The sequence below is a fragment of the Muscardinus avellanarius genome (genome assembly GCF_963383645.1).
Source record: "Muscardinus avellanarius genome assembly, chromosome: 14".
In the NCBI taxonomy this organism is placed as follows: Eukaryota; Metazoa; Chordata; class Mammalia; order Rodentia; family Gliridae; genus Muscardinus; species Muscardinus avellanarius.
Window position 1 is genome coordinate 56,222,023 of NC_137800.1, and position 143,093 is coordinate 56,365,115.

Here is a 143,093-nt window from a genome sequence, read left to right on the forward strand (position 1 = left end):
CGCAGACAGCCTCAGCTACTTAGTGAGCCCCTTTTCACAACTCAGTGAGACCCTGTTTCAAAAAATTAAAAAAGACTAAAAAATAGAGCTGGGGGTATAGCTTAGAGGTACAATGCCCTTGGATTCCATCCCCAGTACCGCAAAAAGAAAAGAAAAAAGGAAAAAAAGAAAGAAAATTGGACTGGGGATGTAAACTCAGAGGTAGAATGCCCCTGGGTACAATCTCCAGTGCCACACACACACACACACAAAAAAAAAAAAAAAAAAAAAGAACACCCATGGTTTAAATCCCCAGTGCCAAAAGAAGAATTAAAAAAAAAATTCAGCTTTAATTTTTTTAATTTTTAAATATTTATTTATTTATTTATTTATTTATTTATTTTGGTGGTAATGGGGTTTCTGGAAACCCTTCTACCTCCGGGCTATACTCTCAGACCTATTGTTTTATATTTTTATTTGGAAACAGGGTTTCTTAAACCAGCACGGCTGGCTTCGAACCATCGCAATCCTCCTGTCTCCACCTCCCAAGCGCGGGGATTACAAGCGTGGGCCACCACGCCCAGCAATGCCTGGCTTCTTTAATTTTTTAAGTAAGGAGTTTTGAGCCAGGGTGGTGGCCTATGCTTGTAATCTCAGTACTTGGGAGGCTGAGACATGAGGATTGGGGTTCACAGCCAGCATCAGTTATTTAGTGAGGCCTCTACAACTTAGTGAAACCCTGTTCCAAAATAATTTAAAAAAACAATTAGAGCCAGGCATGATGGCGCACACTTGTAATCTCAGTATTCGGGAGCCTGAGATTGGAGGATCACCTTTCAGTGACAGCCTCATCTACTTAGTGAGGCCCTCTGCAACTTAGTGAGAGTATTTCAAAATAAAGAATACAAAATAGGGCAGGGGGTGTAGCTCAGAGGTAGAATACTCCTGGGTTCCATCCCCAAACGTGCAAACAAATAAATAAATAGGATAAGGTGTTTTTACATTTTTTATTTGTTTTTGCAGTACTAAGGACTGAACCCAGGGGTGATCTACCACAGAGCTACATGTCCAGCTCTTTTATTTTTATTTTGAGACAGATCTCACCAAGTTGCAAGGCTGGCCTCAAAACAGCAATCCTCTCCCCTCAGCCTCCCATGTACTGGGATTACCGCTCAACCTTGCTATCTTTTTTTTTTTTTTGTAGTACTGGGGGTGGAACCCAGGGGATTTCTACCTCTGGGCGCTATACTCTCAGACATATATATATATATATATATATATATATAATGTTTGGAAACAGGGTTTCACTATGTTGCTGAGAGCCTCACTAAGTAGCTGAGAGGCTGGCTTTGAACCTGTGCGATTCTCCTGTCTCAGCCTCCTAAGCGTGGGGATTACAAGCATGCGCCACCACTCCTGGCTTCAACCTTGCTATCTTAAAAGCAGGTTTTGATGTCCAACTCCTCAACTGCACCTCTGAGGACAGAGAGCAAGAAGCATCTCTGCAGAAAAGGCTCTGAGAGGCTCAGAGCCAAGGACTCAAAAGACAAACTCCAGCTAGTCGTAGTGGTACCCGCCTGTAATCTTAGCAAGACCCTTCTTCAAGAAAGGGCTGGGGTGAGCCAGGCCTGGTGGCACACGCCAGTAATCCAGTACTTGGGAGGCTGACACAGAAGTGCAGGTTTGAGGTCAGCCTTAGCAATTTAGCGAGACCCTGTTTCAAAATAAAAAGAAAGAACTGCCCTTGGTTCAATTCCATTCCTTGTAAAACACAGAGGGGGGGGGGAATAATAAAGAGAGAAAGAAAAATAAGCCGTATATAATCCCAGTACTTGGGAGGCTGAGACAGGAGGGTGAAGGTCTGCAGCGAACCTCTGCTCCTTAGTGAGGCCTCCACAACTTAGACCATTTTCAAAATAAAAAATAAAATAGGGCTGGAGGCATAGCTTGGAGGTAGACTGCCCCTGGGTTCAATCTTCAGTTCCACAACAACAACAAAAAAATTAAATAAGAAAAAGATAAAAAGAAAAAAGGCCGGGATGTAGCTCAGCCTAGCAAGCAAGAGGCCCTGGGTTCTATCCCCAGGACTGCTAAATAGAAAGTTTCCACCCCTGGATTCCAGGCTTTTTAACCTCTGGGTGACTCAGTTTCCTCGTTTATACTTACAAAGTGAAAAAGTAACCCCTACTCCCTAGGCAATACAGAAACCAAATGTGAAGGCCCTCAGGACACCAGTCTCTCCAACAGGTACCTCATCCTGTCACACCTACCCTCAGAGAGTGGGAAGGACAGGAAAATTCTCCAGATCTTTAATGTCTTCATCTAGCAAAAGGAAGCCACAGAGAGGCTGTGTGGCCCACACTGGGAAGGGGTCTCCTCCCCTTTTCTTCCACTGTGAACTGTCCCCACTCGCACCCTGCCTGTGGGCTGGGGCTCTGCTAGACCCTTTCCTTAGGAATGCAGTCCCAAGCAGCTGCCAGCCCAGGGCTCCTGCCGAGGGAGCCCATTCCCTTCGCTCTTTCTCCATTTGCAATCGCTATTTATTTATCTTTGAAAGTTCAAGGAACCAGAGCCTGCAACTGGGAGAGTCTTGCAGAGCCTGCAGTAGTGGGAAGGGGGGGGGGGTGTTGTGCTGCCAGCAGTCTAGGGAGAGAAACCACTTCCCTGCAAGGGGAGTAGGAGATGTGGGCCACCGGTCCTGGGGGTGAGAGGAACTACAAAAGCAGGGCCAAGTCAGGAACGAAGGCGGCGGTCACCTTAGGGCCCACTTTGGTGCTCTGGTGATGGGTGGTGGACAGGTATCTTTTCTCAATGCTGGCAGATAGGCTCATGGTAGCAAGGCTCTGCTAAGTAACAAAAAGGCCATCTTTTGTGGGATAACTGAGGCAGACACCTTGGGTCCTTTCCAGTTTGCAGTGCAGTCAAAATAACACCCACAGGAGCCAGGCGTGGTGGTGGCGGCGCACACTTGTAATACCAGCTTTTGGGAGGCTGAGACCTGAGGATCGTGGTTCGCCAAAAGCCTCAGCTACTTAGTGAGGCCCTCCGCAACTCAGTGAGATCCTGTTTCAAAATAAAGAATAAAAAATAGGGCTGAGGGTGTAGCTTGGAGGTAGCTTGGAGGTAGAATGCCCCTGGGTTCCATGCCCAGTACAGTAAAACAAGCAAGCAAACAAACAAACACCCACGGGCCCTCTCCAGCCTCCTCCCCAGTTGTCCAGGTCAGACCCTGGCAAGGGCTGCCCCTCTTGCTCCTCCTCCTCTTCCTTCTCTTGGCGTGTGTGTGGTGGTAGGGTTACTGGGGATTGAACCCAAGGTCATTCTACCTCGGGGCCAAGCCACCAACCCTGCTTTATTTTTATTTTATTTATTTATTTATTTATTTATTTATTTATTTATTATTTGCGGTACTGGGGATGGAACCCAGGGACATTCTACCTCTGAGCTACATTCCTAGTCCTATTTTTTAGTCTTTTTACTTTTTGAAACAGGGTCTCACTGAGTTGTGAGGGGGCCTAAGTAGCTGAGGCTGTCCTCGAACCACGACCCTCCGGTCTCCGCCTCCCAAATTCTTTATTTTTATTTTGAAAGAGGGTCTCAGTAAGTTTCCAAGGCTGACCAATACCCTGTGATCCTCCAGTCTCAGCTTCTCAAGTCCTGGGATTATAGGCATGTGCCATGGGGCCAGGCTCACAATTTACCTTTATAAACTAGGAGACGGACAGGACTTTATTCTGACCCCGATATAAGATAGACACCCGAAGATGTTATGGGTTGTTTCCAAAATCAGCCAGCTAATAAGCGGCAGAGTGGGGCCCAGAATGGGACGTCCTGTCTGACTGTGCAGAGCTCTGCTCTCCCCGGCACAGGTACCTGAACTAATTTTCCCTCCTTCCCATCTCGATCACGAAGAGAGAGAGAGAGAGAGAGAGAGAGAGAGAGAGAGAGAGAGAGAGAGAGAGAGAGAGAGGAGAGAGAGGAGGCCAGATCTAGCAGCCTTGGCCTTTGACCTCTCCTTGGCCAAGCGACACCCACCCCGCTGGGCAAGGTCACTGCTGGCCTCCCAGGGCTGCGCCTTCAGGTCGCCTGAGCCTCCCGCGGCGGCCTCCCTCGGGCCTTGCGCGAGGAGCGGGGCTGGGAGGGAGGGCACCGCCGCCGTCCATGGGGCCCTTATGTCGGGGGCGCCTCCGAGCGCTGCCAGGTCCCAGCCGCGGGGACCGGACGTCTCGGCCGGGCCCCGGGTCCTCGCAGGCCTCCAGGCGCGGGCGTGGGGCGCTCGGGTCCGCAGAGGCGGCGGGGTCGGCGCCGGGCTCCGGGCCCGGGGAGGAAGGGTCCCGGCGGGCCGGCCGGGTCCGGGGGAGGCGCCTGGGCGGCGCGGCGGGAGGCGCTAGGGCCCGGCGGGCGCGGCGCGGGCGCCGACAGTCCACGGCACGAGGGCGGCGGGCGCGATCCGCTAGGTCCCCGCCCCGCGCCCCGCGGCGGGCGACGCTCGGCCGGGCCGGCGGCGGGAGCGGGCGCCGTCCTCCCCCGCGGGGCGCGCGGCATGCGCCCGGGGCGCGGCGGGGGGACCCCGGGGCTCGCCTCCGCCCAGGGCCCCCGGCCCCGCCCTCGGGCGCCCCGGGCCCGCGCGGACACGCCTCGCGCAGCCGGGCCGCGGGCGATGGGTTGATGGGCGCGGGGGCTCGCAGGATGCCCTGGCTGCCGTGGCTGCTGCTGCTGCTGGCGCCCGAGGCTGCGCAGGGCGCGCCCGGCTGCCCCGCGCCCGTCCGCGGCTGCAAGTGCTCCGGGGAGCGGCCCAAGGGGCCGAGCGGCGGCGCCCCCGCCTCGGCGCGCCGGAGGGTGGCGTGCGGCGGCGGGGACCTCTCGGAGCCGCCGGACCCCGGCCTCCTGCCCAACGGCACCGTGACCCTGTGAGTACGCGCGGGCCCCGGGGAGCAGGGGAGGGGGCGCGGGCGAGGCCGCCCCTCCGGGGACTCGAGGGCAGCGCCGCGCAGGGCGGCTGGGGGCTTCGGGGGCCTGGGAGGAGGAAGGATGGGGCGGGGGCGCCCCGGGGACAGCGCCTTGGCGCCCACTCACCTGCGCAGGTGAGTGGACGCGCGGTGACCCGGGCTGGGGCTGCGGGCTCTCGGGATCTGACCCGGCGCGAGCCGGGAGGTTCGGGGGAGGTCTAGCAGATGGCTGTGGTCCGAAGCCGCGGACGAGCCCGGGGCCACAGTGGAGGAGTCTCCCGGGAGGTCCTGCCCCCTCGAGGTGGGGCACCCATTCCTCCTCTCCCCGGCCCGCCAGCCCGTGTCCAGCTTGTCTCCATAGAGCAGCGTGAGTTTGGAAGAAGTCTGTACTTGGAATGCGGGAGTTTGTGGTCCGAAAGAGGCCGGTCCCGACTCCTCCTCGGGCCCTCTCCCACCGCGTGCAGTAGTGCGCGCTGAGCACCGTGTCCCTGCCTGTTCCTTCCCTTCCCTGGAAATGACCGAGCTTTGCCTATTTCTCGATTGAACTTTGCGCAAAGATTACGAAGAAAGAAACCGGACTGAGCAGAGGCGCTTGCCCCCGGCCTCCTGTGATTCCATCTCAGCCAGGGCCGCATTCCACCCTTGCTTTGCTGGCCTAGAGGGCAGCACGGGCCCAAGCCTGCTTCGGGGGGTCGCCAGTCCCCACAACTGCGGGAGCTTTTGTGACCCTCGGCTGCACAGCGACTTCCAGAGTGACCACGTGTTTCTAGCTCCACAAGCTCGGTGGAGTTGAGGGTCGGGCTCTAAGGGCGGCCCCTTGCTTTCCTGTTCTGATCTAGCCTAAAAGCCGCTTCCCCTTCCCTGTCCTCCTGACCCCAGTGGCAGCCGCCCCTCGCCCGGATTTGGGGCTGGCTGGTCTATTCGATTGTGTCCAGAACAATACAGTAACGCCTCTGGTTGGGTTAGTTCAGAGGCTGCCGGCTTCCTGACAGGACACAACTGGTCAGCGTGTGTGTGTGTGTGTGTGTGTGTGTGTGTGTGTGCGCGCGCCTGCCCTCTCCCATCTCCCTGCAGCTCCATGCTATGGCATTGGCAGAGAAGGCACCAGTGGCTGCTCAGGCCAGGTTTCTCTGAGAGTCCTCTGGTGTTTAAAGGTCCCACTGGTTATTCGCTGGCCCACTCAGTTCTGGAGGAGAAAAGCTCCTGCCCTGTGGAATTGTTGGACCATGTCTGTGAGCCTGAGCTTCTAGAGCAGGGTGTGTGCAGGCAAGCATGCCCGGTGGCTGTGGGCTGCTGTTTCTGAGGGTCCGTTAGTCAGAATTGGGAACTTCTAACATTGCCAAGGAAGAAGAACGGGGGGCGGGGGTGACAGAAAGGTGGTTTTGCAGTACATCTTAGAATGATTTGGCAACTAATTCTTTCCAGCCAGGGTTAATTCCCATTCATGCCACTCCATGGAGGGGGTGGGGCCAACTCCTGGAGAGACTGTGGTGACAGGGTGGCAGCAGACCTGACTCCTAACTCACCTGCCCATCCCAACTCCTCCAAAGGAGAAGGCCCCATTCCTTCCAGGCCACTGCTCTAGCTGACTTAAGGGTTCTTCAAGCCAGGTGTGGTGGCACACACTTGTAATTCCAGCATTTGGGAGGCTGAGACAGGAGGATCTGGGTTTGCAGACAGCCTTGGCTACTTATTGAGGCCCTTGGCAACTCAGTGAGACCCTGCTTCAAAATAAGGAATGAAAAATAGGGCTGGGGATGTAGCTCAAAGATAGAATGCCTCTGGGTTCTATCCCTAGTACTGCAAAGAAAAAAGAAAAAAGCTCTATAGCTGCCTCACCGTCCGGGAAGCCCCTGAGAGCCCCGTGGCCTGTAAGTCTGGAGCGTACTGAATCTCCAGCCAGATGCTTGCTCTTGTTTTTGTTTTTGTTTTTTTGTACTGGGGATTGAACCCAGAGGCTTTTTACCTCCAAACTACACCCCTAGCCCTATTTTATTTTTATTTTGAAACAGGGTCTTTTTAGGTTGCTGAGAGTCTCAGGCCGAGGCTGTCCTCGAACTGGTGATCCTCCTGATTTAGCCTCCCAAGTACGAATTACAGGCATGTGCCACCACGCCCGGCTGCGGCTGAGCCAGATACTCCAAATACTCATGATCCAGACGGTCCCCTCCAGCGGGCGGACTTCCTGGAGAAGAACCCCACAGGAGCATGACAAGGGTTCCTTGTTTTGGGGGCTCAGTTGCAATGCATCCACCATAGCCAGATGTCTCTCAGTAGAGGACGAGAGAGCCAGGAAGGGGATGTCGCATCTGCCTAGTACCAAAGGCAGAGCAAGTCGTGATCGTGAACCTACTCTGGCAAATGGCAGCCTCATCTTCCCAAGCTCTTCTGAGCTGGCTACTTCCTTTTCACATACATTTCCCTCTCACCTGGTAGCTTGCCACCTGGCACTAACAGGACTTGAGCCAATACTTTGCACTGTGGCTGTGTCCTCCCTCCCCAACACCTCTGATGGTCCCATGGAGGACCCTTTTCTTCTTTGCAGAATGGGAGTGCAAACCCCAGTCACCTGGGATCCCACCCTGAGAAACCTGATAGACACTGAGTGCTGAGAGTCAAAGAATGTGCCAAAGAAGGTCCCCGGCTGCAAGGGGCCTCCCTTCCCAGCCCAGAGACAGCCAGCCCCAGCAGTTCAAAGGCAGTTCTGTGAACAGTCCTGTTTACTCCATCGAAAGCCCTTCCTCCACCCCCACACTGTTATCTGCATCTCTGCCTTCTGTTTTTGTAGACTCCATGCCCTCTCTTTGCTTTTTTTTTCTTTCCCTCATGGACTCTCATTTGCAGTTTTCCAGGAAAGTGAGCTCTTGGCTTCCTTCCTGATGCATCTGTCCCACCCCACCCCCAGTCTTAAGCCCAGTCTGCAGAGCAACAGTGGGCACCAGTTCTCCAGCCCTGGGCAGTAGTCTCTATGGGCCTCCCCTGAGGGGCAGAGTCCCGGGGAGAGCCTGGCTGTGGGTGGGAGCTCACTGTGAGCCTCCCATGTCTGGGCAGCACAAGGGGCCTGTCTCTGGTTCTGCTCTGGAGTCAGAGCCAGGAGGTTAGGGGCTAAGAATAAGGAATTTCAGAAAAGGACTGGTAATAGATAACTCCAGAAGACAATCTCCTCTGAGGACCTCCCAGGACATCTGAGCAGCCCCTCTGAGGACACCAGCCATGGTCATAAATTCCTATATCTTCTGTTCTGAAGGGGGTCTTAGAGATAAGCAAGTCTAGCCTCCATGTCCTACATCTTAAGCTGTGGCAGACACTGGGCTGCGGGGGGGGGGGGGCGGGAGGGGGGGAGTTTGCCCTGCTACAAGGAGTCAGCATCAGGACTAGCTAATTCTCACCCATTGGACCAAAAAGCTACTTTTAAAAACTCAAGTTTTTGTATTTTTTTTTTAAGCGAGAGTGAAGCAGCACATAACTATAACAATACTTGGGAGGCTGAGACAAGAGGATTGCAGGTTTGAGGCCACTTTCAAAATTTAAAAAAATAAAAGGACTGAATGTCTATCACAGTGGCAGAGTGTCCCTGGGTTCAATCCCCAGTACCACAAATAAACAAATAAACCCAGTTTTTTCCCAGCAGGACTGAAGCCCTTTTGACCTGGGAACATTCCAGGCTGTGAGAAGGAGGCCGGCATGGGACAGTCACTCCTTATTCCCCAGGCTGGCACACGCCCACCTGCCCAGCCTCCTATCCCAGGGGGTTTGCCCACCACTCGCAGTGTGCTGTTTGCTACAGGCCTGCTGGCTACAGCTGGAATTTGGTGGCCTTAGCGGGAGGCCCCTCCACAGCCCCTGTGCAGTGCCCCAGCCTTGGGGGTGGCTCTTGAGCCAAGAGCTCCCTCTGGACCTCCAGCTCTGCCTGGGACTTCACTGCCACAGCCACTTCCATGCACGCACATGCTGGCTGGAGGGCGGGCGTCGGCCTCCCCCACCCCCTCGGCTTCCACCCTCTTTCCCCCATATGGTTCTCATAAGGTCTGGGCTCAGAGACAGCAGCCAGAGGAAGTGGCTGTGTACAGAGAGCTTTTGTGAGAGAGAGAGAGAGAGGAGGGGGAGGGGAGGGGAGGGAGAAGGAAAGAAAAGAGGGAAGAGGCCGAAGACCAAGAGGTGAGGGCACCCAGAGGCCCCAGCATACTCCCTCGCTGGCTCAGGGTGCAGGGCCTCAGCTCAGATACCCCAGCTGGGCTCCTGCCCTTCTGAAGTGGGCGGGGCGGAGGAGAAGGAACCCAAGTGCCTCATAGCTCCCCCATCCACCTACTTGAGGGGCTGGAGGTACGCCTCCAGCCCAGGTTCAAGGATTCTGTCAGCTCTGGGGCCTTGGGAACCCAGTCCTTGGGGCTCCCACTGGTGTAAGATGTTAGCGTCCCAGGGAGAGCTCTGGGGAGAAAGCAGAGCCCTTTGGGATTTACTGGTTCAGTCCTGAGCCATGGCTATCAGAGAAACCAGAGTGGGCTATCTGGCCTGAATTCTTCAGATTATGTGTGTGAACTCAGACACTCCTAAAGCCCTAATGCCACTGTGGATCACCCTTCAGGACTGGGTAGGGGAAGTGGCAACCCCTAGCCCTGGGGGAGTCTGAGAATTTTCCCCAAAGGCACAGGCAAACCAGTGTAATTTGAACTTGCCCATAGATTGACCCTAAATTTAGGGTCATGTTTTTAAAGAGAGAGTTTCTAAGTTTTTATGCCACATGGGAGTCATTGGGATAAGAAAGAACCCTTTTCTTCAGGAGAAAAAAGCTCCAGCCACTTTTGACTTGATCCAGGTCTTTCTGTTCGATGGGGGGGGGGGGGGTCTGGCCACTCTCCCTACCAAAGCCAGGAGAAGGGAAGTGAGTTCCCTGATGCCACACAGCCTGGTGCAGGACCTCTAACTGTCCATCATGAGGACAGGAGGGAAATGGCCCTGGGTGAGGGGCCAGAAGGAAAATCCTGTAACGGCCTGGAAGGGCACACTCGGAGGGGCTGTTTATTTTCATTCCCCCAGCCCAGTGCTGTGTTCTATTTAGGGCTCAGACACTGACAGGACGGAGCTGCCTCCGCCCCTTCCTCCCTCCTGGGGGGGGCATCCTTCCCAAACTCCAGAACATTCCTTTGCTTTTAGGATTGGGCTATAGAAACGGGAGGGGGAGGAGGGAGAGGGCAGTGAGACTGGAGTGAACTAATTCACTGGGAGGCTGGCCTCCCAGGACCCGCTCCTCCAGCCCCACCTCCATTTTCCCTGGAAGCTGGGGAGGGCTCCCATGGGGGAGCAGGCGGCATGCTAGATGGATGGGGCCAGGTGAGGGGCAGGAGAGCCCATCTGTCACAGAGGAGCAAGCAAGGGGGTGGAGAGGAGAGTGCTGCCGGCCTGAGGAGGGAGCACAGCCCGCACTGAGGAGCCAGACATCTTCCAGCTGGGAAGGGAAAAGAGGCCTGGGGCCCCTCCTCCCGCCCACCCTGCCCTGCTGGCGCCTGCCTCACTGGGGATTGTGTGGGGAGCTAGGCACTGGGATTTAGGACTTCAGGAGACTCAGCTGTCAGAGATAAAGGTGAGCAGAGCTTGGTGGTGCATGCCTGTCAGCTCAGTACTTGGGAGGCTGAGACAGGAGAATCACAGGCCTGAGGCCAGCTTCAGCAACTTAGCGGGCCTCTCAGCAACTAGCAAGATCGTGTTTCCAACTCGAAAATAAAATAGGGCTGGTGTTCTACCTTGGAGGTAGAATACCCCTGCTTTCAATCCCCAGTACAAAAAAAAAAAAAAAAGAACAAAGATGAGGAGCCAGGTCTCCTGTCCAGTCAGACCCTTCTTTACTGAGCAGGAACCCCCAGAGAGGGGCTGACTTGCCCCAGGCCCACAGTCACAGACAACCACATCTACAGCCCAGGGCTCCCCATCTCGTTCCCTCTGCAAGTGGGAATTCAGAAGCCAAGGAAAGGAGGCACACCCGAGGAAGCAGGCAGAGGGATTTAGGTCTGAGAAGCTTCTAGGCCTCTGGGAGGCTTTGCACCCTGGGTCCCAAGAGTAACACTGCCCTAAGAAGCAGGCCCAGAGGCACAAGGCACTGGAGTTTGAAGGGGCCCCCAAAATAACACTTCTTTTCTTCACTTCACATGGGTCACTGAGGCATAGAAAAAGTTACCAACACAACATCCGTGTTATAGCCGGCATGGGGCTACACACCTGTAATCCTAATATGCAGAATAATGAGGCAGGAGGATTGCAGGTTAGCACCAGCTTTGGCAATTTAGCAAGACCCTGTTTCAAAATAATAATTACAAAGGTCTGGGGGTGTGATCAATGGTAGAACGCCCCTGGATTCAACTAGTAGTGTGAGTGTGTGTGTGTGTGTGTGTGTGTGTGTGTGTGTGTTATTACTGACAAAAGCTAGATTGGGAAAACTGGTTGAGAGGTTCAGCAACAGTGGTTTAATCAGACTTGCCCACCAATGGGCATCCTTAGCCCACTCCCGCCCTAGAAGGGGCAGAGCCTACCCAGCCCATAGCTGTACAGGCAGATCCACCTACACTGACTGATCAGAGAAGTAGTCCCTGGGGACAGAGCAGGGTGGATACACTAATCTGTTTTCCTCCACACGAGTCAGAGAAAAGGGGCTTCTCTCCTTGCCAAGCAAGTACACATGACTTAGGGAGACCACTGTTCAAATCACCACACAGAGTATTTTAAATCAGACCGACAGTGGGCACTATGGAAACCTGTCTGTAATCCCAGTACTTGAGAGGCTGAGACAAGAGGATCACAGGCTCAAGATGAGTCTCAGCCACTTAGACCCTGTTTCAAAATAAAAATAAATAAAAGGAGCCGGGCGTGGTGGCGCACACTTGTAATCCCTGCGCTTGGGAGGCGGTGACAGGAGGATCGTGCAGGTTCGAAGCCAGCCGCTCTGGCTTAAGAGAGCCTGTTTCCAAAAATATAAAATAGGTCTGGGAGTGTAGCCCAGAGGTAGAAGGGCTTCCAGTACCACCAAATAAAATAAATAAATAAAGAGCTGGGCGTGGTGGCACATAGTTGTAATTTCAGCATTTGGGAGGCTGAGACAGGAGAATCGTAGACAGCCTCAGCTACTTAGGCCATTTGCAACTTAGTGAGACCCTGTTTCAAAATAAAGAATAAAAAATAGGGCTGGAGATGTAGCTTGGAGGTAGAATGCCTCTTGATTCCATCCCTAGTACCACAAAATATAAATAAATAAGTAAATAAATAAATAAATAAATAAATAAATAAATAGGCTAGGGGTATAGCCCATAGGTAGAATGCCTTCAGGTTCAATTCTTAGTCCCCCCCCCAAAAAAAAAGGGAAAAAAAAGAAATCTGACTGACCCAAGAGGTGTGACACCTGTTGTCAGTACAGCATGCATACAGGTGTTGTCTCTCCTGCAATGGCTCCAACAGCCTTAGGAGAATGGTCATGACTCCTAAAAGGAGCCAGGCTAGTCTGGGAAAGGATGGATGCTCTCTCCTGGGGATTGGGGGAGTGAGGGGTGGGAACTAGAGGTAGAAGGAAATCCGGGCTCTGCAATGAACACCCTATCCACTGAGCTGCTTCTCTGGAGCTCTGCCGCTCCAGTCACTCTGCCAGTGCCCACTGTGTGTCCCAGCCCTTGCCAGGGGTGGAAGGCCTCTCTACCCTGCTGTCTTTGTCAAATCTGAGGTACATGCTCATAAAGTTGGCAGGATAAGAGCTCCATATAAAACTTCTAGGGATGCTGGGTGTAGTGGCACATGCTCTTAATCCCAGCATTTGGGAGACTGAGACTGGAGGATCATGCTTTGTGGACAGCCTCTGTTACTTAGTGAGGCCCTCCACAACTTAGTGAGACCCTGTATCAAAATAAAGAATAAAAAATAGGGCAGGGGATGTAGCTCGGAGGTAGAATGCCCTCACTTCCATCCCCAGACCCATAAATAAATAAATAAATAAATAAATAAATAAATAAAGTAAAACTTCTAGGGAAACTTTGCAGGTATGATAACACATGCCTGTAATCCCAGTACTTGGAAGGCTGAGACAGGAGGATCACAAGTTTGATGCCAGCTTACTATAATTTAGCAAGACCTTGTCTCAAAATTTAAAAAAAAAAAAAGGGCTGGGGAATGTATCTCAGAGGTAAAATGTTCAATCTCCAGTAAAACATACACACAGAGACACATGGAAAAAAATGTCTAGGGAGGGATGGTTGAGGGTCTAATGTATAGGCATACAAGACTAATAATAGACTGACCTGTTCAGATTTGCCTATTTATCTACTTATCTTTTTGTATATGTGGTACTGGGAATTGAACCCAGGGGTACTCTACCACTGAGCTACATCCCCAAGGCTATTTATTTATTTGTGGTACTAGGGATTGGACCCAAGGACATTCTGCCTCTGAGCTACACATCTAGCCCTGTTTTACTTTTTATTGTGAAACAGAGTCTCACCAAGTCTCAGAGAGCCTTGCTAAGTTGCTGAGGCTGGCTGTGAACCTGTGATCCTTCTGTCTTAACCTCCCAGGTACTGGGATCACAGATGTGCACCACCATACCCAGCTTTTATCTTTTATTTAATGCAGGATCTTACCAAGTTGGCCAGGTTGGCCTTAAATTTGCCATCCTCCTGCCTTAGCCTTCCAAGTAGCTGAGATTACAGACATATGCCACCATACCTGGCTCCATTTGTATTTTATTTTATTGTTTTATTGTTTTGTTTTGTTTTGCTTTTTAACAGGGTCTCTGTAAGTTGCTGAGGTTAGCTTGCTTCAATCTTATCCATGCATCACCACGCCCGGCCCATTTGTTATGAATGTATGAATGTATGTATGTATTTTTGTGGTACTGGGGATTGAACCCAAGGGCATTCTACTTCTGAGCTACTACACCTCCAGCCCAGTTTTATTATTTTTTAAAATTTTTTTGTGGCTGGGCTTGGTGGCGCAGGCTTGTAATCCCTGTGCTTGGGAGGCTGAGACAGGAGGCTCACGCAGGTTCGAAGCCAGCCTCAGCTGGCTTAAGATACCCTGTTTCCAAATTAAAAAATAGGTCTAGGAGTGTAGCCCAGCAATAGAGGGGCTTCCAGGAACCCCAGTACCACCACACACAAAAAAGATACCCTGTTTCCAAAATAAAGTATAAAATAAGTCTAAGAGTATAGCCCAGGGGTAGAAAAGCCCCTGGGTTCTACCTCCAGTACCGCAAAAAAAAAAAAAAAAAAAAAATATTTTTTTTTTTTTGGTGGTACTGGGGATGGAACCTAGAGGCCTTCTACCTCCGGGCCACACTCCCAGACCTATTTTATACTTTATTTGGAAATAAGGTCTCACTAAGTTGCTAAGAGCCTCACTAAGTAATTGAAGCTGGCTTCGAACCTGTGTGATCCTCCTGTCTCAGCCTCCCAAGCACGGGGATTACAAGCTTGCACCACCATACCCAGCTCCATTTGTATTTTAAAAGACTTGGTTTTCACCAGGTGTGGTGGCACAGGCTTATAACCTCACGCTTGGGAGGCTGAGACAGGAGGATCGCACAGGTTCGAAGCCAGCCTCAGCTACTTAGTGAGGCTCTCAGCAACTGAGTGAGACCCTATTTCCAAATAAAATATAAAATAGGTCTGGGAATGTAGCTCAGAGGTAGAAAGCCCCTGGGTTCCATGCCCAGTCCCACCAAAAAATAAAAATATAAATAAATAAAAGACTTGCTTTCTTCACCCAAAAGTTTGCCTCCCAGGGGTGAGATTTTAGGCCTTGTGTGGAGGAAGTACCAATCAGGTACACACACGCGCGCACACACACACACACGCACGCACACATTCATCCTCTTGGCTACCTCCCTCTACTGTCTATGAGTGGAAAGCGGGAGAGGTGTATGCGCCGTTGCTTGTAGCACTAACATGTTACACAGGGCTGCACACACAGTGGGTGCTTAGGTAGAATGAATGATTATCTAGGTGTGGATGGTTACAGCAAATTATATTCCTTGTGCTCAAGCTGGAGTGATGGACCCCAAATCCCCATCAAGGACACTCATCACCTCCCACCGCCTGTAGTCCCAAAGCTCAAGGTCAGTTCTTCCCACCTAAGCCCCAAATTCCTTGGTGCTGCCCTCTCCCCACCGAGAGGGGGTGGTGGTATCCTTGAAGGGAAGGGATGTTAAAGGAGGTAAGACCAATGAGAAAAGGCAGGCTAGAGAAAAGGAGATAGGAGTCACTGCAAGACTATTGGGGGCTGGTTCCTGGGGATTCAATCCAGGGCATTCTACCTCCAAGATACACCCCCAACCCTTTTATTTTTTATTTTTTTGGAATAGAGCTTTGCTAAATTGCTGAGGGTATTACTAAATTGCTCAGGCTGGCCTCAAACCTGCAATCCTCCTCTGTCAGTCTCCCAGTACTGGGATCACATGATGTGTCATCATGAATGGCTGCAGCAAGACTATTTTCTGCCTTGGCTTTGGCCTTGACTGTCACTGCTGCCTGTATGTTTGGGCTTCCAGGCTGAGTCCAGAGCAATCTCAGGACATAACCGACTCGGGCCTGAGGAAGGAAGCCCCTACCTGCGTTCTTGTCCTGGAGTCTTCTATTACCAGTAGGTGTTGAGAGCTCCCTGGACAGGCTTCCAGCCAAGAAAAGGGAAGTAGAGAGTCAGGCCAGGCACCTCACAGATCCTTTCCAACATTATGTTCCCTGTGGTCATAGCTAAATGGAAACAGAGGGCAGCATCCGAGGGAAGGGAAGCGAGTGAGGGGTGTGTTGAAGCCGGGCCTGTGCGCAACAGGCATCGTCCCTTTAGGAGTCTGACTGTTGTATCAGCTACACCAAAATGTCCCCACAGGCCGGGCGTGGTGGCGCACGCTTGTAATCCCTTCGCTTGGGAGGCTGAGAGAGGAAGATCCAAAGATTGAGGCCAGCCTCAGCTTCTCAGTGAGGCCCTCTGCAACTCAGCGAGACCCTGCTCAAAATAAAGAATAAAACAATAGGGCTGGGGATGTAGCTTGGAGGTAGATACCCCCGGATTCCATCCCTAGTACCTCAAAACACACACACACACACACACACACACACACACACACACACACACAATGTATCCACTGCCTTTGTTAAACATATTATTACTCATCAACAAACTGTGATATTTGGTAGTTATGCAATTGGGCATTTGTTACTTTCCATTTTTGCAGTAATTCTATGTATTATTTATTTTTGCAATCCTGGTGATGAGACCCAGGAGTCTTGTGTGTGTTGGGCAAGTGTTCTACCACAGAACTATACCCCCTGCCTGGCAGCATTTATATTTTGGAAGTTGTTGTTATTATTAGTTTTTTTTTTTTTTTGCAGTACTAGGGATTGAACCCAGAGGCATTCTACCTTTGAGTTACACCCCCAGCCTTATTTTTTTTAGTTCTTTGTTTTGAAACAGGGTCTCGCTTTGTTGCAAAAGGCCTCACTAAGTAGTTGAGGCTGTCTGCGAACCTTGAACCTGCTGTCTCAGCCTCCTGAAGGCTGGAATTATAAGCGTGTCCACCACCACACCCAGCTATTATTACTACTATTATTGGTGCTATTATTGGTGCTAGGGCTAGATCTCAGGGCATTCTGCTGCCAACCTATACCCCCAGGCCTTTTTATTTTTGGTACTGGGGGTGGAACACAGCGGCATTCTATCTCTGAGCTATACCCCCAGCTCTATTATTTATTCTTTATTTTGAAACAGGGTTTCACTGAGCTGCAAAGGGCCTCATAAGTAGCTGAGGCTGGCCACAAACCTTGAACCTGCTGTCTCAGCCTCCTGAATGCTGGGATTTACAAGCGTGTGCCACCGCACCCGGCTTGTTTTTTATTTTGAAACAGGGTCTCGCTAAGTCACTGAGGCTATCCTCCAATCTAAGATCTTTCTGTTTGAGCCTATCCAACACCTGGGATTACAGGTGTGCACCACCACACCCAGCTATTTTTAAATTTTCATATGTCTTTTTTTTTTTTTTTGTATTTTTCCCCCTCCTGTGTCACTGGGGACTGAATCCAGGGGCTTTCTACCTCCAAGTTATAACCCTGCCCTTTTATTGTTGTTTTGAAACAGGGTTTTTCTATGTGCTGAGGTTGTCCTTGAACTTGTTTCAGCATCCCAGGTACTGAGGTTACAGGCCTGAGCCACCATGCTCAGCTTTCAGATGTTTCTGTGGGCCCTGGGCCCAGGCAGGAGCTCTACTTTCCCTTGGATGGCTCCGGTGGGTATGGGCCTCTGTTCTTCTTGATATTAGCATCAAGACTATCTCTCTCCCCCTCACAACTTATTCCCCTAAGACATGACCCAGCCTCCAGCAGCAAATGCTGGAGACAGGGTCTTCTCAGCCTCTAGGAACCTGTGACAGCCAGGTCCACTGGAGCTCCAGGGTCAGACTCTGGAGAGCGTGCAACCTGTGTCCAGAGTGTGGCCATTTTACCTGTTCACTGTGAGGGTGGGGAAATGGCATGCATAACTACATGACTATCCCACCCATGTGAGAATGGGTCAGTGCGGGTGTGTGCTAGCACCACACCCCACACAACAGTGCCCACGTGACACCTGCAAGATCACCTTTGTGTGTGTGTGTGATACTGGGGATTGAACTCCAGGATATTCTATACCCAGGCTATACTCCCAGCAATTGAACCCAGGGGCATTCTACCTCCAAGCTATACCCTCATCCCTATTTTATTTTTTAGTTGGTGACAGACTCTTACTAAGTTGCTACAAACCTCACTTAATCGCTGAGGTTGGCTTTGAACCTGCAATCTTCCTGTCTCGGCCTCCCAAGTACTGGGATTACAAGTGTGGGCCATGCCCAGCTAGGGTCACGTTTGGTATCTAGTGAGTTCCTGTGGCTGCCCAGAGGCCACAGGGCCTCTCTGTAGACACAGCCAGTAGTTCCTTGGCCTCCAATCTCATTAGTGGTCATTGTTTGCTTCTCTTCCCTAAAGTAGGACCCTAGCTGAAGGAGGGTTCTGGAATGGATTGGGTGTGCCCCTTCTCTTTGGCCCGATTTCAGACACAAGAGTGGAGAACAGGGGACCCCAGGGGCTGAATCTGCTTCCCATGCAAAGCTTGAGGTTGGGGGTTCCAAGGAGCAGGAGGAGGGAGGAGTGGGGGAGAGGAGCCAAAGATGCTTGCCTGGGCGAGCCAGGACTCTGGGGCCTGCGGGGTTAGTGTGGTTGAAGGAGACCCGCCAGGCTGGCTCCCTCTGAGACAGTTGGATGGCACAGGCAGAGGAGGTGCCTGACACTGTCTGGGACAGCGAGTGGAAGTGTGGAGCCAAAGCTTCCTCCTTGCCTGCACAATTTTGTGGCTACCCTATCTGTTTCCCTCCCTTGAGACAGCCTAGACTGGTGGGAACATTTTTTCCCCATTGGATGATGCTATGTGGTATGTGCTCATCTAGCCCACTAAGGCTGGAGCTGCCAGCTTCCAACTGCCCATAAAATCCCCAGGCTGGAGCTGGGATGGAATTCAGTGGTGGAGTGCTTGCCTGGCATGCACAGGGCTCTGGGTTCCACCCCCAGTTCCAGAGCCACACACTTGAGAACAGAACCCACGGACAGTTGAGACCGCTTTCTGGATCATTCAGATCTAAAGCACATTTCCTTAGACCTCTCTAGGAGGTAAAGTTAAAAGATCCAGTTCTGGGGATTTGAGGACTCACGTCCTACAGCCGTCTGCCTGAAGCCTCTCCACGAGCTGGTGATGCAGCAAGATGGGGCCGACTGGGGTGAAGGATGAATGCCGTGTGCCCAGTGCCTGCCTGTGAGTGGGTCAGAGGGTGGGGTCAGGGCTGTTCACTGCAACAGAAAAAAATGGCATTTCAAGACTTTCAGGCTGGGCTTTGTGACAGGCAAACCAAGATGGAAGCGTGGGCTGCCCAGGACCCCCCAGCCCTGCTCTGCCCTCCTAGCACGCAGAGGTGCTCAGGGGCAGAGGGAGGAAGGGGCCCAGGCTACAGCAGGGTAACATGTAGCTGGGAGCTGGCCCCACAGCCAGCCCAGCCAAGAGATGTGGTGTTCTGGGTCAGAAGCTCATCCTGGCCAGCTTCAGGGTTAGTCCTCAGGCTTTTGCTCTGCCCTCCCTAATACACATGTGCACTTGTGGTGTGACTGGTCTGAAATAAGATGTGCTGATAAAGTAGAATGCACCCAGATTCTTAAGGCTATACACAAAAAGGGAAAATCTCATTAATAAGTGTGTATATTGATTACATTTCGGGGGATGCTAGGGATTGAACCAAGGAGTGAATGTACTTCCTAGCTATATCCCCAGCAGTTTCCATCCTTCCTTCCTTTATCATCTCCTCCTCCTCCTCCTCCTCCTCCTCCTCCTCCTTCTTCTTCTTCTTCTTCTTGGTACTGGGAATGGAATCCTCTGGGCTATACCTCCAGACCTATTTTATATTTTATTTGGCAATAGGGTCTAAGTTGCTGAGGCTGGCTTTGAACCTGTGATCCTCCTGTCACAGCCTCCCAAGTACAGGGATTACAAGGGTGTGCCACCACACCACCACACCTAGCTCCCATTCCTTTTCAATATATATATATATATATATATATATATATATATATATATATATATATATATTGTCTTTGGGTGCTGGGGTTGAACCCAGGGCCATTCTACCTCCAAGCAATACCCCCAGCCCCATTTTTTATTCTTTGTTTGAAAATGGGGTCTCACTGAGTTGCAGAGGGCCTCACTAAGTGGCTGATGCTGGCCATAAACCCGCAATCCTCCCGTCTCAGCCTCCCAAGTACTGGGATTACAAGCATGCTTCACCACACCCTACTTAATACATTTTATTTTGAAAAAGGTTCTTGCTGATCTGCTGAGTCTGGGCCTCAAACCCATGATCTGATCCTCCTGTCTCAGTCTCTCAAGCACACTGGGATTACAGGTGTATGCCACCACATCTGGCTTATTTTGTTTTCTTTTTGATTCTTGGTGTTGGGGATGGAACTCAGGACCTCACACATCTGAGCATAGGATCCACCAGAGCTATAAGCTCTATGATACACTTTTTGAAATATCAAGATGGTGTGTGTGTGTGTGTGTGTGTGTGTGTGTGTAGCATTTTGAAAATCCAGCAATCTCCTCAAAGGTCACCTTTTATGCCTGCTGAGAAATGTCATCATTGGAAGTACCATTAGGCAAGGGCTAGAAGGGGGAGAGAATGGGAAAAAGAAAGCCCCTCTGCTACTTTTGTTTCCGTTTGGGCCACTGTTCTCCAGGAGTCTGTTGAAGATGGCACTGGGGGCTGAGCTCTGGCCTAGTATGTGCAAGGCTATAGGTTCCATCTCTAGCACTATATAAAAGATGAAGGAGGAAACGGGCACACACCCGTAATGAGTCAGGAGGGTCGCAGATTCATAGCCAGCCTCAGCTACTTAGTGAGGCTGTCAGCAACTTAGTGAACCCTATTTCAAAGTTAAAACTAAAACAGGGCTGGGGTCTAGCCCAGAGGTAGAACACCCCTGGCTCAGTCCCTAGCACCACAGGGTGGGGGATGAAGGAGGCGCTGGAGCGGGTGGGATGCCAACGTCTGGGTCCTCTGACTGCCTCAGTATGTTCACCCACCCACTTCCAGGAAACTGGGCAAATCTCTGTGACAGCCTCTCTTTGCCTGGTCGCTCCTCTCTCCCTTACTGCCTATCCCAGAGCTGCCCACTCAGGAAAAGACCTGAGGACTGCACCTCAGGTTTTCTGGTCATTTCTCCACCAGCAAGAGCAGGGAAACCACGGGAAGCCCTTAGCTTCATCCTGGCTGGGATTTGGGCTGAAGGCTCATTAAAGCCTTCTAATAAGTAATTAACAGGAGGGATGCGCCCTTGGCTGGTCTGTAAAGCCCTCCTCCCAGCGGGGAGTCTGGCAGAGAAAGGCTGAGTGGGTGGGCATGGATGAGACTCTTTCCTCCTCTGTTAAGTAAAAGTGAATAAACAGAATTCAGAGTGGGCAGCAGCCAGGCTTCCCCCAGAATAGCTTTTTGTCAGTCCTGGGTTCCAAAGACACCCACGCAGCCCACTTGCGCATGGGGAGGAGGGGGAGGACAGCTCCCTGCACAACTCCAGAGGGCGCCATTTGCACAGCATACAGTGTGGCAGCAGTGGTGAGCCTGGGCCCCCCTCCCTGTGCACCTCCGGGGTCTGACGATGCCTTCTCTCTGTGCTCTCCCTGTCCCTCAGGCTTTTGAGCAACAACAAGATTGCCATGCTCCACAACGGATCCTTCTTAGGGCTGCACCTGCTGGAGAAGCTGTAAGTGCTGGGCCTGGGGGGCAGACAGAAGGGATGGTGGTGCTGGCCGGGAGGGTTGCTCCTGGGACAATGAAACACACTGGTTGCTGAGCGACCCCGGGAACAGCAGGGCCTAGTCAGACCCTCCAGGATGTGCCCAGGACTTGACCACAGGTAGAAGACAGAGCAGGGCTGGTCTGCAAAGGAGACAGCAGCTCGTCGTCCTCCTCCTCCACCTCCTAAGAGAAGTAGGGAACCCTAGCTGGTCCTGGCTGAGACAGGCTGAAGGAAGCTCATTAACGCTCCCTAATGAGCAATTAGCTGAGAGGGCTGAGCCCTGAGCTGCCCCTTCACCCAGCCAGAGCCCCGCTTGAAAGGCCCCAGGAGGCTTCATGTGACACAGCCTCTTTCCTTCTAGAAAAAAAAACAAATCAACAAACAAAGCCCCAAGGGGCCGGGGTTCTGGGCTGCTGGTGGAAAGGCTGATCATTTCTAAGCCTTCGCTCCCACCAGTTGGGTTTGAAGCTGGTCAGCCTCAGCAGCACCCTTCTGGCAGACCTGCCAGCCAGCAGGAACCTTCTCTTGAGGTCTGGTTGAGGAAAGTTTGTGGAGAAGTTAGGGAAGAGGAGCAAGAAGCCATGGTTACTGCCAGAGACTGAGGAGCTGCAGGCAGCCTGACAGCAGAGCCCACTGGGGTGCTCACCAGGGCCTGGGGGTGTAAGGGAAGCCCTGGCTGGCACCCCTGCGCTGCCACTGGGTGAGTCACTAACCCGCATTTGCTGTCCGAAGTCCCCTGTTCTGTTGAGGAGCTCTGGGAACCACAGACGGCAGCACAGAACTGAGTTCTTGTCCCCTCCACAGAGGTGACTCACACCTCCCTCTCCTGGGATGGATGCTTGCCTCTCTCCCATCCACAACCCCTCTTTGATTTCTGCTTCCCTCCTGCTAGGAATCCCCAGTTTCTCCAAGGCCTTTGGCCCCTCTAGTGCAATTTTGTTCAAAAGGTTTGGATCTATCCGGGTGTGGTGGTACACGCTTGTAATCCCAGCATTTGGGAGCCTGAGACAGGAGGATCGCAGTTTGCGAACAGCCTCAGCTACTTAGCGAGGCCCTTCACAACTCAGTGAGACCTTGTTTAAAAATTTTTTTTAAAGATTTTAAAAAATAGGGCTGGAGATGTAGCTCGGAGGTAGAATGCCCCTGGGTTCCATCCCTACTTCTGGAAAAAAAAAAAAAAAGGTTTGGATCTCTACCGTGGGAGATATAAAGAAGGGTGGAGGTGCTCTTCTGGCCTCGAACCTGCTGTCTTCCTGTCTCCGTCTCCCAAGTCCTGGGATTATGGTGTGCACCACCACGTTCAGCTTGGCTTGAGGTGCTCTTTTTTTTTTTTTTTTGCGGTACTAGGGATAGAACCCAGGAGTGTCTACCTTTGAGCTATACCCCCAAGTCCCATTTTTTTTTTTTTTGTTTATTTTAAAACAGGGTCTCACTAAATTGCAGAGGGCCTTGTGATGCTGAGGCTAGCCACAAACCTGTGATCCTCCTGTCTCAGTCTCCCAAGTACTGGGATTACAGGTATTTTATGATGAAGATAAAGGTGTCCCTCTCCTTCCCATCCATGCTGATGTAGCGAATCAGGCTCCTCTCCCCATCAGCACAGACCTGGTAGACAGAACAGCAGGGAAAACAAGGGAAGGGAAGAGAAATGTGAGAGAACAATCTCCCAAGACCCCGAGAGACGGGCATCATCTCAGCCCGGAGCTGTGGGTATGGGAGGAGCACAGCATGAGAAAGGGCACTGGAGCAAGAATTCCCCGCCCAAAGTTTGCGCCCCTGCTCCGTTATGAATTGCTCTATTCATTCATTTTACACATGGTTATGTGCTAGCTAGGCTGTGTCAGACACTGGAGTGAACGCAGCAGACAGAGTGCCTTCCTCCATGCAATTTACCTCCTACTGGGGGAATCCAGGAGATAGCCAGTGCATGTGGCATATGTTGGAGGACACACCAGGGCAGGGTGCTGTATGTACCGAGGACAAGGAAGGACCTGCTAAGACATAAAGGGGTGGAAAGAGGAGGCTAAGAAACAGGAGGAAGACAAGGTATGCACGCCTGTACCCCAGCTACTTGGGAGGATGAGCCAGGAGGACCATTGGAGCCCAGGAATTTGAGGCCAACCTGGGCAGCATAGGAAGACCCCATCTCAAATTTAAGAAAGAAAGAAAGAAAGAAAGAAAGAAAGAAAGAAAGAAAGAAAGAAAGAAAGAAGAAAGAAGAAAAAGAAAGGGAGGCCGGGCATGGTGGTGCATGCCTGTAATCTCAGTACTCAGGAGGCTGAGACAGGAGGATTGCAGGTGAGGACAGCCTCAGCAAGTAGTGAGACTCTCATCAACCTAGTGAGACCCTGTTTCAAAATAAAAATAGGGCTAGGGGTATAGATTGGCGGTAGAATGCCTCTGAGTTCAGTCCCCAGTACCACACGCACACACAGATGCTACAGGGGTTTGGAGTATAGCTCAGTGACAGAAGAGCATGGAAAAAAAAAAAAAAAAACCAAGGAGGAGAGTGTGAGTGGGCAGAGAGAGCAAGCCTGGCATGTAGAAGTCAAGGTCAGAGCAATCAAGAATGGGAGCCCCACTAGGCACGCACACCTGTAACCCCAGTACTTGGGAGATTGAAATAGGAGGATCACAGGTTTGAGATCAGCCTCAGCAACTTAGCGAGATCCCATTTCAAAAGAAAAAATAAAATAGGGCTGGGGTATAGCTCAATGGTAGAATGCCTCTGGGTTCAATTCCCAGTACCAACCCCCAACACACACACAAAGAATAGGTCCCAGGCACACGGCCATAATTTCCTTGTGAAAATGCTGTGGGGAGGGCTTGCGGGGCGGTGGTGACTTGTAAGGTACACTATGGACTTAAAATCCTATGATTCCGCCGGGCATGATGGTGCAAGCCTGTAATCCTAATGCGTGAGAGGCTGAGATAGGAGGATCACAGGTTCAAATACAGCCTCAGCAACTTAGTGAGGCCCTCAGCAACTTAGTAAAACCCTGTTTCAAATTAAAAATAAAATAGGCTTGGGGGTATAGCTCAGAGGTAGAATGCCCCTGGGTTCAGTACCCAGTACCAATAAAAAAAATAATAAAGCCAGGCATGGTGGCACATGCTTGTAATCCTAGCATTTGAGAGGCTGAAGCAGGAGGATCATAGTTCACAGACAGCCTCAGCTACTACTTAGTGGGGCCACTCAGTGAGACCCTGTTTCAAAATAAAAAATAGGGCTAGGGATATAGCTTGGAGGTAGAATGCCCCTGAGTTCCATCCCCAGTACCACACACACACACAAAAAAAGAAAAAAATGATAAATAAAGGGCTGGGGTACAGCTCAGAGGTAGAATCCCCCTGGGCTCAATCCTTAGTGCCGCACATGCAGAACATTCCTCGACCCCTGGGTGTGTGTGACACTCACAGTCCCGGCAGGAGGATGGGAACAGGTCTGGTGGTGTGGGCCCCTGGGCAGGGCCCTTTGGACAGAAGAAGTGCTGCATATAGCACAGGAAGGGCTGGCAGGGGTGGAGGAGCTCCAGACCCACAGCCTGACCTGTCAGTACTATTGATACATGTAAGCATATGTATTTTATTTTATTTTATTTTTAATTTTTTTTTTGTGTGTGTGTGTGTGGTACTGGGGGTGGAACCCAAGGCTTTCTAGCTTTGGGCTATACTCCCAGACCTATTTTATGCTTTATTTGGAAATAGGGTCTCACTAAGTTGCTGAGAGCCTAAGTAGTTGAGGCTGGCTTCGAACCTGTGTGATCCTCCTGTCTCAGCCTCCCAAGTGCAGGGATTACAAGCGTGCATCACCACGTTAATTTTTTATTGGTGCATTATACTCATACACAATAGTGGGATTCATTGTTACATGCTTTACATGCACATACCATAATTTGGTCAACTTCACTCCCCAGTACCTCCCCTAGGGATATGTATTTTAAGAAATTGGCGTCCATGATTGTAGGGACTGGCAAATCCAAGATCTGCAGGGCAGGCCAGAGACTGGGAAGGCACACAGGAACCAAGGCCCTCTTGGGACAAAATTTCTTCTCCCAGAAACCTCACACTTTCTTCTTGAAGCCTTCCACCAATCGGTGAGGCCCGTTTACATTGTCAAGGATAGTCAGTCTCCTTCAAGGGTAATCTCTTTTTACCTATGGTCAGCTGATTGTAACTCCTAGGTACGTGGGTTTTGGTTTCTACTATGTTGCCTGTGCTGGCCTCCAACTCTGGCCTCAAGCAATCCTCCTGCCTTAGCCTCCCCAGTAGCTGAGACTACAGCTGGATTAGTGCTTGACCAAATCACTGACCTGACAGGACCACACTGACAGGACCCGGATCCCAGGATGGGGAGTGAGCCCAGACCCAGTGCCTGCTCCTGGAGATGCTGGGCCCCTGGGTAGGATGGGGCCAGGGAATGTTCTACACAGTGGGCAGGCTATTCCCATGCTCATCCAGGGCTGGGACAGTGGTCCGGGTGACCCCTAGACTGTGGGCCTATTCATCACAAAAGAGGCACCATGGCCTGGCATGTAGATGATACTCAGAAAACACTGATCTCTCTGTTGTGTTGACTCAAGAGTCTAGGCTTGGGCAGCTAAGCGCTCCACAGTCTGCAAGCAACGTCCCTCGGGGGTGGGGGTGAGGCAGGAGTTGGGACTTAAGTCTTTTTTTTTTTTGGTGGTACTGGGGCTGGAACCCAGAGGCTTTCTACTTCTGGGCTATACTCCCAGACCTATTTTATACTTTGTTTGGAAACAGGGTCTCACTAAGTTTCTGAGAGCCTCACTAAGTAGCTGAGGCTGGCTTTGAACCTGTGTGATCCTCCTGTCTCCGTCTCTCAAGTGCAGGAATTACAATCGTGTGCCACCATGCCTAGCTAGGACTTAGTCTTTCTATTTTCTGGTTTTTTTTTTTGTTTGTTTGTTTGTTTGTTGTTACTGGAGCTTGAACCTAGTGTCATTTAATCTCTCAGCTACATCCCCAGCCCTTTTTATTTTTATTCATTTTATTATTTATTTATTATTTTTACTTATTTATTTATTGGTACTAGGGAGTGACCCAGGAACATTTTACCTCCGAGCTACAGCCCAGCCCTTTTTATCTCTTATTGTGAAACAGGGTCTCACTAAGTTGCTGAGACTGGCTTTAAACCTGCAATCTTCCTGTCTTACCCTCCCAACTACTAGGATTACAGGCCACCACATCTGGCTGAGAAACCTAGTCTAATAGCTGAAATGATAGGTCCAGACTGCTCCAGAAGGTGCCTGCCCCAGGGCCTCCTGCCCAGAGCCACTCAGGCCTTCGGTACTGGGAATCGACCCCAGGGTCTCCAGCTTGCTAGGCCAGACCTGGACAATAGCCTCAGTCACAGTATTGTATCGTATTTTAAGACAGGGGCTAGCTTCAGCCTCCCAGTGTTTGGGATTACAGGTGTGTGCCCCCACCTGGCCCCTGAGGCCTTTGAGAATTGGTTATATATACACACATGTAAAGTGTGTGTGGGTCCCCTGGTGGCCAAGTTGGGCAGCACATTGGAGCTGTCTGTTTTGCAGCGCAGGGCCCTGATGAGGCTGGGGAGGGAGTGCTGTGGGCAGGTGGACAGTGACATCCGTGTGAGTGTGGGCAGGCTGAGGGGGCAGAGAGGGACTGCATCTAGGAGAATCCCCTTTCTGAGAAGCTGGGGGTGCCCCGACCCCTATCAGCCGGGCAGGATGGATCATAGTCTGAAACAGGGCCCAGCAGAGGCAGTTGGCCTTGCCTCTCTCTGTCACACCATCCCTCATTCTGGCCAAGCCTGTTTACTGCCCAAAGGAAAGACTTCTGGGGCAGGGTGGGGTGGGATGGGGGGAGCTGACATGAGCTTGGCCCCAACAGCATGCTTTGGGTAAATGGCAGTTCCTTTGCCCCTGAAGGATCACAGGTGCAAGGTGTTAGCCTGACATTTACAGAGTTGCCCAGACTTCTAAAGCCTTGGCTAGCAGTTGTGCATGGACCTGCCTTTTTGTGTGTGTGTGTGTGGTGCTGAGATTGAAATTCAGGGCCTCACACATGCTAGGCAAGTGCTCTACCACCAAGCTACACTTCCAGACAGAAATGTAAGTGCTCAAAGTAGGCCAGTGACTCATTTCTGTCCCCCCAACCCTGCCCAGATTCCCACCAAACACTTAGGACAGGGAGCAGGCCACCACCAGACTTTACAAGGGGCTCCAAGGGTGTCCTGATCATAGAGACACCCCTAGACTTCCGACCAGGGAGGCCACAGGGCAGACAGCCTCCAGAAGAGGCTGAGGAAGAGACTTGCAGTTGTGGTGTGTGGAGCTGTGTGGACAGAGGCCCATCTCCTGCATGGCTGGAGGAAAGGGCTGGGAGGGAGCTTGGACAGCCCTGGGGTGATGTGTCATTGCCTAATGAGATTAATGAGCCTGGGGCTGGTATGCGGCTGGTGCTGGGGCTCTCATTAGAAGCAGATGCCATGGGAATGGAGGCAAGTGGGGGTAGAAGGCACACACTCACCAACCAGGTGGTTTCCATTAATCTGTGGGTGGGGTCAAGGGTGAAGTCGGGGCTCTCTGTCCCTTCCCTTCGTCCTCCAGTCCCCATCCCTGTTAAACTGGGGAGAAACACCAGGCAATTGCCCTCAGCTCTGGCTCAGGCGCACCAAGGCCCAGAGAGGAAGACAGGTAGGTTCAGGGACAGCTGTGTGTGTGTGTGTGTGTGTGTGTGTGTGTGTGTGTGTGTGTTTGGTACAGTTCTACCTCCAAACTACACCCTTAGCCCATTTTTTGTTTTGAAACAGGATCTCACTAGGTTGCTGAGGCTGGTCTTGACTCTGCTGTTCTCCTGTGTCAGCCTCCCAAGTGCTGACATGCACCACCACACCTGGCTGTGGGCAGCTCTCTTGTTTGTATGACATCCCAAGCTTGGCACAGTACGCACACTCAATAAACACCTGTTGGGTGATGTGAGAGATGAGGGATCTAGGAGATGGGGCAGGAGGGGACCAGAGTGGGTTTTCTTTGGCCACCAGAACCTCCCTTCTCCCCCTGGGAAGCTCTTTCCCTGCAGGGGTGTTCTGGCCCTCCTAACAGCCAGCCCACACTTTCTAATGAACCCTGGAAGTCTTGTGGGGCCCAGGGCGAGCTGCTCTGTGGCCTCCAAACCTATAATTTGGTTTTCAAAGCCACAAGCAGGGAGGTCTGTGGGGGCCAGTGGGAGCCAATTTGGTCCTGCCCCACCCTGCCTGGATGTGGGTGCACACACACACACACCATCACACCAACACACACACTTTTAACAGCACTAATGAGGTATCATTTATACACCATAAGTTCACCCGTTTAAAGTGCACAGTCCGCCGGTTTTTAGTATATTTTGCAGAATTGTGCAATCATCCCCATAATCTAATTTTAGAACATTTTCAGCATCCACAAAAGAACCTTGGAATCATTAGCAGTCACTCCCCAGCCCTCCGCACCTCTTCCCCAGCCCTTATACTTTGTTTGGAAACAGGGTCTCACTAAGTTTAACTACTAATCCACGTTCTGCCTACAGATTTGCTTATTACGGACTTTTCACAGAAATGGGATGGCATGATCTGTAAGGCCTCGTAACTGGACTCTTGTACTCGGTGTCATATTTTCCACAGGTTCATCCATGTTTAAGCATGTCAGCACTTTGTTCTCCTTTGTAGCCAAATGATATTTCATCCTGTGAATACCCCACACCCTGTTTTCACTCTTGCGGTGGTGACACGCAGGTGCCGGCGCCGGCCACTTCTTGCCGCTGCGTGTGTGGATGTGTCTGCTCCTCTTGATGCGTGTCTAGGAAAGGAACCGGGTCATGTGGCGACGCCAAGTGCCAAAGTGTTCCAGATTGGCTGCATCACCTTACATTCCTACTAACAGTGCATAAGGGCCTGTCTCTCCACATCTTCACCAACATTCGCTTTTTTTTTTTTTTTGGTACTGGGGATTGAACTGAGGGGCATTCCACCTCTGAGCTATACCCCCAGACCTTTTTTTTATTTTGTTTTAAAACAAGGTTTCATTCACTAGGTTGCTAAGAGTCTAAGTTGCTGAAGCTGTCCTCAAACCTCCAATTCTCCTGTCTCAGCCTCCCAAGTACTGGGATGAACCCAGGGGCATTCTACCTCTGAGCAACACTCCCAGCCCTATATTTTATTCTTTTTTTTTTTTTTTTTTTTTTTTCTTGTGGGTCTGGGACTGGAACCCAGGGACATTTGGACTCCAAGCTACACCCCCTGCCTTATTTTTTTTTAATCTTTATTTTGAAACAGGGTCTCACTAAGTTGCAGAGGGCCTCACTATGTAAGTGAAACTGTCCACGAACCTCAATCCTCCAGTCTCAGCCTCCCAAATGCTGGGATTACAAGCATGTGCCACCATGCCCGGCTTGTTTTTTTAATTTTGAGGCAAGGTCTTGCTGTAGTCCCAGCAGCTTGGGACGCTGAGACTTGTAGGTCTTGCTAAGGTGCAGAGCCTGGCCTGGAACTTGGGCCTCCTTTCTCAGCGTCCCAAGCTGCTGGAGCTACAGGCTCTGCCACTGCACCTGGCTCATGTTCACATGTCTTTGAGGAGCTGTCTCTTCAGATCCTTTGCCCACGTTTTCCCGCTGGGTTACCTGTCTTTGTTACTGAGGTGTGAGAGTTCTTCATGCGTTTTGGATAGATGTCCCTTATCAGATATCTGATTTGGAAGTATTTTCACTCATTCTGTGATTGGCTTTTCCTTTCTTAAAGGTGTCCTTTAAGGCATAAAAGCTATAGGGACTGAAAGGGGCATTCTACCTCTGAGCTATATCCCAGTCCTATTTTTTATTCTTTATTTTGAAACAGGGTCTCACTAAGTTGTGGAGGGCCTCACTATGTAGCTGAAGCTGACTGTGAACCTGTGATCCTCCTGTCTCAGCCTCCCAAGTACTAGGATTACAAGCGTGCACCATGACGCCCAGCAAAGCTTTAAAATTTTATATCCAACTTTTCAATCTTGTATTGCTATATTTACAAAATTGCTTTTTTTTTTTTTTGCTTCCACAGTACTGAGGATTGAACCCACCAGGGATGCTTTACCACTGAGCTGTACCCCAGCTCTTTTTTATTTATTTATTTGTTTATTTAGTGTGTGTGTGTGTGTGTGTGTGTGTGTGTGTGTATGTGTGTGTGTGTGTGTGTGTGTTACTGGAGATGGAACCCAGGGGCATTCTACCCCTGAGCTATACCCCCACCCCTATTTTTTATTCTTTATTTTGAAACAGGGCCTCACTAAGTAGCTGAGGTTGTCTACGAACCGCGACCCTCCTGTCTCAGCCTCCTGAATGCTGGGAAAACAAGTGTGAGCCACCACACCCGGCTTCTTTTTATTTATTTTGAGACAGGGTCTCACCAAATTGCCTGGGTGGCCTTGAATTTATGATCCTTCTACCTCAGCCTCCTGAGTGGCTTAAACATGCCTTTGCAGCTTCTTGAGCTTCTGTTTTCCTAAGGGCTAGGGTGTGATTGTTCCCAGGAACTCTCTTTTCGTGTCCACCTCAGAGTTCTCCTCCACACTGACATAGACAAAGGAGAGTATGTGCCTGGAGGGAGGCGCAGGGTCCAGGTGGGGCAGAGGCAGGTGGGGAGACCCATCAGTGCACTGCATCTTTCCCAGCTCCACGCGGGGCTCCATGGGAGCAGCAGGAGATTCCACGTCACAGGAGCATCTTGGACTGGGCTCAGGATCTCACCTAAGAAATCGGGGGCTGGGTGTGGCAGCCTGTAATCCCAGTGCCTCTGGAGGCTGAGGCAGGAGAATCACAAGTGTGAGGCCAGCCTGTACAACATAGTAAGACCGCGTTTCAAAATAAAAGGGGCTAGAGGTGTAGCTCAGAGCAACGGGTGCAATCCCCAGTATGAAAGAAAGAAGGAAGGGAGGGAGGAAAGGAAGGAAATAGAAAAGAAACGGGATCCGCTTAGACAATCCAGAGCAGGGGTTCTCAGCATGGGTCCCACAGTGCCCCAAAATCCTGGGCACACTCTTGGGTGTGCCCCATTATCTGGGTTGGGAGTCCCTGGCCTGTGTCAGATTTTCCAAAGGACATGCTAAACAAGAAGGGTTGAAAACCAATCCATAAACCAGGCGTGGTGGCTCACGCTTGTAATCCCAGCATTCGGGAGGCTGAGACCAGAGGATCACAGTTCATGGACAGCCTCAGCTACTTAGGCCCTTCGCAACTTAGTGAGACCCTGTTTCAAAATAAAGAATAAAAAATAGGGCAGGGGGTATAGCTCAGAGGTCAAATGCCTCTGGGTTCCATCTCCAGACCCACCAAAACAAAACAAAAAACAATCCATAGGGGCCTTGCAGATCCAAAAATTATCCAAGTTCTGTGGTCTCATCTCCTCCTGCCCTAGAGGGGTACAGGCCCAAAGCTTCCTTCCCAGAGGACCAGAGGCACGGGCTGCTTGTCAGCTCACAGAGGTGTCAGAACTCAGCCCTGGGAGCAGCTTCTGACCTGTGCAGAGAACACGCAAGGGCCCAGGGCTGATCCATTCCAGAGCATTGCAGGAGACTGCCTCAGTTACCCCTGAGGGCCCTCTCCAGGCAGGAGCAAGGGGAAGGATGCCAGTGTTTGGCGGAAGCTCCCTTCTTGGAGAGCCCCACATGGCAGCAGGAAACCGAGGGCCTGAGGGCCCCCTGGCTCCCATCTGCAGAACATCCGTGGGGCAGGAGGGTGGGGACTCATGGGGGAAGGGAGGAAATGAGAATAAACAGGGGAGAGGGAAGGGGCGGGCTGTGGCCTCAGCCCCTTGGCAGCCCATGGAGGGAAGTGACACAATGAGGAATGTGTTCTCCTCTGCCCACCACCAGGGTGGGGGGCCACCCGATGGACAGGCTGCGGGCCCTGTAGGTGGGTCCCTATCTTATGGCACCTCTTCCTGGTCTACATACCTTCCTTGTGTGCCCAGCTCTAGGAATTCTTCCCAGACTCTAGCCTCCTCTAGGAGGCTGCCTCCAGGTAGCTTTCCCTTCCTTCCCAAGGGGACTCAGGTTACAGAGGCCAGCGTGAGGAGTGGGATCTGAGGAGCCCTGCCATGTTCCGCGTTCCAGTCCCCAACTGGACTGTGCACAAACAGGCCCCCTGGCGGGACAGCACCTCTCCTCCACGGGCACACCTGCTTCCTCTCACCAGCAGGGAGCCGGCTCCGTTAACCCCCTCCTGTCTATAGTCCCCAAGGTGCTTCCCAAGGTTTTGGCAGGTAGAGCCAAGACCATCCCAGTGCCCCTCTGTCTGGAGGAGGGAGCAGGGCTTGGAAAGTAGGCTAACCCCAAATCTCACTGCCAGTCTGCTCCTGCCCAGCCTTCATGACCCTCACCCTCTGCCTCCTCATCTCCTGGGCACTTGGGTGGGGCAGAGAGGACGCTGGAATGTGGGCAGCAAGCAGGGAGCCCCTCTGGAAGTGCTCTGTGCGGCCTCCAGCCTGGCCTGGGTGGCCTGGAGTAGGCAGTGGTCCCACTGGGCCTTTAGGTACCTCTTTTCATGGCAAGCCCAGCATCAGGATGGGGATGGGGTAAGGAAGAAAGCCTGGAGTAGCCCTGGAAATGGTATGCTGACCCCACAGAGCGGCCGCCCCTCCTCCCAGCCCTTCAGGCCCTCACCAGCCTATCTCTTTGGCTTCTAGTTGTCTATAGTGTTTTTTGAACCAGAACCCCTTGGTGGTGCACACCTGTAATCCTAGTACTTGGGAAGCTGAGACAGGAAGACCCCAGGTTCCAGACCAGGCTCAGCAACTTAGTGAGACTCTCAGCACAAAAACAAAAATAAAAAGGGCTGGGACCTGGGAGCGGTAGTGCACACTTGTAATCCCAGTACTTGGGAGGCTGAGACAGGAGAATCACAGATTCGCAGCCAGCCTCAGCAGTTTAGGCCCAATTTAGTGAGATTCTGTTTCAAAATAAAAGGATAAAATACAGCGGGGGGTGTGACTCAGAGGTAGAATCCTCTGAGTTCAGTCCCCAGTATCACATACATACAAAAAAAGTGAATGAAGTCTCAGCCAGCGAGCGCACAGGGTGGCCTCCAAGGGGAGTGGTATGAGACCACCCACTCCTCCCACAGGGACCTGAGGAACAACATCATCAGCACGGTGCAGCCTGGATCCTTCCTGGGCCTGGGGGAGCTGAAGCGCTTGTGAGTGCAGTGTCCCGCTCCCCAGACCCTCCCAGTCCTCCCCTCGTGCCTGGAAAAAGCCCTTGGTCCCACTGGCTCTCCCACCCACCCTGGGGTCAAATTTCTGGGCATCTCAAGCCTGCTGTGGCACCTGCCCGTCCACTCCCCACGCGAGCCCAGCCTCCGTGCTGCCCTTACCCCAGTGTGTGCCTCTCTAGAGACCTCTCCAACAACCGGATTGGATGCCTAACCTCTGAGACCTTCCAGGGCCTCCCCAGGCTCCTCCGACTGTAAGTGGTGCATGGAGGCGGGAAGGGGGAAGGCCTGCTGGGTAAAGGCCAGGCCTCCAGGGGTCCCCCTGGTTCCCTCTCGCCCCTCCCAGCCTGTGGCCCAGGGAGACCCGAAGGTCCCCTCTTATTGTTTCCTGCCCCTACAGAAACATATCTGGAAACATCTTCTCAGGCCTGCAACCTGGAGTCTTTGATGAACTGCCAGCACTTAAAGTTGTGTGAGTATTTGTCCTAGACCAGGACTGGGTCTCTGCTCTGGTCCTCTCTCCAGGAAGGAGATATATAAGCGCGATGACCACCAGAGCCAGGTTGATGAGTAGCAGAAATACTGGGCCCTGCCAGATTCCCCACCTGTTGGCTCAGTGCTGCTGTCCCGTCCTGGGAGCCCACACTTTCCTTGTGCTATTCGTGACCCATCTACACCTGCAGGGACTTTGGCACCGAATTCCTGACCTGTGACTGCCACCTGCACTGGCTGCTGCCCTGGGCCCAGAACCACTCCCTGCAGCTGTCTGAGCACACGCTCTGTGCCTACCCGAGTGCCCTGCATGGCCAGTCCCTGGGCAGCCTCCGGGAGGCCCAGCTCCGCTGCGGTGAGCCAGCCCCCCCCCATGGAGGTAGCAGGCACCATGCCTGCCCCGAGCCCCTCGGTGCCCACAGGTTGGCTGGCTCCAGGCTCTCTGGGCCTTGAAGTGTATATGTGGTCGTATGATGAGCACCTCCTCCGGGTGCCCCTCTTTCTGTCAGTCTCACCAGGCTGCACTCTAACAGCTTTTCTAAAATTCCTTTGGGGCCTCCTGCTTAAGTTTTCATCTGGTTCCCTCGTGGGGTAACTAAACGTGACTGCTGAGAAGGGGCTTTTGTCCCAAGACTGCCTGCTCCTCTCCATTGGTCTCTCTCCCGCAGTTTTCTCTAGACCCTCTCCTTCCAGCTAGAGAAATAGGGCAGGCCCCAGAAGGCCTGGCCTGCCTTCGGCCTCATGCCTGCCTGGTGTCCCCTCTGCAGAGGGAGCCCTGGAGCTACACACACACCACCTCATCCCATCCCTGCGCCAAGTGGTATTCCAGGGTGACCGGCTGCCCTTCCAGTGTTCTGCCAGCTACCTGGGCAACGACACCCATATCCGCTGGTACCACAACCGGGCCCCCGTGGAGAGCGACGAGCAGGCAGGAGTCCTCCTGGCCGAGAGCCTCATCCATGATTGTACTTTCATCACCAGGTATAGGCCTTGCGGCCCTTCTCAGCCTTTGGTTCAGTGGGGGAAGGTGTAGTAGCCATCACCTACTCTGCACAGAACCTATCACCTGCCCCCTAGTACCAACACCTGTCCCCCAGTACCATCACCTGCCACACAGTACCATCACCACCCACAGTACCATCACCTGTACCCACAGTACCATCACCTGCTCCACAGTACCATCATCTGCCCCACAGTACCATCACCACCACACAGTACCATCATCTGCCCCACAGTACTATCACCTGCCACACAGTACCATCACCTGTACCCACAGTACCATCATCTGCCCCCCAGTACCATCACCTGCCCCACAGTACTATCACCTGCCCCCACAGTACCATAATCTGCCCTACAGTACTATCACCTGTACCCACAGTACCATCACCTGCCACACAGTACCATCACCTATACCCACAGTACCATCACCTGCCACACAGTACCATCACCTATACCCACAGTACCATCACCTGCCACACAGTACCCATCAATTACCTTCCACAAGCATGTGCCACCACGCCCAGCTAAAAAGTAACATTTGACTTTTTTTTTTGGTGCTGGTGCTGGGGATGGAACCCAGGGCCTTCTGTCTCCCAAGTACTGGATTACAGGCATGCACCACTACCACATCCAACCATGTGACGTTTTTATAAAAAATGTCACTATAAGTGTTTTTGTGGCATCTCTAGTGGCTCTCATCTATATTATCAGGTTTAATCCTTTTGGTAGATTTGTAAGAGTTCAAATTATCTCCATAATAAAGACAGGGAAATTGAAGCAATAACAAGGCCCATCAGAATAAAAGGAGCATGTACTTGTGTCCCTCATGCCATCAAAGGGGAAAGAATTTGGAGCTCAGGGCCCTAGGATGGAGCACGGGGGTAGACAGGCCCGGGGCCCTGAGGGTGGGTGGCAGGCTGGTCTGGGTGCTCTGGGGTCAGCCTACCACCTGCCGCTCACCTGCCCACAGCGAGCTGACACTGGCTCACGTCGGCGTGTGGGCCTCCGGCGAGTGGGAGTGCTCCGTGTCCACTGCCCAGGGCAATACCAGCAAGACGGTGGAGATTGTGGTGCTGGAGTCATCTGCCTCCTACTGCCCTGCTGAACGCGTGGCCAACAACCGTGGGGATTTCAGGTTTGCATGACCCCAGGATGCCGTCACCCGTGCTCACACCTGAGACCCAGGGCTCCCCATTTGCTCTTGTCCTAGAGCCCCAGAGACTCTCTTGCCATCCAGCCTGACGTCCAGCCGTGACATTTTGAGAGACCTTATGTTTATGAACACACTAAACACTTGGGGATGTGCCACATAGAATATACACACTTTAGGGGGCATTAGAGATTGAACTCAGTTGAGCTACATCCCCCAGGCCCCTTTTATTTATTTATTTATTTTTATTATTATTATTATTATTTTTTTTTTTGGTGGTGGTGGTACTGGGGTTCCTAGAAGCCCTTCTACCTCCGGGCTACACTCCCAGACCTATTTTTACATTTTTTATTTGGAAACAGGGTCTCCTAAACCAGCGCGCGCGGCTGGCTTCGAACCTGCGCGATCCTCCTGTCTCTGCCTCCCAAGCGCGGGGATTACAAGCGTGCGCCACCACGCCCGGCGGCCCCTTTTATTTTTGATACTGGAGACTGACCCCATAAGCATTCTACTTTTGAGCTACACCCATAGCCTAATTTTATTTCTTATTTGGAAACACTCTTGCTAGGTTAATGAGAGTCTCACTACTTGATGAGGCTGTCCTCAAACCTGCGGTCCTCCTGTCTTAGCCTCCCAAGTACAGGAATTAAAGGAATGCGCCACCACACTCAGCTTGCTTTTGAAACAGGGTCTCACGTAAGTTGCTGAGGGCTTTGCTATAAGTGGCTGACACAGATCTCCAACCTGAGATCCTCCTGTCTCAGCTTCCAAATTCTGGGATTACAGGCATGCACCAGCACGCCCAGTTCACAAAGGCTCTTAATTTCTTTCTTACATTAATAGTCTCCCACAAACAGTATCACAGTTTAATATCCCAGCAGCCCTCTTTGTAAGGCAGGACAGGTATTATTCTCCCCATTGCAACAGTTAAGAACACTGAGGCCCAGAAAGGACAAGTGACTTGCCTAAGGCCACAGGTAATAGCTACAGAGCTTAGACTTGAACTCCCATGTCACCTGTGACTGCACTGTCAGAACAAACTCAGAAAGAAGAGCTTGAGCCCCCTTGGAGACCATCTGGACCTTCCCCCCACGGACTTTCCCCAAGGTCCAGTGCTCTGGCATCCCAGTTCTACAGGCAGGGCGGTAAGACCATACCCCACGCAGCCTGGGTCATCTGCCCCTTCCTGCCTCTGCTCCAGGTGGCCTCGGACTCTGGCCGGCATCACAGCCTACCAGTCCTGCCTGCAGTACCCCTTCACCTCAGTGCCCCGGGGCGGGGGTGCCCCAGGCACACGAGCCTCCCGCCGCTGTGACCGAGCTGGCCGATGGGAGCCCGGGGACTACTCGCACTGTCTGTACACCAACGACATCACCCGGGTGCTCTACACATTTGTTCTGGTAAGCCCAAGGGAGGGGCAGGGCAGGGCAGGTTTTGGGGAGCGGGACGGGAAGGGGTGAAGCCTGATGGCTCTCGGGTGGGAGCTAGCCCAAGGCTGCTCCACTGCCCCTCTGCCCCAGGTGCCCAGGGACGGCATGGGGCCTCACCTCTCCCTCAGGCTGGCCTCAGTTCTGCTCTTCAGGGGATTCAGACTGCCACGCCACCCTCGGGGAGAGGGCCAGGCCTCCACCCTGCCCAATCTGTCCCACAAGGCATCAAGCAGCCTTGGGTGATCACACCTCATCTGTGCCACCTATCCTTTTATTTTTTAATTTTTTGGTGGTACTGGGAGTTGAACTCAGAAATATCCTACCTCTGAGCTATACCTCCAGCCCCCCCCCACCTTTTTTTATTTTGAAGCAGGGTCTTGCAAAGTAGCTGAGGCTGGCCTCAAACCTGTGGTCCTCCTACCTCATTCTGCCAAGTACTGGGATCACAGGTGTGCGCAGTGGTGCCTGCTATGCCTCCTATCTTGACTAGACCCAGCATGGAGTCTAGGCTCTTCTCCCCAGGCAGTGTGGCTTGAGTGCCAGCACCAAGGAGAAAGCACAGTTTCGGGGCAGAAGGAACAAGACAGGACAATCCTTTCTTTCCCCTACCTTCCAGATGCCCATCAATGCCTCCAATGCGCTCACTCTGGCCCACCAGCTGCGGGTGTACACAGCAGAGGCCGCCAGCTTTTCTGATATGATGGACGTAGTCTATGTGGCTCAGATGATTCAGAAATTTCTGGGTTATGTCGACCAGATCAAAGAGGTGAGACTCGGCTCATTCTCCGGGGGCCCCTAGAAACCACCCTCACCTGGGCTCAGGCCTCTGTCACACCCCAGCCCCCAGGTTCCCCACTCCAGTCATGCCTCAGTGACCAGTCTCCTCCCCTCCCCACCAGCTGGTAGAGGTGATGGTGGACATGGCCAGCAACCTGATGCTGGTGGACGAGCATCTGTTGTGGCTAGCCCAGCGTGAGGACAAGGCCTGCAGTGGCATCGTGGGTGCCCTAGAGCGCATCGGGGGTGCCGCCCTCAGCCCACACGCCCAGCACATCTCTGTGGTAACATGGGTCATAGAAGGGGCTCCTCTGGGGCTGAGCACTGGGGGGTCTCGGACTCCCTCCAGATCACCCTCATCATCCACAGAAGGGAAATGGTCCCTCCTGCCAGGCCCCAAGGGGCCGAGGTGGCAAGAGCAGGACCAGTGGCGCTGGGGACCTGGCACAAGGCTGTGTGGAGGGGACCCAAGTCCAGGGCTAGCCGATGGCAGTAACAGGAAGCAGAGGGCAGGGAGGAAGGCTTAGTTGCAGGGAGGGAGACTTTTCCAATTTGGTGGAATTAACGACCGTGGTAGAGCTTTTTCTGCACTTATTGTACATATCAGAAGATACAGAGGGGAGACATGGACTCTGTCCTCCAGCTGAGTTTGGGAAACAGAAATAGCACATGGGAAGAGGGGAGCAGGGTAGAGCTGGGGTGTGCATGCATGTACCAGCCAAGACGGATGCCCATGGCCAGGGGGCTGGGAGAGGGCCGGCATACCTCAGATGGGGGGTGACAAGTTCCTGTCCCTAGAACTCGAGGAACGTGGCTCTGGAGGCCTATCTCATCAAGCCACACAGCTACGTGGGCCTGACCTGCACAGCCTTCCAGAGGAGGGAGGGAGGGGCGGCCGCTGGGCGTCTGGGCGGCCTTAGCCAGAGCACCCTGCCTGAGCCCCTCGCTGACCAGCAGCTCCGCTTCCGCTGCACTACTGGGAGGCCCAACATTTCTCTGTCATCCTTCCACATCAAGGTGGGCACCGGGACGTGGTATGGGAAGGGAGGTGCTATAGTGGAGGTGGATGGTACAAGATGAGGAAGGATCTGGAAAGATGGGAGGTGAAAAGGGGACAGGGAGGCGATGGGAAGCAGTAGGGTACAGGAAGACATCAGATCCCGGGGGGTGCAAGTATCTGAGGAGCTCCTGTGTCTCCCCAGAACAGCGTGGCCCTGGCCTCCATCCAGCTGCCTCCTAGCCTGTTCTCGTCCCTTCCTGCTGCTCTGGCTCCCTCAGCACCCCCAGACTGCACCTTACAACTGCTCGTCTTCCGCAACGGCCGCCTCTTCCGCAGCCATGGCAACACCTCCCGCCCTGGAGCTGCTGGGCCTGGCAAGAGGCGTGGTGTGGCCACCCCTGTTATCTTTGCAGGAACCAGTAAGAGACCCAGCTTCCCACATAGCCCCTGCTGCCCTGAGGGAGTGGGACAGTGGGGCTGTCACCATTTCTCAAGGAGGCAGGGATGCTCTGTACCAGAAGGGGTAGGTAGAAGAAAGGCTCCAGAGGAAATTGATTTTTTGTATGTGTGTGGTACAGGAGTGTTTTACCTCCAAGATATACCCTAGCCCTATTTATTTAATTTTTTAATTTAGAATCAGGGTCTTGCTAAGTAGCTGATGGGCTCACTAAGTTGCTAAGGCTGTCTTTGAACCTGTGATCCTTCTGTCTCAGCCATGCCTGGCAGGACTTTTTTGTGTGTATGTGTGGTTCTGGGGATTGAACCCAGCAACATTCTACCTCTGAGCTATACCCCCAGCCCAATTTTATTTTTTAATGTTGAAACAGGGTCTTGCTAAGTTGCCAAGGCAGGTCTCAAAACTGCAATGCTCCTGTCTTAGCCTCCCAGGTACTGGGGCTATAAGTGTGCACACAAGTGTGTTCCACCACACCCAACTAGGATATCTGATTTTATATCCCAGCTTAGTCCCATTTTAAGAGGGTGCAGTGGCACATGTCTATAATCACAGTAGTTGGAAGGCCAAAATAGGAAGATTAACAGGTTTGAGACCAGCACACTAGTAATTTTAAAAAACTTTGTTTCAAAATAAAAAATAAAATAGGGCTGGTGGTGTAGCTCACAGGTAAGATGCCCCTGGATTCCATCCCCAGAACTCTCCAAAAAGGGGGGGGGGCATATTGCTCTGGCATTGAGGTCAGAGAGCAGAACTAACACTGACCTGGAAAAGTTAGTTCTGGGAGAGCCTGGTCAGGATTTCCAGAGACAACCAAGGCAGGAGGAATAACTAACATGAGCTGACCTGTAGCAGGTGGGATATGCCGTAATGAACTCGTTGCCTTGCTCAGGGGCTGGCCCCGGGAGAGGATGAATGCACCTGCTGCCCAGCCTCAGCTGACCCATCCCACCGAGGGCGGCTTCTCCCCGGGCCAGCTCTCTACACATGTTTCTTTTCTCAGTGTCCACTCTACCTGCATCCTCCAGGCTCTGGGCTTGTTATCCAGTCTCCCTCCAGCTTCAGTCCAACGCACACTTCCTAAAACATGGCTGTGGCCATTCAACTTCCTAAAACATTAGCCAGGTGTGTTGGTGCACGCACACTTGTAACCCCAGTACTTGGGAGGCTAAGACGGGAGGATCACAGATTCAAAGACAGCCTCAGCAAATAGACTCTCATCAACCTAGAGAGACTGTTTCAAAATAAAAATAAAATAGGGCTGGGGGTATAAGCTGGAGGCAGAATGCCCCTGGGTTTGATCCCCAGTACCAAAAAAAAAAAAAAAATTGGGTTTGGCATGGTGGTGCTTACCTGAAATCCTGGTACTTGGGAGGTGAACCAGGAGGATCACAGGTTCAAGGACAGCCTCAGCATATAGTGACTCTCAGTAACCTAGTGAGACCCTGTTTCAAAATAAAAATAGAGATAGGAGTCTATTTTGAGGCAAAATGCCTCTGGGTTCAATCTCCAGTATCTAAAAAATAAAAAGGGCTGAGGATGTAGCTCAGAGGTAGAATACCCCCTGGGTTCAATCTCCATTACCACGAAACAAAGAAACATGGCTGTGCGTACCAGGAGCCCCTTCAGACTTGGCGCTCCCCTCATCAGAACCGCCATCCGAGGACCCAGGTGACTTGGTGCCACGCCCTTCTCAAAGCCAGGTGTCTCTACTGCCACCTTCCCTCCATAGCAGCTTCTCCCCTTGGAGCATCGCACCGTCACCTTTCCCTGGGCACCTATTCAGGCTGCCTCCCAGCACTTACTTTTTCTTTGGCGGTATTGGGGATGAAACCCAGAGGGCCTCTACCCCTAAGCCACACCTCCATCCCTTTTTTCCATTTTTATTTTGACACAGGGTTTTGCTAAATTGCAAAGGCTTCCCTCCAACTTGCAGTCCTCCTACCTCAGCCACCAAGTCACTGGGATTACAGGCATGCACCACCATGCCAGCTTCCGGTGCTTATAGCCTCATTCCTCCTCCTCACTCACCCCTGGCTAGTCTCCCTCTACTTGGCATCAGCGCCTCCCCAGGTCAGCTCCGAGACCACCCAGCAAGTGTCTTGCGCATGCTCCCCCTCAACTGCATGTCCCCGAGCCAGCCTCCCTGGTGGCTTGTGCTTATCCAGCAGGACGCCCCTCTTCTTTGCAGGTGGCTGTGGCGTGGGAAACCTGAGTGAGCCTGTGGCTGTTGCGCTGCGGCACTGGGCAGAGGGCACCGACCCCATGGCAGCTTGGTGGAGCCAAGAGGGGCCGGGGGGCTGGAGCACCGAAGGTTGCCAGCTCCGCTCCAGCCAGCCCAATGCCAGCTCTCTGCACTGCCAGTACCTGGGCAATGTGGCCGTGCTCATGGTGGGTGTCACAGGCCAAAGAGTGGGAGGGCAAGGGGACAGGGCATATGTGGGAGGTGGGACAGGGGTACTGGGGCCACAGAGAAAAGAGGCAGGACAGCAGCCTTACTGAGCCCCATAACTGTTGGGGCTCGGGGAAATGGCCCTCTGGCTACTCCCGTACCTCCATCTTATTCCATCTTTCAGAGATAGGAGGTCCTGTCTACTCCCATGTCTAGAGAGATGGACTTGAAATGACCCAGCCTAACCTTCACTGTACTTTTGTGTGTGCACTACTGGGGATTGAATCCAGGGGCATTCTACCTCTGAGCTACACCCTCAGCCTTATTTTTATTTTTGAAACATGGTCTTGCTAGATTAATGAGAGTCTTACTGTTCCCCAGTACTGGGATTATAGGCATGTATCACCACGCCTGCCTTGTATTTACAATGATGATGATTTGGTACTGAAAACTGAACCCAAGGGTTTTCTACTTCTGAGCTATATGCTCAGTTATTATTATTTATTTTGTGTGGTACTATGAATTGAACCCAGGTATACCCCAGCCCTATTTTATTTTTTATTTTGAAACATAATCAGCCAGGCGTGATGGCTCACGTTTGTAATCCCAGCTTTTGGGAAGCTGAGACAGGAGGATCCAGGTTCCCTGACAGCCTCAGCTACTTAGTGAGGCCCTTTGCAACTCAGTGAGACCCTGTTTCAAAAATAAAGATAAAAAATAGGGCTGGGGATGTAGCTCGAAGGTAGAACACTCTTGGGTTCCATCCCCAGTACCACACCAAAAAAAAAAAAAGAAAGAAAGAAAGAAAGAAAGAAAGAAAGAAAGAAAGAGAGAGAGAGAAAAAAGAAACGGGGTCTAGCTAGGTTGCTGAGGCTGGCCTCAAACCTATGATCCTCCTGTCTCAACCCCTCCTCACACACACGTACTGGGATTACAGGCATGCTCTACCACACCCAGCTAATTTTCATGTTGAAATAGTGCCGTGCTGAGTTGCTGAGGATCTTGCTATATTGCTGAGGCTGGCCTCCAACCTGTAACCCTCCATTCTTGGCACCCAAGTACTAGCATTATAGGCATGTGCCACTGTGCCCAACTGAGACCCATGCAAGTGGAAAAGCAATCTGGGAACTTTTCTCCTTTTCCTGAGGAGTCTCCTCCCTCATCACACTTCATTCCTTACTTCCCCAGATAGTGAGTAGGCGTGTCCCTGTGTCACAGACAGAACCTTCTTCCTTTTGAAAAGTCCCAGCAAAGCAGAACACTGGGTGGGGCGGTGGGGGGGGGGATCAGATTGCTAATGTCCCCTAAGGCTGACTTCCTAAGTGCAGCCATCCTGATGCGTCCATCTGGGGTTCCCTGGGTGCCTGGTCAGGCCCAGTGCTGGCAGGGCTCAGGAAGAGGGGGCACCCCGGGGACTGGGAGGCCACATGCTCTTCACTTCCTCTCCCTCAGGAGCTGAGTGCCTTTCCCAGGGAGGCAGGAGGCTCTGGGGCCGGGCTGCACCCTGTCGTGTACCCCTGCACCGCCCTGCTGCTGCTCTGCCTCTTCTCCACCATCATCACCTACATCCTCAGCCACAGGTGGGGGCTGCTGCAGGGTGGGACAGGTACTGCTTAGCGTAGTACCTAGATCCCCCCCCCCCCGCCCCGCTTTCCTAGCGCCTTGCTGCCCCAGGGGCCTGACCTTGGGTTGGGCAGCCCATTGATGAAATATTCTTTCTGGGGCAGTTCTGTCCGTGTCTCCCGGAAGGGCTGGCACATGCTGCTGAACCTGTGTTTCCACATGGCCATGACCTCTGCCGTCTTTGCGGGAGGCATCACACTCACCAACTACCAAGTGGTCTGCCAGGCGGTAAGTCGAGGGGCTGGGAGCCCCAGGATGAGCGGTGGCAGCGTAGGCATTAAATAGGGAGATGTGCAATAACAGAGACCCTTGGCCCGGCGCATGCCTGTAACCCTAGTACTTGGGGGGTGAGACGGGAGGATGGCATGTTTGTGGTCAGCCTTAGCAATTTAGTGAGTCCCTCAGCAACTTTGTGAGATCTGTTTCAAGATAAAAAGCCAAATAGGCTGAGGGATTAGTTTGAAGGGAGAATGCCCCTGGGTTCAATCTGCAGTACAAAAAAGAAAAAAAGAAAGAAAGAAAAGAGGCTCATGGAAACAGCCCTCAGCTCCGCTGTTCTCTGTACCAGCTTTTGGGGGTGCAACGGGATGGTGTGGACCTGAGGAGGTGAGAACCAGGTCAGAGAGGTGGGGCCTCAAAGTTGGGAGGGGCGTTCCCATGGAGGAGAGGTCAGGGATTGGCCAGACAGCTGCGACAGGGTCCTGGAGAGTCCCAGGGGTTAGTAGAGAGGAGAGCAACAGGGACAGGGGGTCAGTGAGGACCCAGGTCGGCCTGGGTGGAGAGAAAGCTAAGCACACTGTGGAGGCAAGGCTGGCAGCCCTGCAAGGCCCAGGCCCCAGGTGGCCAGTGCCCAGCCGCTGTGCCTTTTCCTGTAGGTGGGCATCACTCTGCACTACTCTTCACTGTCCACACTGCTCTGGATGGGGGTGAAGGCCCGAGTCCTGCACAAAGAGCTCACCTGGAGGGCACCTCCTGCACAAGAAGGGGACCCTCCCCCACCTGCTCCCCGCCCCATGCTCCGGTACATACTTTCAACTGTCAATTTTGCCACAGAAGAGGGACACACAGACAGCTGTGGCAAGCTTCCAGGGCAGATGCAGTGGGTCCTCAGTCCCTGGAGATCACTTTCCAACACAGAAGAGGCAGGTCCCTCGGTACAGCAGGGCAGCACAGGGCAGTGGGCCAGCAATCCCCAGGGGCATTCCAGATAGAACAAGGCTAGGGAAGGGGTGACTCCAAAGGGCACTGGGCAGAGATCCTGAGAACCTGACCGGCACCATTTAGTCAGTGAGAGCAATCTTGGCCTCTCGTCCCTAGAAGTGTGGGCCAAGTGCTGGAGGGACCTATTAGGCCTGCCCTGTAGAGGGATTGCATCCTAAGCCAAAAAAAAAAAAAAAAAGAAAGAAAGAAAAGAAAAGAAAAGAAAAAGAAAAAGAAAGCCGGCAGGAGAAAGAGGCTGGGACGGAGACACCAGGTCAAGGGTTCTGACACCTGGCTCTTCCTTCTTGGCCCCATCTCTCTAACATCCAAACCCCCTTCCCCTCCAGGTTCTACCTGGTTGCTGGAGGGATCCCCCTCATCATCTGTGGCATCACAGCAGCTGTCAACATCCACAACTACAGGGACCATGGTCCCTAGTGAGCACCCTCCCTCCTGCCCGGGGCACCCATTACCTACTACTCCACAAGGAGGGGTCACCCAGCAAGAGACCCCAGCCAAGCCCATGCATGTTGACTAATCCAGGCACTGCCTCTCCACTTCTGATAGCCTACCCCCAGCCCCAGGTCAGCGTGCGCCCCCTCCTCATCCACTGCCTCTGTGTCGTCTCCCCCGCAGCTGCTGGCTGGTGTGGCGCCCAAGCCTCGGGGCCTTCTACATCCCGGTGACTTTGATCCTGCTCATCACCTGGATCTACTTCCTGTGCGCGGGGCTGCACTTACGGGGTCCTCTGGCACAGAGCCCAAAGGGAGGCATCGGCAGGCTCTCCCTAGAGCCCGGGGAGGAGCTGAGGGGTTCTGCCAGGCTCAGAAGCAGTGGAACCCTTCTGAGTGACTCGGGTTCCCTTCTGGCCACCGGCAGCGTGGGGGCCGTGACACTGGTGCCGCCCGAGGACAGCGACGGCCTCTATTCTCCGGGCGTCCAGCTGGGGGCGCTGGTGACCACGCACTTCCTGTACCTGGCCATGTGGGCCTGCGGGGCCCTGGCCTTGTCCCAGCGCTGGCTGCCCCGCGTGGTGTGCAGCTGCCTGTACGGGGTGGCGGCCTCGGCCCTGGGCCTCTTCGTCTTCACTCACCACTGCGCCAGGCGCGGGGACGTGAGGGCCTCCTGGCGCGCCTGCTGCCCCCGCGGCCCGCCCGCGGCCTCCCCCGGCCCGCCGCGGGCCCTGCCCCCCGCCCCGGAGGACGGCTGCCCCGCGCCGGGCGAGGGGCCCGCCTGCCCCCAGCCCCCCGCCGGCGGCCCCGGCAAGCTCACCAACCTGCAGCTGGCCCAGAGCCAGGGGTGCGAGGCGGAGGCCGCGGCCCGCGGGGAGGCCGAGCCCGAGCCCCCGGGCTCCCGGGGCGGCCTCGCGCCGCGCCCCGCCAGCAACCTGCACCACGGCCGCCGGGCGCACCGCAGCCGCGCCCGGGGCCACCGCGCGGGGGAGGCGGGCGCCAAGCCCCGGGCCCGGGCCCTGCGCGCCGCCGCGCCGCCCGAGCTGCTGTCGAGCGAGAGCGGCAGCCTGCGCCGCAGCCCGACCGAGAGCGGCCCGGCCGCCGGCGAGCCCGCGCTCACGCCGTCCGAGGGCAGCGACACGAGCGCCGCGCCGGGCCCCGAGGCCGGGCGGCCGGGCCAGCGCCGCTCCTACCCGCTCAACAGCGCCGCGCTCAACGGCGCGCCCAAGGGGCCCTGCGACGACGCGGGCGCCGAGGCCGCGGCCGGGGGCGGCATGAAGACCGGCCTCTGGAAGAGCGAGACCACTGTCTAGGCCCGGCGGCCACGGGCTGCCACCGCCTCGGCCGCACGGATGGCTATCGGTACGTCGGCAGGCCCGGGGCGGCGGCCGCACCTGCGCGCCGGCTCTACCTGGAGGCTGGGAAAGGAGGCCGCGAGACAGGTGCCTGGGGGTTCACCCCCTGCCGTAGCGACAGACAATCCCAGAAGTGAGCATGATACCTGTCCGTCCAGCTCAGCCTCGGCGCCATCCCAGGTGGAAGGGAAAGCCACCAGCTGCAAAGTGACCCACAAATAGAGTGGAAGGGCGCAGCCTGGGCGCTCCCCACTCCGCACTGGTGGTCATCAGCATCACCAGGAAAACCCTGCGGGAGCCTGGGAACTGCATCCTCTCCTCACCGAAGGCCTGATCACTGCTTAGGCCCTGGGGCCTCGGCTCCCCGGGTGTGGCTGCGAGAGCTGTCCTAGCAAACGCACCAGGTCCCAGGCCCAGAGGAAAGCAACAGGTGCTGCTTTTCAGATTAACTATGCAAGGAGGAAGCACTGTGGAAGACAGCTGGGGAAAGGGGCTGGCAGGAAGGATGTGGAATTAGGAGACGCCAGTAGCAGGGCTCAGAGAGCTGATACTTAAGCTGGGCGGGTGTAAAGAGCAGCTCCACCCTAAGGCTGCAGGTGGTTTGGGAAAGCAGGTATGGTGCCACCTCCCAGTCTCAGCCTTCCCACACCCAGGGACTGAGGAAGAACACCTCCTTGCCTCTGTGAGGCCATACAGAAGAGCCACCCCATGATCTAACCCCACAGTAGGGAGAAACCTTCAAAATGTCAAGCCAGCTTCCCCACTCAGAGAGCCAGTCAAGCCTCAAAGCCATGGGTAGGACCCCTGTAGCTTGTGCCTTCAGTATGCCAAAACCCAGCACCTATGCTTCTCCCAACCCAAAATACAACCACCAGCCTTTTACTACAGGACCAAGTGGAGAGGGAACCTTGGGGCTTGTGAAGAGTAACAGGGAACCCAGGCCTGGTCCAGGTCTTCTCCCAATCTTCATGTCACCCTGCCCTGCCCACCAGGTCAAAGAGGACATACTGGAGAGGAGCCCAGGTTCCTTGAGATGGGTCCTGTTATTTATGCTTGCTGCACAATGTTAGGGGAAAAAAAAAAGCTTTGTATTATCCTTCCACACACACGCTGGCTGCTGTTTACATAGCCTGCCGATGCCTTAGCACTGGAGCTTATTGCAATACACTAGGGAAAGGGGGAGGGAGGGAATGAAAACTGCCAAAGAAAACACATTTTTAAAAGCTTGGGTTTTATACAATAGAATATTTTCCACCAGATGCCTCTTGTTTTAATATATTAAAAGTTTACAAAGCCCGCTGAGCTACAGTCATAATCTACCCACAGTCCTTTTGTTAATGGGGCAGAAGAGCTCATGACAACATATGTGAAGCCCATCTGTACCCAGAAGGGACACAGGCTGAGAACCCCCCTCCCTGCTCTGAGGGTCGATAGCACTGGGAATACCAGGTGTTCTGCACATAGCAAGGGAGTCCTATCAGGCCTGCAAAAGCACCCAGGGCAGTGTGTTCAGCACAACCTGGGCAAGAAAGCCTCTCGCTTGCCCCCTCAGTCAAGGAGGAAAAGAGCCACTCCACAGCATGAGCACTTGCAGCTTTCTCTCCCACACCAAGGGGCAGGCCTTCCCCCACCAAGCCCCAGGCTATAGCCGCTACATACTCTTCTGGCTTCTATTCTAGGTCCTTGGGTCCAGCTAGCTGTAGTGCCCTTCTTGGTTCCTCCTAACAAGATGGTATCTCAGGGATCGCATATATTTGCTTCCTGGGACAAGACGGGCCAATTACCCAGCTGCTGTCAGGAGAAGTTCCTCCAGTGACTAAATCATGGTGGGTTGGGGACATGTGGCAGCCTGCTGGCAGCTTGGGCTCTCTGAAAGTCCCTAACCTCCTGAGGGGTACGCAAGTACTGTTCTATCTCACTATCAGAAATGTTCTCGTCTCCAGTGACTGTGGAGACGGGGAGTATGGGACGGATCCGCTTCGGGGGCTTCAACATGCAGGGTGGGAGAAGAAGGGCAGGACTTGGGGGACGCTTCCCCTTGGGCAAGTCTGAGGAACTACCCTCCACCTCCCCTTTTCCCAGTCCCTGCACCTGCCCCAACCCCTGCAGCTCCTTCTCATCCACGTCTGCCGTTCCATCCCGAAAGGCCATGCGAACCAGCATGTGGCGGTGCTGGAGAAGGTCACCGATGTGCTTTACCACAGACCGCCTGTCAAGTTTTAGAACCTGCAACCAGGCTAGCTGCCCAGCCATCCGCAGCAGCACAGCCAGCAGCTCCTGCAAGCGGGAGGCAGCCGGGTAGGGAAGGTCCACATTTGCCAGTTTACAGAATCGGGCAAGGGAACAGGTCAGCCGATCTGCAGGCTGCAGAGACTGCCACGCCAGGAAAGCAGTTGCAGTGACGACAGGCAAGGGATGCCGCCCGGTCACCAGCCACGTCTCGCTCGCCAGCTCCACCAGCTGCAAGGTTCGAGACAGCATCTTGTCTTTGTCTTCCACATACTTGGCTGGCACAGATGGGGAGGCCTCAAACAGTCTGAAACTGAAACAATCAAAATGAGTCAGGTCTCAATGGTGATGGGGGCTGCTCTTTCAGGTGAGGAAGGGCAATCTAATCAAATGGTGAAGCTACTCTGCCTTCTGGGGAACACTTGAGCTCACTGGGCGCAAGTTCATGGCGATACTGACAGGAGTGTTCTGCCTGTCACATGAAGGGCAAGAGAAAGCTAGGTACAAATATCAGTCAAGCTCTTCCCTGCCAGCCACTGTTCTGAGTGCTTTACAATGTTTCAACAACACAAAAATGTGCCATTACATAACAGAGTTGAAAAACAGCTCCCTATTCATCTAGCTAGGAAGTAACCAAGCTTAGCCATTATGTTTACTGTTTTAGTGATGTTGGGAATTGAGCCCAAGGCCTTGCACATGCTACCCAAGTACTCTACCACTGAGTTACACCCCTAACCTGTAATCAAGTTTCAAAGCCAAGGCACCAATAGCCTTTGCTTTTTAATGTATTTGTTAGAAGCATATGCTTGCGCTGGGCGTGGTGGCACATGCTTGTAATCCCAGTACTTGGGAGGCTGAGACAGGTTTGAAGCCAGCCTCAGCTATTTAGTGATGCTCTCAGCAACACAGTGAGACCCTGTTTCCAAATAAAATAGGTCTGGGAGTATAGCCCAGAGGTAGAAGGCCCCTGCGTTCAATCCCCTGTACCACCAAACAAACAAAAAAGAAGCACATGCTTGTAATCTCAGTACTTGTTTGTGAGGCTAAGACAGGAAGAGCACAGGTTAGAGGCCAATCTCACCAAGCCCTGTTTCTTCTTCTTTCTTTCTTCCTTTTTTTTTATGATACTGGGGATGGAAGGATGCGAGCCACTATGCTGGGCTGAGGCCTTGTTTCAAAATAAAATAAGTAGCTGGGAGTCGTGGTGCACACCTGCACATCTGTAATCCTGGTACTTGGGATGAGACAGGAGGAATGCAAGTTCAAGGACAGCCTCAGCAAGTAGTGAGACTCTCATCAACCTAGTGAGACCCTGCTTCAAAATAAAAATAAAAGCCAGGCATGGTGGCACACGATTGTAATCTCAGCATGAGGAGGCTGAGACCGGGAGGATTGCGGTTTGCGGACAGCCTCAGCTACTTAGTGAGGCCCTCCACAACTTAGTGAGACTCTATTTCAAAATAAAGAATAAGCAAGGCATGGTGGCACACGCTTGTAATCCCTGCGCTTGGAAGGCTGAGACAGAAGGATCACACAGATTCAAAGCCAGCCTCAGCTACTTAGTGAGGCTCTCAGCAACTTAGACCCTGTTTCCAAATAAAATAGAAAATAGGTTTGGGAGTATATAATGGAGGTAGAAAGCCCCTGGGTTCCACCCCCAGTACCACCGAAAACACACAACAACAACAACAACAACAACAACAACAACAACAACAACAAGAGAATAAAAAAAGCCAGGCATGGTGGCACACGCTTGTAATCCCTGCACTTGGGAGGCTGAGACAGGAGGATCCCACAGGTTCGGGGAGCCTGGAGGTAGAAAAGCCCCTGGATTCCACCTCTAGTACCACAAAAATAAATAAATAAATAATTCAAAAGGCTGAGACAGGAGGATCATGGTTTGTGGACAGCCTCAGCTACTCAGGCCCTCCACAACTTAGTGAAACCCTGTTTCAAAATAAAGAATACTTGTAATCCCAGCATTCAGGAGGCTGAGTTCGGAGGATCGTGGTTTGCGGACAGCCTCAGCTACTTAGTGAGGCCCTCTGCAACTCAGTGAGACCCAGTTTCAAAATAAAGAATAAAAAATAGGGGTGGGGGTATCACCCAGAGGTAGAATGCCCCTGGGTTCCATCTCCAGATTCGCAAAAATAAATAAATAAATATACAAAAATAAAGAATAAAAAATAGGGCAGGGTACGGGGTAGCTCAGAGGTCGAATGCCCCTGGGTCTCAATCCCCAGACCTGCAAAAACAAAAAACAAGACAAAACAAAATAAATGAATAAAAATAAAAATAAAAGCCGGGTGTGGTAGCACATGCTTATAATCCCAGTATTTGGGAGGCTAAAACAAAAGGATCACAGGTTCACGGACAGTCTCAGCTACTTAGGGAAGCTTTCACAATTTAGTGAGACCCTGTTTCAAAATAAAGAAAAAAATAGGGCTGGGGATGTAGCTCAGAGGTAGAATGCCCCTGGAGTTCAATCCCCCCCAAAATAAATAAATAAATAAATAAATAAATAAATAAATAAATAAATAAATAAATAAATGGCTGGAAGCCCGGTATGGTGGTGCACACTTGTAATCCCCACACTTGGGAGGCAGATATAGGAGGATCATGCAGGTTCAAAGCCAGCCTCACTGGCTTAAGAGATCCTGTTTCCAAATAAAAATATAAAATAGGTCTGGGAGTATAGCCCGGAGTTAGAAGGGTTCCATCCCCAGTACCACCAAAAAAACAAAAAATAAAAAATAGTGCAAGGGGTGCAGCTCAAAGGTAGAATGCCCCTGGGTCCCATCCCGTGACCTGCAAAAACAAAATGAAACAAATAAAAAATAAAAATAAAAGCCAGATGTGGTGGCACACACTTGTAATCCCAGTACTTGGGAGGCTGAAACAGAAGGATCACAGGTTCATGGACAGCCTCGGCTATTTAGTGAATCTTTCACAATTTAGTGAGACCCTGTTTCAAAATAAAGAAAAAAAATAGGGCTGTGGATGTAGCTCGGAGGTAGAATGCCCCTGGAGTTCAATCCCCAGTACTGCAAAAAAAATAAATAAATAAAATAAATAAAATATAGGGCTGGGAGCCCGGCATGATGGTGCACACTCGTAATCCTAGCATTCAAGAGGCTGAGACTGGAGGATTACAGCTCATGAAAAGCCTCAGCTATTTAGTGAGGCCCTCTGTAACTTAGTGAGACCCTGTTTAAAATAAAGAATATAAAATAGGGCAGGGGGTGTAGCTCGGAGGTTGGATGCCCCTGAGTTCCATCCCCAGACCCGACAAAAAAAATTATATATAGGTCTGGGGGTGTAGCTCAAGAGGTAGAGCGCATGGGGTCAATCTCTAGAACCAAAGGGGGAAAAAAGCCAAAAAAACAAAAACCCCACCAAAACCAAACATAGTTACTTCAATAAAACACACGAAAAGAGAAAAAAATAAAATAGGCTTTCCTTAGTGCGCGCGCGCGCGCGCGCGTGTGTGTGTGTGTGTGTGTGTGTGTGTGTGTGTCTGGAGATTAACCCAGGAGCATTCCACCTTCAAACTACACTCCTAGTCCTATTTTTAAATTTTTTTTTTTGGGGGGTGCGGTACTAGGGGTGGACCCCAGGGGCATTTTACCTTTGAGCTACACCCCCAGCCCTATTTTTTATTCTTTATTTTTGAAACAGGGTCTCACTGAGTTGCAGAGGGCCTCACTAAGTGGATAAGGCTGACTGTGAACCGCAATTCTCTTGTCTCAGCCTCCCAAATGCTGAGATTACAAGCATGTGCTGCTACCACACCGGCTTTATTTTTTAATTCTTTCTTTCTTTTTATTTTTATTTTATTTATTTTTTTGGTGGTACTGAGGATAAAATCCAGGGGCCTTCTACCTCTGGGCTACACTCCCAGACCTTTTATATTTTATATGGAAACAGGGTCTCTTAAGCCAGCTGAGGCTGGCTTCGAACCTGCACAATCCTCCTGTCTCAGCCTCCCAAGCGTGGGGATTATAAGCGTACGCCACGACGCCCAGCTTTAATTCTTTATTTTGAAAGATGGTCTCACTAAGTTGCAGAGGGTCTTACTAAGTAACTGAGACTGACCATGAACCTGTAACCCTATCATCTCAGCCTCTCAAGTACTGGGATTACTATACCTGGCTTTACCTTAGCTTTTATTTATTTTATTTATTTTGGTGGCACTGGGGTTCCTGGAAGCCCTTCTGGGCTACACTCCCAGACCTATTTTTTTTATATTTTTATTTGGAAACAAGGTCTCTTAAGCCAGGGCGGCTGGCTTCGAACCTGCGTGATCTTCCTGTCTCCGCCTCCCAAGCGCAGGGATTACAAGCGTGTGCCACCACGCCCAGCTACTTAGCTTTTAACCTCAGTTCTACTATCAATCTAATATACTTTCAGTTCCATTCTCAAATCATCCTGCTGAGGTCAGCCACACACACCCCAAACCACACAACTCCAAGAACTGCCACTCATAAAGCATATACAAACACCAGCCCTGTGCCAAGGCAGAGGGACTTGAAAATTATTGCATTCAAAAAACATACAATGAGCCGGGCGTGGTGGCACACACTTGTAATTCCAGTGCTTGGGAGGCTGAGACAGGAGGACTGCACAGGTTCAAAGCCAGCCTCAGCTACTGAGTGATGCTCTTATCAACTTAGTGAGACCCTGTTTCCAAATAAAATAGAAAATAGGTCTGGAAGTATGGTCTGGTGGTAGAAAAGCCCCTGGGTTCCACCTCTAGTACCACCCTATATATCTATCTATATATCTATATCTATACACACACACACACACGCACGCGCACGTGTGTGTGTGTGTGTGTATGGGCATGATGGTGCATGCTTGTAATCCCAGCATTTGAGAGGCTGAGACAGGCATGGTTCTCAGACAGCCTCAGCTACTCAGGCCCTTTGCAACTCAGTGAGACCCTGTTTCAAAACAAAGAATGAAAAATAGGGCTGGGGGTGTAGCACAGAGGTAGACTGCTCCTGGTTCAATTCCAAGTACTGCAAAAAAATAAAAATAAAAATAAATAAAAATAAAAAATAGAGCTGGGTTGTAGCTCAGAGGTTTAATCCCCAGTACCACAAACAACAGAAAGTACCACAAACACAAACAGGAGGATAGCAAGTTCAAGGATAGCCTCAACAAGTTATGAAACTCTCATCAACCCTGCAAGACCCTGTTTCAAAATAAAAATGAAATAGGGGCTGGAAGGTGTAGATCGGAGGTAGAATGCCTCTGGGTTCAATCCCTAATACCAAAAAAAAAAAAAAAAAATAGCCTGTTAAAATTATAAAATAACTAAGGTATAAGGATATATCCCATCCAAGTGGGATATGCAGGTACCTGCTACAGTAAGTCTTTACCAAGTCGACCAGGCACAGGGATGGCACATCCAGCCCCAGAAGCTTCACTATCTGCATGTAGGTGCCAGAAAACATATCCAGATCTGCATACAACAGGGTGCAAATGGTTCCCATGGTTACGGGCCAGTTATGTTGCCGGCAGGTGATTAAAACACAACATCCAACCAACACCTCCTTCTTCTGCAGCCTGGCGGCGCGGATGCCAGAGTGCCGGTATGCCTGTTGGTAGTAGGCAACTGCTGTATCTTCAAATGTTGACGGCAACTGCAGAACTCGACAAAGGTCTCTCACTCGGCGGAGACCTAGAAAATCCCACAACAACTCTGAGTTAGAAAGGTCAAAGGAACTAGTGTGCACCTCCTAGCAAATTCTGCTAGGGTTTCGTTTAGTTCTGCTAAACTTGCCACGACACCTGATGCACAAACAATACACTTTTCTGCACTGACAGAGCACTTGGTGTTCCTGTTTTTGTTTGTTTGTTTGTTTATTTGTTTTTCAACGCTGAGGATTGAACCCAAGGCTTCACACATGCTAGGCAAGAGCCCTATCACTGAACTACACCTCCTGCTCCACTGGGGTCACTCTAAAGGTACAAAAACATCTGTGGCGAGAAGTCACATTTCAACTAACCACTTTTCTGGAGATTGGTCTGATTTATGATCATGCCAAAGTTCTTTTGGTTCTGCTTTTTGGTACTAGAGCCTCAAGGATACTAAACACACATTCTACCGTTAAATTACATACCCAACCCTGAAGCAAAAGTTTATCCAGACTCCCCCAGGCTACCTTACTCCTGTGCAAACCCAAACTTTGCAGTCAGTTGCTGCTATTCTCAAAGCTATCCACAATCTTTTTAATTTTTTTCTTTTTTTGCCACACTCGGGATTGAACCCAGGGCCTCCATACATGCTAGGCTAATGCTCTGAGCTACATCCTTATACCTTTGCTTAGTCTATTTTGAGCTAAGGTCTAAGTTGCCCAGGCTGGCTTCTAACTTGCCATCTCCTGCTTCAGCCTGTCAAGTACAGATGGGCATCACTGTGCCCAGCTTATAACCTTTATTTCCAATTACTATTTATTCTACTCTATCTTACACCACTCATGCTAAAACCAGGAAAAGCACACAAATGGGCTGAGCCATCAAATTTTTTCTTTTCTTTTCTTTCTTTCTTTTTTTTTTTTTTTTTTTTTGTGATACTGGGGATGGAACCCAGGGGCATTCGACCCCGGAATGACACCCTCTGCCCTGGTTTTTATTCTTTATTTTGAAACAGGGTCTCGCTAAATTGCAAAGGACCTCACTAAGTAGCTGAGGCTGGCCGCGAAACCACCATCCTCAGGTCACTGTTGGGATTACAAGCATATGCCACCACACCCAGCTCCCACCAAATTTTCTTTAAAGCTGATTCTCACCTCGTTGCTCGCTGCGACTAATTTGTTCGTTCTCCCCTGTGCTTCGAGAATATGTTACTTCTGTAAGATAAGGAAGAATGAATCGCATGCTCTATTTATCAAACTCCTGCCTTGCCACCACACAGGCCAGGGAGAATTCAAATCACTATGCATCTGCTCCTAGGTTCATAGAAGATGCCCATGCATGCAAAGGTAAAGGCCCCTCTGGTTTTCTATGTACACAAACAGTTTCAAATACACACACACACACACACACACACAGAGAGAGAGAGAGAGAGAGAGAGAGAGAGAGAGAGAGAGAGAGAGAGAGAGAGAGAGAGAGGGAGAGGGAGGGAGGAAGAGAAGAGGAGAGGAGAGGAGAGGGTTAGGACTACTAAGGCAGCTTCATACTCCACATTTTCAGTCATCTCTCCCGTACATCCAATCCAAATAATTTTCCTGGCTGCAGATTGTGTGGGCTGCACTGATCAGGGGTTTGGAAAGCAAAGAAAAAATATTTTTGCCAATTGGTGCTAAAAACTACTTTGGGGTAATGGAATGTGCTGTATTTCTAAAGAATTTATGCGCAATTCTTCAACAAAAACCAGACAAGGCAATTTGGGTGGAATTTTGTTTCACTTATTCCAGACTCATTATGCCTAGTGTATTTGCCAAATATCGTTCTGGGTGCTAGGAAAACACTGATGAATGACTCCTGATCTTTTTTCTCGTGTATTCACTTTGGGCTGTTTTCGCCCATATTCAAGTGTGTGTGTGACAAGAAACGGGAGGGAAACTAGAAGAGGAAGCTGGGGTCGGTCCCGCCCCCGCCCCCGGGCCCTAGAAGGGCCGGCACAGGTACCTCGGAGGTTGCCCTCGTCACTGAAGGTGGTGGTAAGGGCCCCCTCGGTGACCACGCAGCCGCAGTCGGAGCACACCAGCTGGCTCTGCGAATAGTGCGAGTCTTCCACGAGCCCGGCGGAGCCGCAGTCGGGACAGCGGCCTCCGCCTGGCATCTCACCACCTGCCAGCGCCGCGGATAGCTTAGATACCCGCTCACGCGTCCCCAGCAACTGTGCGCCCGCAGTAGGAACTAAAAAGAATCATAAGGACCACACCTTCCGGCTGGCACTAGGGAGGATCCGCCCCGCAGACGACGTACGCAACTTCCGGTCCTGCCCTCTGAGGGCTCGGGTAGAAGCGAGATCTAGGAGAAAAGATTCCTGGCCTGAACTGTGTTTCAGGTTCTCTACAATCTGTAGTTAATTTGTAGTGGGCTGATGAGAAGCTCATTACTTGCTCAAACCTGCGATCCTCCTGTCTCAGCCCCCTAAGTACTGAGATTACAGGCATGCGCCACCAAGCCTGGCTTTAAAAAGTGTGTGTGTGTGTGTGTGTGTGTGTGTGTGTGTGTGTGTGTGTGTCTAGAGATTGAATCCAGGGGTGCTCTACCACTGAGCTACATCCCCTTTTTATGTTTTGTTTTTGTTAGGACCTGTCTAAATTGTCCAAGCTGCCTCAGACTTGTGATCCTCCTGCCTCAGTGTACTGAGTAGCTGGAATTATAGGCATGTGCCACCACACTTGGCATAACTAAAAGATGGGGGTACTGGGGATTGAACCCGAAGGCATTCTACCCCTGAGTTACACCACCAGCACCCCTTTTTTCTTTTTGAAACAGGGTCTTACTAGGTTGCTGAGAGTCTCACTACTTGCTGAGGCTAACCTAGAACCTGTGACCCTTCTGTCTCAGCCTCCCAAGTACTAAGATTACAGTTACGCAAACCACATCTGGCTGCAAATAAAGATTTAGTGCTTAAGAGTTTAGAATTAGCAGTGTCTGAAAAAATAAGAAAATTGAAATAACAAGAATAACCAGAGACCTTAGGGGTCAAGACTGTTAGATGAATTAGGTTTTTACCTCAGGAGCCCCCCACCCCCATGAGTTGAGATTCCCGGAAATAGGCCCTGGGCTGACCGATTTAAGCTACCATCCCCCCTCCGATGCACCTGGTCACTTACCTGGGACCTGCCCCCTTCTGGTGCCCATTGGCCAATCAGTAAAGGGGATATCCCCCACCGACCTCAAGCCAATTACCTGGCCGCAGGACCCCCTCTTATGGGAACCTAGCCAATTAGGTCAAGGGCATTTCCCTAGCCTATTAGCCCCAAATACGTAACCCCCAATCCCCTATATAACCGGACTCCAGCACCCGCGCTCTCTCTTTTCCTTCGCTCCCCTCATCCATACCAGCTCCCTAATAAACCTCTTGGCTATAAGGTGGTCTCTGGTGTGGTCAAACTTTGTCCTTTCAAAGACAGTGCAAGGGAATTGTCCTCCAAACTGCAGTAAGTGCCCATGGAGAATTTGTTTTTCAGGCTGACAAAGGAGGGTTTCAGACAGGCCCCTGGCATTTATAAAGTTTAGAGCTGTTGAGGGCTCACTTTCAAGCACTGAAGTTGGAGGCAGAATGCAAGAGCATTGCTTCCTTTTTTTTTTTTTTTTTTTTTTTTTTTGTGGGTCTGGGGATGGAACCCAGGGGCATTTGACCTCTGAGCTACACCCCCTGCCCTATTTTTTATTCTTTATTTTGAAACCGGGTCTCACTGAGTTGCAGAGGGCCTCACTAAGTAGCTGAGGCTGTCTGTGAACCACGATCCTCCAGGTCTCAGCCTCCCGAATGCTGGGATTACAAGCGTGCGCCACCACGGCCGGCTCATTGCTTCATTCTGAAAACAGAAAATGATGATACAGCTCTGATGAAAGGTATTTTGTCAGCCCCTTCACACACAGGGACCCTCCCTTGCAGAATACTGTGCAGGGTATAGTTGCCTTCTTTAGATGATCAATAAGTTGTCTAGATCTGAAAAAGCAAACTCAAAAGGAAAATGGTGTTCATTATCCTTTTGGTGAACAGGTGAAGCAACATAATGGCCATGTGCCCAGTGAGACCTTGGAGGACTAGAACCTCAAAAGAAAGGGATTGCCGAGCGTGGTGGCACATGCTTGTAATCCCCGCGCTTGGGAGGCTGAGACAGGAGGCCAGCCTCAGCTACTTACTGAGGCTCTCAGCAACTTAGTGAGACCCTGTTTCCAAATAAAATATAAAATAGGTCTGGGAATATAGCCCTAGGGTAGAAAGCCCCTGGGTTCCATCTCCAGTCTCCAGTAACACACACACACACACACACACACACACACACACACACACACACACACACGGGATTTGATCAAGCAGGATTCTGCCCTTCTGAAAGAGCTGCAGTCAGCAGTCAGAGGCAAAGGGTTCCTGTACATCTAATGAAGCTGTAGGTACGCTGGACCACCATGGAGAACAGGGTGTCTGATGCAAAGGGTGCATTTTGTCGAAAACCCAAGAATCAGCCTTCCCTGGTTCAACTACATTTTAGTATGAATTTGGAAATGCAAGAATTTGCAAGAATGATCTGCTCAGCAGAAGCCCCTCTACCTACCGTGTCCAACCACTGTTCACAGCTACCTCAGAAGCCTCCCTCCCTTATTGCTGGACAACAAAAGATCCTGCACCGCACGCCACAATGACAGGATGCTTTCTGTTTACCGTGCATTAGTCACTCCATGAACAAAAAGCAGTTAAACATCCCCCCTCTTTTTTTTTTCCTTTTGATACTGAGGATTGGATCTAGAGCATTCCACCTCTGATCTATACTCCAGCCCTTTAAATGTTTGTTTTGAAACAGGATCTCACCAAGTTGATGGGGGTCTTGCTAAATTGCTGAGACTAGCCTCAATCCTGTCATCCTCCTGTCTCAGCATCCCAAGTACTGGGATTACCAATGAGTGCCACCATGCCTGACTCAAACATTCCATTTTAAATATTTCACTCAAGCGTCACATAAGGTATTAACAGCCTTTACTGAAGGGTGAAGAAACTTAAGGCAATTCTAATATAGATGAAGAAAGTACGTGTAAAACAAAATTTCATAAGACTGTCTTCACAGTTCAAAAGGAAGCATAGAAAAAAATTAAAATACCTTTATTAGCCGGGCATGATGGTGCATGCTTGTAATCCCCCCCAGCATTTGGGAGGCTGAGACAGGAGGATCATGGTTCACAGACAGCCTCAGCTACTTAGTGAGGCCCTTTGCAACTCAGTGAGACCCTATTTCAAAATAAAGCATAAGGCCGGGCATGGTGGCGCATGCTTGTAATCCCTGTGTTTGGGAAGCAGAGACAGGAGGATGGCGCAGGTTCGAAGCCAGGTTCTCTGGCTTAAGAGACCCTGTTTCCAAATAAAATATAAAATAGGTCTGGGAGTATAGCCCTGAGGTAGAAGGGTTCCATCCCCAGTACCACCAATAAATAAATAAATAAGTAAATAAATAAATAAATAAATAAACAAATATATAAATAAAAATAGGATTGGGGGTGTAGCTCAAAGGTAGAATGCCCCTGGGTTCCATCCCCAGTACCACAAAAAAAAAAAAAACTTTATTAAATGTCCCTTCTTTTCTACACCTAGTTTCTATACTTGATACCCAGGCCAAAGGACACCACTCCTCCCCAAGGAACTGCTTTCTCAGTGTGACAATCATTGTTCCTTTTATTTATTTTTTATTATATATATATATATATTTTTTTTTTTTTTTGCGGGTCTGGGGGTGGAACCCACGTGCATTCGACCTCCGAGCTACACCCCCTGCCCTATTTTTTATTCTTTATTTTGAAGCCGGGTCTCACTGAGTTGCAGAGGGCCTCACTAAGTAGCCGAGGCTGTCCACGAACCGCGATCCTCCAGGTCTCAGCCTCCTGAATGCTGGGATTACAAGCGTGCACCACCATGCCCGGCTTATTTTTTATTTATTTTATTTTTATTTTTATTTTTTTGGTGGTACTGGGATTCAACCCAAGAGTCTTCTACCTCTGGCTACACTCCCAGACCTATTTTATATTTTATTTGGAAACAGGGTCTCTGGCTTCCAACCTGCACGATCCTCCTGTCTCAGGCTCCCAAGTGTGGGGATTACAAGCGTGCGCCACCACGCCCTTCTGCATTGTTAGTTTCCTACCCTTTCCTCTCCTGGGTTGAGGATTAATATGTTCAATTACTTAAACTCTGAGGAACAAAGCCTGTGATAACTTCCCACCTTAACCCCCAGCACTGGGGATGCAACCTAGAGCCAGAGACGCATTACACAAACGCTCTGCCACTGAGCCGCTTCCCAGCCGATGCCATTCTATGTGTGTCTGTTAGTTACTGGGGATTGAACCCAGAAACACTCTACCTCTGAACTGCACCCAAGCCCGATTTAATGTTATTTTTGCAGTACTAGGAATGGAATCTACTTCCAAGCTACACCCCAACACTTTTTTTTTTCCTTTGGTGGGTCTGGGGATGGAACCTAGGGGCATTTGACCTCTGAGCTATACCCCCTGTCCTAGTTTTTATTCTTTATTATGAAACAAGGTTTCACTGAGTTGCAGAGGGCCTCACTAAGTAGCCGAGGTTGTCTGTGAACCGCGATCCTCCAGTCTCAACCTTCCAAATGCTGGGATTACAAATGTGAGTCACCACGCCTGGCTTGCTTGCTTGCTTTATTTATTTATTTATTTATTTATTTATTTATTTATTTATTTATTGTGGTACTGTGGGTGGAACCCAGGGGCTTTCAATCTCCGGGCTATACTCCCAGACCTATTTTATTTATTTATTCATTTATTTATTTATTTTTTTGGTGGTACTGGAGGTGGAACCCAGAGGCTTTCTACCTCCGGGCTATACTCCCAGACCTATTTTACATTTTTTTTGGAAACAGGGTCTCACTAAGTTGCTGAGCCTCACTAAGTAGCTGAGGCTGGCTTTGAACCTGTGTGATCCTCCTGTCTCAGCCTCCCAAGCGCAGGGATTACAAGCGTGCGCCACCACGCCCAGCTTCCCAGACCTATTTTATATTATTTGGAAACAGCGTCTGCGGAGGCTGGCTTCGAACCTGCGCAATCCTCCTGTGTCAGCCTCCCAAGCACAGGGATTACAAGTGTGCACCACCTCGCCCAGCTTTTACTTTTTATTTTAAAAACATGATCTTACTAAGTTGCTGAGGCTGGCCTCAGATATGCAATCATCCTTCCCAGCCTCTCAAGTACTGAATTACAGGTGTGCACCACCATACCTGGCTTGGCATTCCATAACTCCTAAGCAGGTACCACAACATTTGCCGCACAGAACAGGGATTCCAGCTGTCTTACCTGAATCTTTTTCTTCCAGAGGCTGTAGCTCACCTGGCTTGATATAAAGTCCTGCCAGGGCGGGTAGTTGCACGGACTGTTCTCCCCACCTGTGCCAGTCCTTTGGGATCTGAGTGGATCACAGAGCATAATCTCCTTGGCCCCCAAAGTGATTCTAGACTAGGGGCTGACAACCTTTTTCTATAAAAGGCCAGATAAGCAAATATGTGGGGCTTTAAAGACCAAAAAGTCTTCGTTGCCTCTACTAGCCTCTTCTACAACGTGAAATCAACACAGACACTATGTAAATAAGTGAGCAGGCTGCCTTCCCATAAAACTTGAAGGATGGGCACTGAAACTGAATTTCATGTAATTCTCATGTGTCATGAAATGTCATTATTTAAATTTTTCCCAGTGGTTAAACGAAAAAACCTCTCTGCTTGAAAGCTGTACAAAATAGAAAGAAAGCTCTTGTTTGCTGACCCTTTCTAGACCTCCAAGTCAGACAACTTAGGAGATAAAAACTGTTTCTTTTTTTCTTTCCTTTTCTTTTTTTTTCTTTGACACTGGGAATTGAGCCTAGGGGCATTGTACTTCTATTCCTCCAGGCGCTTGCTCTTGCTCTTTCTCTTTCTCTTTCTCTTTCTCTTCCTTTCCTCCTCCTCCTCCTCCTCCTCCTCCTCCTCCTCCTCCTCCTCCTCCTCTTCTTCTTCTTCTTCTTCTTCTTCTTCTTCTTCTTCTCTCTCTCTCTCTCTGTCTCTCTCTCTCTCTGTCTGTGTGTCTCTCTCTCTCTCTCTCTCTCTCTCTCTCTCTCTCTCTCTCTCTCTCTCTCTCTCTCTAACAGGGACCACTAGGTTGCTGAAAGTCTCACTAGATGCTGAGACTGGTCTTAAACCTGTGATCCTCCTGTCTCTACCCCCCAAGTACTGGGATCATAGGTGAGTGCCACTGAGTCTTGTCCCTTTTTTCTTTTCTTAAGAAACCAGCCAGGCATAGTGGTGCATACCTGTTATCCCAGTACTTAGGAGGCTGAGACACAAGGATCACAGGTTTGAGGATAGCTGAGCAATTTAATGAAACTTTCAGCAACCTAGAGAGACCCTGTTTCAAAACAAAAACATAAAAAGAACTGAAGATGTAGCTCAGAAGGAGAACACCCTTGGGTTTAATCCCCAGTATCAAAGGAACAAAGAAATGGGATCTCAGGCTGAGGATATAGCCCAGTGGTAAAGTGCTTGCCTAGCATGCTGGAGGTCCTAGACTCAATCCCCAGCATTTGTTTCTAGGAAGAAAAAAAAGGGGGGGAAGGGAGGAAGAAAATCTGGCTAGGTGGTCCAGGGTGGCCTCAGTTTCCTGGGCTCAAGTAATCCTTCTGCCTCAGCCTCCTGTATAGCTGGGGCTATAGGCACAAGCCCCCATGGCCAGGCAAATTCTTACTTACTTGTGTGATCTTAGGCAAACTAAAAAGCCTGAGTCCTCATCTGCATAGTGAAGGCATTGGCTTCCCTGATACAGATAAGAATCCTACTTGAGAAGTCGGGAGTGGTGGCACACACATGGAATCCTAGTATTTGGGAGGTTGAGACAGCAGGATCACAGGTTCAGGACCAGCCTCAGCTACTTAGTGAGGCCTCAGTAACTTAGCGAGGTCCTGTTTCAAAATAAAGAATAAAAAGCCAGGTGTGGTGGTGCACGCTTATAATCTCAGCATTTGGGAGGTCGAGACAGGAGGATCGTGGTTCGTAGCCAGCCTCAGCTACTTTGCAACTCATTGAGACCCTGTTTCAAAATAAAGAATAAAGAATAGAGTTGGGGATGTAGCTAAGAGGTAGAATGTCCCTGGGTTCCAACCCCAGTATTGGAAAAAAAATATGGCTGGGTTTCTACCTCCAAGCTACACCCCAGCTCTGAATCTTTTTGGTTTTGAAACAGGATCTCACTAGGTTGCTGATAGTCTGGTTGCATTGCTGAAGCTGTCCTTGAACCTGTCATCCTCCTGTCTCAGCCTTCCAAGTACTGGGATAACAGGTTTGCACAATAACATACTGCTATCTGGCCTTCTTTTTGCAGTCAAAGTTTAGCCTGAAGTGAGCATTGACACAGAAGGACAGAAGAAGCCTTTTCTGAATTCTATGAAAGCTGTATGGGTGTCACCAAGGTGACTTTCCAGAGCCCAGGGTACAGGTTTCTGTGTAAAATAACAGAGTGGAAAGGCTTAAATAGGACATTCATCGGGGCATGGTGGCGCACGCTTTTAATCCCAGCATTTGGGAGGCCGAGACAGGAGGATCCGGGTTCGTGGACAGCCTCAGCTACTTAGTGAGGTTCTTTACAACTCAGTGAGACCCTGTTTCAAAATAAAGAATAAGCCGGGTGTGGTGGCGCACGCTTGTAATCCCAGCGCTTGTGAGGCGGAGACAGGAGGATTGCACAGGTTTGAAGCCAGCCTCAGCTACTTAGTGAGGCTCTCAGCAACTTAGTGAGACCCTGTTTCCAAATAAAGTATAAAATAGGTCTGGGAGTATAGCCCGGAGGTTAAAAAAAAAAAAGCCCCTGAGTTCCACGAAAAAACTCTCTCTCTCTCTACATATGTATGTATATATGAAAAGTATGAGAGAAAAAGAAGTCAAAGTAACAGCAGTTACCTCTTGGTGGGGGAAAATTATAACTTTTTGCTTTCTAACTATAAATGCATTGTTATTACTTGGACAGGAGGGGGGAGGAATGGTGTCCCCTGCCTCACCAGATGGACAGGGACCTTGAGATTAGCTAAGCAGAACCTGAGGCTACCTGGCCAAGATGGGTAGGACTTAGAGGGAGTTGGACCTTTTTTGTGTATAAGGGATTAAGCCCAGGGGCATTCTACCACTGAGCCACACCACCAGCCTCATTTTATTTTTCATTTTATGATAGGGTTTAAGCTGGGCGTGGTGGTGCACACTTGTAATCCCAGCATTTGGGAGGCTGAGACCAGAGGATCCTGGTTCAAGGACAGCCTCAGCTACTTAGTGAGGCCTTGAGGCCTTTCACAACTTAGAGACCCTGTTTCAAAATAAAGAATAAAAAATAGGACAGAGGGTGGAGCTTGGAGGTTGAATGCCCCTGGGTTCCATACCCAGACCAGCAAAAAAAAAAAAAAAAAAAAAAAAAAAGATAGGGTCTAAGTTATTGTGCACTGGCCTTGAACCAGCAATCCTCATGTCTCAGCCTCCTATACTGGGATGGCAGGCATACACTACCATGTCCATGGACCTTTGGTGCTTAACCTCCTTTGATCTGGAATTCTGGATTTGGTCAAGTTCCTTCCATATGCTGTTCATATACCCGATAGTCATCTCCCTATTTTCTTGGTATTTTTACAAAAGCTTTCTGTTATCAGAGACTTGTGTCCTCCTTGGGCTGGAGTTAGAAGATATGACAGGCTGCCCCTAAGGGCTGGGCTTGGTGGCAGCAGCAGCCACAGAATGAATCAAAGAGAAACTGGGGTCATTTGTGTAGCTGAAGGAAATTCCTTGGAAAGCCTTTTTCTTTTTCTGTTTTCCCCACCCCACCCCCGCCCCTGCAGTCCTGAGATTGAGTACAGGGCCTCTCAAAGGCTAGGCAAACACTCTTATCAGGCTTTTTTTTTTTTTTCTTTTTTCTTTAAACCACACCCATAAGCAGGGCGCGGTGGCGCATGCTTGTAATCCCAGCATTTGGGAGGCTGAACCAGAGGATCGTGGTTCGTGGACATCCTCAGCTACTTAGTGAAGCCCTCCATAACTTTAGTAAGGCTCTGTTTCAAAAAAAAAAAAAAAAATAGGGCAGGGGTGTAGCTCGAAGGTTGAATGCCCCTGGGTTCCAACCCCAGACCTGCAAAACAAATAAATAAATAAACCACACCTGTAGGGCTGTTTGCTTTAACAGGTGTTTTAAAGCCAGGCATGATGGTGCCCACCTGTAATCCCAGTACCTTAGGGAGCTGAGACAGGAGGATCACAGGTTCAAGGACAGCCACGGCAACTCAGTGAGACCCTCTACAACTTACTGAGACCCTGTTTCAAAATAAAGAAATAAAATAGAGCTGGGGATGTAGCTCAGAGGTAGAATGCTCTTGAGCTCAATCCCAGGTAAAAGACACACACATACACACGTTTTGGGATTGGGTGTATAGCTCATTGCTAGAGTACATACTTAGCATCTGAGACCCGAGTTCCATCTCCCAGTGAGAAGTTATTTTGAATAGAATTCCCTGATGTGGTGGTCCCATTGATGTCCAACTGGTGTAACCAGGTCTCTCCAGCAAATCCAGAGAGGCTCCCAGCCCTAACCCAAGCTTCCACCCGCCTCTTACTCTCCACTATCACCTTATTATTCATTTATTTATTTGGTACTGAGGATTGAACCTAGCTACCTCCAAGGTATACCTAGTCCTTTTTATTTTGAAAAAGGGTTTCACTAAGTTGCTGAGGCTGGTCTTGAACTTGGAATATGCCTGTCTCAGTCTCCCAAGTACTGGGATTATAGGTGTGCACCATACCTGGCTAGTGTGACCTTTTACCTCTACAAGAGAAACAGTGTCAGCATCATTTCTAGATGCTTGGGCCTTTGGAGCAAGAACTCTGAGTCAGGTACCATACTTGTGAAGCAGGCAGACCTCCCTCACCAGGAAAGGCTTAGCCTTTTAGAGACATGAGCTCAGGAGACTCCTTGTCCTGCGCTAATAGTTTTATTTTTTATCTTTCTTTTTTTTTTTTTGGCAGTACTGGGGATGGAACCCAGGGGCAGTCTACCTCTGAGCTTTACTCCCAACCCTGTTTTTTCTTTCTTCCTTCTTTCCTTCCTTTCACTTTTTGCAGTACTGGGGATTGAATCCAGGGCATTCTACCTCCGAGCTACACCTTCAGCCCTGTTTATTTTCTTCATTTTGAAAGAGGGTCTCAGTCGGGCGTGGTGGCTCACGCTTGTAATCCCCATGCTTGGGAGGCTGAGAAAGGAGGATCGCACGGGTTCGAAGCCAGCCTCAGCTACTTAGTGAGGCTCTCAGCAACTTAGTGAGACCCTGTTTCCAAATAAAATATTTTTAAAAAGGTCTGGGAGTATAGCCCAGAGATAGAAAGCCTCTGGGTTCCACCCCCAGTACCACCCAAAAAAAAAAAAAAAAAAAAAAAAAAAAAAAAAAAAAAAAAAAAAAAGAGGGTCTAAGTTGCAGAGGGCCTCACTAAGTATCTGAGGCTGGCCGCAAACTTGCAATCCTTCTGTCTCAGCCTCCCAAGCACTGGGATTACAAGTGTGTGCCACCATGCCTGGCCCCTAAAAGTGTCTATTCAGACATGGGATAAGCTGATTGGACCTGGGACATGTCCCAGACGGGGCACCTCTGAATCCAGTGTGAATTCAACCCATCTCCCAAAGTAAAGGCTTCACTCCCGGGGAAACATGTATCTGGGCAGGAAATCAAGGCAGGACCAGCCCAGAGCACCTGCTGCAAAGAAACTGGTGGGGCTTCAGCCCCAGGCAGATATTCATGTAATGTGAGCTGAATTAATGCCACGGTCCCTCAGGTCAAGAAAGGGAGTGTGTCTTAGGGAAAGGATGGAATCTCCATTCTCTGCAAGAGAAGGGGCCTCTGGACCCCAGCACCAAGCACAGGGGCAGCAGCGGGAATCCACACAAGAGCCCCGCATAGGGAGCAGCTGGTCACACGCATACCCCAACAAGTTTTCTCTTTTTCTTTCCTCCTCCTCCTCCTCCTCCTCCTCCTCCTCCTCCTCCTCTTCTTCTTCCTCTTCTTCTTCTTCTTTTTTTTTTTTGGTGGTACTGGGGTTCCTGGAAGCCCTTCTACCTACAGGCTACACTCCCAGATTTATTTTTTTTACACTTTTTTTTATTTGGAAACAGGGTTTCTTAAGCCAGCGCGGCTGGCTTCAAACCTGCGAGATCCTCCTGCCTCCTGTCTCCGCCTCCCAAGCGCGGGGATTACAAGCGTGCGCCACCACGTCCTGGCTCCCAACAAGTTTTCTAGGAAGACAGAAGAGACTTTACCAGACCCATACTGAAGAGCAGACACAAATCTTTGAAAGGTTTTTATATTTTATTTTAGTGTTATAGGAAAAGTTTAGGTTACTCCTTAGAAACAAAACTGAAGAAATTCAAAATTCCCAAAGTAACAAAGTAGAAAATAGTAATTCTGTAGTTCAAAAACACTGGGCAATCTTTCAATTAGAAGGAGGGGAAAGCCAGGATAGTAACTCACACAGTAGATAAGGAGAATCCAGAGTTGAAGTTGGTGTAGATACCATGAGGTTGAGTCCCTTAGCCTAAGGCAATTAATTTTTCAGCTTTCAGGCACCCTTAGTAGTTCTAAAGAAAGGAGAGTCAGGCGTGGTGGTGCATGCTTGTAGTGCCAGCCCCAGCTATCTGGCAAGGGCCTCTGCAACTTAGTGAGACCCTGTTTCAAAATAAAGAATAAAAAATGGGGCTAGGGGTGTAGCTTGGAGGTAGAATGCCCTTGGGTTCCATCCCCAGTACTGAAAAAAAAAAAAAAAAAAAGTTTGGGTCATAGGTCAGGGCTATGTGTGAAGCACTGGGTTCAATCCCTAGCCAAAAGAAAAGACTGGAGGAACGGACCCAGGGCAGGAAGGTCTTGCATAATTAAACATTAAGGGGCCTCTGGCCTTCAATACAGCCACATGGCAATGTCACAGGCTTTCCTCCCCTCTGCCCTGTAGAATGCCCACATGCAGCGGAGCCGGGAAGCATGTGGCCACGCCACACGGCGTTTGCGCAGATGCAGCCCTGCACCGGGCTCCGCAGCTTGCTCCTGCCTCCTGGAACCTCCATGAGGTCAGTCCACTGGAGTCAGAAGACAGGACATCCAGCAAAGCCCAAGGAATGATGATATGAAGCAATGAAGCCGAGGACTGACATTTTTTCTCCACCAAACTGACCTTCAGCTGGACTTCATTGGTGCATGCCTCCCTTCCTCAAGTCCTGGCTGCTTTTTGGAGGTATCCAGCACTGCCCCAGGACGCGGCTCCTCACCTCCCCATCAGGCAGGTCAGCACCTGCAGGCCAGTGCCAGCCTCTTGGTATAGACAGACGCACGCTCTTAGGCACACACAACTTTCACTAAAAGGTCGGAGCAGGCTAAAGCTTTCTTTCACCCAAGTCCCCTACCCATCCCCAAACTCAGCCAAGAAAATTTAGTGACTATCCAGGGATGGTTACAGGTGGGGTTACAAGTGAAACTTAGGAGGCGGGAACAGGAGGACCGCAGGTTTGAAGCCAGTATATGGTAACTTAGCAAGACCTTGTTTCAAAATAGAAAATAAAAAGGGCTAGGGGTTATAGCTCAGAGGTAGAATGTCCCTGAGTTCAATCCCCAGTCCCCCAACACACAAAAAAATTAGTAACTAAATAACTAGGTTATCTACTTTGTGAGGTACAAGATGCTATAAACTGAATTTTTTCCAGCAGTGACAGAAGCCAAACACCTTGAAGTAAATAATCCTTCATTCTCCAGAGCTTCCAAGTAGCATTCACAGGAATTCACTCCTCGGCCCAGACATCCTCTTCAACGCTGACCAAGTTAAATACCCGAGGTCCTAGTAGCAGGTACCTATCTCTAAAGCCCTCATGAACAGTGCAGGCCCCACAAGAGCTCTTCCAAGGAAGAGAAGCCACTCAGGGCACACCCGCCCCTGGCACACTTGGGTTATCACAGTAAAAACACATTTATATCAAGTAAAAAATGTAATGCAGAACAAATATATATATATACACACACATTTTCAGAATTCAAGCAAATGTAGTTTTCTTTAGAAGCATGTCAATAGGTCTCAGCACTACAAAAATACAAGTCCTCTGAGTTGAGAGTGATCCCCAGTATCGTAGGAAAGAAATAAAATACCATAGCTGCAGGTCACTAAAAGCTAATTATATTAATCAGGTTACAGTGTCTCTTCAAATTAAAGTGCTCCAGTATAATCAAGGCTGCAGCAAGCGCCATCTTGAGACAGGATGCACTGCCAGCCAGATTGTCTCTCCCCTCTCCGCAAAAGAGACATAAACACGAGAGTCTCAGCTGGACAAGTGCCACCATTCAAGCCCTGCCACCCCTGCTGCTGGCTGACGAGGACTTCTCCCCTGGGAGTGATACCACGGTTTGATATTCAGTGAGGCCTGGTGGCACACACCTAGAATCCCAGTGCTTCAGAGGCTGAGACAAGAGAATCACAGATTTGAGGGCAGCCTCAGAAATTTAGTAATTTAGTTAGGTACCCTCAGCAACTTAGCAAGGCTCTATTTCAAAATTAAAAAAAAAAAAAATAGGGCTGGAGGTATAGCTTGGAAGTAGAATGCCTCTGAGTTTAACACCCAGTATCCCCCTCCCCCAAACAAAAATTTCAACTAGGAGGGAAAACAATGGGCCATTTTTGTGGCCTAATTTTAATCTGATGTGGCAAACAGTGAAATGACCTAGAAAACCTCAAGTGGTCCCACTAGTTATAAAGGGGGAGGTGCTACAGTTAAAAAAAAAATATGTGTATGAAGTCGGGTATGGTGGCACACGCTTGTAATCCCAGCATTTAGGAGGCTGAGACAGAAGAATCCCAGTTCCGGACAGCCTCAGATACATAGTGAGGTCCTTTGCAACTCAGTGAGACCCTGTTTCAAAATAAAGAATAAAAAATTGGGATTGGGGTGTAGCTCAGAGGTCGAATGCCCTTGGGTTTCATCCTCAGTACCTAAAAAATAAATGTGTATGAATCTTTTAAAATACAACAATGCAGCTGGGCATGATGACACACACTTGTAATCCCAGTACTTGAGAGGCTGGGACAGGAGGATCACAGGTTCATGGCCAGCTTCAGCTACTTAGTGAGGTCCTCCACAACTTAGTGAGACTTTATTTCAAAATAAGACTAAAATGGGGCTGGATGAAGCTCAGAGGTAGAATGCCCCTGGGTACAATCCCCAGTACCACACATACAAAAAAATAAATACAAAGCAACAGTGTTCAGGCAGAGGCATTTCTGTTCTCTCCTGGCTTTTAAATTTTGTCGACTCCATCATACCTCTCACTACAAATTCTCCAGTACCCCAGAAGTAACTTGGGTTTCCTTTTGGACAGAGACCATACTTAGAAGACAAGTCATATAAATGTGCCTCAAGCCCTGCAGGCTCACAGTCTGGTTTCCTGTGGCTACACAATTAAAGACTTCTTTGATCTTTGCCTTCCTCTTTTTTTTTTTTTTTTTTTTTTGGTGCTGGGGATTGAACCCAGGGCTTTTGCACATGATAGGCAAATGCTCTGCCATGTGCTACACCTCCAGTCTTCTTCCTTCTTCATTTTGAGGATAATTCAGTGGGCCCTGTCCCCCTAGGAAATGCTGCCAATGAAACTGGCCAGCCAAGCAAAGGCACAGGTGGAAATGGCCAGTGGGATCTTACTGAAGCCATTCCATACCTGCTAGAACTGTTTTAATAAGAGTCTGGATCATCCAACCCCTTAACAGGCAGTGACTAGGCAAGCATAACCAGAAGGAACCCTGCTACTGCAAGAGGACTTTGACCAACTTCCCTTGGAGGAGTGAATAGCGATCCTCTAATTCCCACCTCTACTCGGGAGGCCCTAGGGATCTAAAGAGCACATTGTAAGGCTAGAGAGTGCTGGAAGCTGGTGTTCAGAAGAAGCACTTTGTTCAGAATTTAAGAAGCACACACAGAGGCTTTCCTTAAACACTCTGCTCCAGTTTAAAATGAGTCTGAGGAGGCTGCTGAGTTTACCCAGTATCAAAATTCAGCATCTTCAGCCAAAAGCCAGCCACACCTGAGCTGCTCCAGAACCAAGAGTGTGTTCAAAACACAGCACCGATGGCACAGCCCGCTTCTCACCTCACCAGAAGACTTAGGGCTGGGGATGCACACTGAAAGCCTCACTCTCAAGGCAAGATCACCCAGCGTTAAGATGCATAAGCATCTCCGGGGCTATCTGAAGCTCTGGCTCAGGATCAGATCTGATGACCATGTCTCTGGTGGGCATGAAATATTTACAACTTAGTTAAGGCACACTGGCATTTGAAAATAAAACCCTGGGAAAGTACAGTAAAAGATTCATTGTAATCATTAACCTGGTTTCAACTGGTAGAAGTAACTCTTGACAGATAACACACAAGGGCGATGATGATTTGCAGCCTTGGCAGCCCTTGACCTTGAGAGCAGAGGGAAACAAACTCACAAAAGCGTCTCAGTGTTTTATTCTGCTGGTTCACATCTTCCCTGCCTTCTTGCCGACCTGAGCCGGGATGCGGAGGATGTTGGGGGTTTCTTCCATGACTCTGACAAGCAGATTGTCAATGTAGTCTTCCAGCTCACGGACCTGGAACTCCTTCTTGCTTATGGTTTCCTTCTGTCTGAGGACCAGCTGGATCAGCTCGTCATGGGTCAGCTGTGCATACGCAAAGGCAGGATCTGAGGGGCTGTACTTCTTTGGGGAAGAGACAAAGGGAGAGAGGAGTTATAAAATCAACATAGAAATCAAGTATCTAAAAGGAATGCCAGGCTCTTCACCTCCACATGATCCTCTGCCTTCACTGCTGGGGAATCTGGGTGTGTGCAGGTTAAGACCTTCACACTGGACAGAGGCTCCAGGTCAGTTGCCAAAGGGACCCACTGCTGAACTCATGCTTTATTCAGTACTTAGGAGGCGGACAGGAAGATCACAGGTTTGAGGCCAGAGCACAGTAATTTAGTAAGACCCTGCTTCAAAACGAAAAGGCCTGGGGGTGTAGCTCAGAGGTAAAATGTACCTGGACTCAATCCCCAGACCTACAAAAACAATAAACAAACAAACAAGACAGCTAGCCAGGTACAGCTCAAGTATTTCTCAATACTTGGGAGGCTGAGACAGGAGGATTTCAGGTTAGAGACTGGCATCAGCAACTCAACAAGACCCTGTTTTTCTCTTTGGTGGCACTGAAGATTAAACTCTGAGGCATTCTACCTCTGAGTAGACCCCCAGCCCTATTTTATTTTTTATATTGAAAACAGGGTCTCACTAAGTTGCTGAGGCTGACCGTAAACCTGCGATCCTCCAATCTGTCTCCCAAGTACTGGGATTACAAGCATGTACCACCACACCAAGCTTAAAGACCCTGTTTCAAAATAAAAAACCAAGGCCAGGCGTGGTGGCGCACGCTTTTAATTCCAGCATTTGGGAGGCCGAGACAGGAGGGTTGCAGTTCGCAGCCAGCCTCAGCTACATAGTAAGGCCCTTTGCAACTCAGTGAGATCCTGTATTAAAAATATAGAAAAAAATAGGGCTGGGGGTGTAGCTTGGAAGTAGAATGCCCCTGGGTTCCATCTCCAGTACCGCAAAATAAATAAACAAACAAACAAACAAACCAAAAAAAGGGCTGGGAGTATAGCTCTGAGGTAGACTCTCCCTGGGTTTAAAAGTGGAATAAAAAAGAGAAACAAGTTATTGGTGATCTTACTCTCTTGGAAATCTTCAGGGCGAAAAATAGGTTGTTGACTGATGAAATTTCTATAAAGGGCCAGACAGTATTTATTTTAGACCTTGTGGGCCACATATTGCTCTGTGAATGTTGTTTTGTTTTGTTTTTGTTTGTTTCCTGACCCTTAAAAAACATAAAATACAGGAGGAGCTGGGGCTGTAGCTCAGTGTTGGAACATTTGCTTAGCATGTGTAAGGCCCTGGATTTGATGCCTAGCACTGCAAAAGAAAACAAAAGCAAAAGTCATACTGGATCGACAGGCCACATACAGACCTCTGACTTGACTCTGGGATTTGTGTTTCAAAATCCCAGAGTTTGGTAGAATTCTTGCCTAGCATGCTGGAGGTCCTGGGTTCCATTTTTAACATTACAAGCAAAAAGAGAAGAGGAAAAAGAAATGCAGTCAGTTGGTGTGGTGGTGCACACCTATCGTCCCAGCTACTTGGGAGGCTGAGGATTAACCTCTAAGAGGTTAAGATCAGCAACATAATGAGACCTGCCTCAAAAAACAAACAAGAAAAAGAGTAAGTAATCTTTGGAGGACTCAGTCCCCCGAGTGAGTGTGCAGTCCTCAGTGTACACACGGGGAGTTCACATAACCAACTGTCAGTGCAGAGCTGGAGATGAGCTCCAGCTGGCCCGTGAAGAAAGAATCAGGGGAGAAGAAGGAGAAGATTCGGCAGAGTGGCCTCCTGCCAAAAGAAGGGGCGTGGCTCGTCCCAGGTGGCTACCTAGACTACACTCAGAAGGATTTGGTGATGAGGCTGAGCGGTGGCTGCTCAGAGACCCCACCCAAGGTCATTCCATGCTCACAAAACACGCAGTCCAAGCCAAGTGCCAGCAGGCCACAGTCACCTCTGCCGTGCAGGGTTCACCCTCCAGGTACACAGCAACTGCCCCAGAGCTGAGTGTTCCCACTCCCATTGAGAACAGGGGCCTTAAAATGGCCTCTGTTCTTTACTGGCATCTATCTTTTTTCTTTTTTGCAGTACTGAGGACAGAGAACCCAGGGACTTTCTATCTCTGAGCTACACCCTCAGCCCTATTTTTTACTTTTTGTGTGTGTGTGTGTGTGTGCAGTAATGGAGATGGAACCCAGGGAGATTCTACCTCCAAGCTACACTCCCAGCCCTATTTTTATTCCTTATTTTGAAACAGGGTTTCACTAAGTTGCATAAGGCCTAAGTAGCAGCTGAGGCTGTCTTCGAACCACAAGCCTCTTATCTCAGCTTCCCAAATGCTGGGTTTACAAGTGTGTGCCACCACGCCCGGCTCTTTTATCCTTAAATTTTTGTTTTGAGGTACCGGGAATGGAACCCAGGGGCATTCTACCTCCAAGCAACACCCCCAGCCCTATTTTTTATTCTTTATTTGGGAACAGGGTCTCACTAAGTTGCAAAGGGCTTCACTAAGTAGCATTTGAGGCTATCTTCAAACCGCAACCCTCCTGTCTCAGCCTCCCAAATGCTGGGATTATAAGCATGCGCCACCACACCAGGTTGAAACAGGGTCTCACAAAGTTTGCAGAGGGCCTCACTAAGTAGCTGAGGCTGGCTGTAAACCTGTAATAGTCCTGTCTCTGCCTCTCAAGTACTGAGATTACAAGTGTGCACCACCACACCCAGCTCTAATTGGCATTTCTAATCTGGGACCACAAGAATCCAACTGCAAGCCAAAGAGGCCTGAACCATGAGGAAACACAAGCAAACATTAAATGATAAGAAACTGTCATACCAAGTCTCCACGAAGGAGTAAAAAGTGACTTTGCAGCTGGGTGTGGTGGCACACACTTGTAATCCCAGCATTTGGGAGGCTGAGACCGGAGGATCGTGGTTCACAGACAGCCTCAGCTACTTAGTGAGGCCCTTCGCAATTTAGTGAGACCCTGTTTCAAAAATAAAGAATAAAAAATAGGGCAGAGGGTGTAGCTCGGAGGTCAAATGCTCCTGGGTTCCATCCCCAGACCCGCAAAAAAAAAAAAAAAAAAAAAGTGACTTTGCTGGTAATCTGTGGTTTAGGAGATTTCAAGTCTAAAGAAACAAGATCCTAAACAGGATGTGGTGGCCCAGGCTTATAATCCCAGCATTCAGGAGGCTGAGACAAGAGGATCACAGTTCACAGATAGCCTCAGCTACTTCGTGAGGCCCTCTGCAACTCAGTGAGGCCCTGTTTCAAATTAAGAATAAAAAAAAAAATAGAACTGGGGGTGTAGCTTGGAGGTAGAATGCCCCTGGGTTCCATCCCAGTACCACAAAAAAAAAAAAAAAAAGAAAGAAAGAAAAGAAAAAAAAGAAACAAGATCCTGAAGTTGCCACAATATCATTTTGCCTACAGAACTCGGAGTCAACAGCAGTCTCAGTTCCCCAAGGGTTTTTAAAAGGGCTTCACCACCTCCAGGAAGGCTACAGTTTCCAAGAAGCAGCTAAGCTAAGGGCAGAGTCAATGGCAAGACAGAAGCCCTGTGTCAGCCCGTAAAGCAAATTGTCTGTATGAAAGCCAGAATGCAGAGGATGGTGCAGCCTTCCATCCTGGCCAGGAGCAAAGCTGGGTGCTGCCCCGTGGTGGAGGGGCATACCAGTATTCCATACAGAGCGGGCTTTGTGTGAGGTGCTGGGGATGGAACCCTGGGGTGTTCTACCTTTGAGCTATATCCCCCCAGCCCTATTTTTTCTTTTCATTTAAAAAAAAATTTTTTTGGTGCATTGTAATCATATATCACATTGGAATACAAGACTTGAGAGGACATACAAGCACACATCCAATTAGCCCTCATCCAGCCCCCATCCCATTCCCTCCCCCTCCCTCAATCCCATGCTTGTTTGGTGATTAACTTTGATACATTTGTTTATGTACCTCCTGCATTATAAAGAGGCTCCATCCTTCCCTATTCCATACCCTCTGATTGGTCACCTTAATTGCTTCACTATAGGGCCCTTTCTATAGCTCGACCTCTTCCTGTTGCCCCTTTCCTCCTAGTTTTTGCTGATTAGGGGAAGCATCTGATTTTTATTTTCTGCGATATTTCTCTGTGCATGCCACATTGCAAGTACCAATCCAACTCTTGACAGCCCCAGTAGTGGCCTGGCTACCCGGTGGACTGATCCAGACCTCGCTGGCTCAAGCAGTGGCCTTGCCTAATGGGAGGCCCTGATTCTGGTCTCGCTGGCCCCGACACCGGCCTAACCCCTCAGCTGGCTCTGATCCCGGCCTCGCTGTCCCCAGCACCAGCCTAGCCTCAAGGCAGGCTCCGATCCCGGCCTCGGAGGCCTCAGTAGCAGCCTTGCCTCACGGAAGGCTCCTATGTTGGCCGCTGGCCCCCACACCAGCCTAACCCCTTGGCAGGCTCCAATCCCGGCCTCGGAGGCCCCAGAACTGGCCTTGCCTCACGGCAGGCTTCATTTTTTTTTTTTTTTTTAAACAGGGCCTAAGTTGCTAAGGCTGGCCACGAACCTGTGATCCTCCCGTCTCAGCCTCTTGCATACTGGGGTTACAAGGAAGTGCCACTGCCCTGGCTTTTTTCTTTTATTCTACTTGCTGAAAGCATTCTTTCAGATTCCTTCTCTGGACCTCAGTTACTCTGTTATTTTTGTTTCTCAGGGTTGTGGATGGAACTCAGGGGCTTTCACATCTAAGCAAGCACTCTATCACTGAGCTGCACCCTCAGTCCATCACTCCATTTGTGACTTAAAGAACTATATTCAAATAAAAAGTGACTGTACGGAAGGATTCTGGAGACTGGCTGCACAGCAATGTGAATGCACCTAACACTACTGAACCTTATATGATAAATGAAAAGATGGGAAATTTTGGTATGTGTATTTTACCATACACACTCAAAAAGGCCACAGGTCTGTACACTTCATGCCAAGAAAACAAAAGCTGTCTCTAAATAAGGGCCAATAATTATGTCCTCACAGGGTTCTTGGTGGTTGCTGTTGTTGGGTTTTGTGGTACTGGAGACTGAACCCAGAGGCACTCTACCATGAAGTGACACACACTCTGCCTTATTTATTTATTTGTTTATTTATTTATTTTTGTGGTACTGGAGATGGAACCCATCTCTACCTCTGAGCTATACGCCCAGCCTGATTGTTTTATTCTTTATTTTATTTTATTTTATTTTTTTTTGGGTGGTACTGGGGTTCCTGGAAGCCCTTCTACCTCCGGGCTACACTCCCAGACCTATTTTTACATTTTTATTTGGAAACAGGGTCTCCTAAGCCAGCGTGCGCGGCTGGCTTCGAACCTGCGCGATCCTCCTGTCTCTGCCTCCCAAGCGCGGGGATTACAAGCATGCGCCACCACGCCCGGCTGATTTTATTCTTTATTTTGAAACAAGGTCTCATTAGGTTGCAGAGTGCCTCACTAAGTAGCTGAGGCTGGCCTTAAACCTGTGATCCTCCTGTCTCAGCCTCCCAAACACTGGGATTACAAGCGTTAGCCACCACCCCCGAGTCCCATCCCCTTTTGTTTATTTTGGGACAGTTTCTCTAAATTGTCCACACTGATCTCCAACTTGTAACGATCTGCCTCGAGATTATAGGTCTGCTTCCCCATGGTTAGCCCAGAAGAGATTTTATTTGTTTGTTTATTTATTTATTTATTTATTTATTTATTTATTTATGTGACACTAAGGGTTGAACCCAGGGGCATTCTACCTCTGAGCTACATCCCCAGCCTATTTTTTAATTCTTTATTTTGAAACAGGGTCTCACTAAGTTGTGGAGAGCCTCACTTAAGTAGGTGAGACTGGCTGCAAACCTGCGATTCTCCTGTCTCAGCCTCCCAAGTACTGGGATTACAAGCATGTGCCACCACACCTGGCTCTAGAAGAATTTAGATTATATCTTAGATTATATCTTTAGATTATAGTTTAGATTATATCTCTACCATCAAGAGCAGTAGCACATGTCTGTAATCCCAGTACTTGGGAGGCTGAGACAGGATTGAAGGTTCAAGGCCAGCCTCAGCAACTTAGTGAAATCTCAGCAATTTAGTAAGACCTTGTTTCAAAATAAAAAATAAAACAGAGCTGGACATATAGTTCAGAGGTAGACTGCTCCTGAGTTCAAGCTCCAGTACCAACAAAAAGATATATATATATATGTACCATATATATATATATATATGGGTGGTACTGGGGTTCCTGGAAACCCTTCTACCTCTGGGCTACACTCCCAGTCCTATTTTTATATTTTTATTTGGAAGCAGGGTCTCTTAAACCAGGGAGGCTGGCTTCGAACCTGCACGCCTCCCAAGCGCGGGGATTACAAGCATGCACTACCATGCCCGGCACGTAAAAAGATGTATTTTATTTATTCAAAAATAAGTTTATAGCCAGGAGTGATGGTGCATGCTTGCAATCCCAGTGCTTGGGAGGCTAAGACAGGAGAATTGAAAGTTTAAGACCAGCCTCAGCAGCTTAGTGAGGCTCTCAGAAACCTAGTGAGACCCTAATTCAAAACAAAATGTCTGCTGGGCGTGGTGGCGCACGCTTGTAATCCCCGCGCTTGGGAGGCGGAGACAGGAAGATCGTGTAGGTTCAAAGCCAGTCGTGCTGGCTTAAGAGACCCTGTTTCAAAATATAAAATAGGTCTGGGAGTGTAGCGCGGAGGTAGAAGGGCTTCCAGGGACCCCAGTACCACCAAAAAAAAAAAAAAAAAAAAAAAGTCAAAAAGGCAGGGAGATAACTCAGAGGTAGAATGCTCCTGGGTTCAATTTCAGGCACACACACACACAAAAAAAAAGTTTATTAGGAACGTATAGCTCATTGACAGGGTATGTGCTTAGCATGCAACAGGCCCTGGACTGAACCCTCAGCACAGACACAAATAATGTTCGTTGTATAATATGGTCTATGAGGGGATTCAGTGGCACTTGGCACCACCAGGTCTACACTGTATCTGAGCCAGATCCATGCTACCTTTGAGCTACATACTGAGCCTGTTTTTTGTTTTTTTTTTTAAACTGGGTCTCACTAAGTTGCTGAGGCTGGTTTTAAACCTGTGATCCTCCTGTCTTAGCCTCCAACGTACTGGCATTACAGGAACATGCCACCATGCTTGACTGTATTTTTTACTTTGAAATAGGGTCTTACGAAGTTGCTGGGGGCCTCACTAAGTTGGATCTCACTTTGTTTTTTTTAATTCTTTATTTTGAAACAGGGTCTCATTAAGTTGCAGAGGGCCTCAATAAGAAGCTAAGGCTGGCCGAAAACCTGCAATCCTCCTATCTCAGCCTCTCAAGTACTGGGATCACAGGTGTGTGCTACCATGTGTGATTGGGCCTCACTATGTTTGAGGCTGACCTCAAACATGACTTCCAAGTATCAGGGTTACAGGTGTGAACCACCTGCCTATTGTGATTTTAAACTCTTAGGATCATACAGAATATCATTTTATAGCTTTTTATTATTACTATTTTGTGAGCATTTTCCTACCATTAAATTTTAAATTGCTTTAACAGATACTTAAAATACCATTGTATTTTAGCCACCTATTGCTAGATACTTATAATTTTTAATTCTCATAATTACATATACTATTTTTATTAAAATGCATGAGCCAATCATTGGCCATATCTATAAATATTTCCAGCCGGGCGTGGTGGCACATGCTTGTAATCCCCGTGCTTGGAAGGCTGAGACAGAAGGATCGCTCAGGTTCGAGCCAGCCTCAGCTACTTAGGCTCTCAGCAACTTAGTGAGACCCTGTTTCCAAATAAAATAAGAAAAAAAAATATTTCCTTAAGATAAATGCCTAGGCTGGGTGTAGTGATACATGTCTGTAATCTCAGTACTTTGGAGGCTGAGACAAGAGGATTGAAGGTTTGAAGACAGCTTCAGCAACAAAGCGAAACTCTCAGCAACCTACCAAGACAATGTTTCAATAACAAAAAATTAAAAGGGCTAGGGGTGTAGCTCAGAGGTAGAATGCCCCTGGGTTCAATCCCTAGTACCATAAAATAAATCAAATGGCTAAAACGACATACAAGACTGTGAAGTTTATAGTGTGTGTGTTATTGGGGATGGAACTCAGGGGCATTCTACCTCTGAGTTATACCACCAATCCTATTATTTATTCTTTTTCTTTTCAGTACTGGGGATTTTTTTTTTTTTTTTTTTTTTTTTTTTTTTTTGGTGGTACAGGGGTGGATATTTTATTTTGAAACAGGGTGTTACTGAGTTGCTAAGAGCCTCACTAAGTAGTTGAGGCTAGCTTTGAACCTGTGTGATCCTCCTGTCTCAGCCTTCCAAGTGCGGGGATTACAAACATGCGCCACCACGCCTGGCTTCTGGGGATTTTTTTAAATTCTTTATTTTGAAACAGGGTCTCACTGAGTTGCAAAGGGCCTAAGTAGTAGCTGAGGCTGTCCATGAACCAGGACCCTCCTTTCTGAGCCTCCCAAATGCTGGGATTACAAGCGTGCACCACCATGCCTGGTTTACTCTTTTTTTTTTTTTTTTTGGTGGTACTGGGGTTCCTGGAAACCTTTCTACCTCCGGGCTACACTTCCAGACCTATTTTATATTTTATTTGGAAACAGGGTCTCTTAAGCCAGTGAGGCTGGCTTTAAACCTGCGTGATCCTCCTGTCTCCGCCTCCCAAGCTCGGGATTACAAGTATGTACCACCACGCCTGGCTATTCTTTTTTTTAAACAGGGTCTCGCTGAATTGCAAAGGGCCTCACTAAGTAGCTGAGGCTGTCCGTGAATCGTGATCATCCTATCTAAGCCTCCCGAATACTGGGATTATAAACATGAGCCACCATGCCTGGCCAGATCATAGTATTATCATTTAAAAGTTATAAAACATGCTGGGCACAGTGGTGTATGTCTATAATCCCAGTACTTATTTTATTTTTTCTTTTGTGGTATGGGGACCAAACCCAGAGGCATTCTAGTTCTGAACTACTCCCCCAGCTCTATTTTCTATTTTGAAAGTTTCTCACTAAATTGGAGAGGGCTTTGCTAAGCTGATGAAGTTGGATGTGAACCTGCAGTCCTCCTGTCTCAGTCTTCCAAGTTTGGAATTACAAGTGTGTGCTACCATGCCCGGCTGGAATCTCAGTACTTGAGAAGCTAAGACAGAAGGATCAAATATTTATGGTCAGTGTACAGTGATCTAGCAAGACCCTGTTGAAAAATAAAGAGCTGTGGGCACAGTTCAGTGATAGAATGCTCCTAGGTTCAATTCCTAAATCAATCAATCTCTCTCCTCTCTCCTCTCTCCTCTCTCCTCTCTCTCTCTCTCTCTCTCACACACACACACACACATACACACACTAAAATAATCCTACCTTACAAAAAGTAAGCAATGATCACAAAAAGAGGCACAGACCTATTAATGCAAGAGAAAATGGTGAGAATTGTCATGTATTTCCTACGAGGAATTTTTTTTTTTTTTTTTTTTTTTTTTTTTTTTTTTTTGCTACTGGAGATGGAACCCAGGAGCATTCTACCTCTGAGCTACACCACCAGCCCTATTTTTCATTCTTTATTTTGAAACAGGGTCTCACTGAGTTACAGAGAGCCTCACTAAGTAGCTGAGGCTGTCTGAAACCCGGATTCTCCTGTCTCAGCCTCCCAAATGCTAAGATTACAAGTGTGCACCACCATTCCCAGCTTTCCTACCAAGATTTTTACAATGGGTTTTTCTTTTTTTAATGGTTTCAATAATGACATACATTGCCGGGCATGGTGGTATGCTTGTAATCCCCACGCTTGGGAGGCTGAGACAGGAGGATCACACAGGTTTGAAGCCAGCCTAGGCTACTTAGTGAGGCTCTCAGCAACTTAGTGAGCCCCTGTTTCAAAATAAAGTATAAAATAGGTCTGGGAGTTTAGTCCCTGGGTTACATCCCCAGTACCACATAAAAAATAAGTAAATAAAAAATAGGTAGACAAAAATAAATAGTCTCTAAAGAATGGAGGCCCCCAAACAGCCATGAAAACCATAGTAGTAATGATTCAGCTAGGTTTTCCTAACTTAGCTATGCAGTTGCTTTCCCTAACTTCTCTCTTACTTTGCAACATTCCTAAGAGTAGTTTTTTTTTTTAATAAACACTGCTTTATGCCTAGAATAAAGCATCTATTATAAAGCAAGCCAACAGCAGAGTCTTTGAGGAACTTTCCATGTTTACTCAGAATTATACTATGATCTTAGCCAGGGCTGCCTTTGTTTTGAGGCAAGTCACTCTCTTCATCAGTTCTAGGAGATAAACTCCTGTTTAAAAAAGCTTTGAAGAGTAAATAAAATGAGCGCCCAGGGTCTTCGCAACTTCCCCAAAAGGAGGTGTTTGTTGCTTCCAGGGTTAAATCCCTAACACCAAAATAAATATATACATAAAACCAGAAAAAGCCACAAAGCATTCCCCAACAAAAGGAAGAGGGGATGTGAGGCTGCTGAATGACTATTTTCCATATCACCCCCCATGCTTGAATTTTCCCAATTTCTAGTTAACTCTTGGAGAACACTGCTGCTGCTTCTGTAACACCCACACAGGAGCAGCTGAGCAGGCTTGCCAGCCTAAAGCACAAGTTTCCAGGCTGGGGCTAAAATGTAGGAGGCACACAGGGGATGGCTGGCAGTTTGGGAACAATGTCCACCACCCACCCTGTTAGCATGTTCTACAAGAAAGGGGGCAAAGAACTAGGCTGTGTTAACATGCTTTCATAAATAATTAGTTGTGATCATTCAGTCTCTTTTACTGAAGACTCAGACCGCCAGCCTTCAGTGACTCTATCCCAACTCCTAGAACAGAGGTTGCAATGTGGCCAGAGGGAGAAACCACCACACAGCATGGGGGATGTGGCTCAGTGGTAAAGCACTTGCCTGGTGTGACTGAGGCTCTGAGTTCCATCTCTATTCCAGCACTACAAAGAGAGAGAGGGAGAGAGAGAGAGAGAGAGAGAGAGAGAGAGAGAGAGAGAGAGAGAGAGAGAGAGAGAGGGAGGGAGAGAGAGGAGAGAGAGAGGAGAGAGAGAGAGAGAGAGAGAGAGAGAGAGAGAGAGAGAGAGAGAGAGAGAGAGAGGGGGGGGGGGAGAGAAGAAAGAAAAAGAAGGGAAGGAAGGAAGGTTTCAAAGTGGGTACAGTGGTACACACCTATAATCCTAGCAACCTGGGAGGCTGAAACAGGAGAATTGCAAATTGGAGGCCAGCCTGGGTACCTTAGTGAAAACCTGTTGAATATAAGAAATTAAGCCAGGCACAGTGGTGGACACCTGTAATTCCAGTACTAAGACTGGAAGATCACAGGTTCAAAGACAGCTTCAGCAAGTAGTGAGACTCTCATCAACCTAACAAGACCCTGTTTCAAAAAAATAAAATAAAATAAAATAAGGTTGGGGTGTAGCTTGGAGGTAAAATGCTCCTGGGTTCAATCCTCAGTACAAACTAATTAATTAATTTAAAAAAATAAGCCTGGCATGGTGGTGCATGCATTCCAGTAATTGGGAGGCTAAGACAGGAAGATTGCAGGTTCATGGCCATCCTCATCACTTAGTGAGGTCCCTGGCAACTTAGTAACCCTGTTTCCAAATAAAAATAAAATAGGGCCAAGCGTGGTGGCTTACGCTTGTAATCCCAATACTTGGGAGGTTGAGACAGGAGGATTGCACAGGTTCAAAACCAGCCTCAGCTACTTAGTGAGGCTCTCAGCAACATAGTGAGACCCTGTTTCCAAATAAAATATAAAATAGGTCTGGGAATGTAGCCTAGAGGTAGAAGGCCCCTAGGTTCCATCCCCAGTACCGCAAAAATAAAATAAAATAAAATAAAATAAAATAAAATAAAATAAAATAAAATAAAATAAAATAATAGGGCTGGTGGTATATCTCAAAGATAGAGAATGCCCCTGGGTTCAATCCCCAGTAAGCCCTCCCCACAAAATTAAATTAAAAAATAAAAAAATAGAGCAGGGCGTAGTGGTGCACGCTTGTAATTCCAGCACTTGGGAGGCTGAGACAGGAGGATTGCATAGGTTCGAAGCCAGCCTCAGCTACTTAGTGAGGCTCTCAGCAACTTAGTGAGACCCTGTTTCCAAATAAAGTATAAAAAATAGGTCTGGGAGTATAGCCCGGAGGTAGAAAAGCCTCTGGGTTCCACCCCCAGTACCACAAAAAAATAAATAAATAAATAAATAAAAATAAAAGATAAATAAATAAAATCAAGCTAGGGAGGTAGCTCAGATGTATGGTATATGTAACTCTTCGCTTCCCAAGGAGATGTATACAACAGTGACTAGTGGTGCTGGGATCAACCTCTTACATTCTGGGCAAGTGCTTTGGTGTCTCCCCCCAAAGGTGTAATGGGGACTGAACACAGACACGTTATACCACTGAGTTACATCTCTCCTCTCACCCCCTGCAACAAGGTCTTGCTAAGTTGCCCACTAGCCTTAAAATTGTAACTGTTCTGCCTCAGCCTCAAAGTCACTAAAATGCACCATTGTACCTGGCTTTTCTGTCTTTTTTGTGTGTGTGTGATACCAGGGATGGAACCCAAGGGCATTCTACCTGAGCTATACTCCCAGCCCTATTTTTTATTTTTTATTTTGAAACAGGGTTTCGATGAGTTGCATAGGGCCTACTAAATAGTACCTGAGGCTGTCCGTGAATCGTGATCCTCCTGTCTCAACCTCCCAAATGCTGGGATTACATGTGTGCACCACCACGCTGCTCAAGCTGGCCTCTCAGCCTCCTCAACAGCTGGGTTACCTGTTGGTGCCATCATACCCAGCTCTGATGGTAGTTCTAGACAGGAATGCTTGGTGAAGCCCTCATTCACCAACTTCTTAGAACACATACCTTCATCATGGCTTCGTTGATCAAGTTCTCACTGATGATGGTGGCAGTGCCCAAGCTGGAGTTAGCAATCTTGGTAGCTACTGTGTTCATGGGCTTCACAGGTTGAAGTCTAAAAAAGAGAAGAAAAGGTTCCTTAAGCCTGCCTATAACCACAAAGTGGAAAAGATGATTCATTAGGTTCACATTTCTACCAGGCAAACACTCCAGTGCGTCAGTTCCTACAGAAATGAAAGCAGTCAGGACCAGGCAGCCATATAAAAAGCCAGCAAGGCACAATCTGTGACTAGGTACCCTAGGTTCTCACCAAACCCTTATTATTATTACTATTATTTTTTGTGGTACTGGGGATGGAACCCAGGGGCATTCTACCTCCAAACTACACTCCCAACTCTATTTTTGAAACAGGGTCTCACCGAATTGCAGAGGGCCTAAGTAGTAGCTGAGGCTGTTCGCGAACCACGATCTTCTTGTCTCAGCCTCTCAAGTGCTGGGGCAAACCCTTATTCTTAATAAGAATGTTGGGTAGGAGGCAGAGAATGCCATAAGAAGTCATGCATGGTGGTGAACACACCCGCAATCCCAGTACTTGGGAGGCAGAGATAGGAGGATTGCAGATGAGGCCAGCCTCAGTAATGTAGAGAAGCCCTCAGCAACTTAGCGAGACCTTGCTTCAAACTGAAAAATAAAATAGAGCTGGGGGTATAGCTCAGAGGTAGAATGTGCCTGGGTTCAACCCCCAGTCACCCCCCAACACACACAAAATGTCAGGAGAGATTGAAGACATCATCTTCTGTTGTGGGTGTAACTCAGTGTCAAAGCACGTGTCTAGCATGCATGAAGCCCTGAGTTCAATCCAGGAAGGAACGGAGTGGGGGAGGAGGAAGGGGTTATTCTTGGAGGTAACTCTTGCCTGGAGCGCCACTGAGGGATTGTGCAGAGCCTTTTGTACTTCTGAGCTAAAGAAAGTGTTCAGAACAAACATGCCAGCTGCTCACTGGGCGGTGCTTAAAGGAAGTTTTCTGCACCACTAGATTCTGCAGAAATGTAGTTCACGCTACATTTCTGCAAATAGAGAATTCCAAAGCTACCTGCTTGAAACAACTTCTAAACCATCTTTGAAGGCTACTACTGTTTCCTGCTACAAACACAGCAAAGTCTTAAGGTATCTCACCAAAAGGGATAGCCCTTGTCAGACAGGACAGCAAAACAGGCAGGTTGTAACAAAGGGACATCAGCCTGCTTGGACAGCCATAGCCTCTGTGGGTAAAAGCAAAAGGGGGGATCTCTCCCATTCACAAAGACAATCTCCCATCTCTCACCTGTGTTTGGCTGCCCCAGTTCCAGCGCTTGGCTGAGCTGAGACTGGATGTGTCTCTGAGGGCGAGACCCAGGCCTGAAGAAGCGGCTTCCTCTTGCCAAAACTGTCCACTTTAGCAGCAGAGCCCTCTGCTGCTGCTTTTATTTGGGGTTCTGTAGTACTGAGGTGTAGAGTGCCAGAATGTGGAGAGCTGGGAGAAAGGTGTACAGAAAGAAAGGTCTCGGAAGCGGAGGGACTGGGCACAGGAGAGTCGAGGGACAGGCCAGGGGGCTGAGCTGGCCTACCATCTCCCTCTGGGCTTTCTTCCTCACCATGGCCAGGGCCTGGCAGTGGCTTATCCACACTGGAGCTCTTGCCAAGATGCAGATTAGGAATTCCTAGAGCTGCTGTCTGCTCTAAAGGAGTGGCCACAGGGGATTCCAACCCAAAGTCTCGCAGGCTGTGCTTGGGCTCTGGCCCATCTGCCCCGCCTCTTGGTCCCTTGGCCTTCTGGGGACAGGAAGCTGACGCAGCCTGGGATGAGGCTCGCACCCCCGGAGTGGCAGACTCTGCTGTCCTCCTGTCATCTTCCACCTGATCTACTCTTTCATCGTCTGATGCCACTTCAGGAATGGATGGAAGGGTCAAGTTCAGGTCAGCCATGATGGGGGACTTTGAATCTGAGGCCGACTGAAGGCCGCCCAGCGAGTCCGACAGCAGGCCTTCATAATCACTGGCTTTGCTCTGATACTGAGCCACAGGGGTATCGCCTCCTTCGGCTCTGAAGAGCAGGGTGTCTTCCTCAGGACTCACTCTACCTGTGGGACACTCGTCTCCCATGGGAGCTGACATACCCGAGGTCCACAGCCTGGCCGTGGCTACAGGTCCCTGCTCAGAGCATTCTGTGTGGGGACGCCCGGGAGCATCGGCAATAGCCACCTCTCCTCTAGGAGCCCTTTTGGCAGCTTCGTCCTGGGGATGATTTTCATCCTCTTCCCCCAACCCAGCAGGCCTCTCTGCTTCCTCTCCTGTGAACAGCGGCTCAGAAAATGACACATGCTTCTTGACTCTTGTCTGGCCCTCGTGTCCATACAGCCCCACCTCGTGCTTCTGTATCATGGCATCCAACATGGGCGGCAGCTCTCCCGTCTGAAGCGGGGGTGCTGCTTCCTCAGTTGTGGAAGTCATCCCATCACCCCTCCCTCTGTCATCTCCCCCCGCGAGAGGATTCCCCACAGGGTCCGCAAGTCCGCCTCTGCTGAGTGAAAGCGCCAGCAGGACCTGGTGGGCCTCTTGGACTGAAGGGGTGCCCTCTGACTTGGCAGAGGAAAGCCTCGGAAGCTCTTCTTCTCGCTGCCCCCCTCCAGGCTGCTCCAGGAGAGGCCTTTCTGACTCACGGCTGCTGGCATTCTTTCCTGGGCCTGTCTCTCCAGTCTTCCCCCCTTGAAAACTTTCCATCTCTTTCCATGCTGGGTTGAGCTGCTGTCTGGGAGAAGGCACAGTATTTGGAACTGATGTTAAACTCTCTTTTTTAAATTCTGCTTTAAGGAGCAAAGGTGGTTCTTTAGAACTGGCCTGGCTCTGGCCTGTGGGTGGCCTGCGTTCAATCGGGGTGGATGTAGAAATGGGAGATGAAGAGGAGGAAAAAACAGAGGGATTTTCAGAGGACAGAGTCTCTGAGCCATCCCCCAACTCAGAAGAAACAGGTATCTGACCAGGACTAAAAGAAGGAGTAGAAAGAGAAAGAGGAGAGTCAGGGGAAGAAGGAAGCCAGGCTTTGGGTTGAGCCTCTGGAGACATTTCCAGTCTGCAAAAAGGACAAAATAAAATCTGCAGGTCAGTTGCAGATGCACGGTGAGACAAACATGTAAAACTAAAGTTGATCAAAGAAGGAGAGCTATTTACATTTGGAACCGTATCTCACGAAGTCAGAGGAATATGGATCCTTAAAAGACTTAAAAAGAGACACTTTGCTGGGCAGGGTTGGGGAGTGCTGGGGATAGAGCCCAGGGCCTTCCTTATTCAAGCTAAGCGGGTGCTCTGAGATATACCCTCAGTCCCTAAACAGAACTCTTTTAGCAGCAAGCACATCTGCCACACAAGGCCTACTGCAATAGCACTGGAGAGGCCCAGATAAAGCAGCAAGCAGCCTGTGACTGCTTCTGATGACTGACACAAAGTCCTAGGGTCTGACTGGGGCACAGCAAAAGGTATCTGAAGAGTTCAAAGCCATAATGATGTGAAAAAAAGCAAGCACAGATTTTGAAAAGAAACAGGGTGTGTATGTGAGAGACATCAAAGTAAGCAGAATCTCCAAAAGAGTCTCTAACCTCCCAGACCACAGAAAAATCGTGAGTGTGCATGTGAGTCATGCAGAAAAGCAGCAGCCCCTCCCCCAGGCTCAGGTTGGCTTTTTCAACCAGTCACAGAAAAAACATGCAGTGCACTGTCACAGAACACTCAAGGGTAGGACAAGAGTTTCTCATGCCAGCAAACCAATGCCAGAGTGCAAGGAGGAAAGAGGCCCTCCTAGAGGTGACATGCACCAAGAACTTAATAAACAGGCTCTGCACCCAACCCCAACCTGGTATTTCCAGTGCACAAGGCTCAGAAGCCATGACAAATCACTCATTGCATTCCACTGGGATTTTTTTTTTTTTTTTTTTTTTTTTTTTTTTTTTTTTGTGGTACCAGGAATCAAACCCAGGGGTTTTCTACCTCCGGGCTATACTCCCAGACCTATATTTTATATTTTATTTGGAAGCAAGGTCTCACTAAGTTGCTGAGAGCCTCACTAAGTAGCTGAGGCTGGCTTCGAATCTGTGAGATCCTCCTGGCTCAGCCTCCCAAGTACTGGGATTACAAGTGTGCGCCACCACACCCGGCTCCATTGGGATCTAATTAGCTTATAGAGTAGGACAAACCACACCTGCTGGGCAGTGGGGCTCTGGGCTGGGAAACATCACTGCACTCAGAGAGGGGTGGGCCAGGCAGGAGGTGAGGACTGGTTAAAACAAATGACTTGGACTAGCAAACCTTTGGCGCACATGGGTCTCATGGGCCAAGCCCAGTCTGCTACAACAGTGAGGTGCAAAGGCTCCTTAAAGAGAGCTAAGACTCACCGAGGCCTGACGGCTTTGGTCTGGGGGGCCCGTGCAGAGGGAACAGGTGGCTTTGGTTCAGACTTGGGCTCTGGGTTGCCTTCCAGTTCTGAGATCTGCACATCTTCGAAGGGGTTCGAGGAGTTGCCTTGTCCAGAGGCAGTGGCACAGGCATCTCTCTCAGGTCTTCTCACAGGGTCTTCCTCCCTTGGCTGGGTTTCTGCAGACATACCATCCTTCTCCTTCCAAGGGATGACAGGAAGGCTTTCACCTTCACTGCCCTTCGCTGCATCCTTCTTTCCCGTCACCAGGGAGAGCAAAGAGGACTTCCTGCTCTCCTGCTTCTTGCTGTCTTTGGTTTCTTTCACAACCTCTGAGTTTGCTGGAGCCATGTTTTCCCGAATGTCCCCACTGGCCAGTGGTCGGTAGGATGGCAGGGACATGGACTTCTGGGAGTCCTTGGTGGTCTCAGACAGCGGCCCATCAGAAGACATGCTGCCTCCTTGCCCAGGATCCTTCCAGGACCGAACAGCCAGGTTTTCAGTGGATGAGAACAAATGCTTCTTCCGGAAGCCCTGGGGTGATGGGGAAGAAGAAGGGCTGCTGTCCTTGGTCTCACTCTTGCCTTCTGGCTGCTCTACATAAACATGGTTCCCATTGATACAGACATTAGAGCGGGAAAGCAAGTCATTCTTGGATCGAAGACCCCCAAGAAAGGAGAGTCCTTCCTTCTTCGGAAGGGTGAAGTTGATCTGGTTCAGTTGCTTGGGGTCTGCACTTGCTGACCTCTTGTGAGACATGACTGGGAAGAGAAACAAAGAATAGAGAGGGGATAAGAACGCAAATGAAGCCAGGTACAGTGGTGCACATCTGTAATCCCAGTACTCTGGGAGGCTGACAGGAGGATCGCAGGTTCAAGGCCAGTCTTGGCAACTTAGCAAGACCTTCAGCAACTTAGGGCGACCATGTTTCAAAATAAATAAATAAATAAAGGTCTGGGTGTGTAGCTCAGTGGTAGAACATACTAGCTTCAATCCCCAGGGAAAGAAGGAAGGGAAGGAGTCCAGTGGAAGGGGTACTAGGGGTATAACTCAGTGGTAGAGTGCTTACCTAGTATTCACAAAGCACTTTTTGATCCCCAGACCCCCCCGCCCCCCACACACACACTAAAATCAGTGTTTGCAATAGGAGGGCACCGTCAATGTCTGGTTGCATTTTGGGCTATCACAACTGAGAGGAGGGGTGCTACTGGCATCTCTAGCAGGCAGAACCCTGAGCCACTGCTTCAACATCCTTGACTCGAAGGATAGTCATCTATCTATTGCCTGGCCCAAACAGTCAACAGTACCAAAACTGGGAAATTCTGTGTTAAGCCCATGGGAAATGCAATGTTCTTGGTAGAGTAGCAGAATCTGGCTGCTAGTAGAGATTTGGTCATTGAAATTAAAGTTTAAAATACACAGTTACTTCAGAATTAAGAGAGCTAGCATCTATTGCTGTTATTAAGAATGTATCCCATAAAGGTTGACAGATAATAGGAGCTCAATAACTATTTGAGGAATCAGTGAAATATCAGAATTATAACAAGGTTCTATGCTCTTTCTTTTATTTTTATTTTTATTTTTTGGTGGTACTGAGGTTCCTAGAAGCCCTTCTACCTCCGGGCTACATTCCCAGACCTATTTTTTTAATATTTTTTATTTGTAAACAGGGTCTCTTGAGCCAGCGCAGCTGGCTTCGAACCTACGTGATCCTCCTGTCTCCGCCTCCCAAGCGCGGGGATTACAAGCGTGCACCACCACGCCCAGCTATGCGCTTTCTTTTTTGTGTGTGCACACACAGACATGCATGTGGTACTGAGGATTATACTCAGAGCTTCACACATGTGAGGCAATCACTCTACCAATGAGCCTGTGTTTTAACATTAAAAGAACTTGGATAGCCGGGTGTGGTGACGCACGCTGGTAATCCACGCTTGTAATCTCGCACTTGGGAGGCGGAGACAGGGGGATTGCGCAGGTTCAAAGCCAGCCACGCTGGCTTAAGAGACCCTGTTTCCAAATAAAAATATAAAATAGGTCTGGGAGTGTAGCCCGGAGGTAGAAGGGCTTCCAGGAACCCCAGTACCACCAAAAAAAAAAAAAAAAAAAAAAAAAAAAAAAAGAACTTGGATAGCTGGAGATGGTAACACACACTTGTAATCCCAGTACTTGGGAGGCAGAGACAGGAGGATCACAGGTTTGTAGCAGCCTCAGCTACTTAGTGAGGCCCTCTGCAACTCAGTGAGACCCTGTTTCAAAATAAGATAAAATAGGGCTGAGGGTACACCTCAGAGGTAGAATGCCCTTGGGCTCAATCCCCAGTACCACCAAAAATAGAAAAATTTAAAAAATTGGAATTTGGATGGACTCATTCTGTTAGCTCTGAGTCCCTATACAAATGCTTTTGGATAAAAGGCATTTTATAAATTGCTTTCCCTACCTTCCCAGTACTGAGAACTGAACCCAGGGGTGCTCTGCCACTGAACTATACTCCCAAGAGATTTTATTTTTTATTCTGAGACAAGGCCTCAATAAGTTCCCTGGGCTGGCTTGGAATTTGCAATCCTTGTGCCTCAGCCTCCCAACCTACTGAGATTACATGCATGTGCCACCTGGTGCATTTTATATATTCTTAGAAACCAGCAGGTTTAGAAATAAAGAAGGCAAGCCAGGTTTGGTGGCGCATACTTGTAATCCCAGCATTTGGGAGGCCGAGACCTTAGGACTGTAGTTAGCGGATAGCTTCAGCTACTTAGTGGGGCCCTCCAAAACCTAGTGAGAACTTGTTTCAAAATAAAGAATAAAAAAAAAAAAAATAGGGCAGAGAGTGTAGCTCAGAGGTCGAATGCCCTGGGTTGCATCTCCAGATCAGAAAAAAAAAAAAAGAATAAGAAAAAGAAATAGAGAAGGCAAGCCAGGTGTGGTAACACAGGCTTGTAATCCCAGTACTTGGGAGGCTGAGGCAGGAAGATCACGGAGATTTGAAACCAGCCTCAGCTACTTAGTGAGGCTCTCAGAAATATAGTGAGATTGTTTCCAAGTAAAATATAAAATAGGTTGGGAGTATAGCCTAGAAGTAGAAGGCCCCTGGGTTCCATACCCAGTACCACAAAAAAAAAAAAGAAGAAAAAAAGAAATAGAAAAGGCATGTATGTGTGTTGGGAGGTGATGGTCCAGGAATTGAAGCCAGAGGTGTTTATCTCTGAGCTATCCCCCCAGCCCTTTTCATTTTTTATTTTGAAGCAGGGTCTCACTGTTACCGCATGCTGGCTGTGAACCTGCAGTCCTTCCACATCAGCTTCCCAAGTACTAGGATTACAGGCGTGAGCCACCATATCTGGCAAGAAGGCACCTTAACTAAGATTATCCATCATCATCATCACCATCACCATCGCCACCACTGTCATCACTACAGAAACTAATTCTCTAAGATCTGCCTCTTCTCTCTCAAAGCAAAGCAGGGCAAGCCAAGGAAGAGGCCACATGAAAAGCATGCAACCAAGCCGGGTGTGGTGGGCACTTAACCCCAGCACGTGGCAGGCTGAGATAGGAGGACTGCGGCTTCGAGGCCAGCCTCAGCCCTCCACAACTTAGTGAGACACTGTTTAAAAATAAATAAAAAATGGGGCTGGGGTTTAGCTTAGAGGTAAAATGCCCTGGATTCAATCCCCAGTACCACCTCCCCCCCAAAAAAAGAAAGCAGCAGCAGCAGCTCACCATCAGAGGCAGAGGAAGATTCATCCTCGTCCTCATCCTCATCCTCCCACCGGGACTGGAGGTCTCCAGGCCGAAGCAGCACCTTGTCTGGCTTTGAAACAGGCAGGACAGACATCGACTGAGAAAGTGATGTCTTCTGCAGATTCGACTTGGAAAACAAGGTCTTGATCTTTGACTTCTTCTTTTTGTCTTTTGAAAAAGACTCGTCATCGCTGTCAACCGAGGGCGTCATGCTGGGGACGATGGCTGAGGAGGTATCTGACGCACTCTCCTTATTCTTCCCTTTAAACTTGTCCTTCAGTTTTCCAAATGGATTCCGGGACTTGTCTTTCATGGAGAGGTCAAACATGCTAGCAGTCATGTTGTTCCGCATAAATTGGATATCCACCTCAATTTCTCCTCGCTCTTTATCCTTCTTTCCTGGTTTGGATTTCAAGGTATACCACCTGAAAGAAAAAAGAAGGAGGTTGCCTTTGGATGGGAAAAGCCTACAAAGATGTTCACGATCCCACTTAACTGGCCTGTCTTGTGCTGTGCCACAAGACACACAACACATTTGTAAGGAAATTTTTTTGTGTGTCTATACACTAGGCAAAGAAAGAATCTAAGTAGGACTTAAGTGTACAATCAGCTTTCCCTTTTCCTTTTGTCATGCTGGGGGTTGAAGCTAGGTCTTTGAGCCTGCTAGGTAAACATACTACCACTGAGTTATACTAACAGCCTTTATAATCATTTAAAATCCTGATGCAAGCCAGGCATGGTGGCACACACTCATAATCCCAGCCTTTGGGAGGCTAAGACGGGAGGATCCCGGTTCACTGACAGCCTCAGCTACTTAGTGAGGCCCTTTGCAACTCAGTAAGACCCTGTTTCAAAATAAAGAATGAAAAATAGGGCTGGGGGCGTAGCTCTGAGGTAGAATGCCCCTGGGTTTCATTCCCAGTGCCACAAAAGTAAAAATAAAAATAAAAATAAAAATAAAAATAAAAATAGGGCTGAGAGTATAGCTCAGAGGTAAAATGCCTCTGGGCTCAAACCTCAGTATGGAAATAAACAAACAAACAAATATAGAGTAACACTGTCACAAGGTGACATAAACTATATGCATGACCCACTCCACTTATTTTTGTGTGTGTGGTACTGGGCATGGAACCCAGGGGCTTTCTACCTCTGGGCTATACCCCCAGACCTGTTTCATACTTTATTTTTATTTATTTATTTATTTATTTATTTTATTTTATTTTTTATTTTTATTTTTTGGTGGTACTGGGGGTGGAACCCAGAGGCTTTCTACCTCTGGGCTATACTCCTAGGCCTTTTTTATATTTTATTTGGAAACAGGGTCTCACTAAGTTGCTGAAAGCCTAAGTAGCTGAGGCTGGCTTCCAACCTGTGCGATCCTCCTGTCTCAGCCTCCCAAACGCGGGGATTACAAGCGTGCGCCACCACGCCTGGCATGACCCCACTTCTATAAACTGAGAGTAGCTGAATTCAAGACAGAAAGTGGGGTGATGGTTGCCGGGGACTGGGGTAGAAAGAATGAGGAGATGAAGTCTGAAGGGTACTGAACTCAGGTTCAAGCTGAGGAAAACAAGCGAGTTCTGGTGCTGGATGGTGGCAATGGCTTCACAACAGTGTGAATAAACGGACCGAATGCCACAGAACTGTGCACGCAAATTGGGCAAAATGGTGAGTTTGGGACTGAGGGTGTAGCTCAGTGGTAAGTTCTTGCCTAGCATGTGTGTTACCCTGGGTTCTATCACAACAATATAAAAAGGAAAAAAAGTAACTTTTATGTGTGTATATATATATATATATATATTTTTTTTCTTTTTCTCTAGTACTGGGAATGGAACCCAGGGGCATTCTACCTCTGAGCTACACTCCCATCCCTATTTTATTCTTTTTTAAAATTTGAAACAGGGTCTAAGTTGCTCAGAGCCTCAACTAAGTAGCTGAAGCTTGCTGTGAACCTGTGAACCTCTTCTGTCTTGGCCTACCAAGTACTGGGATTATAAGTGTGTACCACCACACCTAGCTGTTATTTATATTTTACCACAATATATATATTGTGTGTGGGTACTAGGGACTGAACCCAGGGGTGCTCTACCTCCAAGCTACACCCCAGCCTTTTTATTTTTTATTTTGAAAAGGTCTCACTAAATTGCTGAGGCTGGCTGTGTGAATCTGTGATCCCCCTGTCTCAGCCTCCCAAATTCTGGGATTGTAGTCATGTACCACCATGCTCAGCTACCACAAACTTTTTTCCCCGGTATTGGGGATGGAACCCAGGGGCATGCTACCTCAGAGTTACACCCTTCAGCCCTATTTTTTATTCTTTATTTTGAAACAAGGTCTCACTAAGTTGTGGAGGGACTCACGAGGTAGCTGAGGCTGTCCATGACCTGGAATGCTCCTGTCTCGGCCTCCCAAGTACTGGGATTACAAGCATGTGCCACTACACCCAGCCCACAATTTTTTAAAATGAGAAATTGGAAAGACAGCATTCTCCTCTGGTTTAATAATAAGAAAAAAGGGCACTGTAAACATCACTCAAGTATTTCACTTGGTCATTTTCAAACTACCTCAAGCTAGGGCAAATGAGAGTGTACCACTCCCATTCTGTTGACATACAAACTTCAGAAAAAGGAAATATTCTTGCCGTTCATTTTCCATCGGGGATCCAATGTCTCTGATAAACTGCAGATCAAATTAGTGGTGTGGCTATTATGGGACAAGCAATTCCAAACACCTGGGGTGCGGGGACCCGTCCACAGGTTACCCTTGCCAACAAAGAACCACATTCTACAGTTCTTCTCAGTGACCTATTTAAGAGTAGAGGCCCCGGACTTTAAGGAAATGATGGTTTTGTCCAGATGAGCACAACTTCCTCTTTCACCCTCAGCTGGAGCTTGCTCACAGGGCAGTCACAGCCCTACTGCTGGGCTCATTCTGCACATAAAGGAAAGGGGCAGAGGGAAGTAGAAACCTAACACTTGCATAGCACCTACAGCACACTTGGCATTGTGCAAACTTAGAAACTCCCTTATGTAAGTCTCACAAGAATGGCATGCAGTAGATACTACACCCACTTTACAAAGGAAGAAACGAATGCTCAGAAACTAGGCCACTGGTCCAAGGCCCTACAGCGATTACATTTTGTATCAGTTCTGCATTTCCCCAAAGCTCTATTCTTTCTCATCCACGAAGGATCCAACTTAAACTTTTATTTATTTATTTATTTATTTATTTATTTATTTATTTGCGGGTCTGGGGATGGAACCCAGGGGCATTCGACCTCCGAGCTACACCCATTTTTTACTTTTTATCATGAAACAGGGTCTCACTAAGTTGCAGAGGGCCTTACTAAGTAGCTGAGGCTGCCCACAAACCGTGATCCTTCAGTCTCAGCCTCCCGAATGCCGGGTTACAAGCATGTACCACCACGCCTGGCTCAACTTAAATCCTTTTTGAGGAAAATGTAAATTTTTTTTTTTTTTTTTTCCTTCTGGTGGTGCTGGGATTAAACCCAGGCCTCACACATGCTAGGCAAGTCCTCTACCATTGAGCTATAGCCCCAGCCCATAATTGAAATGTCTGAAAATAAGAGAAGGAAGGAAACCCACCATAGTTTATCACTAATCATAAATTATCAGAGCCAGGAGTGGTGGCACCTACTTGTAATCCCAGCATTTGGGAGGCTGAGACAGGAGGATCCCAGTTCACAGACAGACTCAGCTACTTAGTGAGGCCTTTGTAACTCGGTAAGACCCTGTTTCAAAATAAAGAATAAAAAATAGGGCTGGGGATGTAGCTCAGAGGTAGAATGCCCCTGGGTTCCATCTCCAGTACTGCAAAATAAATAAATAAAATAATCAGATGACACAAACCCAGTATACAAAATCATCAAGAACTTCAACTGGATTAACAAAGTACAGCCAAGATCTGACGAAATGATGTGAACTACCAATAAAGACCCTGGGGAGATATCTTTTACGGATGTGTGTGTGTGTGTGTGTGTGTGTGTGTGTGTGTGTGGTATTTGGGGTGGAACCCTGGGGCTTTTCTACCTCTGGGCTATACTCCCAGACCTATTTCATACTTTATTTGGAAACAGGATCTCACTAAATTACTGAGAGCCTCACTAAGTAGCTGAGGCAGGCTTTGAACCTGTGTGATCCTCCTGTCTCAGCCTCCCAAGTGCTGGGATTACAAGTGTGTGCTACCACACCCAGCTTTCTCTTATGGTTTTTACAGCTACAATCCACAGGTGTGTGTGTGTGGGGGGGGTAAATGTTGCAAGATGCAGCTCTTGGTGAACAATTTCAACCTGCCAAACTACTGTCTTTCTTTCCAACACATCTTTCAGAATCTGGCCTGGAATCATTTGCAATTTTGTCATTTAGATATTGAGAGGATTATTTGTATTTTCTCCTCTGTCAGTCATGTGGCGAATAGTAACCTTGGTGATGGAGGGTGTTTGGTTTTTGTAAATACTAACTGTAGGCACCTGAAAAGGAGAAGCTGCTGAAAGCTGAACGCAGAGGCTCAGATGACCACAGCCACCACAGAGAGCAGCGCTTCTTCTCCCTGCCCAGGGAGGAATGGCAGCCAGGGTCTCCACCGCTTCCCTGCAGCCCTCTCCAGGGATGCAAGAAATGAATGCCACTTCACCAATCCTGGCACCAAGCCTGCTTTCCAAAAGTTAGCTACAAAGTGTTTATTTTGAACATGTGGTCAAATCCAGAATTCTCCCTGAGGGTTGATTATTACCTGATGCTCAAGTCAAATACTAAGTGCAATTTGTTTTGGAAACTTCCAAAACCTCTAGGAGATATGAACAGAAACTTCACCAAGTCTTTTTGCTTTTTTTTTTTTTTTTTTTTTTTTTGTACCAAGGATGGAACTCAGGGACATTATACCTCTGAGCCATACCCCCAGTGCTATTTTTTAGTCTTTTCCTTTTTTTTATGGGGGTGGGGATAGAACCCAGGGGCATTCGACCTCAGAGCTACACCTCCTGCCCTATTTTTTTTATTCTTTATTTTGAAACAAGTTCTCGCTAAGTTGTAGAGGGCCTCACTAAGTAGCTGAGGCTGTCCGTGAACCACTACACAGTCTCAGCCTCCCGAATGCTGGGATTACAAGCATCCGCCACCGCGCCCAGCGGTAGTTTTTGAAACAGGGTCCCAGTGAATTGTGAAGTGCCTCGCTAAGTAGCTGGGCTGTCCACGGAACAGTGATCCTCCAGTCTCTGCCTCCCGAATGCTGGGATTACAAACTTTTTGCTTTGTTTATGTTTGTTTACTTTGCTTTGTTTTTGTGATGCTGGGGATTGAGCCCAGGGGCACTCTCCTCCAAGCCACACCACCACCCCTATTTTATTTTTTATTTGAAAACAGAGGTCTCGCCAAGCTGTATAGGGCCTCCCTAAATTGTCAAGGCCAGCTTCAAACCTGCCATCCTCCTGTCTCAGCCTTTGAGTACTGAGAATAGAGGCATGTGCCACCACCCTGCCTTCTTGCTTATTTTTACAAGCACACCTAAAGCCAAGCCAGGGGTGGTGGCGCACGCTTGTAATCCCAGCATTCGGGAGGCTAAGACAGGAGGATCGCAGTTTGTGGAAGCCTCAGCTACTTAGTGAGGCCCTCCGCAACTCAGTGACACCCTGTTTCAAAATAAAGAATAAAAAATAGAGCTGGGGATATAGCTCAGAGGTAGTATGCCCCTGGGTTCCATCTTCGGTACCACCAGAAAAAAAACAAAACAAAAACAAAAAAAACCTAAAGCCAAACACCAGATAGCCAAGAACAGCTACAGGGCTATTTTAAGGATGTGAAAAGTAGACTGGAAATCACACCTTCCCAACAAAGGTTCCAATTTTTAAAAAAATCTGTGCTGGATGCCAGGCATGGTGGCGTATGAGTACTTGGGAGGTAGAGACAGGACGATCACAGGTTTGAGGTAGAGACAAGAGGATCACAGGTTTGATCCTGTTTCAAAAAATAAAAAAATAAAAAAGGCTGTGGATAGACTTAGAATCCCCATTACCCCTCCTCAAAAAACAAACAAACAAACAAAAAAGCCTGTGTTGGATTTCTTAGAGCTGGGAAGAAAAATAAGAATTGTTTATTATCCCTAAATTCAAAACATGGTCACCAAAGGATATATGACACAAGCATAATTAGATAAGTGAAAGCCACAGTCCATGAGTGTCTCACCCCAAGAAGTCCCAAACTGGAACATGGTGGTGGGTGTCAATGTCTAAGATCAATTTAACTTTTCAGTATTTCTGCATGCAGTGGCCATGGTGCCAGCATTACCTTTACACAGGCCCAGAGAACTGAGACTCTCTTTGAAATCAGGCTTGGGTTCATTCTCCTGGTCCAAAGGCAGCAGACAGAAAGAAAACCGTAAACTTAATGCAGCAATTTTGTTCTTAAACTCGTAATCTGAAAAAAATCCTTCAACCTATGAAAAAAATCATGTGATCCCTTCTATAAGCAAATAACTATTCTTGCTTTTACTTGAAACTCAGTCCTCTGAAAATTAAAAGGACCTCTAACTATGTAGAAAGTGAAAGAAAAGTTATATAAATGTGTGTATGTACGTATGTGTATATATTTGTACTGGGGATAAACTCAAGGCCTTGTGATCCTACTACTGAATTATATATCCCCAGCCCCTAAGCCACAGTTGAGTTGGTGTGTGTGTGTGTGTGTGTGTGTGTGTGTGTGTGTGTGTGTGTGTTACTAGGGATTGAACCCAGGGGCATTCTACCTCTGAACTATACCCCCAGGCTTTTTTTTTTCTTTTTTCTTTTTTGCAGTACTGGGGATAGAACTCAGGGGACATTCTACTCTGAGCTACACCTCCTGCCCCATTTTTTATTCTTTATTTTGAAACAGGGTCTCACTAAGCTGAGGCTGGCCATGAACCTGCAATCCTCCTTTCCTGTCTCAGCCTCCCAAATGCTGGGATTACAAGTGTGTGCCACCATGCCCAACTACCCCCAACCATTTTTATTTTTTATTTTGAAACAGTTACTCATTAAGTTTCTAAAGAGTCTTGCTAGAGTTGTTAGGTCTGGCCTCCAATTTATAGTCCTCCTATCTCAGCATCCCAAGTACGGGGATTATAGGAATGTGCTGGTTCTGCTTTCCCATTTTAGATGCGTCAGTGTTCATGTCAAGGGGTCAAAGTTTCTGGGCCCAGCTGGGACTCCAGGGTCAGTGTGGACGCCTACTTCCCTACTCAACTCTGACGTGCAGTGAGTCATGGAGAGGAGAGAAGCAGGAAGAACAGAGCAGCACCCAGCAGTGTCTGGAAGGAGGCACACAATCTTAAATGAAGACAATTTACAAAGCAATTCTTATTTTGGGAATAAAAACAAGGCTGAAAATCATGTGGTGAGCCACTGAAAACACCTAAAAATTGGGTTCTGAAAGGGAGTGTTTCCATTGGATAAAACCACCCAGTTTCTTCCCCTGGTATTCTGAAAGCAAATTGTAGCAAAGAGGGACAGAAATGTTTATGACATATAAAACACTGGTGGTGTGTACTCTCCAGGAGCTATGCAGTTTAACAAGTTTGAGATGGAGTGAGGTAGCCGGTCGTGCACCAGCCACACTCTCCTCCCTGTACCTTCCCCTGCCCACTGTCAACTACTGGCAAGAACCCTCACAACACCACATGGCTCGGTTTTGGGGCTGTTTTGTTTGCTACACTCTAATCCCTAAAATGGCAATTTTAGAAGCACTGAAAGGCTATTCAGAGCCACTGAATTCAATCCTAAGAACTGGTGAATGATATCACTGAGAAGAGAATAGAAAAAATGAAAAAGCATGTTAAAAATGTTTTGGATCTTATATTATTTGACATAAAAAATGATCAAATATCTTAATTTTTTTGGTACTAAGGATTGAACCCAAGAGCATTCTACCTCAAGGCTATGACTCCAGCCCTTGTTATTTATTTATTTATTTATTTATTTATTTATTTATTTATTTTTGCAGGTCTGGGAATGAAACCCAGGGGCATTCAACCTCCGAGCTATACCCCCTGCCCTGTTTTTTTTTTTTTTTCTTTCTTTCCTTCTTTCTTTCTTTCTTTCTTTTTGGTGGTACTGGGGTTCCTGGAAGCCCTTCTACCTCCGGGCTACACTCCCAGACCTATTTTATACTTTTTTTTTTTTTTGGAAACAGGGTCTCTTAAGCCAGCGTGGCTGGCTTTGAACCTGAGTGATCCTCCTGTCTCCGCCTCCCAAGCGTGGGGATTACAAGCATGCGCCACCACGCCTGGCTTATTCTTTATTTTGAAACCGGGTCTCACTGAGTTGCAGAGGGCCTCACTAAGTAGATGAGACACAGCCTCCTGAATGCTGGGATTACAAGCGTGTACCACCATGCCCGGCTTGCTTATTTATTTATTATTTATTTATTTATTTATTATTAATTAATTAATTTATTTATTTATTTATTTATTTTGCAGATCTACGGATGGAACCCAGGGGCATTCGACCTCCGAGCTACCCCCCCACCCGATTTTTTATTCTTTATTTTGAAACCGGGTCTCTCTGAGTTGCAAAGAGCCTCACTAAGTAGCTGAGGCTGTCTGCGAACCTCCATCCTCCAGTCTCAGCCTCCCAAATGCTGAGATTACAAGCGTACGCCACCATGACTGGCAACCCTTATGATTTTTGAAATGGGGTCCTGCTAACTTACTGAGAGTCTCACTGAATTGTTGAGGCTAGCCTTGAACCTGAAGTACTGGAATTACAGGTATATATCATCACACCCAGCTTCTTAAATATTTTGTGTTGAGAGAGTACTAGGGATTGAATTTAAAAGTGTTTTACCTCCAAGTTACATTCCTAGCCCTTTTTATTTTTTATTTGAAACAGTGTCTTGCTGAGGAGCTGACACAGGCCTCACACCTGTGATCTTCCTACCTCAGCTTCTCAAGTACTGAGATTACAGGCATGAACCACCATGCCCAGGTTCTTAAATCTGTGTATGGGGGGCGGGGTACTGGGGGTGCAACCCAGGGACTATACTCTCAGACCTATTTTATACTTTATTTGGAAACAGGGTCTCACTAAATTGCTGAGAGCCTCACTAAGTAGCTGAGGCTGGCTTTTAACCTGTGCGATCCTCCTGTCTCAGCCTCCCAAGCACAGGGATTACAAGCGTGCGCCACCACGCTCAGCTTGGTTCTTTTTTTTAAAATTGTTTTTATTGGTGCACTGTATTCATACATCATTATGGAATAAAAAATTATGTAGACATACATGCACACATTGGGTAGGGGCCCAGTTAGCCCCTACCCAAACCCCACCCCATTCCCTCCTTCCCATGCTTGGCTTAGTGGTTGACATCTAATATTATCCAGCTTGGTTCTTAAATATTTTTTAAAAATTGAATCAAGCCAGGAATGGTGACACACATTTATAATTCCAGTACTTGGGAGGCTGAGACAAGAGGATCAAAGGTTTGAGGACAGCCTCAGTAATAGAGTGAGGCGGTTAGCAACCTAGACAGATGCTGTTTCCAAACAAAAAACTAAAAAGTGTTCATGTTTTAGCTCAGAGGTAGAATGCCCCTCCTGTGTTCAATCTCTAGTACAGCAAAAAACCAAACCAAACAAAAAAAAAAACAACAACTTTTTTTTGGTACTGGAGATATAGCTCATGGGTATTCTACTTCTGAGCTATACCGTATTTTTTTTTAAAAAGGATTTTACAAAGTTGCTCAGGGTCTCACTAAGTTGCTGAGGCTGTCCTTGAATCTGCAATCCTCGTATCTCAGCCTCCCAAGTACTGAGGTTACAGAAAAAAATTAGCAGTCTTTACACAGCTTGATCATATCTCAAAAGCCACAAGTGTTAATATTCTACCATCAGATCTCACATCTCACCAATTGCCAAGATATAAATGCCATCCACACATTGTATGATTCCATGTCACCTGCAAAAGACCAGCCTCTCGTGGAACCATGGAGTCCTCATTCAAAGAGATTTGGTTTGGTTGGCTGGTTCTCTTGTTTGTTTATACTGCTAAGGAGCCCAGGCCCTAGTATATGTTGGTAGGCAAATGCTGTACCACTAAACTAAACCACAAGTCCTTTTTATTTTTATTTTGAGGTAGAGTCTCACTGCTCAGGTTGGCCTCAAACTTGGAGTCTTCCTGACTTAGCCTCCCAAGGATTACAGGTATAAACCACCACACTCAACCTCATGCAAAGATATTTTAAAATGGAAAAAGAAAGCCAGGCAGAACAGTACCTGTAATCCCAATTTAGGAGGCTGAGACAAAACGATCACAAGTTGAAGGCTAGCCTCATCAATGCAGAGACCCTCAGCAACCTACTGAAATCCTCTTTCAAAATAAAAAGGCCTGAGGGTATAGCGCAGCTATAACATCCCTGGGCTCAACCCCTCTCCAGTGCCAAAAAAAAAGAAAAGAAAGAAAAAGAAAAAGAAAAAGAAAATGCAATAGTTTTGTTCCTCACACCTTGGGCAGGACAAAAGAAAACAAACATCTGCATAACCATGACGAGTATCAAAGAACACTCAGTTCACTTCTTACCCCATAAACAGACTCCCTTCTTTAAGAGGTCCTGGCAAGAAAACAGAGAATCTGTGATTTATCTTGAAATCAAGATTAGTCCAAAGGCTGGGGAAAGGGGAAAACACATCAAAAGCATTTTTTTAAATCCCGATTAGCCGGGTGTGGTGGCAGTCCTTGTAATCCCAGGTCTTGGGAGGCAGAGATAGGAGGATCACAGGTTCACAGTCTGGGCAATTTAGCAAGATTCTCAAACAACCCAGAGATTCTGTTTCAAAACAAAACAAAAAGAAGGGCTGGGGTGTAGCTCCTTAGGTAGAATGCCCTTGGGTTCAATCCTTAGTATCATAAAAGGAAAAAGAACGGCAGGCAGGCAGCCAGGCAAGCTAGCTGGATGATGAAATGCCTTCGAGTAGGTGAAAACAAATGGGAAATTAGTGAGCAACTTAGTGAGACACTATTTTAAAATAAAAAATAAAAATAAGGCTGGGGGTCTAGTTCAGAGGTAGAATATCCCTGGGTTCCAGCCCTAGTACCACCTAAAATAAATAAATAAAGTAGTAAATAAGTAAACAAATAAATATCCTGTTTAAAAATAAAATAAGTCAGGTGTGGTGGCACACACTTGTAATCCCAGTACTTGGGAAGCTGAGACAGGAAGATCACAGGTTCAAGGACAGCCCCAACAAGTAGTGAGACTCTTACCAAGCTAGAGAGACCCTATTTCAAAATAAAAAATAAAATAGGACTGGGGGTATAACTTGAAGGTAAAATGCCCCTGGGCTCGATCCCCAGTACCAAAAAAGTTAAAATAAAATAAATGTATCACTTTGAAAATATCTTGTGCACACCTGTAATCCCAATATCTGTGTGGTTGAGACAGGAGGATTGCAGGTTCAAGGCCAGCTTCAGCAAACAAGTGGGACCCTCAGCTACTTGGTGAGACTGTTTCATTTATTTATTTATTTATTTTGTGGTCCTGGGGGATGGGGCCCAGGGACCTCTACCTCCGGGCTACACCCCCAACCTATTTTATACTGAAACAGGGTCTCACTAAGTTGCTGAGAACCTCCCTAAGTAGCTGAGGCTGGCTTTGAACTTGTGTGATCCTCCTGTCTCAGCCTCCCAAGTACTGTGATCATAGGCTGTGCCACTATGCCTTGGTGAGACTGTTTCAAAATAAAAAAAAATAAAAGGGTCTGGGGAGTGTAGCTCAGAGGTAGAATGCCCCTGGGTTGAACTCCCCTCCCCAATATTCCCCCCCGAAAAAAAGGATAAGTTCCATTTTTGTGAACTGAACATGATGTTCACGGATCATGAAAGGAAAATCTCACAGTGTGGGTGTTGTGGGAAGAGATAATCTTGAAGAAATACACCAGGACCCACCTGCCACTGTGGCCCTTCACACAGGACACCCATTCTTTATGATAGTAAGAGGTCTTTTTAGACCAGGCTTTCTGGAAGTCCCTAACCGTTCTACCTAGAGAGTCATCGTGTCCTTTTTCATAAAAGGGTTTTTGTTTTGTGGTACTAGGGATTGAACCCAGGGTCATTTTAACTCCAAGATACACCCCCATCCATTAAAAAAAAAAATTTTTTTTTTTGAAACAAGGTCCCACAAAGTTACTGAGTCTCACTACTTGCTGAAGCTGTCCTCAAACCTGTGATCCTCCTGTCTCAGCATCCTAAGTACTGCAATCATAGGCTGTGCCACTACGCCTAGCTATATAAGAGTATTTTAAAAGTGAAATGTGTGGCAGTTACACCCCTAGAAATATTTCTCTGGGATCTTATAAATGCTTTCCCCGTGTTCAAAGCCCACACTTAATTACCACTGTCTTTGTTTTCCTCTCCACAGGCCCTTTCCTAAATGTATCTATCTCTCAGGGATACCCTGGAGACTAAAGTCCTTGATTTTTTTTCTACCAGATTATCAACAGACTTCTCCCTGCAAGAAAAGAAATTCTCCTTTCATTAGTGACTCAACTGGCTCCTTTTCAAAAGGCCTCATTAATAACTACGCTGCAGACAATACATCTGCTTCTTGATGTTAAGAAAGCATGCTGACTACATAGCCAAATCCCCACAGAGTCACCAAAAGAAGTGGAGCTCTGGCCCCTTGGGACATTTCTAGTCTTTAATCCACTGGAGTGACCTAGGTTTAAGTGGTTCTCCACGGCCAGGTGTGGTGGTGCATGCTCGTAAACCCAGTATTTGGGAGGCTGAGACAGGAAGAGCATAGGCTTGAGGCCAGCCTTAGCAAAATAAAAAATAAAAAAGGCCAAGGGTGTAGCTTAAGAGGTGAAACACCCCTGGGTTCAATCCCAGTACCAAAAGAAAAAGCTTCTCTAGGTTCACTCAGGTGAATTACCACCTGCTGGTAGGAACCTCAACCAATCACCTTTCACTTGCAAAGAAATTGATGGTGCCCTGTGATGGGTTACACAGCAAAGAGCATGACAGCGATGGCCCACGTTCTGGAGAGAAGCAGAAAAATATCTGGCTTGGTTCTCTCTGCCACCAGTAGCATGAGTTTGGGCTCAGGACACCTAAAAGGAAGCTGAACCCAAGTTCCTAATACATGGGTTGGGTGCTGATTCTGTAGGAATTCAAAGACCCTGAGGTTTAGGGACCAGACCAGAACTCAAGGCCGCCCTGGGAACTGCTCTGAGATGAAGATAAGGCCCCAAATACCAATTGCTCTGTCCATCTGGGCAAGGGCTCCTAACTGTTCTGGAGCTAAGTCAGATCAGGCTGTTCCTCCAAAGGATTAGGGGGAGGAACAAAATTTTCCAGGACCCATGGCAATTAAAACAACAGTATTTTAAAGGATATCTAAGATTTTTATTAAGAGAATTATCATTATGGAACAGAGGAAGAATGATGTCAGCAAATACATGTTGGAGTTGGTGGCATTTTAATAAGCACACCAATAACCTGTAATGTCATCACAACTACAATTAAAACGACATATCAGATACTATTTAAAAAAAAATCTTCCTCTGATGGGAACAGAGGTCTCTGACCAAAAGGAAGTTTAGCAAAATTAAAAAGTCACGAGACATTTTTTATACTTACCATCTCTAATGTGAAATATTTAAATGGTTTGACTGCCTCAAGGTTTTTAAAAATGTATTTATTTTTGCGGTACTAGGGATGGAACCCAGGGGCATTCTACCCCCAAGCTGCACCTCCAGCCCTATTTTTATTCTTTATTTTGAAACAGGGTCTCACTGAGTTGCGAAGGGCCTCACTAAGTAGCTAAGGCTGGTCACAAACCAGATCCTCCTGTCTCAGCCTCCCAAGTACTGGGATTACAAGTGTGCGCTACCACACCAGGCTAGGTTGTTTTTTTTTATTATGGGTTTATCATTCCTACTTTTTCTTTTCTTTTTTGGTACTGGGGATTGAACTCAGAGTTGGTCTATCTCTAAGCCAGACCCTCAGCCCTATTTTATTTTTGAAACAGGGTCTTACAGCCCGGCATGGTGGCTTATGCCTATAATCCTAGTACTTGGAAAGCTGAGATAGGAAGATTGCAGGCCTGAGGATTGCCTCAGCAGTGTATCAGTACTCTTAGGAACGTAGCAAGACCCTGTTTCAAAACAAAAAATAAAAAAGGCTCAAGTGTAACTTGAATGTAGAATGCCTCTGGCTTCCAACCCCAGAATGAAGAAAGGAAGGAAGGAAAGATGGACTGACTTACTGAATTCCTGAGGCTGGCCTCAAATCTGCAATCCTCCTATCTTAGCCACCCAAATAATGGGATTAAAGGCATGTGCAATCATGCCTAGCTTCTTTCCTACATTTAATTTTTTTTTCTTTTTTTCTTTCTTTTTTTTTTTGTAGTATCGGAGATGGGACCCAGGGGCATTTTACCTCTGAGCTACACCCCAGTTCTATTTTATTCTTTTATTTTGAAACAGGGTCTAACTAAGTTGCAGAGAGCCTCACAAGTTGCCGAGGCTGGCTGTGAACCTGCGATCCTCCCATCTCAGTCTCCCGAGTGCTGGGATTACGAGTGTGCGCCACCACACCTGGCTCTACATATTAAGTTTTCCTTTTCTTATCCTATGTTCTCTGAAGCAGTGGCATTGCTGGCTGCATTACGGCACAACCGATGAGAATACACAAGGCACAGTATTATAAAACAAAGAATTGAGCTGGGCGTGGTGGCGCACGCTTGAAATCCCAGCACTCGGGAGGCTGAGACAGAAGGATCGCAGGTTCACACCCAGCCTCGGCTACTTAGCGAGGCTCTCAGCAACTTAGTGAGACCCTGTTTCCAAATAAAGAATAAAAAATAGGGCTGGGGGTATAGCTCAGAGGTAGAATGTCCATGGGTTCAATCCCCAGTACCACAAAGATAAATAAATAAATAAATAAATAAATAAATAAATAAATAAATAAAGTAAAAGAAAGTCTTGGCCTGTCCTAAAACCGTGCCTACTGAAAACACACCCATACACTCCCTGGTTTCAGGTATTTCCTCGTCATTTGCTCCAACAGAAGACTCGCTCCCAGGTAACAACAGTAGTCTTTGTAATGGTGACCTCACACTGGTGTCACGGTGACTGCTGAGGGAAAAAGCGGCTGCCGCTTCCTGGTTCACTTTCAACACCAACCTCTCTTTATTTGTTTATATCACTTCCTCTCCCTTAATGTCTATCACACCCAGTGTGTCACCAGTCAACTCAATTAAACCTAAAAAATGTTTCTAAAATCACCCATCTCTGTGGTCATCACCCTACTCCAAGCTGCCACCACCTACTGCTGGCTCACTGCCATGGCCTCCCATTTGGTCTGCTGGCTGCAAGTGAGGACGGGTCACACTCATTCTCCACTCAGTCGCCACAGTGATCTCTGGCTAAAGTGGACCGCACACTCCTCTGCTTTTAATATTCAGTGTCTTCTTACTCCTCTCAAATACAGCCAGGCCTTTCTCTTCAGCCTCATCCTACACAATCCTCCAGCTTCCCAGCTACTTCTGCCTCAGGACCTTTGCACAGGCTCCTCTTCTATCAGGTCCTCTTCCTCTGTTCCTTTTTATTCTTCAAGTATTGCTTCAGAGGCTATCTATAATCCCCTTGTTGTCTTTCTGTCTATCTTTCCAACTTCCTTCCTTCCTTTCTTTTTTTCAGGTTCTCACTATGTTTCCTGAACTCCTGGGCTCAAGCAATCCTCCTGCCTCAGTCTCCCAAGTCATTCCCAAGTCCAAGGTCAGGACTATGGTCATGCCCACCATGCCCAGCTCTGCAGTCTTTTGCTTTATATCATGCCCTTGATCAAAAGACAATACCCTGTTCTCTTCTTCCACATCACTCACTATACTTGGTTATTTATGTGTGTCTTTGTTTCGTGTCTACTCTCTCTCAAGCCCTGAGCTTCCCCAAAGCAGGGATCATGCCTGTCTTCTTGTCCATCATTATGTATACTATATGCCCAGCATCTGGCACACGGTGGGTATTAAAAAGTACTTACTAAGCAGTGTAGTGGCGCACGCTCGTAATCCCAGTACTTGGAAGGCTGAGCCTCAGCTACTTAGTGAGGCCCTCGCAATTTAGTGAGACCCTGTTTCAAAATAAAGAATAAAAAAGCCAGGAGTGGTGGCGCACGCTTGTAATCCCCGAGCTTGGGAGGCAGAGACAGAGGATCACGCTGGTTCGAAGCTCCTTGCTGGCTTAAGAGACCCTGTTTCCAAATAAAAATAAAAAATAGGTCTGGGAGTGTAGCACAGAGGTAGAAGGGTTCCACCCCTAGTACCATCAAGAAAGAAAGAAAGAAAGAAAGAAAGAAAGAAAGAAAGAAAGAAAGAAAGAAAGGAAGGGAGGGAGGAAGGGAGGAAGAGATAAAGAGAGAAAGAAAGAGACAGAGAGAGAAAGAAAGAAAAGAAAGAAAGGGAGGAAGGGAGGAAGGGAGGAAGAGAGAAAGAAAGAGACAGAAAGAAAGAAAGAAAGAAAGAAAGAAAGAAAGGGAGAAAGATGGAAGGAAGGAAGGAAATTGGGCTGGGTGTATAGCTCAGAGGTAGAATGCCCCTGGGTTCCATCCCCAGTATCTATAACACACACACACACACACACACACACACACTCTCTCTCTCTCTCTCTCTCTCTCTCTCTCTCTCTCTCTCTCTCCCTCTCTCTCTCTCTCTCTCTCTCTAAAAGAACAGAGGAATTTTAGAGACAAGAAGGGAGAAAAAAAGCAGTTGCAACTTCCTCCATGCTAATCGAATGTCTTACTAATCATAAGTAACACCAGCCAAAAAAACAGAAAACAAAAAGAAAAACACAGGACCATCTTCCACATCATCTACAACAGCCTGGATGCACTCTCCCTTTAGTCATTCATTCCACAAGACAAGGAGGAAGCCCTGCAGAGGATTCAATCCTGAGCACCCAGCTCAGTTTCCTACACTGGATGGGAGGAGCCTGTGGCTGCCTGAGGTGGGAAGATGTCCAGTAAGGCCCAATATTATCTTTAAGGGAAATTCCAAGAAAGGAAAAACCAGTAACAACATTGCTTCGCTTGAATTTTTCAACCTGTCACACAAAACTCAAATGTGTAAACGAAGCCTACAGATATAAGGGCCAATGCCGATTTCATATAATTTGTGAATTTTAGAGCTCTGTGGTCATCTAAACCACTGCATCGAACTCTCCTAGCTGTTACTTCATTATTATTATTATCATTATTATTTGTGTATGCGTGGTATTGAGAATTGAACCCAGAGCCTACCACATGCTAAGCAAGCTCTCTTAGCACTGAGCTACATCCCCAGACCCTTGTATTTTATTTTGAGAGATAAACTGCCCAACTAGCCTTAACCTTGCGATCTACCTGCCTCAGCCTTCCAAGTAGCTGAACTGCAGGTATGTGCTACCACACTTGGCCCTGATTTGTTTAATAACCCAAATTTCCCATTGACAAGTTATTTTAGCATCCTATTACACTAAAAGTTCTTCAAAATCAATCTTTACACTATCAAAATCCTTTCATATTCAACCCAATTACCTTCTGAGTCTTCAAAAGACATGAGAAATGGCCCTCCATCACTCACACTAGCCATCTCTGGAAGACTATTATAATATTAAGTTTTATGGCATTTGGTTACACATTGGCCTTCCAATCACCAGGATGAATAAATATTTCAGTGTGTGTGTGTGTGTGTGTGTGTGTGTGTGTGTGTGTGTGTGTGTGTTTTGCAGTATTGGGAATGGAACCCAGGGACATTCTACCTCTGAGTTACACACCCAGCCCAGCCCTATTTTTTGTTCATTTTGAAACAAGTTCTCACTAAGTTGCAGAGGGCCTCCCTAAGTAGCTGAGGCTGGCAGCCAACCTATGATCCTCCTGTCTCAGCCTCCCAAGTACTGGGATTACAAGCTTACACCACCATGCCCAGCTTCAATTGTTTTTTGTTTGTTTGGTGGTACTGGGGGTGAAACCCAGGGGCTCTCTACCTCCGGGGTCTACTCCCAGACCTATTTTATATTTTATTTGCAAACAGGGTCTCACTAAGTTGCTGGGAGCCTCACTAAGTAGCTGTGGCTGGCTTCGAACCTCTGTGATCCTCCTGTCTCAGTCTCCCAAGCGCCAGGATTACAAGCGTGTGCCACCATGCCCGGCCTTTTCAATTGTTCTTAAAAGATTATATTCCAAACTTCTGTTGCTCTTTGCATCCTATAAAATTGTTGTTGTTTTTAATCAATCTAGGATCCCAAACTATATGACACTAGAAAGCTGAGCAGAGGATCCCACATGTCAATCACCTGAGTGTATCCCCCAGACTTGTCTATTCTGTGGTAATGGTACCTTACTGATTCTCATTTAACCAAAACCCACAAAGACCCCAGGTCTTTAACAGATGTATAAGTGCAAAATCAATTCATTTCCATTTTTCCTAACTAAAGGCCACATGCTATTTCCTGTTAAATGCACCTGATTTATATGTCAGTCTCCTTGGAGTTTTAACGATGTGTATCATCACACTAAATCTGAGGTCAATAAATTGGGGCATGACAAAAAGCACATTCTCTTGTCTCCAAATAAATTTGACAGAATTTAAATAAATAAATTTCCATTTGTTTATCAAGAAAACAAATGGACATATTAGCACAGTTGGCTTTTAATGCTCTAGTGGCTCTTGGATTTGAACATCTGGACCCAGGAGAGAAGTCATGCTAACACACACACACACACACACACACACACACACACACACGCAAAAAAAACCAAAAAACAAAAACAAGATTTTGGCTTTTGTTTTGCTTCTGGTTTTTAATGTCTAAGGTAGAGTCAAACCATTAATAACTAATTCCGATGACTTTCCTAGCTCAACCAGTTTTTTTTCTCTTAAACTTCCACCTCCTATTCTCCAAATCTCAGGTATCTTGGGCACCTTGGTGATATACTGGGGTATAAGACAGGCTAGTTTAACTGGGCTACCCCAGCACCTTGGAAAGTCCCAGGAAATGGTAGATGGTAAGCTTGCAATTTCGCCCACCCATACAGGAACAGAGAAGCCTTCTATTGCAGGTATAAAAACCCATTAACTAGCACCAGTTTACCCACAAGTTAATACTGTGACTAAGCAGTCATCAGCTCATGTGACAGAAACAGGAGCAACTATCTAGGTTTAGAATTACCTTGGAGAAGATGAGGAAAAGAAAAGCAGAGACTGAGTCTTCCTGAAAGAGAGCTTAATGTTTTCGTCTCTCACAAAGCAGCACGGAACCTTCTTAATCTTTACACTGGCCTCATTAGTTCAGGAACCCAGAAACACCTTACAAATATCAATTAAGTCTGGCAACATGCTCCACTTATATATAGGGAAACTGAGGTGTTTAGCGACAAGGCAACCCAACAGTGAGTCAAGATCAGAGTGGACACCAGAACCAGGACTCTGGAATTCCCAAGTCTGGCAGGGAGGTGCAATCTGTCTTTCAAGGGGATGAAATGTTCACACAGAAACAGATGGCAAGCCGGGCATGGTGGTGCATGCTTGTAATCCCAGCAATCAGGAGGTTGAGACAGGAGGATCACAGGTTTGCAGACAGCTTCAGCTACTTAGTAAAGCCCTTTGCAACTCAGTGAGACCCTGTTTCAAAATAAAGAATAAAAAATAGGGCTGGGGGTGTAGCTTGGAGGAAGAATACCCCCGGGATTCCATCCCAAGTATGAAAGGAAGAAAGAGAAAGAAAGGAAGGAAGGAAGGAAGGAAGGAAGAAAGAAAGAAAGGAAGAAAGAAAGAAAGAGATGGATGGACAAGCCAGGCATGGTGACACATTTATAATCCCAGTATCCCATAGCCAGGCGTAGTGGTGCACGCTTGTAATCCCAGTATTTGGGAGGCTGAGACCGGAGGATGGCGGTTCGCAGACAGCCTCAGCTACTTAGTGAGACCCGGTTTCAAAGCAAAGAATAAAAAATTGGGCAAGGGGTGTAGCTCAGAGGTCAAATGCCTCTGGGTTCCATCTCAAGACCCGCAAAAACCACCATCATCATCCCAGTATCCCAATATCCCAGTATTTGGGAGGCTGAGACAGGAGGATTGCAGTTCAGGGACAGCCTCAGCTACCTAGTGAGGCCTTCTACAACTTGGTGAGACCTTGTTTCAAAATAAAGAATAAACTGGGCGTGGTGACCCAAGTTTATAATCCCAGTAGGAGACAGGAGGATCGCACGTTTATAGCCAACCTCAACTACTTAATGAGGCTCTCAGCAACTTAGTGAGACCTTGTTTCAAAATAAAAAATAAAAATAGGGGTATAACTTGGAGGTAGAATACCCATGGGTTCAATCCCCAGTACTAAAAAATAAATAAATAAATAAATAAATAAATAAATAAATAAAATAGTGGCGCACACTTGGGAGGCGGAGACAGGAGGATGGCGCAGGTTCGAAGCCAGCTATGCTGGCTTAAGAGACCCTGTTTCCAAATAAAAAAATATAAAAATAGGTCTGGGAGTGTAGCCCGGAAGTAGAAGGGCTTCCAGGAACCCCAGTACCACCAGAAAGAAAGAAAGAAAGAAAGAAAGAAAGAAAGAAAGAAAGAAAGAAAGAAAGATAGGGTTGAGGGTGTGGCTCGGAGGTAAAATGCCCATGGGTTCCATCCCCAGTGATCCCCCCAAAAGGAAAGAAACAGATGGTAGCGATGAAAGTGAACATCCACACACTTTGGGATAGGGCAAGACAAAGGATGGCCAACAGCCAACTACCCCAAGGCCCCAAATGTCATTTAATCAGATGGAAAATTACCATAGTGTAGTCCCTACTTAGCAAAAACAATGCTCACCTTATGGCCTGTTAAAGTTGGTGCTATGATATACTCCATCCATCTACATATTCAGCCTCTCTATTTTTATCTAATTTGAGTTCAGAAATAGGCTAGATAAGTAAATTAGATATTCCTACTGAAAATGAATCCGTCCAAAGAAAAGCGCCTCGAAACTACAAATCCCTGGCTTTTCTTGCCTCCCCCACAAGGAAAAGTTAAAATATTTTGTTTATCTAGATCATACAAAGTGAATCTGTGCTTCATAAACTGGAGGGTTTCAGTAGTAACAAGACTGTCTTTGAAGTCCAACAAATTAAGCTAGTAAAGGCTAGCTTTGGTATACTAGATAAACATAATCAAATGTTCAGTGGGGCTAAGCCTTTTTTGCCCTTTCCAAACACCTGAGAAAGAGAACAAATAACTCTCCAGTACTGTAGAGGGAACTGGGTTTTGCCCAGCTTTCCCTGCAGAAATAAGATACCCTTATGGAGAACCTGCACTCCTGAGCAACAGGTTAGCAGCCATCCGCTTGGCGTAGGACCACCTAAGAGCTTGACAAACCCCAGAGAGAATCGATGCCCAGTTCTGCTGGGGCACGGTGAGGCTCTGGACCCCCCCATCACTGGGGAATCCTTACTAACCTGGGACCCAGGGCAAACTGCAAACTGTCCTGGCTTCTTTCTGGAGGAGTAGGTTCTTCTCATCAACCCCCTAAGCAGGTGGGGGCAGGAGTCAGCAGTCTCAGGGCAGCAGGCATTTCCCCATTCCCGTCCTCACCCCCCTCTCCTGCCGCCCCACAGTCCCTGGGTTGGCTTTTAACACCAGGGGTTTCAGGGGCTTTTGCTCCTCAGTTAATCTCAGTTAAGCCCAATAGTTCTCAGCTCAAAGTGTTCAGTTTAGTGAAAGACCCAGGAGGCTTTCCATGTGAGTTAACAGGTGCATTCGACACACACTGCCCCAACCCAGTAAGATTTCGCCTGCCTACCTGAGGTTTCAATTCATCAAAAATTTAGTGCTTACAGTGTGTCGGGAGCCAGGGGAGCCCTGCCGATCAAAACCGCCCTGCTAGCAAAAACTCTCGATACTGGAAGGCTCCGAGAGAAGGAAGTCGAAGCTCGGGGCGATGGCTGCAGACGGCAGCCCGGCGGCAGGCCTCCCCCGGCGGCGCCCGCCCGCACTCACCGCGTCCTGCGGCGGCCCTGGTCCCGGTGCAGCTCCCGCAGGTCCACCTCGGCGCGGCCCAGGAACTTGTCGAGGCCGAGCAGCGCGCGGTGCAGCACGGTGAGCTGCAGGGTGGCGGCGGCGGCGGGCGCGGACAGCAGCGGCGGCAGCTCGAAGGTGGCCTCCTCCCGCCACACCGGCGCGCCCAGGCTGCGCTCCGACACCGAGGTGGCGTACTTCTCCTTGCCCACCTGGATCACGGCGTACGCGTCGCTCGTGCCCCCGGGGCCCTTGGCCCGCAGGCCCCGCGCCTGTAGCACCGTCACCTGCACGTGGGTGGGGGACCACACGGCCCCCGGGCCCCGGCCCGCCGAGGCCGCCAGAGACATGGTCGCTTCGCGGAGGCGAGCTGGAGCGCTGAGACGACGACCGCGGCTCGCGGCCTGGGCCGCCCACTCGGGCCCGGCCGCTTTAAGGCTTCCGGCCACGCCCCTCCCGGCCACGCCCCGCCCCGGCCACGCCCCGCCCCGGCCGCGCGCCCCACCTGCCCCGCCCCGCGGCCTCGGGGAGCTGAGGCGGGGCTGGCGCTGCGGTGGCGGCGCGGTCACGTGGGCAGAGGCGGGCTTCGGGAACTCCGACGCGAGCGAGGTGCTAAGGTGAGGGATGCTGTCCCCAGCTGCCAAAGGTCGCCAGGCTAAACGAGAACTGGCCGAAGCTCAGACTTGGGAGTCAGTCGTCTCCTCTCCAGCCCGGTACTTCCAAATGGCAGGTTCCTGATCTCGTGCAATTGACTTAACATCTTTTAAGTTGGCTTCTTCACCTGTAAAACGAGATGACAGCCACCCCCTAGAATTGTTGTAAGAGAAAACTAATGCATTAAAGTTTCTAGTACAGTGCCTGGCCCTTGGTGCACTGCCCTGGAGGAAGGCAGGTGCCCAGAGCAGGGAAAGAAAGGACCGGGAGGGGAGGGGGTGCCCTATGTTGCCCTGCCCTCACCAAATAGGGTGAGGCTAAAACAGGAAAAGCCCAAAGAGGGGAAATGCGTTTGCCAAACGTCAGCACCAGGCCCCTACCCCCTCAGCTCCCCATTTTTTTCTGAGCTTCGTCCCTGAACTCCACACAGCTACTTTCTTGTTCCAAGTATCTATCCCATCGGTCCCTGCATTTTGGTTCAGAGGCCCAACTCTTCTGCAGTAGATTAGGTAGGAAAGTTTAGTTTAAAGGTTGTTTAAAGTTGGGGTTGTTTGTTTGAAATAGATCTCCCTAAGCTAACTCAAGGTCTCCATAAATTGCTGAGGCTGGCTTCAAAAGTGTGATTCTCCCACCAGTCTGGTGCTCTAATGGTTTTTAAATTGTTCAGTTAAGGAAAGTTTCAAACAGGGACAAGAGGTGTCCAGGGTCCCATAGGAGAAGAACTGACTCAGGAACCTCAAAGTCCTGACCAATCTAGTCTGTCTGTCTGTCTGTCTGTCTGTCTGTCTGTCTGTCTCTCTCTGTCTCTCTCTCTCTCTCTCTCTCTCTCTCTCTCTCCCTCCTTCCCTCCCTCGCTTCCTCCCTCCCAACCTCCTCCCTCCCTCCCAGTATGCAGGCCAGTGGAGTTAGGGGATACTGGAGATTGAACCCAAGAGCATTCTTCCTCTTGAGCTATACCCCCAGCCCTAATTTATTTTTTATTTTGAAATGGATCTCACTAAGTTACAGAGGACTTAAGTTGCTGAGGCTGGCCTTGAAACTGCAACCTCCTATCTCAGCCTTCCAAGTACTGGGATTACAAATTTATATTTGGTACTAGGGATTGATCCCAGAGTCATTCTGCCTCCAAGTTATATCCCCAGTCTGATTTGATTTCTTATTTGGAAACAGGGTCTCACTCAGTTCTGGAGGGCCTTGCTAAGTTTCTGAGGCTGGCTTTGAGCCTGGGATCCTCCTGTCTCAGCCTCCCAAATACTAGGATTCCAAGTGTGTGCCACCACACCTGTTTTATGAGATTACAAATGTTGCTGAGGGTCTTGTTAAATTGCTAAAACTGGTCTTGAACCTATGATCCTCCTATTTCAGCCTCCCAAGTACTGGAATTACAAGAGTACACACCACACCCAGTGCCTATTTACTGCAGCTCGTGTTTCACCAGTACTAGACCTCAGCCTTGGATTGTTGCTGGTCTTGTTTCACACGTGGTCTGTAGGCTCTGCTCCCTATGACCCACACAGCAGGTTGCTTCACTAACCTGCTAGAAATCCTGCAGTGCTGTCTCACGGTCAACAGCATTAGATCCACACGAGAGACTTCAAGGCATTCCTCCTTGGGCCCTACCCTAACTCACTCTCCTCTACCTCCTGGATAAACACACCTGCAACCCAGATAATCTCACTCCTCCAGGCGTTCACTGGCTTCCCTGTTCTTTTGTACCATGACCTGCAGGGCTTCCCTCAAATTTCACCAAGCCGGGCGTGGTGGCGCATGCTTGTAATCCCTGTGCTTGGGAGGCAGAGACAAGAGGATCACGCTGGTTTGAAGCCAGCCTTGCTGGTTTAAGAGACCCTGTCTCCAAATAAAGATTTAAAAAATAGGTCTGGGAGTATAGTCCGGATGTAGAAGGGTTTCCAGGAACTCCAGTATCACACACACACACACACACACACACACACACACACACAAATCACCAAGGATTGACTTTTTGTAGCTGCCTTGAGGACAGAGACCAGGCAGAGACTTATTTAACTTGTTCTCTTCACACCCCCTAGCAGAAACCTGGGCACAGTAGGTACCAGGAAGTGCTGTTGAAGTTTGCGGGTTATTCCAGCCAACCATGAATACATGATGTTTCCTACTTATTTATTTTTGGTATTGGGGATTGAACCCAGGGGAATTCTAACTCCCAGCTACACCCCCAGCCCTGTTTTTTAGATTTTTATTTTGAAACAGGGCCTTTCTAAGTTGCTGAAGGTCTTACTTTCTGATGTTGGCCTTGAACCTGTGACCCCCTTATCTTAGCCTCCCAGGTACTTGTATTACAGGTGTATGCCACTAAACCTGAAAGTTTATATCAGAGTTGATTGGTAGAGGAGGAGACACAATGTAACAGGATTTCAGAAAGGGCTACCAGCCTAAGAAAAGGTGTGGGAGCCTGAGAGTCACAGCATGTTTGCAGGTACAGGTGCCTCTCTGTGGCTGGAGTGTAGGATATTTAAGGAGGGAAGAGGTGGTAGAAATATACCAGTCCAGGTGGGCCAGAGCATGCAGATTATGAATACCAGCTTAAGGAGTTTATATCCAAGTATTAGACCTGGGAGAACCAGCCCTCCTCTGTGTTCAGTTACGAGGCAAATGTAAGCAGAAGTGGCCCAGCAGCCAGGCAAGGTGGCTACACCTGTAATCCCAGTACTTGGGAGGCTGAGACAGGAGGATCACAGGTTCAAGGCCAGTCTCAGTAACTTAGCAATACCCTTAGCAACTTAGTGACACCCTGTTTCAAAATTAAATATATAGATATAGGTGTGGTGGCACATACCTGTAATCCCAGTACTTGGGAGGCTGAGACAGGAGAATCACAGGTTCAAAGGCAACCTCAGCAACTTAGCAAGGTTCTCAGCAACCTAGCAAGACCTTGTTTCCAAATAAATAAAAAATCTGGCTGGAGGTGTTGCTTGGAGGTAGAATGCCACTGGGTTCAGTCCCTCGTAACACAAAGAAAAAAAAATGTTTTAATGGCTAGAAATACCTTGGTGTGGTGGCATATGCCTGTAATACCAGTACTTGGGAGGCTAAGACAGGTGGATCACAGGTTCAAGTACAGCCTCAGTAAGTAGTGAGACTCTAGTCAACCTAGTAAGACCATTTCAGAATAAAAATAAAATAGGGGTAGGGGTGTAGTTCAGAGGTAGAATGCCCCCGGGTTCAATTCTCTGTGTCTAATTCTCATATTCATTCTCTCTCTCTCTCTCTCTCTCTCTCTCTCTCTCTCTCTCTCTCTCACACACACACACACACACACACACACACACAATTTTTTTTAATAAAATGGCTAGGAATGTATCTCTAAGATAGAATGCTCCTGGGTTTAATCAAGGAAGAAGGAAGCCATAGCCCACATATCTTCATTTGTTTTCACTTGGGGACTGTCTGCCCACCCCTCACCCATATGTGGTGTCTATACCCAGTTGGTACTGAATTAGATGAAGTGTACACTTTCCTCCTGATTGCCCTGCCTGTCCAATGCCCACGCATCCCAGCTAGATAGTATAGAGTCTAGGTCAGAACTGGCCCTGGAGTGCGTGTCTCGGCCCTTGCCCCTCCACCCCACGCTCACATTTGAGGTGAAAACCCAGCTCATAGGCAGGCTCACTAGCTGAGAAGCATCTTCCTCTCATGGAAAAAACTGAAAGGGATGAGAGCAAGAGGAAGGAACTGTCACCAGCACCTGTGATCTCACATGTTTGGGTTTCTGTCAGACACTGACTCTGGCTAAGACAGAACAGGTAGGATGGGGAAGGGCAGGGCCACCTTACTACCAGGAGAAATCAAGGTTCTAGTCAGGCATGGTGACACACACCTGAAATCCCAGTATTTCAGAGTTTAAGACAGGAAGATCGCTGGTTCAAAGTCAGCCTCAGTAATTTAGGGAGACTTTCAACAACTTAGCAAGATCTTGTTTCATAATAAAAAGGGCTAGCCGGGCGTGGTGGCGCATGCTTGTAATCCCAGCATTTGGGAGGCTGAGATAGGAGGATCGCAGTTCATGGACAGCCTCAGACCTCCAAGCTACACCCCCTGCCCTATTTTTTATTCTTTATTTTGAAACCGGGTCTCACTGAGTTGCAGAGGGCCTCACTAAGTAGCTGAGGCTGTCCACGAACTGCGATCCTCCGGGTCTCAGCCTCCCAAATGCTGGGATTACAAGCATGCGCCACCACGCCCGGCTTTTTAAAAAATTTTTTTAAAGAAAAAAAGAATTAAAAAAAAAATAGGGCTGGGGGTGTCGCTCGGAGTTAGAATGCCCCTGGGTTCCATGTCCAGTACTGCAAAAAAATAAATTAGTTAATAATTATTATTAATTAATTAATAAAAAGGGCTGGAGATATAGCTGCAGTATGTCCTTGGCTTCAAGCTCCAATACAAGAAGAAGAAGAAGAAGAAGAAGAAGAAGAAGAAGAAGAAGAAGAAGAAGAAGAAGAAGAAGAAGAAGAAGAAGAGGAGGAGGAGGAGGAGGAGGAGGAGGAGGAGGAGGAGGAGGAGGAGGAGGAGGAGGAGGAGGAGGAGGACATAGAAATCAAGGTCCCTCTGACACCAGACACTGGCTGGGGGTGGGGGGGAGGCTTATTCAGAATCATGGGCTCCTTTAGGCAGGAATTGGAATTAGAGAAGAGGGAACCAGGCACTCCAGCACACCAGGACCTGGCTATAGAGCCACGTGTGCCATGACTGCCAGAGCACACGTCCCCAAAACTCAGCAACTGACCATCCAGATTAAGAACCTGTCTTCTCTCAAATTTTTTACATTCTGGGCGGGGGGGGGGGGGTTAGTGGGGGGGGGCTCTGACCAGGGGAGTAACAAGGCCAGCATGCCTTCTCCCACCCCCTCCGCACTCTCCCACAGGCCCCTTGAGGCCGGATTCCATGGGAGTGTTTGCAAATACCTTGCACGCCTGGGTGCGGCCTGGTGGCCGCCTGGTGGGCGGGATGATGGCCCTCCTGCCGGCCCTGCCCCGCCTCTAGCCTGGCCTGGACTGAAAGAGGAAGAGAGTTTCAGTCAGCCAAGGTGCCTGGCAGGTTAGACTAGACGGGTAAGACTCCTGCCTCCTCCGAATGCAGCAAGGACTCCCAACCTCCAAACGGGACAGGACAGGGCTGGGACACAGGGCAGACCAGGATTGTCACCGGTCACTCCTCCGTATTGCTCTTCAGTACCCTCCCCCCTTGTCCAGAAAGACTAATTTAAAAATCATCTCTTGGGAAGGTAAGAAGATGGCAGGTTGGAGGCTAACCTTAGCAATTTAGCAAGACCTTGTTTCAAAACAAAAAATAAAAGGAGGGCTGGGGGGTATATCTCAAAGGTAGAATGCCCTCTGGGTTTAATCTCCAGAGAAACACACACACACACACACACACACACACACACACACACACACACACACCTCTAGAGGCTGCTTAACAGGCTAGGGTGTTTTTCCAGGGGAGGAGCAGAAAGGGGCTGGTAATGGCTGCTTGTCTTTCTCATTTGCCTCAGACTCCCGGGTGTGGTAGCAAATGTCCAGCACTGATTCACTCACCAGGCTCTTGGTAAACAGCCGCCTGGGCCTCCCACCTACTGGTTGGTTAACTGTGGCTGCCTTCCAGGTCTAGGCTTGGAGGACAAGGGTGTCCTGCCTGGTGGAGTCAGCCAGGGGCGAGAAGGTGCAGGTCCCTGGCATCAGGCTGTTATCCCTGGGTGGGGTAGTTAAAACTATGGCTGAACCCAGGCATGGTGGCACATGTTTGTAGCCCCAGTACTTGGGAAGCTGAGACAGGAGGATCACAGGTTCAAGGCCAGCCTTCACAATTTAGCAACCTCCCTGCAATTTAGTGAGACCCCACTTCAAAATAAAAATAAAATAAAGCCGGGCGTGGTGGTGCACGCTTATAATCCCAGCATTCGGGAGGCTGAGACTGTAGGATCGTGGTTTGTGGATAGCCTCAGCTATTTAATGAGGCCCTCTGCAACTCAATGAGACCCGGTTTCAAAATAAAGAATAAAGAATTAAAAAATAGGGCAGGGGGTAGCTTGGAGGTCAAATATCCCCTGAGCTGGACAGAGACAATCCAGTTAAAAAGCTGGCCTTCCTCTCTGCAGTCTTGCCAATGGCGGTGCTTTGTTTAACAAAGCTTGTCGTAGATAAAACCAAGATTCCTTTTCAGTTTGTCAGGTGCCCTCAGATAAGCACAGAGCACACATACCCTGCCTTCTCCGTCCTGCTTGAGGCTTTTGCCTTTCAGAAGTCCTTCCCATTCAGAAGTCCTTCTTGTGTCCTTCTTGGGCCTGTACTTTGAGTCAGCACCTGTTTTGTTCACTTGTAATCATCGGAAAGGGAGCCCCTGGTGCAGTTCCCTGTGGCAGAGCTGACCACGGGGGTGCCAGCAGCTCCAGGTCTCTACTCCACTTCTGTTGTTTTGTTGGCTTTGTTTTGTTTTTTTGGAGTTTGGGGGAGAAGTACTGGGGATTGGGTCCAGCGACATTCTACCTCTGAACTACACACCCCTCTTTATTTTGTAGTTTGAAACAGAGCTTTGCTATGTTGCTGTGGGCCTTGCTAAATTGTTGAGACTGGGCTCATACCTGTGATCCTCTGTCTCAGTCTCCCAAATTCTGAGAATACAGGCATGTGCCACTGCACCTGGCTTATGATTAATAATTTTTTTTGTGGTACTGGGGATGGTACCCAGGGGCATTGTACACCCGAGCTATACCCCAACCCCATTTTTATAGTATTTTTAGTTTTGAAACAAGGTCACACTGAGTTGTGAAGGGCCTCCCTAAGTAGCTGAGGCTGTCTGAAAACTGTGATCCTCCGGTCTCAGCTTCCCAAATGCTGAGATTATAAGCGTGCACCACAATGCCTGGCTAATGAATAATATTTTTAATAAACATATATTGATACCAGGGAAGGTTATACGTACTTGGGGTGTGAGACAGGAAAATTGCAGGTTTGAGAACAGCCTCAGCAATGCAGTAAGACTCTCAACAACCTAGTGACTCCGTTTCAGAAACAAAAAGTAAAAAGGGTTGGGTGTTGAACCTGGCATGGTGGCACATGCCTAGAATCCCAGTACTTGGAAGGCTGAGACAGGAGGATCATAAGTTCGAAGTTAGCCTAAGCAACTAATAATAAGAATAAAATATGCCTGGAGGTATAGCCTGGAGGTAGAACACTCCTGGGTTCTAACCCCAGTACCACAAAAAGAAAAAAGAGAGAGAGGGCTGGGGTTATAGCTTGAAGGCAGAATGCCCCTGAGTTCAATCTCCCTAACCATAAGAAAATCAATATTAAATAGAAATTATATACACATACAGAAAATACAAGAAAATGTTTGAATAACAGAAACATATTTTTGTATATGTGTATGTGTGGTGCTAGGGACGGAATCTAGGGATTGTACATGCTAGGCAAGTGCTAACCCAGTGAGCTACAAATCCAGCTCATGAGCAGACTTTAAAATCTTTTTGTTTTAGCTGGGCGTGGCGGCTCACGCTTGTAATCCCCTGCTTGGGAGGCGGATACAGGAGGATCGCACTTGTTCGCTGGTTCAGAGCCAGCCTCACTGGCCTAAGAGACCCTGTTTCCAAATTTTAAAAAAAATATAAAATAGGTCTGGGAGTGTAGCCCGGAGGTAGAAGGGCTTCCAGGAACCCCAGTACCGCCAAGAAAAAAAAAAATCGTTTTGTTGTGTGTGTGTGTGTGTGTGTGTGTGTGTGTGTGTGTGTGTGTTATGGGGATGGAGCCCGGGGACTTTCTGGCTTTCTGCCTCCAAGCTATACCCCCAGCCTGATATTTTATTCTTTATTTTGAAACAGGGTCTCATTGAATTGCAAAGGCCCTCATTAAGTAGTTGAGGCTGACTGCAGAACCACGATCCTCCTGTCTCAGCTTCCCAAATGCTAGGATTATAAGCATGCACCACTACGCCTGGCATGAACAAACTTTTAAAAACAAAATTCTAGCATGGCGTGGTGGCACACGCTTGTAATCCCGGCATTTGGGAGGCTGAAACAGCAGGATCGTGGTTTGCAGACAGCCTTCGCTACTTAGGCCTTCTGCAATTTAGTGAGACCCTGTTTCAAAATAAAGAATAAAAGCGGGATGTGGTGGCACATGCTTGTAATCCCAGAATTTGGGAGGCTGAGATAGCAGGATCACAGCCTCAGCTACTTAGTGAGGCCCTTTGCAACTCAGTGAGACACTGTTTCAAAATAAAGAATAAAAAATAGGGCAATGCTCCTGGGTTACATCTCCAGTACCCCTCCAAAAAAAAAAAGAATAAAAATAAACCAGGCTGGGGGTGTAGCTCAGAGATAGTATGCCCCTAGGTTCAATCCCCAGCACCACACACAAAAAAAAAACTTTTTAAAAATACTTTTATTGGATCACCAGGCGTGGTGGCGCACGCTTGTAATCCCCACGTTTGGGAGGCGGAGACAGGAGGATCGCGCAGGTTGGAAGGCAGCCTCGCTGGCTTAAGAGACCCTGTCTCCAAAAAAAAGTATAAAAATAGGTCTGGGAGTGTAGCCTGGAGATAGAAGGGTTTCCAGTAACCCCAGTACCACCAAAAAAAAAAAAAAATTATTTTATTGGTTCATTATAGTCTTATGGTCTCACATCAATGTAGTTCATGTGACAATGACATACATACACATAGCACTTGCTGAGCTTTCCCGTTTCCCTTTCCCTTTCCCTTTCCACTTCTCCTTCCCCTTACATGATTTTTTTTTTTTTTTTTTTGGCGGTCTAGGGATGGAACCCAGGGGCATTCGACCTCCAAGCTACAGCCCCTGCCCTATATTTTGATCTTTATTTTGAAACCAGGTCTCACTGAGTTGCGAAGGGCCTCACTAAGTAGCTGAAGCTGTCAGCAAACCGCGATCCTCCTGTCTCAGCCTCCCAAATGCTGGGATTACAAGCGTGCGCCACCACACCCGACCTCATACATGATATTGAGATTGACACTAGTATTCTCACAGATGTACATGATTTCAATAGAAGTGATCTCGTCATGAATTCTCCCTCTCCACCCCTCCCCAGGCCTGCTCCCTCACTCCACTGGGGTTTCTTTTCCATTGTTAAAGTGTCTCTTGTTTCTCAGTTACTCCATAGCTTCCACATATGGGAGAAGACATGACCCTTTACTTTCTGTGACTGGCTTATTTATTTATTTATTGTTGTGTGTGGTACTGGGGTTCCTGGAAACCCTTCTACCTCTGGGCTACCCTTCCAGACACACACATACACACACACACACACACACACACACACACACACATATATATATATATTTTTTTTTTTTTTGAAACAGGGTCTCTTAAGCCAAAGAGGCTGGCTTTGAACCTGCACGATCCTCCTGTCTCCGCCTCCTAAGCGTGGGGATTACAAGCGTGCGCCACCACGCCCAGCCATCTTGAGATTTTCAAGAATTAGTCACAATAAATGTTCTGGTTTTAAAAAGTGAAAAAATAAATAAATAAGTAAAGGTAAAATAGAGCTAGCAGTGTAACTCAGAGGTATAACACCCATGGGTTCAATCCCTAGAACCATAAAAAAGCTATAATAGAGGAAAGATGAAAAATGCGTTATGAATATCTTACACATAAGAGCATATTAAAATGTTCAGTTTGGTGAGTGTTCACTGCCCAAATCAAATACTAAGATAATATCAACACCCAAGATTCCCTGTCAGTAGGTCCCCGCCTTCTCAAGGCCACCTCTAGTCTACCTTCTATCTCCATAGATTCATTGATTAGTCCCACTGAATTTTTTTTTTTTTTTTTGGCATGTCTGGGGATGGAATCCAGGGGCATTTGACTTCCGAGCTACACCCTCTGCCCAATATTTTATTCTTTATTTTGAAACAAGGTCTCACTGAGTTGCAGAGGGCCTCACTAAGTAGCTGAGGCTGTCTGTGAACTGCAATCCTCCGATCTCAGCCTCCCAAATGCTGGGATTACAAGCGTGTACCACCACGCCTGGCTTAGTCCCACTGGATTTTTAACATTAGATAAATCAATCAGACATTAGGTATTTATTTCAGGCCTGGACCCTTTCACCCAATGTTATGTATGATCTGCTCATGTAGCAGTAACTTGCTCATCAGTACTGGTTTATGATATTCTATGATATGAATATACCACATTTTATTTTTTACTCCAAAGCTGGCAGATATTTACTTTGTTTCTAGTTTGGGGCTTTTAGGGAACTGAATGATGTTTCCCCAAAAGATACATCCATGTCCTAATCTTTGGACCTACAAATGCTACCTTGTTTAGATATAAGAGTGCTTGAAAATGTAAAAATTCTGGATCTTGAGATGAGTTGATCATCCTGGATTATGAGAATGGACGTTAATCCCACTGACAAATGTCGTGTGTGTGTGTGTGTGTGTGTGTGTGTGTGTGTGTGTGTGTGTTGCCAGGAATGGAACCCAGAGGCCTTCTACCTCTGGGCTACACTCCCAGACCTATTTTATATTTTATTTGGAAACAGGGTCTCTTAAACCAGCGCGGCTGGCTTTGAACTTGCGTGATTCTCCTGTCTGTGCCTCCCAAGCGCGGGGATTACAAGCATGCGCCACCACACCCGGAAACAAATGTCTTTTTTAAATTTTGGATTGGTGCATTATATTCATACATCATATTGGGGTAAAAAACTTGTGTGTACAAACATGTACACATCGCTGATTTAACCCCTACCCAATTCCCACCCCATTCCCTCCACGTCCCTCCCTCCCTTATTTGGTTTAGTGGTTGACTTCGATATGTTTAAGTACATTGTGTGTTTTAGAGATTTTCCTTCTTCCCCCTCCTTTCTCCTCCTTTAGGTTTGTCTTGTTTGCTCATCTATAGGATTTCCTTTCCTATAGGATTTTCCTATGACCCATTTCTCCTTAGCTTTCACATATTAGAGAAAGCATCTGCTTTCTTATTTTTTGTGACTGACTAATCTCACTTAGCATAATGTCCTCCAGTTCCATCCATTTCCCTGAAAATGATGTAATTGAGTATTTTTGATGGCTGAGTAAAATTCTATTGTGTACATACCCCACAGCTTTGTAATCCGTTCATCTGTTGATGGATGACAAATGTCTTTTTAAAAGTGTGACAGAAGTGGGGATTATCTCAGTGATAGAGTGAACCCCAAATCATTAAAACAAAGTTGAGGCAGAGGGAGAAACTGCACAGGCAGAAGAGGAGAAAAGCATGAGGAGAAGGTGGCAAAGATCAGCATTTCTGCATTGTCGTAGTGTGGATCCACAACATCCCCCAAAGGCATTGCATCGAAGGTGTGGTCCCCTATCTGTGGTGCTGTTGGGAGGTGGTAGAACCTTTAATGGGTGGGGCTTAATAGGAGGTCCTAACTCATTAGGCGCTCAAATGTGGAGGGGTATTAGGACTCTATCCTCTCCCTTTTCCTCTCTTTCACTTCCAGCCATAAGATGAGGGCTTCCCCTGTCAAACAGCACCACCATAATGTGCTGCCTTGCTACAGGTCCAACAGCAACAGGCTAACTGAAATCTCCTAAGCTGTGAGTCAAAACAGACCTCTCCTCTTTTTAAGTTTATACGCTCAGGTATTCTGCTACAGTCATGGAAAGTTGACTGATACACACATCAACAAATTAAGGAATGCCCACACCCACCAGAAGCTGAAAGACACAGGGAACAAAATCTACTCTAGAGCCTCTGAAGGGATCTCAGGCCTGCTGACTGAAAGGATGAAAATAGAGTTAGGGAGTTTAGGAGGGAGGTAAAAACAGCAACCGGGTTACCAGAGACTGCTGCTTTATTTGGAGCCAACCCGTCCCTCCGGGGAGTCAGCTGGTCGTGGGGGAAGGGACCGAAGGGCCACGCATTTGGAGAGCTGTGCATAGTCCTGATTGGCCAGTTGAGTCATGTGGCGGAACGGAAGCACCGAGTTTTATAGGCATGCCGATTCTCTCACGACATCTGTAGTCTCGTGATCTCAAGTGTAGTCTCACGACATCTCCGCTTCCAGGGTTCTGGGGTTCTGCCTCCTATTCCCCCTGCGAGATCATGTGGGGGAGGGGAGGGACCCGACTTATCACTGACACCATGATTTTGAACTTCTGGCCTCCAGAACAGGCAGAGAATAAATTTCTATTGTCTTAAACCACTGAGTTTGTAGTGATTTGTTACAGCAACCACAGGAAACTATAAGGAATTATTATAACTACTAAGAATAAACTTGCTATATATTCTCTTAGTCTTTTGGTGCATATACATAAATGCATACCCACACACAGGAATGGAATTGCTGGGTCACAGGGGAGGTGTATCTTCAGCAGTAAGCAATATTGGCAAACACTTTTCTAAAGAGTCTGTACCAATTTAGCTGGGTGTGGTGGCATATGCTTGTAATCCCAGCATTCGGGAGATGGAGACTGGAGGATCCCATTTCATGGACAGCCTCAGCTACTTAGTGAAGCCCTCTGCACTTAGGGAGACCCTGTTTCAAAATAAAGAAGAAAAAAGTGGTGAAAAAATAAAAAATGGGCAAAGATCAGAGGTCGAATGGCCCTGGGTTCCATCCTCAGATCCACACACAATAGAATAAATATATAAATATAAATAAATAAATAAATAAATAGACTAAAAAATAGGGATGAGGGTGTAGCTCGGAGGTACAGTGCCCCTGGGTTCCCTCCCCAGTACCGCAAAAAAAAAAAAAAAAAAGGCTATACCAATATAAACTCCCACCAATGTTTGAAAGATCCAGTTTTTCCACATCAATCTCTTTTCTTTTCTTTTCCTTTTTTTTTTTTTTTTGCAGTACTGGGGGTGGAACCCAGGGGCATTCTATCTCTGAGCTGCATCCCCAGCCCTATTTTTTTTATTATTTATTTTGAAACGGGGTCTCACTGAGTTGCTAAGGGCCTCACTAAGTAGTTGAGGCTGTCTGCAAACCGTGACCCTCCTGTCTCAGCCTCCCAAATGCTAGGATTACAAACATGTGCCACCATACCCGGCTTCTTAGCCCTATTTTTTATTCTTTATTTTGAAACAAGATCTATCTCACTGAGTTGCAAAGGCCTCACTAAGTAGTAGCTGAGGCTGTCTGCAAACCACAATCCTCCTGTCTCAGCCTCCCAAATGCTGGGATTTACAAGCATGCACCACCACACCGGCTTTTGGTGTCTATCTGATATTGGGAACCTTTTGAATTTTGCCCTTCTGGTGGTTGGGCAGTGGTGTTTTTTTGTTTGTTTGTTTTGTTTTGTTTGTGTGTGTGTGTGTGTGTGTGTGCATGTGCATGTGTGGTTCCAGAGATTGAACCAAAAGGCATTCTACTTCTGAGCCTATTTATTTATTTATTTATTTATTTATTTATTTATTTATTTCTGTGGTACTGGAGTTCCTGGAAACCCCCTTCTACCTCTGGGCTACGATCCCAGACCTATTTTACTATATGTATATATATATATATATATTTTTTTTTTTTTTTTTGAAACAAGGTCTCTTAAGCCAGCATGGCTGGCTTCGAACCTGCGTGATCCTCCTGTCTCTACCTCCCAAGCATGCACCACCATGCCCAGCCTAATTTTATTTTTTATTTGGAAACAGGATCTCAGTAAGTTGCTGAGAACCTAGCTAAGTTGCTAACCTGCAGTCTTCCTGTCTCAGCCTCCCAAGTACTAGGAATGTAGGAATGTGCCACTATGCTCAGCTTGTGTGCAGTGGTTTTAATCTGTGTTTCCCTGAGGAGTAACGAGGCATGTTTGTTTTTGTTTGTTTGCTTGCTTGCTTTTTGCTATTCAGATATTGTGAACACCATGAGGCCTGGCCAGGGGAGGTCAAGAATAGAAGGACTTGAGGAAGGCAGGAAAATGCCCCTAACCTGCCCCTAGCTTCACAAATTAACCTGTCCTGGTCTGCTGTTAAACTGCCAATCAGAGAAATACACAACTGCCTCCCTCCTTCCTAACAGCCCATAAAAGCCCCTAGTCTATAAGAAAGGGGCTCCTGACTCTTATGGACTCTCTCTGGGTCAGTCCTCCTCCCAGGCTCAACTCCAATTAAAGAGCCTATTCTGGTCTGTACAGCTGTGTTTTTTCCTTATCCCTATAGTTTCTAAAAGATATAGTCTTTTGGATGTACCTATTCATGTCTTTTATCATTTTTCTTTTGTCATCATAATGATTTCTGTCTTCTTAATGATTTCAGGATATACACACTTTTACCAAAAAAAGTATACTAGAAATATGTCCTGCCACTTTGTGACATATCTGTCTTTCTTAATTTCCTTCTTTGTAGTACTGGGACCTGAACCCAGCAGCATTCTGCCTCTGAGCAATACCCTCAATAATTTATATAATATATAAATAATATTTATATATTATATAAATATATATATTTATTTATTTATTTATTTTGGTGGTACTGGGGATGGAACCCAGGGGCTTTTCTACCTCTGGGCTATACTCCCAGACCTATTTTATACTTTATTTGGAAACAGGGTCTCACCAAGTTGCTGAGAGCCTCACTCAGTAGCTGAGGCTGGCTTCGAACCTGTGAAATCCTCTTGGCTCAGCCTCCCAAGCGCTGGGATTACAAGCATGCACCACCATGCCCAGTCCTGGCCTCATATTTTTTTTTTTTTTTGAAACAGGGTAGCCTCAAACCTGAAATCTTCCTGTCTCAGCCTTTTAAGTACTGGGATTATAGGTTTGTGCTACCACACTCTGCTTTTAGTGGCATTTCTGAATGGAAAACATTTTCTATCTGGGTAAGGTGGCATCGCCTGTGGGCTCAGCTACTTGAAGACTGTTTGAAACCAGCCTGGAAAACTTAGCAAGACCCCACCCCGACATAAAATTAAACTAGCTAGTGGTATAGGCCAGTGGAAGAGTGCTTGTCTAGTATGTTCAAGCTCCTGGGTTCCATTCCTAGCACTGTAAAAAAAAGAGGGAAAAGAAATTCCTCATTTTAAAAAACAGCTATCAGTCATTTCTTTGTTATGTTCCCTGTTTAGGAAATCTTTGCTGTCCACAGTCAAAAATATATTCTCCTTTATAATCTTCTAAAAATGTTTTGCTATATTTTTTCCTATTTGGATTAGCAAACCACCTAGAATTTTTTTTTTTACTATTTTTTTTTCAGGTCTGGGGATGAAACCCAGGGGCATTCGACCTCCAAGCTACACCCCTGTCCTAATTTGTAGTCTTTATTTTGAAACTGGGTCTCACTGAGTTGCAGAGGGCCTCAATAAGTAGCTGAAGCTCTCCACGAACCGCGATCCTCCAGTCTCAGCCTTCCGAATGCTGGGATTACAAGCGTGCGCCATCACACCCAGCTTTTTTGTACTATTAAAAAAAATGTTCTAGCTGGGCGTGGTGGCACACACTTGTAATGCCCGCACTTGGGAGGTGGAGACAGGAGGATCGCGCAGGTTCAAAGTCAGCCGCGCTGGCTTAAGAGACCCTATTTCCACATAAAAAAGTATAAAAATTGGTCTGGGAGTGTAGCCCGTGGGAGTGTAGCCGGAGGTAGAAGGGCTTCCAGGAACTCCAGTACCACCACAAAAAAAAAAAAAAAAAAAAAAATTCTAGATGGGTATGGTGGCAAATGTTTGTAATCCCAGTACCAGGGAGTCTGAGACAGAAGAATTGCAGGTTCAAAGCCAGACTTGGCAATTTAGCAAGACCCTGTTTCCAAATAAGAAAAAAAAATATATGTTTTTTGTACTGGGGATTGAACCCAAAGACATTCTACCTCCAAGCTATACTTCTAGTCCTATTTTATTTTTATTTTAAAACAGGGTCATAGCCAGGCGTGGTGGAGCACACTTGTAATCCCAGCATTTGGGAAGCTGAGACAGGAGGATCACGGTTCACAGCCAGCCTCAGCTACTTAGTGAGGCCCTTTGCAACTCAGTGAGACCTTGTTCCAAAATAAAGAATAAAAAATAGGGGTGGGGGTATAGCTCAAAGTTAGAATGCCCTTAGTTTCCACCCCCAGTACCGCAGGGGGGAAAAAATTAAAAAGTTGAGTGTGGAGCTGGGCATGCTAGCACACGCTTATTTATAATCCTAGCATTTGGGAGGCTGAGACAGGAGGATTCACAGCCAACCTCAGCTACTTAGTGAGGCCCTTTGAAACTCAGTGAGACCCTGTCAAAATAAAGATTAAAAAATAGGGCTAGAGCCGGGCGTGGTGGCGCACGCTTGTAATCCCCGCGCTTGGGAGGCAGAGACAGGAGGATCGTGCAGGTTCGAAGCCAGCCGCGCACGCTGGTTTAGGAGACCCTGTTTCCAAAATGAAAATGTAAAAAATAGGTCTGGGAGTGTAGCCCGGAGGTAGAAGGGCTTCCAGGAACCCCAGTACCACCAAAAAAAAAAAAAAAAAAAAAAAAAATAGGGCTAGAGCTGGGTGTGGTGGTACACACTTGTAATCCCAGTGCTTGGGAGGCTGAGACAGGAGGATCACACAGGTTCGAAGCCAGCCTCAGCTACTTAGTGAGGCTCTCAGCAACTTAGTGAGACCCTGTTTCCAAATAAAGTATAAAATAGGTCTGGGAGTATAGCCTGAAGGTGAAAAACCCCTGGGTTCCACCCTCCAGTATCACAAAAAAATGTAATAAATTTAAAAATTAAAAAAAATAGGGCTGGGGTTGTAACTCAGAGGTAGAATGTCCTTGAGTTCCATCCCCAGTACCTCAAGAAAAAAGAAGGTTGAGTGTGTAGCTCAGAGGTAGAGCATGCTTTGAGCATAGGAGGGTCCCTGAGTTTGAGTCTAAGCATCAAAAGAAAAGAAAAAGCCAGCTGTTGTGGCAGCTGCCTGTATTCCTAGTACTTTAGAGACCGTGACAGTAGTATCACATGTACAAGACCAGCCTCAGCAACTTAGCAAGACCTCGTTTCAAAAAAATAAATAAAATAAGGCTGGGAGCTGGGAGTGATGGTGCAGGACTGTAATCCCAGTGCTCAGGAGGCTGAGACAGGAGGATCACAGGTTCAAGGACGGCCTCAGCAAGTAATGAGACTCTTTCATCAACCTAACAAGACCCCATTTCAAAAACAAAAGTAAAAAGAGTAGGGCTGGGAGTATAGCTTAGAGGTAGAATGCCCTTGGGTTAAATCTCCAGTACATTCCCCCCCAAAAAAAGAAAAGGACAAAATTATGGCTCTCATACAGATACAAAATGAATACATCAAAATTTTATTTAACTTATTAATAAGAAAAACTAGTAAGGTATTACAAAGGTGAATTCAAAGAATAGACACATTTCTAGATCAGGAGTATTGAAACAAATATGCAAATGCAGGTAAAACTGGTTTTTCCTGGTGTGGGGGGAAGAGTGTCCCTCAACTAGACAACTTGTTTTCATGAATTTTGCATTGATCTTAGTTATGCACAAGTCATAGTGTTCTAAAATAGATTCCACAGAATCAAAACCAAATAACCCAGTGGGTGTACTATGGACAGTGTAGTTTTCCACTGAAGCACAGTATTTTCCTGCTAAATCGTATCAAATGAAATCAAGATTTTATTTTTTCTAGCTGAGTGTGCTGGCACAGGCCTGTAATCCCAGTATTTGAGAGGCTGAAACAGGTGAATTGCAGGTTCAAGGCCAGTCGCAGCAATTTAGCGAAGCCCTCAGCAATTTAGTGAGGCCCTGTTTCAAAATAAAAAATAATGTAAAGCTGGGAGTGTATCTTAGAGGTAGAATGTCTGTAGGTTCAATTCCCAGTACAAGAAAAATAAAAAAGATCTTTTTCTAAGGAATAGCCCACAGAGCCAGTGCCATGTGTTGAAGGTCTCAGAATTCTCCCACCAGCTCTTCAGTATCCTGATTCTGAACTCTATTCTATTCCATCAATCCATTTATCTATTCCTTTTTGGAAGGAGGGGAGTATTACTGGGGATTGAACCCGGGACACTCTATCCCCCCTTGATTTTTATTTTGGAAGAGAATCAGTTGCTGAAGCTGGTTTTGAATCTACAATCCTCCTGTCTCAGCCTCCAAAGCACTGGAATTACAGACGTGTGCTGCCACACCCGGAACTGTTTACTTTTTAATGTCACCATTTATTTTTCATTGTCATGTAGCCAAAAATTGTGATGGAAAGGGCCAAGGCGGTAATGTTTTCCCTTGCTCTTACGCTTACAAGGTCTCCCTCCCCTGGATATCAGGTACTCATGTTTTCAAATAGGTTTTTTTTTTTTTGTTGTTGTTGTTGTTGTTTGTTTGTTTAAAGTTTCACTATTTTACATGTTAATTTTTCTAGAATTTGTATTGGTACATGATGTGGTATAAAGATAAATTTTACTTGTCCCCTCAGAGTGCTAATTAGTTATTAAAATAGAATTTATTGAGCCGGGCGTGGTGGCGCACGCTTGTAATCCCAGCATTTGGGAGGCTGAGACCTGAGGATCGTGGTTCACGGACAGCCTCAGATACTTAGGGAGGCCCTCTGCCACTCAGTGAGACCCGGTTTCAAAACAAAGAATAAAAAATAGGGCAGGGGGTGTAGCTCGGGGGTCGAATGCCCCTGGGTTCCATCCCCAGACCCGCAAAAAAATAAATAAATAAAATTTATCAAGTGACCTGACCCTTCCTCTTTTGAGTTTATGATCTTTTTGTCATATAATAATAATAAATTCTTATATTTACAAGGTCTTTTAGAAACCTTTAGTCTGAGTTATTCTAACCATCCTATTCAGTAAAAGTCAGTCAATTTGCTCCTTCTCTGTAGCCTACAAGAAAAGAGAAGACATTTATGGTAGAGATGACTCCTCTCTGCTCAGTCTCACCAGACCCTGATCTCACAGAGTAAAAACTCTACAAAGAGCTGGGCGTGGTGACACACACGCTTGTAATCCCAGTACTTGGGAGGCTGGGACAGGAGGATCACATGTTTGTGGCCAGCCTCAGCTACTTAGTGAGGCCCTCCACAACTTAGTGAGACCCTGTTTCAAAATAAGGAATAAAAAATATTGTTATATGACTACAATGCACCAATAAAAAATTTTTTTAAAGAATAAAAAAATACAGCTGGGGGTGTGGCTCAGAGGTAGAATGCCTCTCAGTTCCATCTTCAGGAACAGAAGAAGGAGGAAAAGAAGAAGGAGAAGGAGAAGGAAGAAGGAGAAGGAAGGAGAAGGAGAAGAAGGAAGGAAAAGGAGAAGGAAGAAGAAGGAGGAGGAGGAGGAGGAGGAAGAGGAGGAGGAGGAGGAGGAGCAGCAGCAGCAGCCAGGTGTGGTGGCACACACTTGTAATCCCAGCATTTGGGAGGCTGAGACAGGAGGATTACAGTTTGTAGCCAGCCTCAGCCACTTAGGCCCTTTGTAACTCAGGGAGACTCTGTTTCAAACTAAAGAGTAAAAAATAGGGCTGGGGGCATAGCTCAGCAGTAGAATGTTCCTGGGTTCCATCCCCAATACAAGAAAGAAAGAAAGAAAGAAAGAAAGAAAGAAAGAGCGAGCAAAGCAAAGCCAAGCCAGGAGTGGTGGCACACACTTGTAATCCCGGGAGGCTGAGACAAGAAAACCACAGGTTCACGGCCAGGCCTCATCTACTTAGTGACCAGCCCCTTCACAACTTAGTGAGACTCTGTTTCAAATTAAACATAAAAAAAAAAAAAATCAGGCTGGGGGTGTAGCTCAGAGGTAGAATGCCCCTGGGTGGTTCAATCCCCAGTGAAAGAAAGGAAAGAAAGAAAGAAAGAAAGAAAGAAAGAAAGAAAGGAAGGAAGGAAGGAAGGAAGGAAGGAAGGAAGGAAGGAAGGAAGGGGAGAAAGAAGAGCCAGACGTGATGGCACACACCTCGATTCCAATACTTGGGAGGCTAAGACAGGAGGATCACAGGTTTGAGAACAGCCTCAGCAAGTAGTGAGACTCTCATCAACCTAGCGAGACCCTGTTTCCAATAAAAATAGTTGGTCTGGGGGGTGTAGCTTGGAGGTAAAATGCCATGTGTTCACAGGTTTACCATATGTATGTATATATGTATATGTATATACATATATATATGTGTGTGTGTGTGTGTGTGTGTGTAGTGTGTTTTTTGAATAAACATTTTACGTCTATTTTTATGAGTAAACATAAAAATGAAACCACGACATGTGCTATGGAAGTTTTTCTTGTGAGCATTTTCAAGTTGTTTTGACCATGACATCTCAATCAAGTACATCTGACATGAAAACCTAGTATTCTCTCTCTCTCTCTCTCTCTCTCTCTCTCTCTTTTCTTTTTCTTTTCTTTTCTTTTTTTTCTTTTTTGGTACTGGAGATGGAGATTGAACCCAGAAATGCTCTACCCAATGGTACCCCAGCCTTTTTTATTTTTATTTTGAGACAGGGTTTCACTAAGTTGCTCAGGCTGGCCTTGAACTTACAAATCTTCTGCCTCAGTCTCCTTCATTGCTAGGATTACAGGCATGATCACTGTGCACGCTTATATACATATAATTTGCTTGCACTTACTGGTAAATTTCCTTAATTGTAATTCTGCGATTTTTCTTTTTTCACATATAGTAACTCTGAACTCTTTATCAATTTGTGAGAGTGTTATCAAAGTGTGCTTTTAACCAGGGATGGTGGCGCACGCTTGTCATCCCAGCATTCGAGAGGCTGAGACTGAAGGATTCTGGTTCGGAGACAGCCTCAGCTACTTAGCGAGGCCCTCTGCAACTCAGTGAGACCCTGTTTCAAAATAAAGAGTAAAAAATAGGGCAGGGGGTATAGCTCAGAAGTTGAATGTCCCTGAGTTCCATCCCCAGACCCGCAAAAAAAAAAAAAAAAAAAGTGTGCTTTTTACTAGAATTATCGAAGTGTCTATTCTTCATGCATGTGTATGGGATTAAAGCACGTCTAGATTTCTGTTTTCTCTCTGAGCTCTACTGGGGAGGGAATGTAATTATGCTCCTTTCGCAGCCTTCCAACCCTGTCTGCATCTCCTTATATCACCTGGTTTTTGTAAAGGAAGTTCAAATATAATTTGATCTGAAAGAAGCCACTTGGATAGTGTAGTGAGAAAAGAAGAGGTCTGGGACCGCCTTGCCCTGAGTCTTAGTGTAGGAAGCTCTGGGATCTGGGCCTTCAGCAAGTCTTTAATCACTTCACTACTCTGCAGGAACCGCTCCTTAGCCTCGGCAGGAATGGCATTCAGTGATCCCTGTGGTCTCGTTCATCCCTAAAATCCTGTGAAGTCTAGTTTGACGGCAAGAATGACTTTTCAGTGCTTAGATATCTCTGGCCATGAGCCTTTGGTTGAAGTACTTCAAAGAAGGCAGGGATGCTAGTTAGTACGGCTCTGTTCTTTCTGGGGGGTGGATTAAACGCAGGACCTCGTACACATTAGGCAAACACTCTAGTACTGAGCTGCACCCTGAGACCAGCTATATTCATTTTTTTTTTTTTTTTTTTTTGGTGGTACTGGGGGTGGAACCCAGGGGCTTTTCTACCTCCTGGCTATACTTTCAGACCTATTTTATATTTTATTTGGAAACAGGGTCTCTCTCACTAAGTTGCTGAGACCCTCACTTAGTAGCTGAGGCTGGCTTCGAACTTGTGCGATCCTCCTGTCTCAGCCTCCCAAGCGCGGGGATTACAAGCGTGCGCCACCACGCCCGGCTTATATTCATCTTTTAATGGGGAGAAGGGCAAAGTTAAAACTGGAAGCTAAGGTTAGTGCTAGAAGTTACAAAATATCATCTATTATTTGCTTTAAGATACTGGGGGTTGAACCCAGGGGCATTCTAGCTCTGAGATCAACTCCCAGTCCCTTAATTTTTTTTTTTTTTTAATTTTGAAACAGGGTCACTAAACAACCTGGGGCTGGGCTTGACCCTGTGATCCTCCTGGGATTACAGGCCTGCACTACCACATAATCAGTTTGAAAATGAAGCTGGGAAGGTGTAGAAGGATGACCTGTTGAGGAGGGGGACTTGAGGTGCTGAAGCTTGAAGCTTGAAGGAGGCACAGCAGCACCACCCATAATCCCAGCAGCTCAAGAATCTCAAATTCCGGGCCAGCCCAGCAATTTTGAGAGGCTCTCTCTCAAAATAAAATGCATCTGAAGCCGGGCGTGGTGGCGCACGCTTGTAATCCCCGCGTTTGGGAGGCGGAGACAGGAGGATCGTGCAGGTTCGAAGCCAGCCGCTCTGGCTTAAGAGACCCTGTTTCCCAAAATAAAATAGGTCTGGGACTGTAGCCCGGAGGTAGAAGGGCTTCCAGGAACCCCAGTACCAATAATAATAATAATAATAATAATAATAATAATAATAATAATAATAATAATAATAAAATGCACTGGGAGTGTAGTTCAGTAGTAGAGTACACCTGGGTTCAGTCTCCAGTAGCAGAAACTCTAGATTCTCATAAATAGAACCACGAGTGGGGGGAGGGGTGTCAGATAAGGGCATCCCCGCCCACCCCCGCTGTCTTGTCTAGAATTGGAAGAGGTCTTCATGTGTACCCTAAGATGGTTCCACTATCTAGAGGCCAGCTGAACATTAGGAGAGAGATCCTGCAAGAAAATTAAAATTTAAAAATAGGAGCTACAGTCAGGCATGGTGGCACACACCTGTAATACCAGGTTTTGGGAGGCTGACACAGGAGGACTGAAGGTTCGAATCCAGCTTCAGCTACTTAGTAAGGCTCTCTGCAACTTAACAAGATTGTTTCAAAACAAAAAATATAAAAAGGTCTCTGGGTGTATAGCTCAGAGTTAAAATGACCTTGGGTTCAGTCCCACTACCAAAAAAGAAAGAAAAAGGAAGAAAAGAAAGAAGGAAGGAAGGAAGGAGGGAAGGAGGGAAGGAGAAAGAAAGATCAGTCCAGGCCACAGGGTTCTGCTGCCTGCTCCAGAGGAGCCTCTCCACTGCCGGTCTGGGAGGATTCTCCATGTTGTGATCACTGGATGTGGCAATTTTCTTACATATCACAAGGTTCCGTCAAAATCAAGACATCTAATCTTTGTGTGTGTGTGTGTGTGTGTGTGTGTGTGTGTGTGTGTGTGTGTAGTACTGGGGTTCCTGAAAGCCCTTCTACCTCCAGGCTACACTCCCAGACCTATTTTATACTTTTTTTTTTTAATTTGGAAACAGGGTCTGTTAAGCCAGCCCTACTGGCTTCTGTAAAGTGGGGGCAGGGCCGAGAGCTAGGAGGTGGAGCCTGCGATTCCGGGGACCAGACCTCCCGCCCCGGAAGAGGGAGTTCAGAGAGAGTTCGGAGAGGGAAGGAGGTATTCTCCCGCCGGCCACCGGCCCCCGCGCCCCCGCGGGGGCTGGGGGTTGACTCCCCACGAATAAAGCCTCTCGTAATTTATTATGGATCTCGGCGTGTCTCTATGTTAATGGGGCACCCCCGCATTTTTCATTTAATCTTACAGCTTCGAACCTGCGCGATCCTCCTGTCTCTGCCTCCCAAGCTCGGGGATTACAAGCGTGCGCCACCACGCCCGGCTAAGACATCTAATCTTTAAAACTGGGTTTTTTCTAGTTATTTGCACCCTGTCCTCTTAAAAAAAAAAAATAAATAAGAATTCAAGGCTGTCTGCAAAACCACACAAACAAAGCGCCAGGAAGGAGAGTGCCCTGGGTGGGCAGGCAGAGGGGCCCGGGCAGCACAGGCGCCAAGCCTGGGAGCCCCCTGCAGAAGCCCTGGGGCTACTGCACCAGCACGGAGCTTTCATTCCCCAGAATCCTGCCTAGTTAAGGGCACATTCCAGGGAAACTGTCTGATTCACAGGCCCAAGGAGCTGCTGCCTGATCAACATTCTCCCCCATGCGGCTCACCAGCCAATCAGCTGACTGGGTCAAAGCCTCAGGTTGTAAGCTAGGTCCAAGGAGATGTTCCTCCAGTGCTTGCTCTGTTTTACTGTGAGGTCCCAGATTCCTTGGAGCAACACTTTTGTTTTCATTGTGTGTGTGTGTGTGTGTGTGTGTGTGTGTGTGTGTGTGTGGTACTGGGGGTGAAACCCAGGGGCATTCTACCTCCGAGCTACACCTCCAGCCTTATTTTTTTCTTTATTTTGAAACAGGGTCTCACTGAGTTGCAAAGGGCCTCACTAAGTAGCTGAGGCTGTCCGCGAACCCCCATCCTCCTGTCTCAGCCTCCCAGATGCTGGGATTACAAGCGTGCGCCACCACGCCCAGCTTTATTAGTCTTTATTTTGAAACAGGGTCTCACTGAGTGGCAAAGGGCCTCACTAAGTAGCTGATGCTGGCCTTGAACCTGCGATCCCCCTCTCTTGGCCTCCCATGTACTGGGATTACAGACGTGCGCCACCATGCCCAGCTTTCGGAGCAGTACTTTGTTTTCATTTTTGTTTGTGGTCCCAGGGATGCCCCAGGCGAGGTTCTGCCGTTGGGCCATGACCTGGATTCTGGTTCAGCTTTCTAAGGACTAAGGAAAGCCGGAAGTGCCCCCCCCCAGGGCAGAGGGGGAGCCACACACCCACCATCTGGCTCCAGGGAGGGTTTGTGGAGGTGCCTCTAAATTTCTCCCAGAAACGCTGTGGGTAGCCACCACCTGGGAATTCACCTGAGATATATTCTAGACACTTAGGACAGCAACACGGGAGACACATACCAGCACAGCTCCCAGCCTTCCCGGCTCATTTCAGGGGCTTAGGAGCCTGAAAAGGAAGACTACATCTCCACGCTCACTTCTGCTGTGGCTGATGATCAGGAATTCATGATCAGGGAGCAGGTGCCTACCCCTCAAAGTAAAAATTTCTTCTTAAGGGATGTGGTGGTGCACACCTGTAATCCTAGTACTTGGGAAGCTGAGACAGGAGGATCACAGGTTTAAGGCCAACCTTGACAACTTAGCAAGACTCTAGTTCAAAATTTTTTAAAAAGGGCTGGGATGTAGATCAGAGGTAGACAGCCCATGAGTCCAAATCCCCAGTACCACAAAGCAGTTTCTTCTTGGTGTTCAAGCTTGTTTAATGGAACCACTTTACAATAAAAACATATAACTGGAAAACGCCCTTTAAGATTCACTTTTGGGCTCACCTGTAGGACTCAAAAAAAGCCCGAGGAGAAAAGGGCATGCTTGCCTGCCAGCTGAGTGCTGTCTCCTCCTGATTCCCCTCCTACTCCACTCCAGCCCCTCTCTACCAAGTCCCCCACCAGCACCATCAGTGATTCTGCACCATCAAATCCCCATTGATTAAGTGGTGGCTCACGCTTGTAATCCCAGTACTTGGGAGGCTGAGACAGGCGGATCACAGGTTCGAGGACAGCCTCCGCAAGAAGTAAGACTCATTAATCTAGCAAGACTCTGTTTCAATTAAAAAAAAAATTTTTTTTTGCTGTACTGGAGTTGGAACCCAGGAGCATTCTATATCCAAGCTACACCCCCTGCCCTATTTTTTATTCTTTATTTTGAAACAGTGTCTCACTGAGTGGCAAAGGGCCTCACCAAGTAGCTGAGGCTGTCCATGAACATGTGATCCTCCTGTCTCAGCTTCCCAAATGCTGGGATTACAAGCGTGCGCCATCACGCCTGGCTTTCAAAGAAATATTTTAAAACAGGGCTGGGGGTGTAGCTTGAAGGTAGAATGCTCCTGGGTTTAATCCTCAGTACTGCAAAAATAAATAACCCATTGATCAAATGGGCCCTGGACCCAAGTTCTGCACAACTGCACTTCGTAGTAGAAAAGAGTGGTGACATCCCCAGCAATTTTTTTTTTTTTTTTTTTTGCGGATCTGGGGATGGAACCCAGGGGCATTTGACCTCTGGGCTACACCCCCTGCCCTATTTTTTATTCTTTATTTTGAAACCGGGTTTCACTGAGTTGCAGAGGGCCTCAGTAAGTAACTGAGGCTGTCCGCGAACCGCGATCCTCCAGGTCTCAGCCTCCTGAATGCTGGGATTACAAGCGTGTGCCACCACGCCCGGCTTATTTTTTATTTTTTATGTTTTGCAGTACTGGGGATGGAACCCAGGGGCATTCTACTTTCAAGCTACACCCCAACCTGATCTGATTTTTTATTCTTTTCTTTTCCTGTGTGTGTGTGTGTGTGTGTGTGTGTGTGTGTGTGTGTGTGTGTGTGTGTTACTGGGAATGCAACCCAGGGGCATTCTACCTCCGATCGACACCCCCAGCCCTATTTTTTAGTCTTTATTTTGAAACAGGGTCTCACTGAGTTGCAAAGGGCCTAAGTAGTGGCTGAGGCTGTCCACAAACTGCGATCCTCTTGTCTCAGCCTCCCAAATGCTAGTATTACAAATGTGCACCACCACGCCTGACTTTCATTCTTTATTTTGAAACAGGGTCTCACTGAGTTACAGAGTGTTTCACTAAGTAGCTGAGGCTGGCTACGAACCACGATCCTCCTGTCTCAGCCTCTCAAATGCTGGGATTAGAAGCGTGCGCCACCACAGTTGGCTTCTTTTTCACTTTTGTTTGGTTGTTTTTTTTGGTGGTACTGGGGTGGAACCTAGAGGCTTTCTACCTCTGGGATATCACAGACCTATTTTATACTTTATTTGGAAACAGGGTCTCACTAAGTTGCTGAGAGCCTCACTAAGTAGCTGAGGCTGGCTTCGAACCTGCGTGATCCTCCTGTCTCAGCCTCCCAAGTACTGGGATTGCAAGCGTGCGCCGCCACACCCGGCTTTTCTTTTTCACTATTTTTTTTTTTTTTTTCGGGTCTGGGGATGGAACCCAGAGGCATTCGACCTCCAAGCTACACCCCCTGCCCAATTTTTTATTATTTATTTTGACACAGGGTCTCACTGAGTTGCAGAGGCCTCACTAAGTAGCTCAGGCTGTCCGTGAACCGCGATCCTCCAGTCTCAGCCTCCCAAATGTTGGGATTACAAGAGTGCGCAACCACGCCCGGCTTTCTTTTTCACTTTTTGAGATGAAAATACGGATATGTGTGTGCATGCATGCATATGCAGTGTGGAG

The 143,093-nt window shown here is 48.1% G+C and overlaps 3 protein-coding genes across 3 annotated transcripts; 1 reads left to right on the forward strand and 2 right to left on the reverse strand.

Moving 5' to 3' along the window:
- Positions 1 to 4,140: 4,140 nt before the first annotated feature.
- On the forward strand, positions 4,141 to 46,751 carry ADGRA2 (adhesion G protein-coupled receptor A2; the record flags this gene model as incomplete). The annotated part of the gene is made up of 19 exons (XM_080710255.1): positions 4,141 to 4,889; positions 21,155 to 21,226; positions 33,383 to 33,454; positions 33,652 to 33,723; positions 33,870 to 33,941; positions 34,153 to 34,316; positions 34,729 to 34,942; positions 35,931 to 36,095; positions 37,312 to 37,510; positions 38,157 to 38,306; positions 38,440 to 38,601; positions 39,116 to 39,334; positions 39,520 to 39,736; positions 41,963 to 42,162; positions 43,616 to 43,743; positions 43,891 to 44,014; positions 44,662 to 44,807; positions 45,334 to 45,423; positions 45,623 to 46,751. The coding sequence occupies 19 exons, from the start codon at positions 4,141 to 4,143 to the stop codon at positions 46,749 to 46,751; spliced, it is 4,344 nt and encodes a 1,447-aa protein (XP_080566381.1).
- A 1,863-nt stretch (positions 46,752 to 48,614) lies between these two features.
- On the reverse strand, positions 48,615 to 56,814 carry BRF2 (BRF2 general transcription factor IIIB subunit; the record flags this gene model as incomplete). Its single annotated transcript, XM_080709765.1, has 4 exons — positions 48,615 to 49,335; positions 54,387 to 54,708; positions 55,820 to 55,879; positions 56,661 to 56,814. 4 exons carry the CDS (start codon positions 56,812 to 56,814, stop codon positions 48,615 to 48,617), a joined length of 1,257 nt encoding a protein of 418 aa, XP_080565891.1.
- Positions 56,815 to 72,255: 15,441 nt separating this feature from the next.
- On the reverse strand, positions 72,256 to 115,857 carry RAB11FIP1 (RAB11 family interacting protein 1; the record flags this gene model as incomplete). The annotated part of the gene is made up of 5 exons (XM_080710639.1): positions 72,256 to 72,474; positions 85,312 to 85,420; positions 89,731 to 90,511; positions 93,468 to 93,913; positions 115,490 to 115,857. The coding sequence occupies 5 exons, from the start codon at positions 115,855 to 115,857 to the stop codon at positions 72,256 to 72,258; spliced, it is 1,923 nt and encodes a 640-aa protein (XP_080566765.1).
- Between the last annotated feature and the right edge of the window lie 27,236 nt (positions 115,858 to 143,093).